At 38.9% G+C, this 144,179-nt stretch overlaps 1 protein-coding gene across 5 annotated transcripts; it reads right to left on the reverse strand.

The window, feature by feature from the left end:
* Positions 1-6,963: 6,963 nt before the first annotated feature.
* Positions 6,964-114,026, reverse strand: cntn5 (contactin 5). 5 transcript variants are annotated; one of them, XM_040131461.1, is made up of 25 exons: positions 113,927-113,996; positions 112,765-113,182; positions 84,681-84,799; positions 72,291-72,500; positions 66,064-66,187; positions 65,773-65,948; positions 51,935-52,030; positions 47,286-47,489; positions 42,006-42,108; positions 35,299-35,480; positions 32,188-32,324; positions 31,900-32,029; positions 28,959-29,103; positions 24,493-24,620; positions 23,913-24,112; positions 21,645-21,765; positions 19,996-20,154; positions 17,799-17,948; positions 16,756-16,826; positions 10,366-10,600; positions 10,166-10,275; positions 9,820-10,006; positions 9,536-9,648; positions 8,643-8,811; positions 6,964-8,211 (listed from the first exon to the last, which is right to left on the reverse strand). In XM_040131461.1, exons 3-25 carry the CDS (start codon positions 84,733-84,735, stop codon positions 8,108-8,110), a joined length of 3,309 nt encoding a protein of 1,102 aa, XP_039987395.1. In that variant the 5' UTR covers positions 84,736-84,799; positions 112,765-113,182; positions 113,927-113,996; the 3' UTR covers positions 6,964-8,107. The 5 variants fall into 5 exon arrangements, with proteins under 5 accessions (XP_039987395.1, XP_039987394.1, XP_039987398.1 ...); XM_040131460.1 differs by having other exon boundaries at positions 6,965-8,211; positions 112,733-112,928; positions 113,927-114,026; XM_040131464.1 differs by having other exon boundaries at positions 6,965-8,211; positions 23,937-24,112; positions 112,733-113,182.
* Positions 114,027-144,179: the final 30,153 nt, after the last annotated feature.

A 144,179-nucleotide genomic window follows, 5' to 3' on the forward strand; every position in this document is an offset into this window, starting at 1 on the left:
CAAATATGGGGCTTTCTAATAATCCAGCCAATTTAAATTTAGGGATGAACAGCAAAAAGAAGCAGGGAGATGAGGAGAGTGTGGCTTCTACTGTTTTATTACTTAGTTTCACTTTGAAGGAACCCTCAGATTGCTTCAACTGATCCAGGTTTTACTGTGGCCTGCCACCCAGGGAATCTTTAAATCAGGCAATATGTCAGGCCCATGAAAGGTTCGCTGCACCTGGCTTTACTGTAAAGTAGGGAATGAAGCTGTAAAATGCCAAGCGATGAACTGGATGCTCCCATGCACAGCCGGGCTCCAGACCAAGGATCAACCCAGCGTTTACCGCTCGCTCCTTCCTCCGCGGAAAAAATGGAGGGTGGGGGGGGCGGCAGCAAGGTCTTAGCGACGGGTCAGAACAGTTCAATCCATAAAGAGGCCGCTGCATTAAAGGAACTAATGAGACTCTGATTCATCTGAATCTTCGAGCAATGAATAAAACATCGGGCATTACCTTTGGACCCACTTCTTATTAAAATACACAAGACGCGGGAAGAGTGAAGCTGATTCAGTGCAATTTAGAGACAACAGGAAACCCTTGAGATGTGCTTGTAGTGCTGTCAACAAATACCGCATATCCAGCTGTACAAGATTACTGGCGCGCTATTAAGGAATGACCCAGTCAGTCTTATTTTCAGGAGGGAAACGGGTACCTTAAAAAGAGGGAGAGCGGCCATGACAGCCCCTTTTTCTGTTCTGCGGCGGGTAAATACACTGGGCGACCTGGCCGCAATTAGATCGGGCTTCTCCGCAGGCACCCTGCATTCGCTGGCATCCAGATTGGTGACCAATGTCAAAAAACTCGTGTGTGTGACAGTTTCACAGATGCTGAATTCTCTGTGTTTTAAATTGGGAGAAGATTCTCTCTCTTTCCCATTAAAAAAAAAAAAAAACTTTGATGATATCTGAGCTTTGAACTGGAAACTGCGACAAAATTGTTGTCGCCTCTTCTTGTAGGTAAAGCTAAACATCACTTGGCTCATACAGTTAAAATTACAGTACTTAAAAACTATTTTAGCCTGAGTCTCAGGATGGCATGGCCAATTTGTCAGCCAAACACCCACTGGATGTACTGCTATAAAAATTGGCAAAAGACATTAATGCCGGGGCGGCATACAGAGTCAGATCTGACCACTTTCAGAGTCGAACCCTGCAATGGATATGAGCAAACCCATGGACCAAAGATGAACCCCCCAGAAAAAATCTATCAACAAGCAGAGCAAAGTGACGTTCAGCAGCATCAAAACACACAATGCTCTTTTCTCTATCCAAGAATAATATAAAAGAAGTGGAGGTTTGGTGGGTGGACGAACTTTGGGAATTTTAAGATCAGGTCCCTTTGCTCTGTGCCAATAGTCAAACGTTTGGAGAGACGAACAGAAACTCGCAATGAGCAGGTTTAAGCCACGTTTACACGCGGTAAAACAAGTCAGAGCTGGGACCCCGCCCGGAGTGTTACCCGGAGTGGTGCCGTCAGCTCCGCATGCTGGAGGGCCTGGGCGTCCCCCTGTCTGGCAGCAGCTTGCTTAGAGACTCGTCCGGACGTGACATTCGGCTCCGGCCCAGGTGAATCGGTGGGCGTGTCTGAACCAAAGCAAGGGGTTCCTTAAAGTCATAGGTCCCCAGGATGCTTCTGGATGAAATGATCAGGGGTTTTACATCATCGTTGTTGCATGTTGGCAAGCTAACAAGCAGAACATTGAATACAAGCATTAGTATGTTATCATGTTAACACAACACACTCAGGCCAAACGTGTTTTGTTTTTTCCCCCCGATAGCAGTGAGCATCGAAGTTTTCCTGACATTTCTAATCTTGGTCTTTAATTTTAATCATTCTATACTTATGTGACTTGTACTGACCTCGAGTTGCCTTGAGTCAGATTTGAAATATTAGAGTGGACTCGCATTTAATCACGTTGCTCTAACCGTGTTTAAAATGACCTGCACCCGCTGACACTGGCCCCGGAGTAAACCCTTATCCGTCTTTCGTGACCTAGACACAGTAACCCACAACTCATTTGTGGACTGGCGTAAAAAAAAATAACTTGTCAGGCAAATATGACCACCACCTCGGACTAGCGCCGCCGCCGGGTCAATGGTGGCTCCTGAACCTTTACACCCGTGTCACCACCTTCATACAACTGTTCAGTTGTCTACACGGTACAATCTTGACCGTGAGAGTAACCGGCGGCTGGGGGGATTATAAGGTCCTGGTAGAGGCCTGCACTGAGCTGATGTGTTTTGTGCCTGACCTTTCAATCTCCCCATGCGGCCCTCCCCCTCCTATATACATTGCACCTAGATTATCCCCCCCAGATTTAAAAATCCATCCCATTATATTTCCTCACACAATGGGTTGTGGAGAAAAGTAGCCTGGATCTCCAAATTGAATCGCCACCTCCGCCAATCTGCGGGGATTTGGCTAAATTCCAGTATCTCTATAAACAATCACAGTGTGTGACTTCTATGTCCCGAAAGGAGTTACACCTGCAGGAGAAATGCTTGAGAGTGGCTCCTTTTTTTTTTTGGGAAAAAAATGGAAATTAGACATCATGTGGTTCAGCAAGGGCCAAATGTTTTGGTGTATCAGGCAGTTTGGTATACTACACGAATACCCGGAACATTTTACAGCACAACGCATCCGATATCCTTGCGATGACAGTTGGCGTTACAAGGCTGTAAGTATTCAGTTTTCGGTTTGGACCACCGTCTGTGGACTGCTAATTCACCTCTATAGAGACAGAGCTTTGTGTAAGTACAGCTGTGCAGCATATTCCATGAGTACATTTCAGAATTACATTTGGCAAATGTTTGGGAGGAGGGAAACACAAGGCCTGAACTATAAGGGATGGAAAGTTTAATCAACAGGATTAGTCTTTTTTCTTCTGATTTCCCTTTAAATGTGCCTCGCTAATGAGGCCTCTCAGCAGGGCACTTTTACTTTATTTCTTATGATGGAGGACTCGCAGTATATCAAATTAGCTAGTGTTTCTTAAGAAGTTTCCCTCTAATGGCGCACCATCTGCCATCGCACTGACAGGAACATTTGTTTTGAAAAAACTACAACCAAGTTCTGCAACTAGTGGGTCTTTAGTTTAGCCTTAAATGCTGTATGTTTGGAGACGGTGACTGGGTTTTGAATTCCTGGCTCTAATAAAACCATCCTTGCCTGTAAATTTACTAATACTGCCGGACCATATTAGGACCAAATGAGGAAGGGTTTTTTATTTTCCTTTCAAATATATCACATAGTATTGCAAAGACAACAGAAGGCGAGTAAAACAAACACTAATTCCACAACATGCTACTTTGCTGAGCCCACAATACAAAGGTGTTGGAGCAAACGTTGCACCGGAAGTTGCCCCATATGTAGAGCCTCAGTGGTGCAGCGGAGAGGTTTGTCCTGAGAGTGGGGCGAGAGGAAAGGCCACTGGGTCATTACAGTCACAAACGTTTATCTCCCTGGGAGCATGAACACAGCAAGAAAATCTCTCTAGTTTTTTGAGCTGGATACCTCATGTGCAAATTGGACATTTTAGCCTGAGCGAGGAGCTACATAAAAAGGCCTGCATTTTAAACAGGTTCATCCTCTGGGGATCTTACAATGTGCTGCGAAAGGCCATTGCAAGAGAGCGCATTAGACTTTTGTATTTCTTGGGTAGTAGAATTATAATTTTTTCCCTCGGTGTGGTGCTGCAGAAAAAGCCAGAGGGTTCACCCAAAACATCATACTCTAACCTCTGGGGCCCATGAATATCGATATCAGATTTTTTTGACACATCGAACAGCAGCTGTAAAGATATCGTAAAGTTATTTTTGACCTCTTGACAGAGGCGTCAGAGGGACTGGCCAACCAACTGACATCATTATCCGGCAGCTAGTGGGACAAAAGGAACAAGTTGTTAAGGATACGATAATGTTACTGTAAGCAAACAACCGAGAAAGGCATGAATTTTTATGCCCTGCAAATCTCAGCATCACAACACACTGTGCACGGTGGCTCCCCGATGCTACTTCTCCAGTACAGCTGCTTCTAGAGGTCAAAAGACAACTTCAATTATAACTTCAATAATTACTGGACTGGTGCAACACAATGCTGGATGTCGACTCTCTCTCATCAAAGCTGCTCCTTTAATCCCTCTTTTCACAGTCTTCGACAGAACATGGCACACTTCCCTAATTCTCATTCTCTGCCACCCCTGCCACTGCCGCAGGGAACCAACAGGCCGAAAATCCAAACATCACAGAAACCTCCAACAGCAAACACAAATTAGCCAGTTCTATCAGAAGACCCGACAGTTATGTTTTTACATTTATATACCAAAAAAACAAAAAAAACCCTTGTACAGCATCAAAGGTAGGAAATATCTCAGTTGATATCTCACTCAGCAGCTTAGAAATGATCTCATCTGGAGAATGTTCCATTATCACAGAAGGTTTCACATGACACATAAGCTTTTAATTACAATATAAGTCTATTAACCAGACACACATTGGTAGAACACTATGAATTGAGAACACTTAATTAAAGCTTATTAAGAAAAATTGAAGGGAAAATTGAATTAGACTGAAACCACAATTGTGTTTTTTAATTCAATGCAATCTGCTAATGGTCTTGCCTATACACACACACACACACACAAATCCACACACACACTGCATTATTGTACCATTCTAACTCAATCTTTCAGAAACATTTGAGAAATGCTTTCTACGCCCCCATTTGATCCCCACAAGTGGTACTAAGCCGACAAAGAACTGGCTCCTGCCTTGACTCATCAACTTAACAATCCCTGAAAAACTTACAAATTTGTACATTTTACCACTTAAGTGTCATTTGCAGTACCAGTGGTGGAATAACTCAACAGATTTGAAAAAAATAAATAAAAAAAAAAACCTGTTCGACCTAACAGTTTTGGTAAATGCAACTCAGTTCCTCTGCAAACTAGTGACAACAATGCAAGACAGAAAATTACACAGTGCAGAGAAAGTCTCTTATTGTATGATATTTGAGTTTAGCTCCTACTGTAGCGGCACAGGCTGTCGGAGGGCTCTACTCTTCAATTTCAGGATGAGTGTTAAACTGTGACCTGCCTGAAAAGCAAATTCGCGGCTCGTCTCTCAATCACGGGGCGAATCCTCCGACAACAACGCCACTGACACAATTTGATGCTCCAAGTTTTAGAAGGCTAAAGGACATTCGGGAATGGATGAAAATAGAAGTAGTATCAAACGATATTTTCTGGGACATCATATTTGAAGGGGTTTTTTCTCTTGGTGCGGAGGAGTCGCCCTACTTGTGTATGTATGGTTTGGGCTTCAGAGAGAGTACAGTCAGAATGAAGAAGCGAGAATATCCTTTAGCAGGAACTTTAAAGTTCCTGCTGTCCTAACAGCAAGTGTCTGTACTGCTGAAGCGTCATTGGAGCAGAGATGATGAATCCTTTAGCTTCAGGGTTGCTGTTAGATTATCTGTGTTGCTAACCCTATCAAGTACAGAGGTTTATTGCTTTTAGGTGCAGTGTGAATTCTTAAGCCCGGAGCTTTTACTCATTTGACTCTTTCCCCTTTAAAAACACAACGAAGCATGGAAAAAAAAGTGAGGGATACAAACATTAGATCAACGCAAAGCAGATAATCACAGTGAATGCTTCTTATGGGACCTCCTTTATATTCAAGTCAGTAAAAAATAAAAATAAAAACAAAAAATATTTAAATGCTAATTGCGACTCGCATAATATAGATTTCATGTACAAAATTTAATCACAATTAGGGTGATCTAAAACTGTAAAGGTGATTATTCGCTGATTTCAAGCATCACACATTAGCCCTAAAACAATCAAATACAACATACTATAGATAACTAAAAGGTTCAGTATATCCCGGCTCACAATCACATGCACAGACACACACAGACACTGGCATTAACCTACGGGGAGTTCATGCTTTAACTGCTGACACTATACCTTCTGGCTCTCTGAACCAAATGGGTTTCCTTGCAGGATACATAATCCATTATCATAAATCAGATGTGCCAACACAGACAGGTGTTGCACGAATAATTAAAGGTCGGTACATTAGCACTTGTGTGGAGGTATGTGTTTGAGCCAACGTCATTGAACAGGCTAAAAGCACTGCAAAGCCCCTCCATCCACATTAAACAGCTTAATGCTTTGCACTACAGATGGAAATGATGTACGAGTTAAAAAGAGGAGACCAACCTCACATCTTTCCCCTCTGAATGTAACCAAAACACAGAGGTCTGAATCCATGGGACAGACACAGCTTGGAGCAGTGTCGGTCCTCTGTTCTCCTGTGTGGTATATCTTGTGGTTGAGCCGGTACCCTTGTCTGAACCCGAGCGGGTGAGCCAGGCTACTTTGACTCTGTAATGGAGAGCCCTGGGAGCTGGAGGCAGAGCAGGCAAAAGGTCTGCTCGAGCAAGCGGGCTCCAGCTCTACAGATCTCCATTCTAACATTAATTACACTTGAGGCAAATTCATTTGGATTTCTGCCCAGCGAGAGATAAGCTTTTGCTGCAGACAAGGCGGGAGAGGAGCCTGAGAGGAAGGACAGATACTCTCGATGCTGCCCTATTCGGCTCTGCAGTGTTTCTTTTATCACAGAGACTTTTGTGGCCTTTAATGTAACGTGTGCGGAATTCAATCGACCTGTAGTTTACATAACGAAAGGGGAAGGCCTGTCAAAGTGCAGAACTGACTGACGGACCAGCTACATTCCAACAATTACAGACACAATATAGAATAAAAGTGTTATGGTAAATCTGTTTTGTTTAGAGTGACATATTTTAGGTGTATTATAGTGCTGAAGTTGATTTGTCAATCAGTCGATCAACGAAAAAATGTACCAACAATTTTGAATGTGCATTAACCACTGGCTGTTTATTAAGCAATCAGACCACCTTCTGTCTCCACCTTCTCAAAAGGTTGGAGTTTGACGCTTTTTCTTTGTTTTATTTGGTTGTAAATTGAATACAGCATCTTTGGATCCCGGGTGGCAAAGCAAGCATTTGAAGAGATCCCCTTGACTTTCGGAAACTGATGGGCATTTTTCTCGTTTTTTTTTTTTTTTTTTTTTTTTTTTTTTACATTGTATAGACAAAATGATTAATCGGTTCATTAGGAAATAAATCAACAGACAGATCAACAATGAAAATAATTGTTATTTGTAGCCCTAGTGCATTGTCATAAATATCTCTTTTCTGAGAGTTAGAAATTACAAACACCAAGTTTTTAAAAAATATACATCACATTTATTTGTACTGACACCAAGAGTCCGTACAGAGTTGTCTTTGTCTATTGATGTGTTTGGGCACTACAGGCAGGTACCTGTTTCCTACTTCCATACATCCAACAGTCAACAAACCGTATGACCAAGCATTACTTAATTTCTACCAAAAAACAGAATTTGACATAGCTGACACGCACCACTGTGTTTTTTTCTCTAAAGGTAACACAATGTACAAAAAGCAAGTCTGGAAATAGTAAGATTCTTCGTTCCATAAAAAACTTTTTTTCTCCTCAGTGTGTGAATAAGAAAACAATGCACTTATCTCTACTGAGCTTTTGCTGCATTGCTTGTTTGGCAGCCAAGGGGTAAATTGATGCAGATAAGTAATGAAAAGAAACAGGCCGGCTGATTCCTGTATTACTACCACAGCAGCTTTCGTGGAATTGTTCACGCTCTGTGGAGCCCCAGAGCTGTAGGAGCCGTCTGGAAGTGGTTAGATGCCAGTCAACGAGAGGAACACATGATGTTAAAGTAAATGATTAAGCAAATCTTTCCACACAATGTACACTACAGTACAACACTACCGTGATGTTGGAAAGAACAGTGCAAATAAAACGCCCAGGGCCTTTAATGAAACGGGGAACTAAAAGGGATGAATTCTGAAGAGCCATATGTTAACTGGCAGACTCAACCCCCTGCGGCAGGCCTCGGGCCCTTCGGGATGGGTAAGGCCAAAGCAAGCAGCTAGTCAGAGGGAAAAAGGGAGCGGAAGACCGGTGGCTCCCTCCATGAAAATGAGGACGGCACAGTGGCATCACCAGGAGGCTGAAGGCACCAGAAGAACCAGGAGCAGTGCTGTCCATGTTGTGCTCTGTGGCACGCAATGCACCGAGCACTGGTTGCTTTTTGCTCGAACACCTAAGAGAAGGGAGGGAGGGGGCGGAACGGTCAATACTGAAGAAAAACAATGATGCTAACAAAACTCTGCAATTGCATTCATTTTTAATAGAAGAAAAATAGAAGAAAAATGGAGACAAAGTGGAAAACAGCAACCCATTGCCCTGAAAAGCTGGTCGGTCACGTTGCAAGCAAGACTGCAAAATTTCTGTTCGCCCTGTTGCTTCGAAGTTAATTGGCTGTGCACGAGTATGAAGGTTTGTGTGGGTGAGGTAATTATAAAAGTATTAGCCAAGGAAAACTTGGCTCGCACAGCAGCTGTGGTGACTCAATTAAGGGCAGAACATAAGATTGCAACAAAGACAAAACAGCCCGTGCAAGATTGGATTTCAGAGGTCACGTAATGGATTGCGTGGCTGGGTGGGGAGGCGACTAACTAGCTTCAAGCTTACCGGAAGAGGTGACAACTCGAACTTGGGAGCTGACCGCTCCCTCTCCCCCTTCGCTGAGGGCACGCACCTCTATGATATAGGTGCCTCCCTCTGGCAGTGAGAGCATGGTGGAAGGGTTAATCGTTCTTGTCACCTGGTTGTGGCCTCTGCCCTCCTGTTTGAGCAACACCTGCAGGACATGTGCACAAAGCCACTGTTAGTTTACACTGTATATACAGGTCGTACTTGTTTTTTTTATTTTTTATAACCTGCTTCAGTTCCCTTTTCCTCTTAAAAAGTAATAGAGAAGTGAAATGGGAGCTAATTCCCGTGTCCAGAGATCCAGAGGAAATAGTCCTGTTCATGTTAAAATTTCAAATAACGATGAATAAGTCACAGGTGGAGCAGTTAAAAGGCTTTGATTGGCATGAAACTCTTACATTGAAAATTTATCCAATGGATTATTTTGGTATAAATTCTTTTCGCGCATCACATCACTAATGGCAAGCTAAAGCTAAGAAAACTTATCATACATTTGTCAGTCAAATTCAGATTCTGGATCAATGTTAATTGAATTCATCAACATCTGTGTGATGTTTGGTTCCAATTGCAATGACCAAAGGTGCTACAGCTATGATTTGCACCTCTCACTGGCCCGCTCGTCATACCAAATTGACGGAAACAAACAAACAAAAACAAAAACAAAAAACAGATAAATACTAATTTATCCAGGAGACGCCTGTGGTTCTCTCTACCAAGGACAACAATTACAAGAAAACTTGAAATGGGAATTTTCAGCGATAAAAAAATACTTGTGGAACAAGCGTTCTTCCCCCTTCACTGCCCTTTAGCTGCATTAATGTTTTCCTGTCTTATGAAACTGAACAAACACGACTTTAGCAATGGACCATTACCATGTACCCGATGACATCAGATTCATTGTCTTTTGCCTTCACTGGGTCCCAGCTTAAAGACACGTTGTTGCCCTCTTGGATCCACATGAGGTTGGCTGGAGGGTGAGCGGGAGCTAAGGAGAGAATGCAAAACTCACGGTGCAAATTCAAACAGACTTTTAAACAAAGTTTCAACCAACTAGGTCAATTGCTACTTTTTTTTTCAAGGGGATTTAGAGCGAACTTAACAGGTGGCCTCTGTTCCATATATAGTATTACGTGATTAGTGTCAGAGCTGTACTCACGGGTTTTTCTGGTCTTGGCTGTGACAGCAGCACTAGCCGGACCCTGGCCGATGCTGTTGAAGCCCTTTACCGTGATGAGATACAGACTGTTGCCTTCTAGTCCTGCTAAGACCATGGATGTTTCGTTTTTCACAGTTCTTCGCTTTTTTCCCAACTCTTCCTGCTCCATGTCTTTCCAGTAGCTGACCTTTAAAAAGAAACGAATGACTTTGAAAATATACGCTTCTCGGGCTTCAAGTCATGCACAAAAGGTACGCATGCTAATGCAGAAATGTCACACACTTTATGTAAATGTACAAGCGTGCACACGAACACACACAACCACAAGCAAACAATTTATGAAAACCTCATATCCTCTTGGTCTTCCGGGGCCAGGGTTGGGCGGTTTCCAAGTGACCCTAATTTCCGATGAAGAAATGCTTTGAGCTTTCACATCAGAGGGTGCTTCCCTTGGTTCTGTGAGTAAAAATGGTGACAATCATATAAAGCCAAAAACTATTCTCTCTGTTCCTTGTTAAATCCTTGCAACCACAAATATTAACTCACCCCCCTCAGCAGAGTGGATGATGACAACTTTGCTGAATGGCCCATCTCCCTTATTGTTATATACTCCGACCTTAACTTCAAATGGGGTGAGGGGAGGGAAGGTCTCATCTCTGTATTTGTATGTCGTAGAATCCGCTGAAGTCACCATCTTCTCCTTCCAGCCCCGGGATCCGTTGGCACGAAATGCAACAATATACCCAAAGCCCTCGCCATTTTGGAACTCCTCAGATACAGGCTGAAAATATCAGAAACAATGAAACAATCACTGAGATTAAATGCAAACCTGGCTTACCGGCACTTAAGATCTGTATCTGAAGGTGCATTATTTGCACATTTTCTCATTCTCAACAGCTTATTTAGTGCAAGCAATAACATAAGTTTTTCCTCAATGGTAGTCCCATATTACCAGCTTTCAATTTCCTACCCATTTACTGTAACTGTCTGGCAGTGTTAATAGAGATGCAGTCAGTCTGGAGTAATGGGAAAAAATCATATCTGGCTCAGTTGTACCCATTATGTAGCTATTTATCTTTCCATGTCTGACAGGGGGATTTTTGGGACACAGGTTTTGTGTGCCGGATTCAGTTCTTATCTATGGTTTTCCTGAAGTGGTAAAACTGGGAGCTGTCTTCCACAGCTGCTCTGCGCTTAATCAAATCAAATACCAATTTATTAAGTGAGCTACAATTTAATTAAAATATGAGCTGCAGGGATGAAATCTTTGTCTAAATTTAGTAAATGACAAACACCTGTACACCTGTTTTTGGCAACAAGTCTGCTGCTCACGCGGTAATGTGCTGATTTGCACAGGCTTCAAAGAAATATTGTCCCCTGAAGGCATCACCCAAATTAGCCATCTAGTCTACAGAGGGAATGGTTGTGGATGGAGATGTAGTTCACATTTCATTCAACAACGACCAATCACCATGACTGCCTAATTACAGGGATGATCAGTGAAAATGAAGTAGCTTCCATCAAAGTTATTATCAGAGCTGGCAATGCTTTTAATACATAGATATGCCAAAGAAAATAAGTCTTTTAAAAACAGGATGAGCAAATTAGCTAGTTAAGTCCAGAAACACTTGCGGGTTTGGGAATTGAGATAGTCACAACTAAGTGTGGGCACACCGTGAGAGGACTGATATAGCTGAGGGAAATCTTATGGATAAAATTGTGGGGCCTGCTGGGCTCAGTGATGGTGACTGTGGGGGCATCACTAATGGTCCTCTCAATGGGTCCCCGAGAATAGCAGTCTCTCACCGTCGACTCTAATGAGATGGCTGAATGAAGCTGCAGAGACTGTTTAGTCATTCATCCTGCTTAATAACCCTGCCCACCACGGCCGTCAAGGCTCTGACAACTCTCCACAAATGATTGGAGAGGCGGAACCACCATGCGCTCACATGCCTCGACTGCCAAAAAGGTCTAACATTCCTGCCCCGTCTCCTTTAATATCCATCTCCATTGATCACTGACGGAGTCCTGATTTATTTCCAAAAGCATTTACCAGAAAGGAGAAGAAATAGGGCAGAACTAAAATGACTTAAAATGCCAAGAACCAAAAGGAGCACACTGCATCTAAGTAGAACATCACAGCATTGTCCTATGATACTCTTGGAAGCTGACAGACTTACTGATGGGTGACTACATCTCGTACCCCACAACGGGCAAAGAGGAAGCATAATGTTTTAAGAAGTACTTGCAATTTTCAAGTACACTCTGTACTTAAGAACTGAATTTACCCGATTTGCAAAAATGTCTGAATAAAAACAATTGAGCAGACTCAATGAAGTTTACACTCAGGTTTATGCTGAGGCACTTGATGAAGAAACAAACTGTTCCGATCGTGGAAGGTTTGTAACGGTAAAGCTGCAGATACGCTTTTATGAATCTCATCAAGAGAGTCTTTAATAATTCTGGATAACAAATAGTTGCACTAATAATCACACTTTGTAATTACTCAAAATCCATGCATGGCTCGAAAGGACTCTTTCTTAGGGTTTTATATATAATCTAGCACCGATCTTTTTTTTTGTGCAACTTTAAGTATCCCTTTACTGTTCTCTCAACATGAGGTCCTGTATTTATTTATAATAAGGTCATCATTGTGTTATATTTGCCAAGCTAATGACAGTCTTGAGTTATAAATAGGAAATGGTCTACCACCAAATACCATCCCATCTGGAATGGACATTATCCCCCATAATGTGCCACCGCGGTGCACTTCTCCTCATGTGAAGGTTATCTTCCCAGTGACAGTTGGGCTCCCATACTTAATAACTACAAGAATAACTGTCAGTTGCTTCCACATCTGTTCACTGTTCCCCTGTTAATATATCCTTCAACTGATCTCAATTGCAAATTCTCAGCTTTGCTCATAGTAATTCTGTACATGCCGTGTCCTGAACCTGGCTGAGAGCCAAGCTGTCCACTTGGAAACAGTTCACACTAATATCCTCTTTACTTAGTATGAGATTTATTACATTTTCTAAAACCATTGTCAAGATTGACGATACAAACAGATATTCATAAACATCCCTGGATTTATTAGGAACGACTCTGAGAGTCAAGGTTAATCATCACTGTGCCTCTCTGGTGGGACCAAATTTAAAATTCACTACATCTTAATCACTTGCCTGGCTGATGCAGCTCTGTGTAATACAAGCTTCAGCTGGCCTTATTTTAGCTTTGTCAGCAAATTATGAAATTGTGACCAAGTTGTGCCCTCAAACTCTAAGACCCGGGCTGTTTAAACAAATTTCCAACACAATAAATTGGGAACCTATTTAAAATGCAATGAGCTATGTTCTTGAGGCTGTACTATTGTTAAAGATGAAGCAGGAGTCTTTTCCCTGCTGGTACTAAAATTCTCCACAGCTAACAATACTTGCACATGCTGTATGCTCTATAAATCTGACAACGAGGAGAGCCAATGATGGCCAATGATAGATACTTTTAATACCCAGCACATGTACCGAAAATGAACGTAAAATGCTTCTACAGATAATCTATAAATCTGTCAAGTCAGTAGTCATTATATCAAGAACTATTCAAATAAATTTGAGTTTTGTCTTGGTAAATTGATGTCAACATATTATTTTTGTTGTACTAATTTGAACAGGCTCTATATTTTTTCACAAAATGCTCATGTTAAATTCTTGCATGAGCTATAATGCCGCTGCTATGACTCAATTCACCCTGGGAGTAATAAAGTTGAAATTTTCCTTTCTCATAGAGGTGTCTTCTCTTTACAATAACCACTTCAACCTCTGGTCTTGTGGAAAACCATTCTGCCCCAGTGAACCGAAGCTCTTTCTCATCTGATTTGTTCTTTCTTGGAACAGTTGAAGCCAGCTCAACCTGCTCAAATCCTCCAATGAGGAGTTAAGTGGAGTAAGCGGAAGTTTGGAGAAAGACTGTTAATATTTGAACTCAACAGTAAAACAAATACACCCTTCTCCTTTCAGTGCTCCTTTAGAAGCCCCCCCCCCCCCAAATTCATGGATGCGCATTGCCAAGGCAACAACACAATAGAGAAATCCAGGGCATCTTATATGGCGTGGAAGCGGATAGTCTTTGTCAGAGCTGAAGCAAAGCAAACAAACAATATGCACACAAACACAGCATCCAAAACACAACAGAGGAAAAACTAGGGAGAATTAGTTGTTTAGATTGTTTTTACAAAAGTACAGTTACAGAAGAGAGGACTGTAGGTTTGTAGCTAAGGTAACAAGGAAGGTAAGGTTACCTGGTCGCGAGGAGATATTCACTGAATTTGACAAAAAGTGTACTGGATTAGAATCGCTCACTCTACCTTTAAAATTCAGTGAGGGCAGGTCAGATAAAATCACGTACAACACCGCGGCAGATGGGTCTATCGTGTCTACCCTCTGAAATGGAAAAAGGTCACTTTACCTTAATGATGGGTGCTCACCTGAGCCCTCTCACAACTCACAATCCCTCTCTCCTAAAGTACAGATAGCGGTGAAGACCATAACCCCACGTCTGCGTTATCCCACTGGATTTAATGGTTTCTCTCTCACCTTTTCCTACCGTAAGGGTCATGGCGTCTTGGGAGTTAAGTGCATCTGCACCTAGGTTATTTTACCTTCGTCTCTACAGCTGTGGCGCTGATCAGCTTGTCTGCTGAAAAGGTCTTCTACAGTAGTGACGTTACAATATTAAACGACTGAGTGTGAGCTCTCTTTTTTTAGCTGGATAGTGTACCTCCTGATCAAGAAAGTGCGCACAAGCTTTCCAGACTTAGTACAATCTGTCAGTAAAACATTTTAGTCTTGCAAGGGAACACCGACTGACGGCAACCTCAATCATAGCATACAGTAACTACTTTAATTAGACTAATGCTTTTATCTAAAACACTGTGCTAAATGTAACAATTTACAGTGTTGCTAGTTTAAAACTTCCTTTTGAACTTGACCTCCTTGACTCTGTCCTAATAATTCTAATTTATCAATTTGTTTTTCATCAGAATCTTAAAAAATAACTTATGATCAACGCAGTCAATAACATTGCTGCCTCAATTATTTTTCTACCGGATCAAAATAAACCATCCACTCTTACCCAAACTGAATTACTTCTTGTACACCACATATTTTTCCCTCAGAAAGTACTATGCCACACTAGGTATTTGGAAAAGTAAAAGTAAAACCTTTTGTCAACAGGGTAGAAGTTGTCTGAACTCAGATGCTGTCGACCTCCTATGCTCAACTCTGTTCTTTAAATACTGCAGCACATCCCTAAATACATCTGTCTTCCTCCATTTTAACAACATCTCCAGACTCTTCTCATCATTTTCTCACTTGAGCTGCTGAAACTTTCCTCTATGTTTTAATTAGATCCCACTTTGATGGTTCTGGGAATAGAAAGGAAAGCAAACGCGGGTTCCCGGCACACACTGAGTGAAACTACAGCTACTCGTCATATCTCACCTTACAGCCACTGACTGTATACTAAGGCCATCGTCTGTATATCTAAAAATCATTAGACTCTTTCCTTCAAGCTTAGGAACCACAAGGAATAGCGTCGTCCATCAACCATACTTTATCCCCCTTAATAATGTCTGACAAGTATTCCCAGGCAAGAAAAAGTGAAGGTTTTTAATGAATTCCACATGCAGCAGCAACCTCTACATGATTATTAAGTCACATTCAAATGCAGGATTTATTACTAAGTGACAGTTAAATTTCTAAGGGAACAATGCCAAAGCTGTAGTTTCAGTACAGATGTTTAAAATATAACTTGTTTCATTGGGCTTGTTTTCACTCTTGGATTATAACATTTATTCTCAACCTTCGGGTTCAGAAATGCTCTTAGCAGTGGGTGGGAGATGATAAATTTCCCTAATATACAAATTTATTATCACATTTTAGATCTTGGTGAGTAATACTTTCTCAAGTTGAACCATGAATATTAACACACATAGGTTTCTTCCCATATTTAATCGTGTAAAATATACTAAAAATAATCACTATTCTGTTCTTTTATGCCTGGTGTTTTCAGTACTGCAGACGTTGCTTTGTTTCAGAGGGTCACAAGCAAGAAAGGTTGAAAAAACACTAGCTCAAAGTTAATTTCATTATAATAAACAATCAGCATTTATGTTTATTTTGTTGTTTTTTATGTTGTTTGGGATTATATTTATTTATCAAGATAATATTGACTTGCAATGGTGATTACAATCATTATCTCTACTTTTTTTTTTATTTGAAAGTAACCAAATTCCTGAGCATCTCTTTTGCTTTAGGGTACAAAAGTCGTAAGACTTAACAACTTATTTCTCTGATGGAGCTTATGGAGTTCCTTTCATGATGACATCCCAGACAGGTTTTTATCCTAAACAGGAACCTTTAGCAGTGCAAAATGCTGAGCTAGTCTACCGACTGAAATTACATTGATTTTGTGCATTTAAAATTACACTACAGAAGTTTCACATTAAAAATCTTCAAATGATACTGGAAGCTTTAGCGAATTCTGAACAATAATTATAATTGGAATTTGAATTCCAGTACAAGTAATGCATGATCTATGGCAGTTTCTGCCTCAGTTTCTTTAGAAAGCAAGGGAATGTTCTGTAATGCAAGCATGTTGAAATTTCAAGCACCTCAAAGGCCTCTCAGCATGTAGATACATATATCCTTTCTGAGGAGTTTTGAAAACATTCCACAGTTTGAATGTCATGTTGTTGATATCCCTAGATACAACAGGAAGCTGCTAATATTATGTTTAAGTAAGACTAGACTAAATAAAAGCTGTTTATTCAACAGAAACCTAAGTTGGCTTAACCAAAACAAAAGCCCCACTGTGACATTTGTGTTTTTGCACATGTGTTGTCACACATGTGCTGCAGAGAGAGTTTGGTAGAGGACCTACCTCCCACGAGATGACAAGTTCGTGCCTGCGGCCGTTCCCTCCACTAACATTCGCTGGTGCCACTGATGGGACTGTGTGAAACGCAAAAAGGTTAACACTGCATCACTGAACCAACACTACAAACTCACTTCTAAATCTTTTTTGAAAACTGAAGAGAAGATGAAAGTACAAACAAAAAAAAGGAAAAATACTTTTTAGATAGTAGTCCACGTTCTTTAAGGCCCAATCACAAATTTTTGTCCACATAAATATGAGCTAAATTTTGACTGATAATTGGAAAGTTTATCATAATAATTAAACAAATGCATTTTCTGTGCCTACTGTTCACAAAAGAAAATTAAATTCTGTTGTAATGACGTGTTTAAAACACATTACTCAATTCAACAAACCTTCAACAGCATCAGAAAAGATTAAAAACTTGGTTATTGTGTGGCGCTTGCGCCTGCATTAAAATACCTGGCAATCAAAATGAAAAAGTTGGTAGGTTGCAGTGTTGTGTTTTGAATTTTTCACCCTTTTGTCGGAATTTTGATCACTGATTGTAACTTTAAGGATGGATTATCACAACCATGTGTAGACACAGTAATTAGTCGGTTAATTATGCTGAAGAGATAGGACAGATTAAATGAGCCACTGACCTTTGTAATTATTACATTTTACAGACGAGAAACGAGCAGTTAGTGAAGCAGCACAGTCGATCCAGACTGTCTCAGTGAATTTTTGCTCACCATAAATAGTGTATTCTGCTGTGTCTTTGCCTCAGGGCATTAAAGGATTGGCTGCTTTAGCAGAAACGCTAAACTTGTTGAAATTCATGTAAGCAGCTTATTTTCAACTTCTTGCCCAATTAAAATGGAGTATATTAACAATGTGAATATAACATGGTCATGAAGTGGCATGTGGGGGCACAATAAATCATCAGGTGAAATGTGCAGTCAGTATATTATAATAATAAGTTCCTGGACTGTGGGTGATTACTGATGTCTGTCAAAATGTGACTCGAATGTAGTGAATATCCAGCATTGACAGCATGAAGAATTTACCTGCTTCTTTAGTCCTTACTCCTCTTGAAGGTGCACTGGGATCTCCCGTCCCGATTGCATTGCTGGCCACCACCCTGAACTCGTATTCCACCCAGGGGTTGAGCTCCACAGCAATGGCTGACTCCATGTCCCCTGTCACTGGGTCTGGGTCTGCACACGAGAGCGTTGCTTGCGTATTTATTTATTCAGGACAAGCACCGCATTACAACTACTGCACTTTCCGTCACCCTATGTACCGTACGCAAGACGGGCAGTGCCAAAGTTCAGATCCTTATTGAGTGTTCAACAGTGTAAGAATCACAGACCGTTGAATACAAACTCCCCCCTAAAAAACAATGCAGCAAAAAAAAATGATGCTGAACACGCAGACAATGCAACCAGGGAGTTTTTTTTATGGCTGAACATACGAAGGCTCTTTGCTTGTCAAGGTCTCTGAGCTCAATCAAGCAACTGAGCAGGTGTTTCACTGCTAGAGACCAGACTGAAACAAGCAAGAAGTGGCTATTGCTGCAGCACAGGCCTGGCAGATCATCACTGGGGAGGTTATAAAGTCTTTGCTGATGTCTGTGGGTTTTGGCCTACAGACAGTCATTAACTACAAAGGATTGTTATACATGATTAAATATGATGACTTTATACGATGACTTCAAGATTGTGTTAAACTTTCTGTTCCCTAAAATCGGGGCATAATTCTCACACTGTTTAAACCCGCGTGTGAAAGCTCAGAGTTGACACTTCAACCTCATAGCCATTGTTTCATTTCAAATCCAATGTGCTGGAGTACAGAGCCAAAAAAGAAAAAAAATGTAACCTCATCCTCATTCATATGGACTGCATAGTATTACACCTTCCCTCCAGATTCACTGGGATTTGGCATATTTTTACACCAGGTGGTAACAATATGCTGGTTTCTTGAAACCTGATATATGATATTTTGATGCCTGAGCAACAACGTACTTGCAGCTTTAGAGCACACTTGGAAGCATAACTCATCAAGCTGTGGGGAGCTGATTTCAATCAATTTCCACAGTATCTACAGAAGACTTTGAGAGCTGTGTAATAATAAAGCACACCCTGAGACTGAAATCAGGTGTATGAATTTTTTTTGGAATGGAATTACAGGCAACACAACTAGTTTTCTTCAGAGCTGCCATAATCAACTTTGTCAATATTGATCCTGCAACAACAAATAAACATTGACTCAAACCATATCTGTGTCACAAATGAAACCAGAGGTCTCTATATACTAACTAAAGCAACAGTCAGTATAGCAGTGGAGCTTACTTTCTTATCATCCAAAGCAGCTCACAATGAGACCACTCTGTCAAGCAAGCTGCTCTTCAAACACCAGCTGATAACTCTGTTTGCGAGGGGTGGGACCTAAAAGCCCAATTCCCTTTATGCTAATCTTAACAAGTTCAACACTGACAATACATCACAGAGTCCTAATTGTGCTTTATCGAATTAAATGTGGTTGAACAGACATGACGTGAGAGGACTGTATACAAAGTATGATTTATGATTGGGAATGAATCATTATCACACCTTAAACTCTGCTATTATTACCACATGGCATATTAAGATGGATTACACACAATGCTTAGCAAGCCTTCATCCTTTAATGCTAAGTGATAGTAATTGATGGTTTCTCTGTCAAGGTACTGAAAAAAGATGCTAATTCGCTTTTAAGCAGTGAAAGTGCCTTTTTTTGCTGAATGAACATGGATAAGTGTTATAATTCAAGCCCAAAAGGTTAATTTCCCACTAACCGCTGATATGACATCGAATAAAATTCAAACCAACGGCATTTGAAGTAGGCTCAAATTACTTTTTGCTAAGCTCGTCTGAACAACAGCCAAGTTCAAACATAAAACTACAGCTGGAAAGAAAAATGCATTTCAGCCTTTTTAAGAAAGCATCTTAGAATGAAGCCTTAGTTAGACTTTTGTCCAGAGCAACTGTAAGACGCTTGATTCATTACTCCTGGCTGAGATTTAAAAGTCTGATTGCATTGATACACAGTATAAAAGTGAACTGTCACAAGAATTTTTAATTATGTCTCTTGAAAACAGTAGCCTTGCTCTAGTTGGGCTGATTAACCATCTCTGTACGTGACTTTGGGCAGGATTAAGGCCTTTATATGACCCCCCATTAACCTCCAAGATCTAGGGGCTGCAATTTACTCCTTATTGATTACCTGTTTTGACAGTTTGCCAGCCTAATGAAAATGGGCTGCGGGCCTGTAAATTATAGGTGCTGATAGGGCTGTGGTTGTCTAGGCCACGAGTCCAGGACAGGGTGGCTGTGGTATCTGTGATCTCCTCCACTATCACCACTCCAGGGGGTCCAGGAGGACCTGAGGTTAGGAGACACATTAAATCACAGGTTTGAATGGTTGAACCAACAGGGCTTTGGAAATGTCAAAAAAGAAGGGATTAATACAAAAAATTTCTGCTGCCGTTATCAATTCTAAACTGGTCAATAACGGGATGTCTTCATCATGCATACTTTCTATTAGATACACTGATGGATGCAACCATGTGAGCATTAAGAAGGATGTGCAGCTGTTTCCATATGGTAACAACATCCATTCCCTGTTGTAATCTTTGAACAAACAAACAACAGACAAGAACATGACATACTAAACTGAACCAGGATTCGGGCTGACACAGATCCGCTGCCAAGGATTTCATGCTGATTAAGGGCTATTGAAGATTTCTTTTTTGGGACTTAGGAGGCAGTTTGCCACTTCTGCTGAGCATGACTGTGTGGTAGACCTTCCTGTGTTTTAATACAGCTGAACATATGTTTACCTCAGCCTTCAGAGGTAAATGTAATCTGCAAGTGCAGCAAACGTCTAAGGACTCTGGGGGGAACAGCTGTAAACGAAAAGCGGCAGCTGGTATGCTCAATGAAAACCAATCTACTGTGTCCCCAAAAAGTGCCCATTAGAAGGTTATGCTGAAAGGTGCATTTGCATTTCGGGAAATTAAGATGCATTTTGTGTTACTACAGGAACAGCGCCTTCTTTTAAGTGAGCCCAACACCATCGCATAAACCCTCCCTTGTATTAGAGCTTCATGTTAAATGACAATCATTAAGTACATCAAATACTATACTGTAAAATAACTTTACCCCACTTACCAGCCTTCTCAACACAACTCCACTATGAATCAACTATAATATGATAATACTGAATTATTGCCAAGCCATTCTGTATTCCATTAAGCAAACTCTGTTTGGTTTTGACTAGATGACTGGTCTTAAAATATCATTTCTCGCAATTCCATAAGAAACCCTCCTCAGGCTATGGGCCATGGATTAAGGCTGACACACTAAACGATTGCATCACAGCCTTCAAACATGTACAACCGAGTCATTATACGACAGTCGAAAATAGACCACAAGCTGCTTTGACAATAACCGTTAGTTACGTTATCAGCAACAGTTAGAAACTGCCAAGGAATCTGATCACTAGACATTTCAGCCGATCTGTTTAACTGCTCGTATTAAACATGTTCATGTCGACAGACCGTCTGTCCAGCCACATTCACAGTGACCATTAAAAAAAAAAATAGTCAAGATGATCAAAAGTTGGCAATGATCTCCACCAAGAGCAAATTTCTAATGTCTAATTAGCCAACTTCTCAGACCCGCTGTACTGGAAACAAATTTTTCTCATAGTGTCCTGGAATAAACTTTCTGATAACGATTCAGTATAAGAAGAGATGCAAATTTTGTCTGAGGTTAGTGGTTCTGTTCAAGGGGCACAGTGAGTCACTACCCCCAGCAAAGAGCGTACAAGGCGTCGCATTGCGCCGGCGCACTGACAGATGACAAGCTCACCTCGCACGAGAAGTTCAGCCTCTGCAAATACAGTGTCGGCACTGGTCTGGGCCCGACACCCATACTTCCCAGCATGCTTCAACAAAATGCTCCTAATCATCAGATCCACTGTTGAAGACCGCTGCAATTGGTAAAGCAGAGCATAAAAAAGTTAGGTATTAAGAAAAGTAAAGAGTAGATGTGCTTGACACGAAAAAGTGTGATTCCTTTATATCTTGTAGAGGCTCATGTTGCTTGAGAGATTCCTGTTTAATTCAGGCACTTGCTTGCTGCTATATTCTTCAGCTACCTGTATTTTCTCTCTGTTGAAATGAGAAATGCCTAAGGCAAGAGTGGGAATAATTCAAGGTCTACAGGCAGCTGTTTAGCACGAAACCTGATTAAAATTACAAACCATGCATCAGCCAGGAATCTATTGTGCCTGTAAAGGATTGTCACTGCAAATACTTTCTCTCCAGAGCATGGGTAGTAGCAGAGGACACATCAGGACAGATGTGATATTAACATCCATTGTTGATAAAGGAATAATGACACAAACAAGACTCTCTGCTCGCTTGTAAATTTTTTTTTTAAATTCATTCTATGGGTTAGACGCCAATGAATTTTTTGTATTATGGGGAGGGGAAATCTGAGATGTTACTTTGAAAAATATAAAACTAAAATAATCTTGCTGAAAGTTTAAGCAAAAAAAACCTTAAAAAAAAAAAACAAAACAAAAAAAACAAGGTTCATACTGTAAGTATTTATTTTAATGTCAAACATAACAGGAGTAATATGTGAATCTTTGTTTTAAGTTGACTTTACCTCTTGTGTTTCAAAATTGTGCATCTAAAAATAGATACACTGAAAAAGAGTAAACTGACCATTTAAATTCAGTTTAACACAATGATTTGTGTCTATACTGTAGATGTCATTTAGTACTCTACAATAGTATTATCCTACAGTAAGCTTTTTCTTTTCCGATGGCTTCTATCTTTGATTCTCATTAACCATCAACCACCAACTAGTGTGGTATATCTCTAATCAATATGCACAATGCAGAATGGACTGTGCATATTTTGCTGACCATAATGCCCTATTACACCAAACATGGGTAGCCTGGGGAAAAATTACATCAGGATCGGGAACAAATAAAACACAGAGGTCACAAAGGGTCCTGCAAAAAGAAAAAAAGTTAAAAGGTGAAGGTGAAATGGCAAGATTAACAATGCAGCCTTGATGCTGAGGGAGGCAAAGGTTAAATGCCTCCTTGTTTGTGTATATTTTATTTTTGTTTGGAGAATTTATATGACACGTTCCCCAGAGGATCCTCGACCTTGCATCCGTTGACCTTTTCTAGATGACTTAAGTCGAGCAGAGCGACAAACAAGCAGAAACAATGGATGCAATTAGGCTCTTACAATTTCAGGAGTGGCCCAACTACTATGCAGTTTTTGTGAATGGGTTCGTAACCATATTTTCATATAGGCATAATTTGATAAGAAAGATGACGGTAGTATGTTACGTATCTACAAAAGCCATAATGCCTTATTAAGAAACTGAAAAATTCACCATATTAGGAAGTTATATTTAATATTTTTCTCTCCATGATTTTCCTTCCTACTTCTCATTCCAAAATAATTGCTGACCATGTTTCAGCTTTTACTACCTTTCAAAGCCAGTATGAGTCAGTCTCTATTTGTATTCTCAATTTTGCAAAAGGATACAATTTCACAGAAGCAATTCAAAATAGACCAGACTTTGCTATACAGTCTATAACTGTGTTAGTCAGTGCAGGTCTTTGATGATACCTGAGGTTGTCCGACCTTTAGTAGAACGGATTCTTTTTTTTTTTTTACCGATAAGTGATTGGTGCAATAAGTAGTATAAAATAATTACAAAGAGTGAAAATGGAAACAACAAAATAATTTAAAACTTTAATGGGTTGATCCACAAGATCAACACGTTTGGGCAAAATGTCAATTAAATGAAAAAACAAAAAACAAACAAACTGCCATCTGTTTACACTTAACAGATGAACAATTAGACAGACAGACAGACAGACAGACAGACAGACAGATAGATAGATAGATAGATAGATAGATAGATAGATAGACAGATAGATAGACAGATAGATAGATAGATAGACAGACAGATAGACAGACAGATAGACAGACAGATAGACAGACAGATAGATAGACAGACAGATAGATAGACAGATAGATAGACAGATAGATAGATAGATAGATAGGACCACAACCAATATAATAAAGTTACTCTTTGTCTTACTTTTGCTCTTACTCTCGCTCTTACTGTTTGGATGTATTCAAAGTGGCCGCCATCTTGCTCAAAGTTGATTGGTTTTTGGTTGAAGAACCACTGGAAAGCCACATCCAGCGATGTGTCATGGGTTGCCTTGCAGCTCAGCACCACGCTCTCCCCCACAGTCACCTCCACTCTGACCGGACTAAGCTCCACACGCATGGCCTCTGGAAGCACAAAGCTGCTGCACTGTCACCTCAGGCTAACCCAAAGCAGCTGCATTTGGCTGCGGCATCACCGCCAGATCACAATGAGAACCCAACCGTAACTTGTGCAAAAACACTCACCTTTGACAGATAATTTTCCTGCTTAGCTCTGATTTAGACTGCGTACAGTGCATCTATGAGACAGAAGCCTTTACACTGTTAGTGTGTCCTTGTGATATGACTCTTGAATGTGAGAGCCCTCGGTTCATGGTTGAGCAAGCACCATAAATTTCCTGGCACCCGAGCAAAGGTGGGAGGAAAAAATGACATTGGGGTCTGTTGACTAGTAGCCGACTAGCGCTAATTTGGCAGAAAATAAAGGCCCCCAGGGCATCACTTACCTTTTACCCACAGTATGGCAGTCATCTCTGCTGAGCCCAACTGATTCTCTGCCCGGCACACATAGTTCCCCTCGTCAGCTCGGCTGGAGTTAACAATTCTCAGAGTGTTGTTCCGTAACAACATAATCCTGCGAGAATGGACACAAAAATCAATACTGGTATGAGAAAGAAATTCACGTATGAACAGTTGCACTACAAGTTCAGGCATGAGGTTATATGTTTGTGCTTGTGCCGGGTTGCAAGAATAGCAATATTCACCAGGGATGAGAATTAAGAAGTTAAAACGAACAGCTCAGATATTCTTGAAATAATCATCCAGTGGAAAATATAAAATAAAACTGTGTTTACAGATAAGAACTTATTATCACTGAACTGAAGGACAAAGAACGCCTGACAGTAAGTTGTTTGTTTGGAGAAAATCTCCGAGGACTGAGGGATATGATGTCAAGAGCAGTGTTTGTATTTGTTGTGTAACCTTCAAGGAAAACATGGAAATAAACCTTTTTCAGTAAAGATCAATCGACAATTTAAATGTGTTAATGAATCTGATTAGCAGATACCACTAACTAGCCCTATCTGGAACAGGATTAAAACACGTGGCCTTAAAGATACAGATTAAGGTGATGGGGACAAATTTTCAATAAAAAGAAGGAAAAAAAAAAAGGTGACACCATAGTATTGATGTCCTGAACATAACAACACAGTATTCCTCTGACTTGCAGTGAGGGTACAATGATGCACTATAGCCTGTCTTGTGCCTTTAGAAAGAACACAACAGTCAGCCATTTGCGTAATTACAGTATAAAATATAAAATTCATTAAGGGAAAATTTCAGGACATTTGTGGAGAACACTACACAACAAGATATAAAATAGATGTTATGATTCTTTCTTCCTCCGCATCAATAGTTCCATAAATCTAAATAAATGGTGCATTCATCATGCACAGCGCTCATGAATCCACCTGACAAGCCCTAAGTATTGCTGCATTCGATGAATCTAAAGCAAAGATCTGTCAAATCAAGATGTGCAGATCAATGAGCTGTTCTCCTGGGAAACACAAGTGTAACAGAGTAAAAACAACACCACGGATGCAATCATAAGTAGCCTCTTATCAAGTTGAAGTACACCAGGAATATGGTATTAACATTTTTGCTCTGACTGGTAAATAACAGCTGGAGAATTAAGTGCTTGACATCAGATAGTGAAGGACGTAACTGTATCCAACACCAGTGGAAGCAGGTGTGTGAGCAGACGGCTACAGAGCAGGAATCGTGTTAGAGTATAGTCTAGTATTGTGAATTACGTTGAACCACGGCTTTCCCCTCTTTTATTCAAAATATAAATATATATATCACATTTGATTTCACCATGCCCTACAGAGGTGGGGATGCAAATTTACAAAGTTATTTTTTATTAGAAAATCAATTTCGTTCCAAATCAAACAATGAAATTGATGGGTGGTGTGAGCTATTCTGGTCTTTTAATTTAATTCCCGCTGTTTGGCATTTATATTTATTTGTATTTACACTCATGAGGGCGTGACAAAAAATCTTGCCACACACAGACAATTCAGAAGCAATCTGCAGCCAGGAGACATTTTTCAAATTAGGGAGGAAATTCACATCCGACAAGGACACTGAGGCAGAAAGGACAAGATAGGGACTGTTGGGTATACAGAATATGCAAATCATTTCAACCTTAGGTAAATTTAATGGAAACATTAGAAGATCACAGCAAACCTATAGCATTTGAAAATATATATGTTTTAATCTGAAGCATTCTGCTACAGAATGCTCATTAATTATATCTAAAATCAGTAACCAATAACACATTTTAAAGCATTTCACAGTATTTATATGTAAAATTGCCAAATTATGCACATACTGTCTTAAACAAAGAGTCTGTGGTTTCAATTGAGGACGCCACGTTCTTTCAAACTAATGGAATTAATACTTTCTATTTAAGAGACAAAAGTCCTGAACATTAGCGGAAATCCATGTTAATTACAAACCTTCATTAAGTCAGCACAGCTGTCAATGCCAGATAAACGTGAAGCTGTTTCGATTCCTCCCTTGTTCTTCCAAGAATAGAACGTCTCTCCATCCATAAACTATTTACTTTACTATGGGTAATGGCAGAAAATCCTTGCAGGAGTCACCCTGGCCAAGACCTGAGAACGCATGACTCCTTTTGTATTTTGGCTTTTTCAGATAGAAATCAACCCATTCACAAGGTTGATCCCCAGTTGAGCAGTGACCCCCCCTACACACACACACACACACACACACTGTGTCAACGTTCCTTAATTCAATATAGTACTGTTAAGTTGCATGAAACATCCTATAAGAGTGTCAAACTCTAATTGGATTTGAGTTTTAGATTATAAAAGCACTTTGTATAGGACCTTAAGAGGAATGTGTGAGAAGACTTAAAATGACTGATTGCAGAAATTCTTTGAGATCAGGAACAAAATGATCTACATACGTACATTATATAATGCCAGCACTTAATCGTGAATGAGGAATTACTTTGAGGGGAGAGATTATCTAACTGCTCTGCCAATATTTTTGTGAACAATTTTCTGCTCTCTTAAGTCATGACTTTATCTGAAGTCAGATAAGAACAACATCAGGGTGTTCGAACAGGTATGAATCTAACCATGGTGTACGCCGACAACACTGAAAAAGAGATTTGCTGGGGTTTGACGAATACCTCAAAAGCCTTATCAGATTCAGACAAGCCAGGGTCATTAATCACAATTTTAGGGCTACACACTCACTAACTTCTCCCCATCCATCAGTTCCACCGAAGCCAGCTCTTGTACAGAAAATAGACATCCAAAATTACCTCTGAGGACCATTTTTCCTTTTAATGTAAATTAAATATTTTGCAGATTTGCACCAAACTCCAAAATTAACATGTTAAACCAATTCCTGACTGCTTCTGCTCCTATCCATCTATTAGAGGCATGAAGATTTGTCGCTGCCTGTTTGAAGGGACGACACACTGAGAATCTGATTATCAACTGGCTGCCCTTGCTGCAAGGCTGTAGAACAGACTGTTGAATCTTGGCTAATAAACAAAGGTCCCGTTCTCTCACTCAAAACTTGGGATGCTCAGCAGTGACTGATAATTTCAGTAGTGTCGCTCAGTTTGATTGATGGACCCTCGCCCTGCTCTGCCCCCCCCCAGGTGCAATGGAGAGATGTTTCTCATAAAAGATGATGCATCAAACTGCATGTGAATTCCAAATGCAATTGTATGGTCTAAATTGTCAGCATCGGTGAGGAGGAGGTGGGGGTGAGGATGCGTCCCCGGAGCTTTCCCAGTACCTAAGGTGTTTTATTTTAGCTGTGACACTTAATTTAAGTTACAGTAATGAAACTGTGATGTGTTACAACAAGACATGTATACAATTCCTCACAGGCCTGAGCCAGAATAACAACACCTGAATTTATGCCATGAAACTATCATGAAAAACAATATAAAGAAATTGAGGGAGACAAACTTTTCATGACTTCATACATATTTTAGAGGGTAATTAACTTTCTGTCACAATATTCTACACTCTAAACTGTGAAGAGGAAAAAAACTCTGATACTATTTATAACCAAGAGCTGGTCAATCTGCCAGTGTCTTCAAAGAAAATGAACACAATTTATCCCAACAATAACAGAAAAAATTAATCCTTGCTCTAAAGTCTAAGTCCAAAATATTTTAAGGGCTTCACTTCAGACACTGAAACCCACCCCCTGCTATTTTGGATGTGCAATAAGGGGCTCAAGCCAGATTACGACCTCAATGATATTTCCAAAATGATTTTGTCTGAGTTTTACACATTTCCTTAGCTTTTCAATACCACAAACTGTACCAGTACACAGGCTTAGGTGTTATGACAGGATATTTTGCAATTCAAAAGATGTGTAAACAGTAGAGATCTGAGATACTGTTTCTGCCAAAGCATCTCTATCTCTTTAATATCTCTGGCTGTATTAGGCCATTGCAGACAATGTTGTAAATCAATGACCAGGGAAGATTTATGGCAAAAAATGTACATCATATATTTAATTCACTACTTTAGCCCAAGTAGACATTTCTATCTGGAAGTTTCTTCAAGTTAAAACGTTAACAAATTACTGTATCACAATATGCAGTATGTTGCTATGAAGTCAGCAAGTGTTGTTATGAATACGGGGTCCTGAAAAGAAGAGTCCGCTTTAGTTTTGGTTAAGGTTTGAACACCTGTGAGGTGTCCTTGAGAAGAACACTGGATCCCTACCAGCTTTGGGACTCCCACAAACTGCATGTAAATGGAGAAATTTCTTACAGACCAATAACTCAACCTGATGCGTACTTTTATTATTTCATATACCAGCACATTCGGACACAATGGGAAAAATGGATACATCCAGTATGTAAAAAAAACTACCTGTACTTGAGAGTGCTTCTAAAGAGCCGCTGTACCTTTTACTTGGCTGTATCCTTCTGTCTCCTCTCTTCCAGGTTATCCGTGGTTTGGGCGACGCTCTGGGTTTGCATTCGAGTGATACATCTTTTCCAAGCGTGGCAATGACCCGTATGGGATTGGGGACAAAAACAGGTGCCGACGCTGTGTAAGACAAACAAGCAACATTTTGAAGGTGTATTAAAAAAATAAACAAATTAAGAAGATAATGTAGTCGTATCATGGTCAACACACTAATATTCACACACTATGTGATTAATTATTTCCAAAGTTTGACTTGTCAAAACGAATGTGTTGAATACATTTTTGAATCAATTAAGATATGTAAATATGCATTATGTTCGGCATTAAACCCGCACTCCAGATGAACTGCATTTAACAAACTAATTCACAAAATGTTTGTCACACAAGCAGACAAAAACTAAAACGATACTGCCTTGTATAAAATCTGAACAGCTGTTTCCAGCACTGTGGCTTATCACAAGGTGTGTGCTACCTGCCGTGTGCTACCTGCCCAACAGAAAATAAGGATTCTCAAGTTGCTCTGTGTCTGCTAAATGTGACATCTGTCTGGCAATACTTGCCTTGCTTATTTCTGTAAATTTGTTTTGTAGTTTTTCTGCCCCCTAGTGGAAAAAAAACAAAAACAATACAAAACTCGCTTAATGGAGTTTTAATCACTGTGTGGTTGCTAAAATGTAACAGAATTAGAAACGTAATACTTGTTCCACCTCTTCAACTGTGGCATTTCAAAGTAATTATTTCATAAATGCTAGAGGGTTTAGTATGACACATCATGACTCAATACACCGCTCGATCAAAATACTAATTTCTTTCAAAGTAATAACTACATTTTCCACGAGGCTTTACAAAGCATGCTTCTTTACATGCACTGACTTCGATATGCTTTTTACGTATACTCTGTACAATGTAACATACTTCGCCTTTATTATGTGCCAATTCAGTATTCTCTTCCATTATATAAATATGCACTGCGTTGTGGAGCCTAATTCCTAAATAACTGTCATCATATTAATGACGACATGGCTGGATGATTTGTACTTTTCTTGGGAAAATTTTTTTTAACCCATATTTAACCAGGCTGCCTGAGTGAATAATAAATACTTAATGTCAACATTTTTAACAATTATGGGTCACTTAAGCAAACAAATTAAGCAGTGATGGTCTAAATCAGGCTTCAGGCACTAAAGTTGATGTGGTACTGGTACACAGTTGTATTACACATCAAGGCCATCTACTGTCTGCAAGGCTTTGTCAGCTGTGATTATTCAAATCCTGAATGATGCTTTACATGTGACATTATACACAATGACAATTCAATCCCATCTGCAGCTACAGGCTGAGCCCTCTACATGTAACACTTGTGTCTTTGAGCCTGAGTAGCTGCCTGAGTGGCAGAGGTCCCTCTGGCCAGGGAAAGCAGCAGAAAACAGAGCAGTTGCTGTGAGTATCTGTTTTAATGAAAATAAGAGCAGGCCTGCAGCTGGTAGAAGCAGTAGCCTTATTGCTTCACCCGCTACCCTCTCAGAAGAGCTGGATCTGGGACAAGATCGCAGGCACGAGGGCAGCCGCTGCCCCAATGTAGCCTCGAGTGATCGCTCATCTTCAGGCTGTTATTAGCCATGTAATCTGTCCTGATAGTGTTTGCTTATGGACATCTCCACAGAGCACAGGTCACTGGGAAGAGATGCCTGGGAGGTTTAGTTATGAAAACATTCATCACCGGCTTCCAAATATCATCATTGTGACTGTGACTCTAAGACAGGCAAATGCAGCGCCTTGTCAGCTCAGATAATGCTTACTAAAATCTATAACTTCTGACTCTTGCAGACAGCACCGAATGAATTTAAGTCACCTAAACAGTGGTTGTTTCACACAGATTTTAAACTGGTGGTTTAGGAAAGCATCAGTTACTGCAAATGGACAAAAAAAACTTTGTCCATTTTCAAAATGCCACAGATTCCCTTCAACAAAGGGCATGCCACACAGACAGTAAATCAAACTGTCCCGCAGCGAAACACAAAAGGGGAATGGGTGTCACCAGATGTGTCCCAGTATAGAGGATGACAAGGAGAAAATAGTGCATCAACACAGAACAGTGAACAGCCATTCAGTGTGACTGTTGTGTTTTTAGCCTGAAGCCTTTAAGGTTCCCTTGGCTTTTAATATCCTTAAATTTCCATGCATGCTTACACAGCATGCTTTGCTATGTACAAAAAAAGGATAGAAATACTCGTTCCATGAATAATGGCAAAATTGTACAATCTGTGGGTTGGCAATTCCTGATAATTATAATTGATTGTTAAATGATAATAACACTGACTAATGATGAAAATCAGGTCTGAGGTGAAGGTTTGTTTTCTCTAAGTAATAGGGATTGTGATGCAGTCTGTGCTTTGATGACAAACAAGAGTGGAGATAAGACCCTAATGGAGTCATTAAACTCCATCAAAGAAACCATTGATGTCTCCTCTGGTGCTTGCTCCCATTAGTCTAAATCTATACCTACAAGTCATTGCTTTTCATTCTCCTAAAAATAATGTAGAACTGTTCCAGACTGTCCTCAACTTGATGCTCGCAGAAACTTCACTGAATATAACCATACGGGTCCTTCTTTTATTCATGCTGTCCCCAACCAGGGTTAAATGAGGGACCATTGATTGGCAATCAGCACATCTCACAGTTCAGCATTCCCCACTTACATTTCAATTTGCTTGACCTATCATCTGGCACCTTATTCGGATTTCAAAACTCAGTCTGCAACGTTTAATTTTTGCAGAGTATCAAGAAACATGCATGGCAGAGCACAAAGGTTACCTCATAAAATTTGCACATTATTATCTTTATTATTACACGTTATTTTTTTGTTTTAATGCTTTGTTTAGTCTAATTTAAATCATACGCAAAATGTGGAAATACCTAAAATCTTCAGTTCGGCATTGGAGTAGATGGCCCCATATTTATTTTCCGCAACGCACTGGTACATTCCTGAGTCCGTCTGCTGTACTTTGTGAATGGTCAGATCGCCATTCAGTATTTCAACTCGACCCTGTGACGAGAAAAGAAGTTTAAAGAAAGCTCATGTCTGAATATAGATATACTAAACTTAATGCTGCACATAGTGGACGTGTAGTTTCACAGGAAAAATTCCGATATTTCCCGGTACAATCAACAAAAGGAGAGGGTACTGTGTGGTAAAGTGGGTACCTGGGTTGTCAAGGGCAAACCATTACGAAGCCAGCGATAGGTGGGTCGGGGCCTCCCCGTGGCCTTGCACTCCCATTGGAGCTTCTCTCCGCTATCCATCTGAGTATCATTAATCATTCTGACCCACTGGGGGAAGGCTTGAAGACAGAGAAGAAAAGATTTAAGAATAAGGTAATATATCCTTGAGACACACACAAGACTCAAGTATGGTTTACATAAACTTATACGAAAGGAAACACACGTGCACAAATGTACTCTCAACACACAATGCAAGAGGCTGTATTTAAATTAGTGGATGCAGTAATGTGCCAAACCATCTGTTTGTAATCCCTTAATGCTACCATCCCAAAAGAAGCAGAAAAAAATGGTTTAGGACGTACTTCAATAGAAAAAGTTGCGTGTTATTTATTTTTTAAAATTGCGGTACTTTATTATGCCATCTTTTTTGCGCACTGCCTTTTTATATCACACATTTTTTTTCCACCGCTTCTGTACTTCGCCCCCTGCCAAACTTACAAATCACACTATATATCCAGTAATAAGACATTTCTGGCACTGATACTGTTATGCTCTTTAACCCTGGAGAACTTTAAGAAAATCATTCCTATTCTAATGAGGTGTCGGCTCAAAGGCACAGCAGACACCAACAAAAGGCAAGGCAAATGTTTTAAATGATGTACGAAACACCTAGGGCTCATTTATAGGACCAGGATTAAGCCTTGTTCTAGACCAAAGTGGCTTTTAAACCCGTTTATCAGTTTATCTCAGACTTGCTTTCTCCGACATGGTTGTGAGTTCAGGGATTTGACAAAGCTTGAATTACCTCACTTTGTCTCCTGCAATAATATTAAATGAACCATGACTTAATTAATTCTTACATTAAACTCCAAAGCAAGCAGATTTAACATCAGATTAATTCTATCTATGTGTGGAGATACATAGATTATTTGGACAAGACTAGTGGTGTGTTTGTTCAAATGTTCGAGCCGAAATTATTGGGATCAAAAAACCCATATATACCAGCACACCTCTAGTCAAGACCAACAGTACCACCACATAAACAGTTATTGACAGTGTGGCTCACGTCCATGTTTTTTGTATCACGTTTGTGAACGTGTTCTTTTCTCTCCTTCCATTGCATGGCTGGCCCACGCCACAGTCAAACTAGGCAACTGTCTTTCCTGGGGGGCCCTTAACCATGAAGCTTTTTTCTTTTCTTTTTTCCCCATAGCCCTCTCGCTTGCGTTTCTAAGCCGCATCTACAGTTCCCGTCCAACTTCACATGCTACACAGGATATCTGTCAAAACTCAGGATCTGAACACTGTAAAGGCTGTATGTGCTTTCTCTTCATTTTCTGGTCTCTTTTAGTCTATTGGGTCTTACATGTGGTGGTGCATTTTTCAATTTTTGTGCATTTACAAGAATATAAAATTTACAAGGACCTTTTACTGGGACTGGATTGCTCTGTAAGTGTTGTTTAAAGGAAGGAATGTCAATCATCCAGTCATCAACCAAAGCTTTTTTTTTTTAAACTTTTTTATTTTAATCTCCTTTATTTCACCTTTTTGTTGTAATGTTTTTACGCTCAAATGATACATGTATAAATACAAATGGTGACATCAATACATATGTAAATATGAGCACCAGTTTGTAAATGCAATTTTAAATGAACAGACTCTGTCCAACAGAGCTCAAAAAGATTACTGGCCCTGACATCCCTACTGATGTGATTATTTTCTGTTTGTTTAGCTAAAGCTTCCACATAGATTTCTGACATGTTTTGTTTTGTCTTTTGCCCTGTTTATACCATGAAACTAGAAAAATCATTTCAACAGTGTGTGCAGAACAAAGGAAACCCCTCCATTGAGCTGCTTTCCCCACAGAAACACACCAAGCACATTCCTTACTGTTCTTTGCATATGGCACCTTCAGTTGAATGCTTTTTTTTTGTGTGGTTTGTGTGGCCAGGAGGGTCTCCCTCACAATGAAAGTTCAAATTACCGGCCGACCTGTGTAAATTACATTTAGTGTGAGGCTACTACAAATTAGGCTCCCTATTCTCCTCGTGATGTCGACAGAATGGAGGTTGCCAAGAAGTGAGGGGCCCTGGAAAGGTGTCTTCCCAAGGCTGAGGTAGTCCATTATCTTTGCACTGAGCACATTGCACAGAAAGAGAAGAATGGGGGACATGCACCCTCACAGATAAGTTTATGATCATGGGTAAAGGCAGTAATTCAACAAGCTTACTAGTCCCTCACATTGATTATAAAAATGAAATCTGTTCTTGACTGAAGTCCATCCTGAAACTGATATGTAATTTGGTAAAAAAAAATAATAGTATTGTATACCTGAATTAGATTTAAGATGAGAACATTACAACGGTAGTATAGATACACATTTGTGCTAATTATTAGTATTCACGACAGATTTAATTTCTAATTTAATTTAAAAAGACTATTCCAATCTGTTATCTGACACTTAATGCTTTTGTAGTGACAGAAATAATTAGAAACAGGTGTCCTCAGCTAATCCATAAAAAGTAGTATATGTCCAAAGCCTTGGATGTATAAAACTACCAGAGGAAAAAATTTTTTTTTTATGACAAATCTATCTGAAAAAGACAACAAACAACTATAATGAATTATAATAACAACTACACGCAAAAAATATTTCAGAACATTTTTGCCTGGGAAAAAACACACCTCACAGTTAAAATGATGGTGCTTAATAGACCCAAACTTCTCTCAACACGGACAAAACAGCTCATTCGCTCAGATGATGAACACTTTTTCTTGAATTATCTGCGATGGGTGTATAATTAGTCCTCAGACTGTTCAGCAAATTCCAAGGGACAAGTACTGGTCCTCAGCCTTGAATTTGAGAATACTGTAACTAAAATTATATCATAAAAAATCTGTGGAATGTGAACAGAAAGACCAAAATAGCTTATCAAAAAGCTGAATAGTAGTTAAGACTACTATATCTACTGTGCTAGAATTCCTGGAATACAACACGTCAACACCTGGTTTCGTATACTGCATAATATGCGATGGGTGTACAAAAGTAAAAGATTAAAAAATTAAAAGGTATAAGAACATGCTCGGACTCACTGTAGACCTGTAGATGTCCTTTGAAAGCAGTGCCTCCTCTTGGATTCTCAGCTTTACATTCGTATGTTCCCGAGTCCTCCAGTTGAATGTTGGGAATCTCCAGCACAGCCTGGGACTTCCGAAGCCTTGCCTTCTTGGGGATGTTGCCATTTATCTTTCTCCATGTGATTGTGGGCACTGGGCTGTGAGGAGAGAGGACTAAAATTATACACTCAATAATACAGTCTAGGAGAGTAGGCAGGAGTTACAGCATAGGTTGGGAGCTGCAATGATGCATTTCACTCTTGACGACAAAAACATTTTTTTTTTGTTTTCTTTAAATTAAGAAAGTTACCATTGAGGAGAATAAATTTATATGCATTCAGATTAATCTATTATCTGGCAATGCCCTTTTAATAATAACTACAGTTATTTTTCTGTTATCTTTCTGATAAAATATCAAAAAGATATTATCAAAAGATGACCTTGATAGATTCTCTCTAGTTATTCCCTAGTTTACCTCTGTGGGAGAACATAAAAAAGACAATTTAAAACTTTTACAATTTCTGAGTTTTTACAATTCTTACCTATATTGCCTTTGTTAACTGTTAGATGTTAAACTCATGCTTATTGCTCAATCAATTTATTGATTAATCAAGTTACCTGAGTTTTGGACAATTAGTAGGAAAAAAAACAAACAGATTGTGACTTCATTGTTGTGGGCATTTTAAAATTTAAAAATTTTTTACACTACATGATGAATTAAAAGAATAATCATCAAATAGGTAGAAAAATAATTGTTAGCTGCAGTCCAACAAAAAGAGAATTTAAAAATAATAACATTTAACTATAACAAACACCAGCAATGAACTACGGATCACAGAAGTCCTTAATTTGCAATTAAGTATTGACACACCCTGATGCCATATGTAATGTTGGTTCTGCTCTACGTGTCAATCATTAACCTTTTGACCACTCATGATATATTTACTGCACCAAAAGCCCCCTACATCAGACCTCACGTTTCAGAGGGACAGGGACAATATTCGAATCAGGTTATTACAACAGCCAGACAGATTTTTTTGATTAGCCTGTGAGCAATGCCATCTATCCCTGTTTATTCATGGAATGCCCTATAGATCCTTATGATAGACAACTTGCACATGCAGAGAGTGAATGTCTATGGGCTCAATATCAGTAGGGCTCTCGTGTATGACAACTAGAATAGACGGATCTCTGAAAGATGGAGATGTGACATCATACAAACCCCCACTGAATCCATCAATCATTTAACCAATATGGAAATGTTACATCCCTGAGCTTTTTTATCTGTTCTAAATTCACAAGGACATAAAAGAGCTCTTGGCTGCAATGGGCTCAAATTAGGATTCACAGCATGTCTTATATTAAACAAGCTATGGTTTCCATTGTGGACAGGGGTTTTGTTTCAAATCGTTTAAAAAAACAAAACAAAAAACATTTTTTTTTTGTTTTCTTTAAATTAAGAAAGTTACCATTGAGGAGGATAAATTTATATGCATTCAGATTAATCTATTATCCGGCAATGCCCTTTTAATAATAACTACAGTTATTTTTCTGTTATCTTTCTGATAAAATATCAAAAAGATATTATCAAAAGATGACCTTGATAGATTCTCTCTAGTTATTCCCTAGTTTACCTCTGTGGGAGAACATAAAAAAGACAATTTAAAACTTTTACAATTTCTGAGTTTTTACAATTCTTACCTATATTGCCTTTGTTAACTGTTAGATGTTAAACTCATGCTTATTGCTCAATCAATTTATTGATTAATCAAGTTACCTGAGTTTTGGACAATTAGTAGGAAAAAAAACAAACAGATTGTGACTTCATTGTTGTGGGCATTTTAAAATTTAAAATTTTTTTACACTACATGATGAATTAAAAGAATAATCATCAAATAGGTAGAAAAATAATTGTTAGCTGCAGTCCAACAAAAAGAGAATTTAAAAATAATAATATTTAACTATAACAAACACCAGCAATGAACTACGGATCACAGAAGTCCTTAATTTGCAATTAAGTATTGACACACCCTGATGCCATATGTAATGTTGGTTCTGCTCTACGTGTCAATCATTAACCTTTTGACCACTCATGATACATTTACTGCACCAAAAGCCCCCTACATCAGACCTCACGTTTCAGAGGGACAGGGACAATATTCGAATCAGGTTATTACAACAGCCAGACAGATTTTTTTGATTAGCCTGTGAGCAATGCCATCTATCCCTGTTTATTCATGGAATGCCCTATAGATCCTTATGATAGACAACTTGCACACGCAGAGAGAGAATGTCTATGGGCTCAATATCAGTAGGGCTCTCGTGTATGACAACTAGAATAGACGGATCTCTGAAAGATGGAGATGTGACATCATACAAACCCCCACTGAATCCATCAATCATTTAACCAATATGGAAATGTTACATCCCTGAGCTTTTTTATCTGTTCTAAATTCACAAGGACATCAAAGAGCTCTTGGCTGCAATGGGCTCAAATTAGGATTCACAGCATGTCTTATATTAAACAAGCTATGGTTTCCATTGTGGACAGGGGTTTTGTTTCAAATCGTTTAAAAAAACAAAACAAAACAAAAAAACATTTTCTTTTACTTTGTATTTTTGAATAGCTAACTCATCACCTTGCAGCATGCACTTAGGTTTGTTCACATCACTGAGTGTGAAGTAACATAGTGAATAATAGTCAGCAGGTTCAAACAAATTCACGTAATTGAAGCGCCAAACCTCTGCACGCGAATTTGGGGACAGAGTTATGTCACTGTGTCTTGAGCCAAACTTCATAGTTTATTTTTATCTTTCATCTCCATGTGAAATGTGGATCAGCAAAGCAGTGTCTTAATACAAAATGCCGTATATAGGGGATTTATGATGACGCATTCATAGACAGTCACAGTATTCACACTTTTACTTGATATTTATGTAACATGCATTCCAGTTAATCCCTGACAAAATGAAGAAATACAGTTTTTAAAATATACTTTTGAAGTTATTAGTCATACATTAATCCAGTGAAATAATGCAGAAAAACCATTCCAGGTCGCTGTCATCACTGGTATCTCCCCATCTACACACAGCAATACACTGTAACAGCGTGTTGAATCAACAATAATAATTGTTCCATACAGTATGGGCAAAATCTGGGGCCTGAGGTAAAATCATCAAGTCAATATCTGTGGTCTAATGTGTGGCCATTTGTCAGTACTTGGCATTTTCATTTTAATGTCCTGGTGGGGTGTTATAACATAAAGACATAATAACAAAAGGCATATAGAATGCAGCCCTTTCTTATATGTTATTGATGGAGAATTTTGTTAGAGACCTTTGCTCCAACTAAACTCTTTACTAGCCAGAGAACAGAGCAAATCCATAGAGACCCTGAGGGGCTGGAACATGAGGGTGGCCCTTCCTGAGTCTATGACAGGACTTCTCTTTGGAGGCTGAATAATGAGCACCAAGCCTATATGTACAGGACAGGGGGCAGGCAGGAGGGAATAGGTCCATTCAGTTTAGAAACGAGAGACTCCGCCTGTCAGTGTCTTCCGTATGAAACTGTTGGCATAAACTCCTGAACTATGAAGCTCTGGTCATTATGGTCGATTTTATCACAGCGTACAAAATGAGTATTTTATACCCACAGGCAAGCTCTGTAGATTACACCTTAATTAGCATTCCAAACAATTGCTTCGCCCTCATCTGCACTGGTTCCATATTAAAGGTTCAAAATTAAATCTAATATCAAAATAAACTGGAGAGTTGGTGTGCGTCAGATCATTAAGATACAAATCTTATCCCACCCTTTAGGGGCTGGCTGTGGCTAAGGAAGTAGAGTGGGTCGTCAACTAACCGGAAGATGGTGGTTCAATCCACGGCTCCTCCAGTCTGAATGTCGAAGTGTCCTTGGGCAAGGTACTGAACACCCAATTGCCACTGATGGCTGTACCATCAGTATGTGTGTGAATGTGATGTAGGAATGTGTTTGTGAATGTGGCATGTAGTGTAAAGTGCTTTGATGGGTGTATAAGACTAGAAAAGTGCTATACAAGTACAGTCTATTCACCATTTGCTTTAGTTCATTTGTTAAACTCTCAATTTCTTGGCCCCTTTAGGAAATTCTACACTATTTCTAAGGGAGAATCTACCTGAAACACAAAGCCACATTTTACCTGTATGACGTGAGCAAAACAACTGTCTTTCAAAGGCATTAACCATAGCAGAAATAGCAGAAATGTGTTTTCATTAACAGGCACTTCCTGCTGACAATGTGGTCCTTGTGGTCTTGTGTAGCTGAATGAAGAAAGTAACGGCAAGTGTTTCAAGAGTTCGGTTCTCTCTGGGGTCACTGAAATGAAAAGTATATACACTACTCTAAAGCAATTTGGATGAAAGCATCCACCACATATTATATTATAAGTGGAAATGAGTGGGAGAATGCGTAACCCATCAAACGTACAAGGCTTTTTGAACTACAGTGAACTTCATACTCCAATGAAAAAAAAAATGAATGCAACTAACAACACTGCACTTTCCAGAACTTCTTATAAATCAGCCTCTGAAGCCAGGGTTTTAAATTGAAGATCTGCAAGTAGTCCAAAAGTCTGAGACCACCTTCCCCACTGCGTATCATCATCAATAGGTGGCTATAATCATTCAGGTTAATTATCCTGATTATCCTTTATTTAAAAAACACACTTGCTGAATGACAGCTGCTTTGCATCAACAGGCAATAAAGAATCAGAACCCAAATACTTGTACTGTATACTGCACATCGTTAAACAGCTAGTAAAGTCTGAGGCTGTAATGGAAGTAAACATGAATCTTGCAACGTTTTTGCTACAGATTTCCATCCAGAAAACGTTGAGTATAAACTGGTTCAGATAATGACAGTGAGCAAGGCCATATTTTGTTCTGAACTGATTGCTATATTTGGTTTGCAACTCTGACTGCTTGAAGAATGAGCTAATTCCTTATAAATTAACTTTGGTCTATGTCTACTGACAGCTCTCATTTAATGCAGGAAAATGCCTGATGAGCCTTGTTAGGCCACACAACAATTTTTCCGAATACGAGTCCTGTTCACATAAAAGATGCGATAAGCCCCTTAGGAAAATGCTAATGATGCCCCTTTCCAGCCAGAGTTGTATCATCAGAAGCACAGTGGTGGTCCACAAGAGTAAACAGCAGTTATCATTCTACAGAGAATCCATTGTCACATACACACGAGTTACAAAATCGGCTTGTAGACATTACTTATAATAACATTACATGCTGACCAGAATGCAAAACTCTTTCGATCTAAAGAGGATTGTGTTTTTATTGTTCTCTCTTTCATTTTCATTGTCTCATTGTTCTCTTTGCCCTTGACTATGGCCTGCAAACTACTGTCACTGGCAAATATCTCGACAGGCAATCACATCAAGGAGCTCCGGCATTCACACACAAAGAGCTTTTCTGCACCGTCTTAGCTGGTGGTACCATCATACATATTGATCAACAGGAGAACAAAACCCATTCTAACTTCATTTTCAGTGCTATATAAAGACTGGCATTTAATGGGGTGCACTGATAAATCATTCATCTTAATGTATAAGGGTAAGTCACTGGGATCACATTCTGACTGAAAGCCATCATGCACACATTACTTCATTGAGGAAATCACAAGGCAACGGCTCAAGCTGTTTGGCTGTTCTTCAGGCATCTAAAAACTCCTGCATAGCTTCATAAGACAACTAAGGGGTGTGAGATTAGAATGCAGTGTCTATATATTTAGGAAATGACTAACCATAATTTGGATAATCATTGAAACGAAGGTAAACAATTATGAGGTCCTTAGTCATCTGTAGATTAGAGACTGTTTGCTCTTAAGATAGGAGTCAGCAATGAATAATTCATTCCGAATAATTATAAACAAAATGTGGCAGGGATGATAAATGATTATGTTGAAAGATATAAAATTATTTCTTGTAATGTCAAACAGCACTTTAACATTGTTTTGGAAAAGAGCAGAACGTTTTGCAATAATTTTAGATTTCAATGTTTAAATTTGACAAATAATGACTTTATTTTGGTCTAGCCTACCCAAAGTTTATCTAAAATCAATTTCAAATGTAGAAAAGGCAATAGCTTCATAAACCATGAACCCAGCAAGGCTAACTTTAGTAACTGTGGTAAGTGCTTTGGATTTTAGTCTCCATGAACGTAAGTGTTTTCCCTCCTGGCCAGAAAGTATTGCCAATTTTTTTTTTTTTTTTTTTTTTTTTTAAACAGACATAACCTTGGCTTTCTACATTCATAGCAGACCCTGAAAGCACCCAGGAAACACAGATACATTAGGGCTCTCAATTATGAGCACACATGGGTCTCTAGGGCTGAATTCCCTATTCAGTCTTCCCCCCATGCACTAACATGCCATCTAACAACGGAGCTACGATGCTGCACTTCTCTACACTCACTTAACATCTTGCCTGAAGACAAGACATGCCTGGTTCCCACTCATATAATGGAATAATGTAATTTGAAGAAGACAGAAAAACACAAGGAGTATTATCTAAAGGATCTCTCAGCAACAGAGCAATGATGGGCTGTAGTTCATTGTTCCTGGTGATTAATATTATACTGCTGTAATAAACAGCTACCTATATTTGTGCAATATGTCCTTGTTTACTTACTTCCCCAGAGCAAAGCACTCCAGCCTGACAGTGACTCCTTTGGCAGCCAGAACAGATGTTGGGAAATGCACTTCAATTTTGGGCTCATATTCACCCATGACACCTGGAAAAGGTTAAGAAAGAAGAATTGCAGACATTAGAACCAAGCAGATTGAAACAGTCACTTACCCGCACATTTACCATCATCCTCATCTTTTCTAGCAGTGTGCTAGTCTCAGCTACCCAGCTGAGACTGGGTATAGTGATTTAAAAATATTAGGGATATCCACTTCCTATTGGCCTGGTACCTGTTTTATGAGTATGTAAGCAACAACTGAAGAAGAAAAATTTGGCAGCAAATCTAAATTTCCTAAGGATTCCTGATGTTTAGGTCTGTCAAAATACATGGTACATTAAATCACACAGTGTACAGTTGTGGGACTACACATTATGCTCACCATCTGGCATATCGTTCAACTATCCACCTGAACTTAACAAACTGTGTATTAACAGGGCTGGTGATACTGGTTGGATCAAAGACAGAGCTTGTGACTGAATAATAATATTTTTGATCTGTACAAAAAAAGACCGGATTAAAGCATATACAGGAATAGCCAAGTTTAACAGATGGTATGCTACATTTCAATATGATTTCATTGTTTTCATGTAGTCAAAGTCAGTTGGAAAATGCAGGACTATGAGTTATATTCTGAACAGGTAGCATACATACTACTATTTATGCACAACCATGTCCACCGTGTAAAAAAAAATGGTAGAGAAGCTCAAAAGCCATGTTATCATAAAAACAAAACATTAAGATGATGTACTATCAAATATTCTCCAGTGACAACAGGGAAAAGTAGTGTATTGTCCTACAGAATTAGTAATCCACTCTACAACTCACGAACATTACAAAGGATACAAGTGATAACATGTTATCAGTCTTGCTAAGTGCCACTAAGACTAACACCTCCACTCTCATAGCCAGAGGACACTTTTTCTTTGTTTATTCATCTGTATGTTAAGGCGGCCATTTATATCCATTTGCCAGAACGACATGTCAGAAGGCAGTGAGCAAATTTGGAGTAACAAAGGAAAGCACATTCACCTAGGATCTAATTACTATTATCTGTCTTATTAAATGGGAGTTTAAGATATGAATATTACATGAGTGTTTTACTGTTTACAGAACAATGTTAAATGCACACACAAACATAGCATGTGAACACCACTGATGGACACACTAGTAACCCCAGCACCTGCCTGAATTCAAATGAAAACATATCAGACCATATTCAGTGCTGCTCCAGATGCACTGTAATGTACATAATCAGTAAGACAAATGACGGGCATGGCATTTCAGAAACCATAATTATACCTCCTACGTGCACCTGACACTTTTTATGTGGTAAAATGAATGCTCAAAAGAAGGAGTGGGGTTACTGAATTGTGGCCCACTATGTATGGAAAAGGAGTTTTATGATATTTGTTCCGAGGAACTTTTCAATTTCAATCTCATTCTCAACATTTATGGCTCCAAAGCAGCCTTTCACATATAATGAATTTGCAATATTTCATTGGCTCATGCCATAGTATATTCAATATCATATTCAGTCTCAGTGTCTGGACTTGATAGAAATGAAAAAAATAATGTCCATGCTTGGTGTGCTAAAACATTACTGCTCCTCAATTGTAGTGTAGCGTTATATTTTATGTTCTATTCTTTTTTATTAATCACATGAAAATTACATTTTTCTGTTGTGCTTTGTTCCTCTGCGGACCAATTTAAAAGCGTGATGCCCTTCCTAAAATTTACTGTGACTCCAAGCTTATAGCAAAGAAAAAGTAGGTGTTTTATTAGCTCTCTGATCCAGTAATAGATAAGCACTTAACATGCCTCCCTGAGGTAGTAATGCAGTAAAAAATTTTGAAACTTTGATAAGAAAATAGAAAATATAAACAAAAACATATTTTGTAGGTGTATGTGTTTAAACAAATTCATTAGAACTACTTTGAAATATATAGAGGCTTTATTTTGTATTCATAAATGGAAACATTTAATTCAAATTTGACATTTCCGTTTTAACTGTGAAATAATCCAATCAGACTTCCCCGTGGAATTAAATTGTAATAGTTTAATAACAACGTCCTTCTACTTTCTCCATCCCCTTGAATTGGTCCAGCCAATTCCTAGACAGCTGGACCGGTCTCCCTAATGGTAATTGGATTGTTACAACCCTACTGTAGTACTCATTGGGAAAGTTGCCCTAAAGGCATTGATCCTCCATCTACTGTGTAAGCAGTGCAGCCATGTTTGTACAAAAAACACCATTACCAGTTCAAAAAGTGTTGTAATATACCAGATTATCTGTAGTAATGTTACTTTCAATCACTTATTTTTGATGATTCAGTTTTTTAAAAGCATTTCTTCTCGGGGATGAGACAGTAGTTTAACATGCAGGCAGGAAAAACAGCCTATTTACAGTTGCTGTACTGTTCTCAATGAACACAATACATTCAAAATGGTTTTCCAATCCAATTTTTTAAAATCACTGACAGGAACAATCCTATTAGTCTAGACAGAGATTCAAATATGCTCTTCTTTACCATAACATGGTGTTTTTATAGACTGTACGTGGGTACTTATTTGATAGCAGAATGTGTATATTCATGGACAACGAGTTGTTTTGACTACACAACTAAAAATATGTGGCTTAGTAAAAATATCACGCTGACATCCAATATGGCTATGGGCCTAAGTTCCTCAATAATAATTTATAGTGTAGTACAGAAAACATGCCCATGTGGAGATGACATGTGCCTATAAACATTATGCTTCACTGATATTACTGTCAGTCTGGAGAGAGAAAATTTCTTATGGCAACAATGACACCGCCGGTGCTGCAGTCCAACTGCAAGCTTTACCACTTATCCGTAAGTAAAAACAATGGGTGAAAGCCTAATCTGTCATTTTTTGACGACATAAATTTGCGGTATGTTCCTCTATGTATAAGGTATAGTCTAATATATATATTTATATATATATATGAGAATATACTAACTAAAGATGAATAATTCACATTTTGTGTGTTTTACTCCCGTATTTACCAGCATTACTGATGTAAACAAACCTTTTAAAAAAATTAATAACCGATTTACTGTTCAGTGTTACTGCGTGTATTAAATGACCTCAGTTTGAGAATGACAACAGTTTGTTATCATTATAAATTTCTATTAAAATAATCTTATAGTAATTAATTGCCTACAAAAGTCCCATCCAAACAGTAAATAAATAATCAGAAGTAGTGGCATTTTTAAAATGATTTGGCATTTACAAGATAGCTTGGGTAAATGTGAGCCACATGTCACTAGAAACAAAACCGTGTGCACACATAAACATACCACACATAGTAGGCAAGTCCTGCATGGTAAACTAGGACATAAGACCTAAAACCTCTCTGAAGCTTGTGTTCCAAAAGAATGTTGTTATAACTGATAGTAACAGTGGCAAAATATTGATGACAGATGACGGCAAAAACCACAAAATTGTATAAGAGGCGTAAAATATCTAATATATATATATATATTTTTTTAAATTTGTAGAAATAGCTTTAATACAAGTATTCCTTTTCATTAACAAACATATGCTTTAAATGTGCTCTGATCCAAGACCACCTCAAAGTTAATGCTATCTGCAGTATTATTATGCATTTGCTTCTATTACGCCAAAGAGATAAATAAAAGGAAGGGTGTCACTGAGATGAAGTGTATGTCTGTATAAAAACAGTACACCGGTCCAGAGTTCAGTGTTTAATCCTGCTCTGCTCAAGGTGGATTGCGAATTGACAATCAATGGCTTCCAGCAGGGTATAATGGAGCCAAGATGTGTGTTTTGATTAAGAGAGTCAGGGCTGGAGCTGACAGTGGTGAGCCACACACAGATCCAGCTTGATCTGTCTTCTGTGTAATAATCACTCACTTTTACCGAGAGACAGACTGCAGTGTCTAATTGGTCAGACTCCAATGACTGAGGGGTGCCAACAGCACTGGAACATTTTGGTGTCTGTTGTGAGGTTTGCGGCATTTTAGACTCAATTTCACAATATAGAAGGCTGCTGAATATCATCAGGTTTGCAGAGCAAGAGATGCCAAGATGTTCTTTGGCAAAATGGACTTACAGCTGTAGAGATTACATTTGGCCATGTTGTGCAGCAGGTGAGAGTCCTGTCCTTCAGCCCAACTATCAAAGCCAGATATCACAATGTGGACGTTGTAAAACGGATTTCTCTTCCGTCACTCATCATTGAAAAATTAAAACAAAAGTCTCTGTTTCTTTATCCAGCCATGAAGCACACTGAAATGCTGACAGCAGACTGACCACATGCCCTTCTGACTGTATTTTTGCATCTTGGTTAATGAGAGAGACAAAACAATTAAGCAGGGTTATGTGCTAAGTATTATGTATGTCTCTGAGGGCCATTTCATACAAAGTTATGCAAATACAGAGTAAGAATATTGCTGGAAGGGATGTAATACTTAAGAGGTAAATTCGTGTTGCAACATTTGGAACAAACCTGGTTCCCAGGCACAGAGGCCCTTTCATAGCTTCACTGGGGATGTAATCTCAGTGGCTCTCCGAAACCTTGACAATGACAGGCACCTGTTTGAAGTGATGGACATTTCTCTGTGTAGTCAGATGTATAAAGCCTGTAGGTGTAATCCACCCCTGAATCCGACAAACAGCTCCACAGCATGGCTCCTGAGAGGCTACTATAAAAGAGCGAAATCTCATCCACAGCAAGGGCCATTGATTCAGTTAATTTTATGCTGGAAAATGATTTCCCTGATGGCCAGTTTCACCAAAGCACGATGTAAGCGAAGAACGCTCCCCACACTAATGTTAAAGCATTGCTTGCTATCTGTTTACGGTGTGTATGGAATTCATAACACCCTCCACTAACGTGAGGCTCGGTGGAAATCAGAAGACCGCCCCACTTTTATTAACTTATCTGATCTAAATTTTTTTCTACAAGCGCATTACGATACAATGAAATGCACCAGCAGAATATAAAATATGTTTTTAGATTTTCATCTGCGCTAAACAAGTTCAGCTGGAAGAAGCAGTTTAACAGACCTAAAAAAAAAAAAAAAAAAAAAAAGACACTTTCAGATGAACAGAGAGAGGACTCTGCAATACTTTCTCTGTGGTTTAATCCAATGAAATCCATTAGATATGTCCTCCTGGGGCATTCATACAAGGCCTATCATGTGTGAGAGGTGCTATAAATCTGAGAGCCTCACCATCAGTTTTCAGTGTCAGAGGTGTTGGAGGGCTCAGAACCCTTGCATTTGTCACTGTGTTCTTGACCAGACAGATGTAACTTCCTAAGTCAGAGGATTGCACCTTCGAGATGTACAGGTTTCCTGTGTCCTGGGAGATGAAGCGCCGACTGTCCTCAGCAACAAATGAGGGGAACTCATTAAACACCCAGCTGTAGATAATCTCTGTGAAAGCAAGGGGAGACCATACGGATTAGAAAAATACAGAGCCTAGCTTTGTGCATATTTTGACCTGCCTTTTATGTTTGTAACGGTCATCTAGGCACCCAAAATCCTGTGCGATATAAAGTTAAATATAGTTGCTGCAGGTGTGAGTTTTTTGGTGATCCTGAAAAAACTCTGTCAGATTCAGTTTTTCCATAAAAAAAACACAGTGGCTTTCTTTGACATCTAGTCTCAGACTCTCCTTTAAGACTATTAATAATGTCAAATAATTACTGAAGCACCCAAACGCTTCTTGTAGTCTCACTGCATCAAAGTGCAAGTGTTCACCATGAAAAAAAGGTGCATCTAATCTGACATGTTGAGTATGCTCTGAAATATATTTAGTTATTTCAGTAGAATACTGTATATACCGTGTGAGCCCATGTAACACACTAAGTAAATTATTTACCACCGATTGACTCAGCACAACATTAATAATGCCACCACTGTTAATTACTGCTCAATACGTTTGAAACAATAATAACTGAAAGAAGTAATGAGTATGGAATTTGTACAACAACAAGGGATCAGCTCGCTCATCAGTATAAAATGACTGCTAGTCTGCACAAAATTTAAAAAAAATAATACTGAGGCCCCTAAAGATGAAAAAATAACAGTTAAATTGTGTTTTAGTGAGTCTGCTATTTAAAGCAAGGTTATTTTAATTAATTGGTGATACCATCAGAATGGTAAAACTGGTGTACGATAACTGATTCCAGTGAGCTTTGTTGTGTGAGCGCATGTGTGTGAAGGGTCACCAAATGAAAGGAGCTGTCTTCTCTTAACTAGTTCATAACCCAGCCAAAAAAGACAGGCCACAGAATTGGACTTCTCCGACTCTATAAATAACAATCTTTGAGAGATATCCAAGCTATTTGCATATAGGTTGAATCTTTTATATTTTATTCATGAATTACAAGGTGTGATAGTGTAGGATATAAACTCCTGACCCCTAGCAGACCTGACAGCACAGATGTTCTTATGTATTTAGTATTCTTTACAATACGTTGCTGATATACAAATTAAGTTGTAATAAAACTAAGATTACACAGTTGCTTACAACAAAATATGTGGGTCTGAAGGAAAAAAAGACCCAGAAGTCGTCGAAATGACCCTGAAGAGGAATAAGTGGGTAATAAAACAGACGTTTAGATGGACGGATGGAATGCGACGGTGATGAACACAAATCAGACTTTGACAGCATGCTATTTGCTTTGTTTCTATTATGCATAGTTCTACATGGCCACATCCATCATTATGCTGAAAAAAAGCAAAAAAAAAAAAAGCAGGACAGCCAAACTCAGGGACAAATTAATCTATTCAACATTGCCTAGCAATATTTCGAAACTCTTTGATCCTGCATCCAGAATCTGTTTGTCCTGGACAAAAAAGGAAGGCTAGAATTTCTTTACATTATCAGGGTCTTCTTGGTAAATGTAGATAAACTGCTGTTTCAAAGCTGCTCAGATCTGACAGATTTGAACTGAATTCAACACTCGATGAGAGCTCAAAGTTCAGTGGCTGCAATAAGGTATAAAACTGAATAGAATACTGGAAACTTTTCAAATATTGTATATCAACATATTAATTTCTAAAGTCAGCATCATTTGCTTAATCTACTAAGAGGACTTCTTGATAAAGAGAGGAAGCGCAGTTGTACACAACACAGTTATCCTGTAGTAATCCAGAGTCTGGGCTATGATGGAAACTACAGCAACTGTACTCTCTAAAATAGAGAATGATAATTTAATACTCAGCGTGTATTCGTGCTTTGAAATATAATACAGCATAAATGAATATAATCTTTGCTACAAAGAATTAGCATTATCAAAGACACCAAAGTTCCAAAAGTTTTTTATTCGAAGGGCATCATACTTAAGTTCCATAAAAGTAAATCACTATTTACCAAAGACACCCACGAAGACTGATCGCAAGCAGTCAAAGCCATGAAATGGAAAATAATATACTTTTCACATCTCAATGATTTCAAATTATTTTCATTCATGAGACCTATCTAATTTAAGTGGCATTTTAATGTCTTTAAATCCTCCCACAAGCAATTTAACCCACACATTGTTTAACACTCCCTTTACAATACGAATTTCAATTGTGACACGCTCTGACTCACCAAGGCATTCATCACACTTGCAAATTTTATGGCTGTAGCATTTTTTTTTTTTTAAATTATTTAGTTGCTGGAGATCATTTTTCATCTGTGTTAGCGCTGTTGAAGAAATAAATCATAATCTTACCTGTACTGTGCATTTGAGCTTAATCTATAAATATTTAAAATAAGCATCAAACTAAAGGCTAAACTGCCTGTTGAGACCTACCTGCTATTTACCAATATCTATGAAGTAAATATTCTAACACTGTGAGAATCTGTATAACTGTAGTATTATATGACTACTGTTTTTATAGATAAATTATAAGTTATAAATAAGTTGCACTGTTACTACATGGCAGTATTTAAAAGAAACGTCCATTACATTCAAGCCCTTGCCAAACAAGTTCACACAATGTTGATTAAGCCTATCAGTGCCAGGGAATTCTCTATGCATTTCACAGTATACCGGAATTTTAAATCTGGTGTCTGTGGCGACATTCCCACGCTGCGCACTGGTAGCAATGCGTTTCACGTCTACCCGCAAGTTCGCCAGAGCTGAAGAGGGGAGCAAAAATAGCGCCAGGGACAGAGAAGGCTACAGCACCTTGGTGTATGGCGGAGCTTCAGGAGGAAAAACCTAGGAAGCGTCCAAGAAAAGTTTCTGATGCTCCAGATAAAAAAGAAACTCTGTGTTAAGCGGAAAGATTAGAGTTTAAAAAATAAAGCGGTCGACAGCGAGGAGAAACAAGCTTTACCATTGGTGTGGCTTTTCCTCGTTGGAGAGCGCTGAAAGAAGAGGACACGAATGTCGTGTTACTGCTCCTGGAAAGGTTGGTATTTGTAGAATATTTTTGCGTAGGCTATGTAGCTATTGCATTTACTCTACCTAAATAGTAAATTATTGTCTCGGAACTGTGGAAATTACTCTGTATTTGACAGTGTTTGTGTAATTACTCTAAATGCCAGAAAGGGGAGATGAATATTACGCACTACAGGTTTAAGTGAAATAAAAGTCACTTGGTAGATCTGATCTTTTATGTCTTTTATTATTTGTTTACAGTGTATGATTCAACCTCTGTCACAATTAATTAAGCAACTTAATTCAGACAATGAAAACAAGACTGCAAAGCATTACTATGCTACAGTGTTTCACCACACAATACATTTGATATCGAGGTTATTTAGTGATATCTTAAGTAAAATAGCATTGTTCTGAATTGTACCTTTAAAGGTTGAGTGATTATATACATATAATATATTCTGTATTGATTCGCTCTGTCGATCTAGTGTGAAGAATGTAACATGAGGGTTTGTAACAGAATTTCATCATGACTGAAACCTGGTTCAATTTCACAGCTTACTGCAGCAAGACTGTAACAAACCTCACATGACAGAAAATCGCTATTTCCATAATGCTGATCTCACTCCACAACCTCATCTCAAGTATTTGATTTAATTTTTATGTCAATCACACTTTTAACTATTCAAAATAAAACCTTTGTTGTGCAAAAAAAAAAAAAAAGCATTCATGTACGATGGTTTGACCTGTAAATGCAGTGTGAAAAATTACATACAGCTGGACGCAAAGGCGACACCTTATGCTGTGATTGATGGTGAACTTTAGGGATGAGAGTCATCTGAACCACATGTAAATCTGCCAGTCATTAGGCATCCTCAATGATTCATTTTGTCTTTTTTTTTTTTAAATCAGCAATTCTGTCACTGACTTTCTGGTTGCTACCACGTCATGCAAACTGGCATCCAGAAACAGGCACGGGTGCGGAAGAGCACTTGGCAACCATTCCTATGGGTGCAGTGCTGCAGTTCGACAGAGCTGATGCAAACAGAAAGCCTGGATGATTCATGGCTCACATAACATCTAACATTAGAGGACAATTGCAGAGAGGGATATTCAAGATATGCCATCAAAGAGTGGTGCCTATGTGAAATAATTGGCGTTGTAACATTACTTCCTGCTTCTAATGATCCAGCAAATTTGATCTCTGAGAATCTTTTTTTTTGGCTCTGTTGTTCCCATAACTTATCACACTCATGATTTGAACAACATGGATGGACGGATAGGAGAATCGACAGCTACAAAAACTAACCATCAAAATAAAATGCGATAAACAAATAAATGAATAATGAGCAGTCATTCGCCTTCGCACTGTAATAGCAACATTACTTGTTGTCATAGCAATCGTGATGAATACGGAGGAGTTTATTGACCATCCCAAAAGCAGTGAAGAGAAATATTTTTTCCCCTGGCTGTGACTTAAAGTAGTTCTGAATTTCTTACCTGCTGAATGAGGAGGAGGGGTACACATGAGTACCACACCTTGGCCTTCGCGCACAGAAACCCCACCTCTGGTCTTCCCACTGAAAGCCCCGAGATCTGAAACAGTACGTCAAGACAATCCTTCTCAGCAACACAGACAAATACATCTTGGTTATGTGGAATCATTTTGAAGGGGCTAGAAAGTCTATTTTTGTCCCTGCAGCCAGCTTTCAACTTCTTTATATTATTTAAGGATGTAAAAAAAAAAACACATGTTTTCTGTTACTGCTTAATTTACCTATTTTTTTCTAAATTAATTGTTTGGTCTATAAAAAGTCAGAAAATAGGTAAAAATGCTGTGTTAATGTCCCGCAGCCCCAGGACATATATTCAGACTGGCTGTTTTATTCAACCAACAGCCCAAACCTTAAATATAATAAGTTTATTATCATATATGACATAGAAAAGTATCAATTACTTAAATTGAAGAATCTGCAGACATAGAATTTTTGGTGTTTTTGCTTGAGAAATGACTGAAACCTTTAAGTTGCTTATTAAAAACGGTTGACGATTTTTGTGTTGCTCAACAAATCGATTAATCAACTAATCATCTCAGCTCAAGTTGTCTGCACAGTGCTTAACCTTTGTAATGGCTGAGATTGGGCAAATTAAAGCAAGTCGAATTCTTTATATTTCCATTCACCACCCCAACCAGCACAACCTCATGGCACACTACCCTACCTCCAGCATCTTTAACAACTCCAGAAAACTCCTGAGGTTGTTAAAAAATATCGTGTACCATAGACAAACTAACCTCTGCTATCCTCTTGAATTTAAAATTCTTTAAACTGACTGGAATAAGTTTGTTTTTTACAATTTCTGAACGCTGAATTTTTCAAACAATGAAAATTGAGTAATTGTTAGAATTAAATCATCCCCAGTATAATATTACTGGTTCTCAAAAAACTCCTTTACCAATATTATTTGAATGTATTAATGTGGTAGTGTTTGTCTTTACCTGGTTGTTTTTCTGTAGAAGTAGAACAATGCAGGTTTAATCTGAAATCCCGGGACAGAAACCTTTTGGAACCTATTCCTGCCTGTTTAATTTCTAGTTGAAGCAATCCCAAAATATGGAAATCAAGCGACAAGCTGCGGATCCAGGGAAGGTGTCTGCCTCCACCACTTTCATTCCATCACTTTGAGGTACATTGTTTACCGTTACCTTGGATAATTATTCTTTAGAGCAGTGGTTTTCAAACTGGGTGGTGGGCCCCCCTGGGGAGGCATAGAGCCACTGCCAGGGGGGTCTGGATGACCAGGGGAAAAATATGGAGTGAAACTAAGTTGAATGAATATGATTTATGTACGGAAAATAAACAAACAAAAGTTTGCTAAGGCTACCATGCTAAATTTATTTCAGCAAAATTCAACTTACATCCTTTCTTATTAGTTGCTACCCCTATCATTAATGATTAATAATAATTGTGAGGTAGGGGCGTGAACTTTTTTGGCTTCTGAATGGGGGCATGCCAGAAAAATGTCAGGAACCACTGCCTTAGAGTGACTGATAAAACCGGCATTTCTCTAATTTTTTGGCGCATTTAATAATAATCATGGGTCATGGTCACCATCTTAAAATCACACAGCACACAATCAATTTCCCTTCAATGTATATTTCGTTATTCTTAAGAACATCAGTGTGGTTGCTTGTCCATTTTCTCCTCAATAAAGCATGAAGTTGCATTTTATTTTATGTATTATGTAGCCTTTCTAAAAAAAAAACATTTTAGCTCAGCCAATGGTCACACTCAATGTGAGCCACAGTGACTCAGAAGAAGCTAAACGATAAATGGAATCAATGTAAAGAGCAAATGGTTAATTTGAACTATTTAAAAAAAAAAAATCGTTAGATTATGGTAAGAAGAAATACCACACCATGTCAAAAAACAAAAAACAAAAAACAGGACAAACAAGTATTTAATGTATTATGCTGCACCTTTTCCAAAGAATTAGTCAGGAGAGTAGACTGTCATACAAGCTGGATTTGCAAGGATTCAATCTACATCGCGAATCAATATGCAGTGCATACCACGTGCTTTGCTTAAAACCAGGCTGATCGAACACTGAACATCAGCTCCAGACAATGTTGGAAAAACAATAGACAAAGCTAAAATTTCTGAAATGCAGATGATAGTAAATACCATCTCTTGGTGTCCAGTGTTATTTAACACGACCAGGTCAAAACCTAGCATATAGCTGGACCGCCCTTTCTCTGTTTGCTTCTCTCCTGATCTCTGTGCTCAAGTAATTTAATACAGCGAAATTATCAATAAAGCTGATCTCATTTACATGTTTTTCTGTATCTGTTGTTGGACAACGGAACAAGTAGGTAATAGTGACTGACACACGGCCCATTAAGACTACATGCTAACCAGAGTGAGACGCATATAGAGGGGAGCCTGCGGAGGGAAAGCTCGACTTTGCGGGGCAATACTGGCGACTCTCTTCTACGGAAAGTCGCTAAGATTAGTCCAAAAGGTTGCCAGATTTGTCGTTACGTACTTTTGTGAAGAAAAGTTGGCAACACTGCCTGTAAACATTCCCCTGACGATGCAATAGAAACTGTTTGCACCAATTCATTTTGAAAGGGCAACAGCCAATGGTGTAACTTTATCACTCACTCACTCACAGACATTCACGTTTGTAGGGCTGGCCCTGCTGCTGTGGTTCAGCTAAAACCTGTACTGCTATCCCATAACTACTCGATCCCATCATCTTGGCCCACTTGGTATGTATGACTAGTGTGGATTTATTTTTGCTAACAATGTGCCACCAGAGTGTAGCGATGGAGAGCCATTGATCGTTACCATGTTCACTATTGATTCACCAGCAGCTGTCACCGCCCTGTCTTTTTGTCAGTGTAGCTTCTTTTATTCATCCAACATGAATCATGACTTACTGCTAACCAATGTCCTCTACTATAGTTGTAATGAGCAAATAAACAATAGGTAAGCTAAATAGATTTCTCATCTATTGATAAACAGGGTAAGAAATGAAACGAGTGAGTAAATAAGTTAACACAAAGAAAGAAAAGCAACTGTCTAACGATTATTGACCAAGGCTTTTTACAACCGACTGCTGAAGCAATACACCATTAACTGCTGACCTACAACATGACTTGTACTTGGCAGAAATCAAATGTGAGTATGTGATTTTCTGTAGATATTCCCCTCTCTTCAATTATTCAGCCGGGCTATATATTGTAGAAACACGTGTCTTCTTGGCCAGCTTGTGTAATTTAATACATTTTGAAAGTAATCTTCATCTTTATGTATTTTCATTTTGCTATTTTATATAACCAACTGCTACAGCATGGAAACAATTCACCCTACAGTACAGTATATCCAGTTTAAGAGAGCTATTAGACAGGCACATGGGAAATTATACTTTTTACATTCCAGGCAAAGCAACACTAGTTGTTTGGAATTAATAAGTCATGGTTAGCATCAGCAGTAATAGCCACCATAACATAGAAAAAAAAAATTAAAATCAGAGAGCCACCTACATAAACCTTTATTGCTGTTTGACTGTCAAGTGAGAAGTGCAATGTAGAAGCACCACAGCAATGATCACTTTAAACGTTAAATTAAAATAAACAAATAAAGGCCCAGTGGGTGTTTCAGTCACTCAAAAAGAAGCCATTAAAGTGAGAAGCATTTATGTGTTATGGAACTAGGAGATGAGGTTCAAATGAAACTCTTACTGACCGATCATTTCCTTTCGCAAACTACAGTTATGTAAGTGATTTAATATTAATGACTTTTTAATAATGTAAAAACAGCTTGCTCATTAAAGCATCCTCAAAAATTACAATTCAACATATGTCCATATAAATGTTTAAAATCAAGAAATGCAGTGATTATATTTGCTGCAAGCACAAGACCAGGTGCTCGATGCAAATTATTCACTTTAAGATCAGTATGAATTCATTCAATGGACAGTAACTACTGATCATTACAGATTTGCAGAACATTTCAGAGTGACGGTGTGTGTGTGTGTGTGGGTCTTCAAATACTAATGTCAAAGCATCCCGTTAATTTCATTACTACTGTACTGCTTTGAGTGGCTCAATACCTGAGCCTCAGCCAGACTCTCTTCTGCAGAGAGAGCTCTTTGGGGAGAAAGATCAGAGGCCTCCTTTCTGCCTGCTGCCTTAAAAGTCACGGCTGAAAAACAGCCCAAGTGTGAGGGTTCAGCAGCTCAGAATTTCAAAACAAAGACGGAAAAAAAGCATCCTACTGAAATATCATTGGAGCAGAGAACATGACCAGTGGATATAATACAGACAGCCTTGCCTGAACCTTCCCTCATGCACTCTGACCAGTCCACTCTACCTCTCTTCTGATTCCCTGCATGAAACAGAGCTGTGTTCAGTACACCAGCTTGACATAACAACCCTCCAGACTAGAGGGTATAGTGAAGTGCTGCACAGGCACGCAATTTCAGAATTTGCTTCACCCAGCAAAACTCACTCAGGCCAGCCTGGGTCAAATTAATTTAGCTCAGCCCAGTCTAACAATTGAAAAATTGTTTCTTACCTGATCTTAGCCCACAACTAAAAATCTTATGATTATAAAAAAAAAAATTCTCTTGTATATACGTATGCATATAGACACACATACACACACACAATGAAAAAAGCAAAACAAAATCAAACATTAAACAGACAAACAAAAGAACAGTTATAAAATAAGCGCAAATCAAGATTTAGTAAGACAAAATATCCTAAGCATAAACAAAATCTTATAATCTCTCAACGAATAAACTGGTAACACACTCTTAAACAATCATAAAACCAAATCAGCCAGCAACTGCTTAAAAAAATTATACCTAACTAATTGTTTTCATGTGCCCCTTACAGCACCTATCTATTCAGGTGATTTGGCTAGCAAATCCAGGATTTCCAGTAGTGCATTATGGTGAAAGCTCACCACCTCGCCTGAGATAGAGCTCTCCCACCAATGCCAGTAGAAACTATTACATCTTTATGAACTATAATTTTAGCCTTAGCTGATTATTCTACGCCCGAATCTGACCTGAACCTGCAGGTACAGTTTGTAACTGCGAGAATAGTGTTCCCCATCTAAAAACACAGTTACTAGGAGCTGACTGCTGACTGTATGTGATGTCTCAATGTACATTCAAGTCTTGACAACAGATAAAAGCATGTAATCACTTCTTTAAAACATTCACTTCGTTCAATTCATCCATTGTGATTTAAACTGAACTCAACTTCCCAGAATTCCTCAGGTCTCATACCTATACCTTAACTCCGCCCATGGGCCCAACAGCCAGCCAGCAATGGTCACACTGTGCCCTATGACGTCAGCAGGCCGACAAAACGCCAGTGCTCCTTTGTCTTCTTCTCTTCTCTTCTCTTTAATACATGACAGCTTGACTAAATTGCATCGAATACGTGGTATTCCACTGCTGCAGCCGCTGCTGCCCCTGCGGCAACAACTGCTATTCTTTCCCTCTCTTCTCTACGGCATGAGCTGCCGCTCTCTGACCTCTGTGTGGCCTGCTTGGAGCAGACTACCGCATTGAACTCTTTTCAATGCAAGAGCCTGCCCAAGATTAACTGATAGTGAACAAGTATAATTTAGCGCGAGCTGCTACGACGCAAAGACTGCCAGTTGATTTTACGAGCAAGAGGAGCCACAAAGCAGAGTTACGATGAGCCGCTAGCTTTGTAAGGAGACCAGTGATCTCCTCAGCAACACAGAAGCTGCACAGCAAGCACAAATGATCTCCTCGGTGACAAAGAAGTCAGCAGCAAGACCAGCCTGTACCCTGCCAGGAAGCCGCACTAGCCTGCAGCTCGCTGGACATAGCAAAGCAGCATGCCAGAGGGCAGCTCTCTCATTCCACCGACATGATAATGTTAACTGGGCCTAGCATAGCATAGCGTGGCACAGCTAAGGGCAGTACTGTTTAACTTTTGTCAATGTATATGTATGAATTTGGTTTGGTTTAATTTGGTTTTGCATGTTACCAACTAATCTCTTTTTAACAAGGCATCTTTATCTTACACAAATTGAACTTAAACCTAGACACACATGCGGAGAGGATACTAAAAGCCCCCATTTTGAGTGAACCATTTTGTCTTGTCTGTTTTCCAAGACACCCACACCTGTATATTTTACCATCCCTTATTGATATGGTGATTTTTGTTGTAGTCATTAAGTTAATTATTAATCAGAGTTCCAAATTGATAGTATATTTTATGAGACTGAATCAGTGAATTGACTATCCTTTCTGTTTTTCAGGGTGGTGCCCCTAAGTGGATTTAATGTAAACTGAATCCTATTACTTAATGTAATTATTAATTATTTCTGACGACCAAAAGATGATAAACTGTTGCACCTACAAATGCCCTACAGAGAAAAAGGATTGCTCATTTGTATCTGAGATAGTTAAAGCAGTCGAAAACTGTGTCCCATGAAAATGTGCAAAAAAATAAAAAGTGTAATCTCAAACTTTTAACTTAGCAAAAGTGTTTACATTCAACACCACTGATCTGTCACCGGAGTGGATGTCCAGCTGCACTTACAATCATGTGCATTGTCGTGAGAATTGATTCATTAATCAATTTTAGCTAAAGGTTATTGATAACTACCTACCCCTCTTCCATAGGAAGCTACTCCGCATAGTGTAGGCCACCATATTGTTCGGTTAGGCTAGTGTACTGCCCAAGCTACAAGGTGTCTACTTATGCAACACCATAGCCACCCACACTGCTTTGTTGTACTAAACAACCCATTTAACCTCACTAGTGCTCCAGATTATCTTTTCCACTCGCACAAGCACATTATTTGGTCGCGCCCTCCTTTTTATTTGGTGAACGAGAGTTGCTCTTTCTGATGTTATAGGCAGTGTTGAAATTGATGACCATTTCATTCTCCCACGTTGAACGATTACTCTCATCTAACCACTTAAAAGAAGTGCGAAGGGACTCAGTGTTTCGGGTGATGCATTGGTCCCTGCAGGTTTTGCTTTATTACTATTGTGCGCAACTTCAATGTTTCAAGCTTAAACTGTGACCCACTGGCCCATCAACAAGTTTAGAGTTGCCGGCAATGGACGTTCTACAATGCCTACTATATACACACAGCATAGCATTCCCCTCGTACCGCAACCATAGGTATTTAACGATTGTGGTTGAAAGTAGTACTTCTCTTCTTAATTGCTCAGTCAGTCTCTCCCTACGTTCACCTGCACTCTCCCTGCAGCCTGCACTCTCATCATCAGATGTGAGTCGGGACCTCTTGTTTGCTCTTGTTCTCCACCAGCCTCCTGTTCTCATGTTGTTTGTTAAGTTATCAGCTATAGACTGTTTCATCTTTGGAACATGGTAACAGCTAAATTGATTGTTTTGTGCATTTCATCATGAGTGTGTGTACGGTGAGTGCAGGTAGGGAGAGACTGACTGAGCCTTTGAAGAAGAAAAGGTACTTCTTTCAACCACAGTGGCTAATGCAGTACCCGTGCCAGAGGGGCACCAAACAACCTAATAATCATCATGCACTCGCACAAATATGAGCATGTGAAATTTTAACTTGCACATGCTCCAAAAATGATGATATATATGACCATTTTTGCCCCACCACAGTCTTTCATCCAATGTGATTCTGGTTACTCTGATTCACACTACTCTCTTATTGAAACGTTGACTCCCTCTCCAGTCAGAAGATGGGAACAATTCCCAACTGAAACTAAATCCTTGGGAATGAAGGTAGCTCTCCTCAACCTCCACTGACAGACTCATCTTGGAGTGTCTGAGACAGACATTGAGTAGATGTATATCTTCTAGAAGATATTCTGCCCTGTGTTCTTCTCAACCACTGATGCACGACACATTCATCTGTGCTCGTCCCTACAAAGGGGGGTACTAGAACATTCCAGGACTGTTGAGCCTCCTCTCCGCATTAACAAGAGAGTGATGAAAGCTGTTCAGCCCCTGCCTCTCAACCACAGAAAACTGTAGGACATGCTATACACATCCAAAGTAATGCTAGCTTAGTCTCGCCTACATCAGAAAAGACCTCACACTGCCCCCCTCTTGAAGTGCTTGAGCCTATAGCTAAGGACACTGAACATTTTGGTTAATTTTGAACACAACAATCGACAGTTACTTCAGAGAACGAGACCACAATCTAATTGAGTTCCCCAATGCGACCCCAAAAGGGAGAAAGTTAAACTTGTGTGGAAGACCAGCTCTAAAGCAAGGGCTGGCAATATGACCAAAATCTCATATCCCGATACAGGTAATTTCATATCCAGGTATCGACACATTTCACAATATAGAACATATTCTGTAAATTCAATGAATAAATAGTTTATATAACTATTAGCACCAACTCATGAAACCCCTGTTCCTCAACCCCTTGTAAATTGGGGCCATGTCTTTGCAGATATAAGTTGCAACGGCAGCTGTTATCTCCTTCCATCTTTGTAATTCTTTGCCATACGGTGTACCCTGGGCAAAAGTCTCTTTCAGCGTCTAAGTCTGAAGTTTGTTTAGAGCACTCGACTGTACTTTTATGGTCCTCATCCGTAGACTGTCTCCGTACTGTTTGACATGATTCTTGCGTAGGTGGTAAAAGACGTTAGTGGCGTTTGAGTCTGTTATGGGGACTGATCTGCGGCATGAATTTGCAAATACGGCTTACTGTCCATGTCAGACTTTTCCTACCCAAACCATGTCCATGTGCCAGAAGGAGCCTCTCTTTTAGGTACGAGGAGCTTGTATTGTTGTAAACAGTGTGATTTGCAACACAACAAAATAAACGACACCCAGTGTCAGAAATGACCACAAAGAGCTCTGTCAAGCACTAGCAGAAGAATGCTCTTCTACTGCTGACAAGACCACATTACTGGTTGCAGCCCTGAACTTATATTTTGCTGTTGTGAGCATCCCAGAGATTACTGCAAAAGTTTGAGTCATGCATACTTTCAGGGCAAGAATGCACTAGACCTAAAAGAATACTCTACCTTCAAGTTCTCGTTCTTGTGGAACCTTCATCCGTGTGTACGCATTCATATTGTACTTATGGCTCATCAAGGTAAAGCTTCAATGCACAAGATAAGGAAGATGACACAGGTGGCTTGGGAAACTGCTGTTACTTCCAAAGCCAGGGGGGGAAAAAAACACTAAGGCTGCCAGCACAGACACCGAAGGGTCACATAGGTCTACTGCCTCAAAAGGTCACCCTCAGTACTGCTTGAAGGGGGCTGACAAAAGGCTGAATGGGGACACTGAGCTTAACCGCCATGTCCACCAACTGCCTTGAGATAGACATTCACAAAATAGAAGCAGCAAAAGGCCATACTCAGAAATTCTGGCCCAGAAGTGTGACCAGCCAATAGACGGTTCAGATGATGACCTCATCATCTCTCACCACAGTGCAGAACATGGTCATAATCCATCAGACAGTGACAGTGTTTTGGAATGCCTCTCTGTCTCCAGCTACCCAGAGGGTTACAGCCCTGGGCCATGAGTTAAAAAAAAACTTAAAGGACAAGAGCTCCAGAGTTTGCTCCTAATGGTCATAGCTAACAACACAGTCCATCCCTGCACTGACATTAAGACAGTTGCTATCTCAGGGTACCTTACTTTTCTTGAAGTTACTTTTTCAAACTTGGGTTTGTCAGCAACAGCAGCAAACTCAATAATTCTGAACTCAGTAATAGGCAGGCATCCTGCTACTGCTGCGCAAGCCTGCAGCTCGGTGAACTTAATAAAGCAGCACGCCAGAAGGCACCTCTTTCCCTCAATGGACATGGTAACATTAACTGGGCCTAGCATAGTATAGCATGGTATGGCTAAAAAAAAAAGACTTTTGGACTTTTGTCACATTGTTTGTGTATTGATTTGGTTTGGTTTGACTTGGTTTTGCATATAACCAGCTAACCTTTCTTTTAACTTGGCATCTGTATCCTACACGAATTGGTCTTAAACATAAACATATGCAGAGAGGAAACACAAAGCTCCGGCTTTATAAACTCCTTCGTTTACTTTCCACACACGCCATTTTGAATCAACCATTTTGTTTTGACTGTTTTCCCACTCACACACACACACATACACACAAACCTGTATATAGTACCATCCGTTAGATTAGATATTGTGTGTTTTCACTTTTGTTATCTGTTAAATAAATGTTTTTGATTATACCTGCTAGTCTATTTGAGGTTGCACAAAAGTGAATGTCGTCAACCTCTACTCTGCAGAACTCCAATTGATATGGTAATTTTGGTTGTAGTTATTAAGTGTTGGTATATTTTACGAGACTGAATCAGTGAATTGACTATCCTTTCTCTTTTTAAGGGTGGTGCCTCTAAGTGGATTTAATGTAAACTGAATCCTATTACTTAATGTAATTATTAATTATTTCTGATGACCAAAAGATGATAAACTGTTGCACCTACAAATGCCCTAAAGAGAAAAAGGATTGCTCATGTGTATCTGAAACAGTTTAAGCAGTCGTAAACTGTGTCGCATGAAAAAGTGCACTGCCAACATGAACAGAGAAGAAAAAGTTGAGCTCCACGCTGAGTGATAAATACCCACCATTTGTTATGCTGAAAGAGAAAGGGATGGTTCTGCATCCAAATGTGTGCTGCAGGGCACCTCTCTGTTTCTGTGGCAAGCCTTCTGAAGGGTCGCATTTTAAAGAAATGTAGACTGAGTACGAGACTATTACACACTGATGGGGTTGAATATATGTACTGTATTAAGTTGAAGAAACAGTCACAAAAATGTGTCACTTCATATACTAAACAGCCATGGATAAAATTAAAGGAAAGAAAAACTTGGCCAGGGGTTGAAATGCCTAGACAGGTTTTCTGAATGCAGCTTAGTAAAGCTCAGGAAGCAGCAACATCTACTGAGCTCTCATGTCAGGTTAAGCGTATTTAGGAAAGTACACCAATATGGCACCTTCTTTACTATTTTTGGACTTTTTTCACCATTTTTGGACCATATTCTGTATCCTGTTCTCATCCTGTACACTTCAATTATTATATTTATTATCATCCCTACATGGCACACAGCGCTGATCCCATAGTGTAAATAGACCTTTTTTATTGGATACACAACAAAAATGGACACCACAGTATACAGGAAAGGATTATTATTGTACTAAAACATATTCAGCAGTACCAAAATAAGACATGACCATGGCTGACAGTTTTTGTGATTTTAGTGACTTTTAGTGGTGCCTCGTCTGTCGCCTTTGTTGCACTGTGGAGAACAATATTTTGCTCCCATGTATGACAAATGTGTACTACAGAAGTAACAATAAAGAACTTGAAGGAAATTTCTTATTGCATGATTATAAAACTCAGAATTTTACATTTTTATACCTGTGATATAACCCATTAGATTTTACTTCATATCCTTTTAAGGAAATAATTATATTTCCTATACAAAGATATTTTTATTTTTATCTATTGTTTTGTGTAATTTTCATCTCTACTAGTGTAGAGACTACTTTAGGAGAGATTTACTTTAGTGTTTAAACCAGAACCACAAACAGAACAAATATTAGTTTCAGTGTTTCTTTACCTGTATGATGATACTATGTTCCACCATTACATAAAGAATCATTAATTCCCCAACTTGGATATTTCAGATCTCACCACAACAACAGTCTGTGAGATGTTGGCTTTTTTTCTGACTCAATAGCAGAACTGAGATGGCCACACATGCTGTTTCAGTGAGTAACATTCAAGGGCTATGGCTCCAGACCCCCAGGCCACAGAAAATTTGCTACTGTACCACACTGCTAGGCAATAACGTGATTTGGGAAAAAGAGTTGATTAATAATGAAATCATTTTATACATTACTCCCTGTTATGCCCTTAACAAAAGGATACTGTATGACCTGTCTGGAGCGACAAAATCCAATTTTGTGTAAAGATGGCTTGGGTGATGTGTGACAAATGGACATCGTCTCAACTGATATACCTGCCAATCAACCAAACATGACTCCTAACATACCCCCTCTCCTTAAGCCTTAATATGCTTCAAAACTTCATTTAAAGAAATTCTGTCAAGGCATACATTAGAAGTAATTAACTAGATGCATATATATCTATCATGGAATACACTGTAAAAAAAAAAAAAAGAACTGATATGGATTTGAAGAGATTTTTTTGGAGTCAGGGTCTAGCACCCATTGCAGGTGGCAAACCTTAAAGCACTGCCCCATACTTGGGTACTCATATTGGCTGCTGCTGGGCAGACAGTTATTTATAAGGAACATAATACTTTCCAATGTGTGGTCATTCTTTATTGTTCGGCAGTACTAGGTTTTCTAATCATTTAAATACAGGAAACAGCAAAAAATAAAAGCAACAAATCCTGACAATCACTTGCACCATACTGTATGACATGCCTATGGTTCACTTACTTTGTTTTAAGAATGAGCAGCTATAGTCATCTTTAACAGAAAAAGAAGGAAAGGTATCTACAGAAACTCTTCATCGAATGAAATGCACTATAAAGAAGGTGTAATGCAAAATACCACACTGATTCCTTCAGACAAAAATGTTGGCAAAATATTATAGAAAGAGAATCTTGCATATTGTCACTTTGAATCTGATGGATAATACGGTGCCAAGCAAATGCACAGTATTTATGCAAAACCAAAAATAGCTGCCCATGTCTCAGCTTCAAGCTTTGACTAATAAATGAGTGCCTACATGTTACATTGCTCATTTTCAGGCAAGTTCAAATTCTCAGGGAAAGAAAAAAAAGCTCAAGCTCAATTTTTTTACGTACTGATTCGGCACTCAAGTGGAGAGAGGAGGAGGGAAAGGAGAAGATCTGGACAGTTGAGAGGACAGATGAGGGTAAATGTTGAGGTGCAGCTCCCTTACCTCAGAAACTAGCAGCGCTATTTTGAAGCGTGTCTGTGCTTTACCATCTGGGCATTTCAGCCTGCCAATGCAGTCTGGCTTATATTTAATTTAGGACCAGTCTCTCTTTGATATTTGTTCACTTTTTTGATCACGTTGATATATATGAAAGACTAAAAAAGACAAAAGACAACCTTTGGTGCTGTTGGCCTGAATAGGGGTTTATAGAACAGAACTCTCTCCCTTTTTCCACATTTACAATGTTTCAGGCTAATGTAGCCATTTGTTTCCTAAGTAATTCCTGTAACAAGTGTAAGTCCCCATAACAAAACGAGACCATGTACTATACTTCTATACTATATAGCAACAGCTCAGTGACTGAGAACATTAAAGCCAATTAAGGCGAATATGGTCATTGCTCCTGAAGAAACTGTAGCGAAAACCAGCAATGCATTTTTCCTCTGAACATAGTGCCCCTGGTCTCACTCTGTGTGCTCCCTTAGCCTCCGATGATGTTTTGGAGGTAGGCCAGGGGATTGCTGGAGGAAGAAATGTGCTTTTTACCCTCACTTACCATTAAGATGTGTCATTTGAGGGCGCATGCCGTGTCAGCAGTGCAACCCAACAGTATCAGGGGGAGCCGGAAGGAACTAAAGACAGCAACAAATCCTTACAGTAGACGGTGCAGGGTTTATTTAGCCCTGGAGCCAAACAGGTTTGGCTCAGTGAGGCAAAGAGCTTAAAGCTAATTATTTGTTTTGAGAGCCATGTTTTTCACCCCCTACTGTAAATCTGAAAGACTAAAAGTACATTTTTACATTTTACCAACACAAACACATGGAGCTAAATGCTTCTGTATACAGTGTATCAGACTATTATTAGACCTATTACTTGTAAAAGATGGTTGAATTAATTAAAAAAGGTCTACTCACATGCAAACTGTAATAGAGCGTCTCGACTTAGGACGGTCCCAAAGCTGTTCTCTGCTTTACACTGGTACTTCCCGTAGTCAGTGATCTCACTTGCATTGTTAATAATTAAGTTTCCATCAATTAAGCTGTAGTGGTAACCTGCCTCTGCATCCACTTCTGTCCCATTGATGTACCAACTGAAGAACATAAAAAGAATAGGAAATTTTAATATATTTGTGATGAATAACAAGCTAATGAGCTGTGAAAGTAGAATTGCAATTAGGAGACAGACAAATATAGAGTATGTCACACCTGTATGTGGGTAATGGATTCCCCCGTGCTTCACAGTGCATTACCACTTTCTTTTCATCAGAATCCAAAGGAAAAATAACATCATCTGGCTCCTGGACAAAAACAGGCCCAAACTCTTCACTTTCTATGAGGGAAAAAAAAAAGAGACAAAGACAAGGATGATTGCAATTATCACAATGGGATTGCCACTCAGTTTTACTGTCCAGTTACTTATATTACTCCCCAGTTTGGTTAGCGCAGGCCACGGTGATAATGAATATTTTGTACTAACATCCTTTATAGGTAAAAAGAGAAACATGTACAGCTCCACAGTGTGATGAAATTATAAACAACAAAATAGACTAACAATAACAAGCATGTGATTCTGCAGCAGACAGCTGATTTTTCTGATAGATGATGAGAACACTTTAGCGACATATTATTGACATATGTATTAACTGATGCGGCTGTTCAGCACTAAGAAGGCATTCTAGTAATCCTCAAAGTGAGAGTCAAAATTTGTTTACGAAGAAAATCCTGAAGGCTGTTGTCCTTATAAAGTAGATATAGCAATTTCTTGAGTTAGAAGTGACCCTTTGTGAGCATTAAGTTAACCTGGTTGGATATGATTCCTGTAGTAAAAAATAAACGTGTAGAAATGTCCCACCTATAAGCTCAACCTTTAACATATCATCCAATTACTTTCACATTTTTTGGACTCATTGTTATCTGCCTCGAGGGCCATGGGGTGAGCCAACAATGTTGTTAACATGAGTTTAAACACACTGGGTCCCAACTTTACAGTAATATTTCTTGGCCACGTTTGGGATGGTTAAGGTTACACTGCATCTGCAGTCTCCGAGACCTGTTTCCCACTATGATCTGGATTCACATTTCACATAAAAGCACATACTTTCAAACGATGGCATCCAGTGTTATACAACTAATATCATAGGATTTATTACAAATAATTTGACCAAACTACCACTGAGCGGAAAATAGGGAGGAAAGGTTACTATAACACAATTTTTCCTTTTTCTTTCAGTCCTTCAACATTGTTTACTATCCTCCTAATAGTCTAGAGCAGGCCTCTTTTTTTTATATAACAAGCAAAACTACAAGAAATAAAATAAGCCTATAGCAAAAATTATATCCACAAAAAATGGCCCCATCTGGGATTCAGACATTGATAAATCTGGGCAACAGCTACTTACTGTAAGTATCTCTCATCTCTAAAATGGTATTAATCAATTTCAATATACAAATGAATGTAATACACTGGAGAAAATATTGCATCGACATGACAACAGGAGCTTGTTTAAAATAGATCACAACATAATTTTTCTTTTCTTCCTACCCTTTATATTGTGGTTGATTCCACTATCCTTCTTTTCAAATCTAAGTCAATACTGCACACATATCAACCTTACAATTTTCTATATAAGGTTTATATTGCTGCTCATATCATAGCATAGTGCATATTTGGAGCACTGATGATCTGTCATCAAATGTGGTATACTGTATGTGGCGTACAAAGGGAGTGCTTTTGTTTGTTTTTTTGTGGCTCGCAAAGGGTGAGGTACACACGAGGCACATATTGAAAAAGGGTGAGATTCATTATCGGGAGTTGGACCAAACCATGGCCATAAGACATGGAGAGGTACTGGCACTTTGGAGTCAGAACCCCCTTATAAAATAGGCTTTAATGGCAATGTTTTGAAGAAGATTAATCATACAAATACTCAGATGAACGGAGAGAAAGATCCTCATAAATCATTAATCAATTTTTTACAACATTATCAGAAATGTACATACAGTATAACTAGAAGATGTTTTATAATATCGGACAGGAAAAAAAAGAAAAATAACAGTACTCTGGGCCCCACAGGACCACAGTTGAGATTAGACAGGCTAGTAGGTCTAACTTTAAATGGGGGGGTGGGCACAGTGTTGACAATGTTACTTATAACAGTCTTTCTCAGCTCCGGAACTCAAACCATTTTCTGATGCCTCACAAAAATATATATTTGGATAATTCAATTATTATCATAAATGTGTGCCAACTAGTCGACTAATGGCTTGAACTAATAACTATTAGTCGTCTAGAAAAATCTCTGGTCTGGGACAGCCCTAGTTTCATCATGGCAAAATGTGGTTCTGCAGACTCCTCCTGTAGTGGGAACTACCACAGAGACGGTTTTGAGTAATGTGACAGGTGTTTATATGTCTGTCCGTCTGTGCACAGTAGGGAAGTAGGGAAGGGGCCATTGGCCCCCTCACTTAACGCCTCTGGCTCACATTCGTTTTAAGTAGCAGATCACTGTATCCTAGTTTCAATCATTCCCCTCTACTCTAAGACAATAGGTAAAACTAAAGACCATCTTGCGATGGGATCTCAAAGTTAGGCATGTTGAATAAATATCGCCCAGTTCACCCTTTTTCGCCAAACTCACTTCTCTTATGTTGTGTGTTCCATTGCACCATACACACCAATTTGGCGTCATGGCTGGTGTGATCCCATCACAAGATGGTCTCTAGTGTAAAATTTTATTTAAATTCTATTTAATACCCATATGACTCCGCCACACTGTTGATTTAAGGTGCTCCTGTTGGTTGGTCCTTTGAAGTGGTTCTCATGTAAAACTTGAACTCTCCATGGCACAAACGCACCCACGTAGCAATGTGCTTCCCGGCCTAATGTTTTCTGCTTTACAGTCTCTGCTGCAGTTCTCTTCTGTTCCTTCACAGTACTCTACTCTTTGATCCAGCCTTCTGTTAACACAGAAGAGATGCACTTATTGTAGAAGGTTTCCTTGGTATATTGTACTTCAGAATTCAAGTCTTTACAAAAGCCAGCTGAATCCTGTGTTCTTTAGAAGGACTGTTTCTCTATAATAATAATAATAGATAATGAATTTATGAGGAAGGTTGTGGCTGTAAACACATCTGTGTTGTAAACACATGCTCTTTGTGGTTACATGTGCTCTGTTCTTAAACAGACGTCATTGTGTTGAGCATTTACGTTTGGCTGGCAATACATTTGATCTGGTACATAAATAATACAACAACGCAAGTCACCAATCTTTAGTACTTCTCACAATTTAGGAAGGATTTGATAACAGAAAAGAATAATGGCTTTTTTCTCAGGGTATGTATAATCTCAGCAACCCTTTGTCATCAATTTACTGCTCTACAGGGAAATAAAACGGTTTTGAAACAATACCCTAATCAGTGAAGCAAAATGAATCAATATTAAGTTACACAACATTTCAGTGCTTGTAGTGTTACTAGTGTTAAAACATAAAAGAAAGCAATGCAGTTCTTCTCTACATCCATCCATACATTCATTCAACAATACCAGTATGCTGTACCAGCCCCAGTGTTGTTTGTGGAGTGAACCATAATGTATGATTAAATGATTTCTATTTCAACCAAAAGCACAAGGTTTCTGGTGCTGAGTTTCAGAAAAAAAAACAACAAGAAGTGAAATTGCATAATATCATGGACCAGCAATGCATCCCTTGGGAAGATACCAAGTATCTGCTGATGTCTGCTGGTCAAAGACTACAGTCAGTCATTAACCGCAAAGAATTATATATCATTAAATATGATGACCTTACATACAATGACTCCCAGTGTGTGTCAATTCTCCAAATTTATTTTCTGTCCCCTAAAATCGAGGGATGATGCTTAAAAAGGGCTAAAATTCGCACACTGTCCATCTGATGTGGACGGAAACACCCTTGAATTAGAGCTGGGAGTTTGCACTTTAACTTAATAGTTATTGTATTATTTTAAATCCAGTGTGGGTTAGCTAAGAGCCAAAGCAACATAAAGAGTGTCATCGTCCTTCCTGAGTGCACTGTAATTATGGTTAACAGTAGAGCCTGATCTGAATCAGAACATAATGTACTGCAGAGAAGCATGAAAAAGGCTATGTGTTCTTCTTGAGTTCACAGTTGAAACTAACCATGAGTTTGACTGACTTCAAAGTATTTAATAAATAGACAGATGAACCACAAATATCTTATTTTATCATGCTGTGTCCTATCATGGAAGAAAACAGACATTAATTACTGTTTTCTTTTATCTTTTCGGACACATACTGTGGTAGCTTAGCTATTGTTTAACTACTGGAACTGTGCCCACCTACAACATATTTTTGTGACCATTTGAAAACATTATAGAGTTGGATGATAACTAGAATTATCGCGTTGTATGCCTCTGCCAAGCGGTCAAGTTGCAGTTTACATCCATTTCTGTCCAGAATCATATAATATATGTATTGAAGACTTTGAGGGAATTAAATAAAAGTTATCAAGTGAATTTTATCATTATTAGCAATTGAATGAGTAATGGCAAAAAACGTGTTTTGTGAGGTCACACCGACTTTGACCTTTGCACATTAAATTCTAATCCGTTCGTCCTTGACTCCAAGTGGATGTTTGTGGCAGATGTAATGAAATTCCCTCCAGTCGTTGCTGATATATTGCGTTCACAAGAATGGGACGAATGTAAGGTCACAGTGACCATGACCATTAACCTCCAAAATCTAATCAGTTCACCCTTGAGTCCGAGTGAATGTTTGTGCCAAATTAGAAGAGATTCCCTCTAGGCGTTTCTGAGATATCACGTTCAGGAGAATGGGAATGCAGGATGGACGGACGGACGGATGGCCGGACGGACAAACCAAAAACATAACGCCTCCGGCCAGAGCTGGTGTGAAGGTATAAAAACAGGTTTCAATGCTTAAGGACATATGGTGTGTGTGTTCAAACACATACACAAGCTTAGTAGTTTAAATCACTCAACTTCAAGTGCCATGGCCATCTGTCAGTCACAGAGCCAAAAAGCAATATCCCCTTTAAGGCACCAAAGGTGCATTACTTTTTGGCATCCATTTCATTCACTGAACATCAATCCAGTGCAATGGTATAATGCTCTTGTCACCACTGACAATGGAGAGGCATTACTCTCACCTTGGTTATAGAGATGTAAGTCATTTTATGGCTACATAGTGATAATGCTGTCAGAAAGCAAAAAAAGACAGAAACATAGGGAGAGAGGCACAAAGAAAGAAATAGATAAAAGATCAAAATAGAAAGAAGGTAAAAAGAAAAAAAAAACAAAGAAAAAGAAAAAAAGAGTTGTTATTCCTGCTTTCTGTCTGCGTTTAATGTGACTAACCTCATTACTTGAGAAGTGTGCTATAGCAAGATCCTGTTAGCCAATTCAGCAGCTACTTCAGATTTCCATTAATTAAGCACTCCAGATGCAATAAGCATGATCTCATTAATCATATATTAAAGCTTCAATGTGTCATTATATCCTGTAGAATTATTCATATTGTAAGTCAGGACAGCAAGTGACCCATGTAGATTTATGACAGTGTGTTTCCATGCTGTGTTTGGGATATTAAATCTTCCCTTTTGACAAAGATATCCATCATATCTAGAGCTTCAATACTGACAAGAACACAGCGATCGTTGGATATTGCCATGATCCCACTTCAATTTCACAAAGGGCATGACCCTGGTCACTGCAGACCATACACAGTGATGATGGATAGGTGAGATTCATTTCTAGACCAAATGTAAACAGGCAGAAATCATGCATATAGAAAGTGAAACCAGAGATGGGAGACTATGGGCAGAGTGCAGAAATAGCAGAGTGCATTCACACCAATCATGTTTGGAGGAGTTAATTCAAACTCTGGAGTGTCCACGCTCTTAGTTTGGTTCATTTCGGCAGTTAACAACAATGTCTTCTAAACTCATGTGGCACCTCCTGTTTGCACTAAGACTACTTGTCAATTCAGATCATAGTACTGCATGATTTGACAACAAGCCAGTCGGTCAGGACTAATAGTGTGATCCAGATGCTGACATATGACAGCTAGCAATTACTCTCAGCAAAATACACCGAAGGCAAATCACTCTTTACAGATAATCCCCTTTATTTATTCAGCTTTTTCTTCATGTTTTCTTAACTAATGAACACCACAACATGTAAATTATGTGTACACTAGTGTTCCTTATCCTTGGCTAAAGTTGTGGATGAAATCAGTGCAGGAAGACAAGTTTCCAAATTGTACCATTAATGAGCTATTTGTGAGGTTACTTTACTTTTAATTAAAGTTTGTTTGTAAGTGTGAATGTGAACTTTAACAAACCAAAGAGAAAACTTTTTCCATTTTGGTTCAGACAAGAGCAAACAAACTGTAGGTTTGACTGCACCATTAGTTTTACCTTCACTCCGGTAGTCCTCCTGAGAGCCGAGCAGACTCAGGGCTGACAGGGGGTGACTAGAGAAAGCAGGCCAGTCAGGAGTCACCAGTCCACCACTGTGGTGTTGTCGAGGTCTGCTGCGTGAGTTGAGCACTGACGGTGAGCTGTCTGGTTTCATTCGCAATACTGCTGCATATGATATAGGCCGTGCTGCGACAGCTCTTGCAAAATCTGGGAAAAAAAGGCAAAACACAGTGAAGAGTTGCATCGTATTTGGTCTTGAACTTGAGCCAAATTCACCATAACTACTCAAAGGGGACAAAACTTTGCCAGAGGAACGGTGTTTTAGATAAATACTTGGTAAAGTATCTTAAATCAATGTAAAATGCTGAGAAAGAATTATGCAGGTGCTAATTTGATTGTTTGAAAAAATCAGAATGCTTGTTTGATTAACCACTATACTATTGTGTACCTTCTGTAATCTATAGTACTTTTCTGTGCACTATCCTCCTCCTCTCTATAAAGCTGATGAGCTGATCATGATCATGTTACAGTATGAGGAATAATTTGCAAAACATTAGCGTGCTATAAAGGCAGAAATGTTGATGAACAGGAAACAAAGAAAATAACAGAGTACAGACATCAGGATAAGTAGGTGTCACGGCTCCGAGACAGCTCTGAGTAAAATAGGTGGAAAAACCTAGAATCCATATCCTACAGTCTGCAGAAAATGCATACATTGTTGAAAAATATGAGAATAGTATCTTTGATGTAACAGATTTCTGAAAATCCACATTTTGGCAACAAAGGTGTAGATTTGGTGGTCTGAAGCCTGAGTGACCACATCTATTTCTCTCAAAGACTTATTATCCACTCAATGGAGCAATAATTTTCCATATCACCACCAAGACACCTGTTACAAAGATGTTAAATTTCCAATAAAGACTCCAGCTTCTTTTGTGAAAACCTTTTTATTCTCTATTTCTAGAATGATGCTAAGAGTCCTTCCCCTTTTACTTACATACTGTCAGTCTTTTTCTGGAGCATCTAGCAGCCATTAGAGGCACTCTGTAAAGGTACTTATGATGCCTTAGGTGAAAACATGCACTTCTTACAAGGTACCCCAAATACATTGCATATTTTGGAAATCACTGTCATCAAAGTCTTAAATTGAATAAAATGGTGAGTGTAACATAACAGGAGGGAAACGGCTTCCTTTAAAGTAAAGGAGTCCATGGGGGTTCAGAATAACATCCGCTCTGAAATGTAAACTTCAGTTGAGACTGTCACTAGTCATTGCTGTCACCGTATTCTTCCACTGCTTTACTTTTGAGGAATTCAATCCACTTTATGTAGGGAAATTTCCCATTGTGTTTTCTTTTACTATTAATATAACAACTCAAGATTACTCACACAATTAGTTTCCCTACGAAAGATGATCATCAATACATATTTTCCAAAGCAACTGTACAATATAGCTACAATAAATAGTTGAAATTACTGATAATGTGGAATCATTGCTGTGTGGTTATAATGCTGAAAAACTAAGATGCAAAAAACTAGAAGCCTGAAGCTCAGAAACAGTCTAATCAGAGTTCTGCAAAGGGGAGTGGGGAGTGATTTGCACTACACGACAAAGTGGTATGAAAAAAGTGAACAAAACTAAGAAATATTTATGTGCCTTTGGGGACTTGTCAGCTGCAAAAACACTGCGATCTACAAACGAGAGTAGGCAATTAATGATCACTTATTCTGGGGAGAAGCAGGATATGGAACTCCAAAAAAATTAAAAGATATTGTGAGTTTGAAAATTGGTAGTTGGTTGGTAGTCAGTCATCTATCTTGCTGAGAATCAGCTCAAACCAAATTCCCACTGCTGATGCCCACAGTTGGCTGAACAATGCAGAGCCTTCCACTTCTTCTCAAAATGTTCCTTTGGCAGGTGGAAAAGTTAAAAACCATGTTAACTCAAGGTGGTAAGACAAAAAGTAACACGGTTTCAAAGACTAACACACCTATTTCACTAGCCCCATGACTGAATATTGCCTTAATCATTGAATATGTATGTTGTGTATATTAGCATATTTTGTGATATTTAACATACATTTAACGTGCAATAGCAATCATTTCAAATCAAGGTGCTCAAATCAAAGATGCTGAACAATAGTTTTCCTGAACAATTGGTTTTCTAACATCTAATAAGTCTCGGAAAAATGCTCAATGATTTTATGTCATTTCTCAAAGGCCATGTTTTTGAGTGTTTGCATTTACCAGCAATTACTGGGTTCAATGCCTCTTCATTTTATTCCATGTTTTATTGATTTGTCATCATTTGTATTGCAAATGTTTTTGACACAATTTTTATTTATTTATTGCATTGTTTTGTGAAGACTTCCTGGGCATTATAAAGATGATCCACTGCCTGGTCTTTCATGCTTTTGCACCTATTGTATGATTCTGTTTAGCCAGTTTTGTCCCTCCTATATACAGTAATTTAGGTCCACTATTTTAGGCTGTTTAAAAATTAACAGTCAATTATATGAAGCAATATTATGATGAAGAAGATGATCCGATTTTTAGAAACTTCACAAATCTCTCTTGAACAATTCAGCACTGACACACAAAACTCCATCACAGGAATTTAAAAAGTTTCCTAAGCTTCAGTTGCCAACTCGCCTCTGTTACTTTGTTGTGAAGTCAATTTTGAAAGAAATGAGGGAGGTAACAAGCCTACTCTTTGGTATGGTGCTATGTGCACCATCAAGGAAATTAATGCCATCGATATACTCTGATCATATCATATGAAAAATGGAATTGTATCATTGCAAATTAATGCTTAATTGATAACTATTTTATTGTCCTTTTAAGTCATTTTTAAAAACAAACCTTTCTATGGCTGCCATGCACATCTGGATCGTGAGACTTGGACAGCTGATGCTTAGTGGATGAAGTCCCACTTATCCTATTTCTCATAATGATTTTTTTTTTTTTTCTTTTAATAACAAAGCTGAGTTCAGAACAGAATCTACAGCTTTTTATCAGACTGGGACCAAGCTGTAAGCAGCAGACTGGACTTAAGTCAGTTTGTTACGTAAGTTTAGATATGACTGAGCACAACTCAGCATCTCTCCGACTGACCACTGTTCTGTGACAGTTGCAATGTGGTTGAGAAAAGCAGCCAGCGATGACAAGGAAATACCTTGCGATAAAATAAGCTGATTCTGTTAAAAGATGACAGTTGCACTGACTTAATTTAAATTAAAGTTCAAAATACTGTCAAGACAAAAGCCTAATTTCTCTAACTAAATGTGAGATCTACAGGTAGACATGCCCTATCATGTCAATGCCAGTTGGCATACTTCTCTCATGATAATATGAGGAAATTCATCAGTCTTTATTTGTGATTCAAAATAGTCACTGTTACTGCGAATGTGGTTATGAAGTAACAAATGGTAACCAGAGATTGAGATGCATAAAGACACATCAGAAATCAGTTTGTAATTAAGTCACAGCACCCTGAATCCAAATCAAATTGTGAGGTACCTGGAGATTCCCAGCCTTTAGCAGTACTGGACAACGGAAAGTGAATCGAACAAAAACAGCAGTTATAGACAGCACAGGATTTTAGCATAGTAATCAAAGTGCTTGAGCCACACTATGATGTTCTTTAACACAAACATGACTTTGTGGTTAGGCTGTCACAATTCTGACATATTCAGTTCTTTTGCCACAGTGTCAGAGAGGTACTGGTTTAACTCACTGATCATTTTGAAGGCTGTATTTTGGCAGTGTTGCTTGATTGTATCGCATAACAATGAAAGGAATTCCTAATACTTTTTCCATCCCCTACTACTGTCAGTGTATGTGGACTACTGGGAGGGTGTAATATATGTAGCTAAGTGTCCCTACAGTAATAAACTGGAAAGCCAGTGACAAATCTTGACTGCAAGGTTGACTCCAAATAAAGAAAATGGTAATTGGGGGATATTTATTTCTGACATTTTTCAATCAGCTGTTTACTTATAAATCAGCACAAAAAATAAACAAATCGAATATGTTGCATGTGTATGGTTTTGTCAATGTAAGCACTCAAAATTAATAGGATTTCAGGGTGCACCCAAACAATATCAATTTAATTCATGAGGGAATCTTGAAGAACTGTATAGAACTTTAAGTGGCAATGGCCTGCTATTTCCCTTTGTGTGATATAAGACCATAAAATGGCCTTCTTTGAAAGTCTTATTTCATGAGCGTTTGCTTATACATCTATCCTCATACTTGTGAAGGATTATAAATAGGTTACAGGGATATTCTGTCAATAAGAGCCTATACGTTTTGCATACTGTTCTTTCAACTGCAAGTTATAAAAGGTCTCGTTCCCTTTCCCAGGAAAATAACATTCCAGGCGGGGACTAAATCCCAACGAATACAGCATACTTAAAAAAAAAAGTCTCTTTTGTTTGTTTGACTACTAAAGCCGACAGGCACTTGCTCTTGTCAGCTGTCACCTTCATCTGATAAAAGCAATGACCCTTACAGATCCCTCTGCTCCCTATCGTTCAGAGGGTGCAAAATCAGAAACACTCATTGTTGTTGAAAGGGCTGCACCTGCTGCATTTCTGAGAGCTCTAGAGCAATGCCATTGGTTATCGTTTCAGGTCTTAACACCACCATCATGATAACATCAACAAAGGAGACAACTGCCATTTTATACTTGAACAAAGAACAAAAAGCCAAACGTTATTGTTACCTTGTCCTTATTATCATATGTATGTTGGGCTGTGGGTTTAGTTTAATGGAGACCACCTTGCGATATGGTATAATAATTCTGCATTTAATAAAGTTATTATGCAGTAGGACCAACTGAGGAAACGTACATGGCTTTGAGACAAGGCACTTAACATGCAAAAAAACCAACAACAGAGGTAAAGTTGAGGCTAAAAGAGAAGGACATGCTTCAAGTGAAAAGAAGGGAGACCTGGGGAAAGGTGGACTGGGGAGATGCTGAGAAACTGTTGTATTAGATTTACATCTAGTACTTCTATAAGATCTACTTGTGTTAGGTCATTGGGTTGACACTGCACAGACGGCAATGTGCGAGTCTTGGCCTTGTCTGCAGCCTCTAGACTGTGGTGTGAAAAATTAATTAGAATAACATACAGTAAGTAGGTGAGACGCTCGTGGGGGGCTCAAGTAGACGGACATGATTAGCCATAGCCTGCAAGATTAATGAAGACCTTCACAGGGAGATTATATTGACTGAAGCTGATTAGTCTTGAGACCATTTATTCAGTGTAATATCATTACAGATAGAACAAACCCTTCATCATATGCAACCTCACTGCACCTCCTATCACAGCGGACTGCTTACTAAAACCCAGTCTTTTTTTCCTGATCCTTGGTGTACTATGTGGATTGTATGAATTGCTTCAACCTTGCCAGAGTAATGATGAAACCGCTGTGGTGCTGTATGATGTATGGTATTAAAGGTGTCGTGCCTCCTAATTGGAAGTGTGGCAGTCTCTGTCCAGCATGCTCCGTTTTTACTGATAATATACATACACACACACACACACACACACACACACACACACACACACACACTTATACACATATATATATATATATATATATATATATATATATATACACACACACATATATATATAAATAATATATATTAGTTTTTTATTATTATTATTTTTATTATTATTTTTATTATTATTATTTTTATTATTATTATTTTATTTATTATTTAAAGCCCTTATTTGGAGATACAACATAATCCTGCAGTAAAATGTTACAAAATTAAAGGTTGTACATGTTTTCTGTATCTAAAATATTAAACAAATGACAACAAACTTTTCTAATTGGCTTGAGGGCTATTTGGAACATGATAGCAAGACTCTTATTTCACATTCTTTGGCATCAGCACACAGACGCATTGTATGTACTTGTGTACTCTGAAATGCCAAATTCAAATCCCTGAGTACTGATTATAGTGTTGATCACTGTACACACCAGAGAAGCTTGACTGCCAAGACTTGAACGCTGTGCTCAACTTCTCATGCTAACAGAATTCAACAATTAGTTTTTTTTTTTTTGTTCTTTTTTTCTTTCATTTCCTGGGCTTAAGTTGTGAGTGTAAGAGAGGCTGTCACTTCTCATGTTCTCCTGCCAGTTGGAGAAATTCCATCACTCCCCGATGGTGGGACCAAAAATAGAGTTCTTGCTTTCAGTACAGTTTAGCTGTACAAAGTTAATAACCAGCAGGATTGTGAATAGTGATTATAGCTCTATATAAATATTAGATTATTTTCATTGGCAGTGACAGGCATATGCCATGTGGTTAGTAAGGGCATTGGGAAATGAAGTTGACCTCTGTGGCTTGGAGGTGACTTTTAACAAAGCTCCATATTTTAATGTTTATTTTTCAAGGTATACAATCACAGCAATATATTCAATGCATGGTCCAGCCCTGTGTAGTGCATGCAAATACTCATCCATTTCCACATACCCAACCATATTTCTGGTGCATGACTCTTTTGCCCTTGGTGAAAATGACTTCATGCATCACTTATACAGCACTACACATCTATATTCCCCGCAACCACTTTAAATATTGAGATACCTCAGAGTAAGATGAGGTACCGCTGAATTACCATTCCACACTTAACACTCCAAGCAACATTGTATTTCTATCACAGGCAGACTGACAGGAGGAAAAAATGGCCCCAGACATCATGCCTGCCAAGCCCACTTTTAAACATGTGAGAAATAGAATTGCGCTGCCCTCCCTGCTTCTGCATGATTTAAATATCTATGGAATGAAAAAGGACTGGGCTGTGGAGCCAGGTACAGAGGAAAATGAAATAAAAGACAGTAACTATTGTTTTCAAAGTGAGCATTTTCAGAATATTCAGAGAGAACAGTAGGTCAATAATCCATTACACAAGCCATCATGTCAAAAGTATCATAATAGACAAAGACTGCATCACACCTCTGGGAATGGCTGCTCATGGCTCCTGCTGCTGATAATACTGAAAACCAGTTTGAAGTGCGGCACTTTTAAAATGTAACATATTTCTAATAGTTGTGAGTGGTAAAAGCATGCTCAGCTCTCAGTACCGTTCTGACTAAAGTGGAAAACCACTACTTTTATGTATTTTCTTTGTTGCCTATGGACCGTCATTAGTCAAGTAATTATCGGGTAAAAATAACAGCTCTCACTCAATTTGCAATATGCAGACTGGCCATTCAACAAGGGGGTGTTTTGTTGTTTTTGTTTTTTATATGTAACATTTTGTTTTTCATCTCAGTTTACAGACAAAATGTGCAACACTAATCTCACTAATTTGATTTCAGTTATTGATAAGGTAATGCTCGGCTGTTAATGTGTGGATGGATGATGACAGGAACTACAAGTTCCTTCAGGAGATCTGATAACAGTTCACTGAGAGTCATCCCTCTAAAACAGGCAAACAGGAATGAACTCAGAAATTTCTCCCAAGGCTGAAGAACAAAGACAACAAACAAAAGTAAAGACCTGTCATTGTTTGTTACAAGAAAACAATATGCCTGAGGACAATAGTGATGTATAGTGTGTATCTTCTTTTCTGGGTTTTTATGTGATGCCCATAAAATTTAATTTGTCTACATTGTGTTATATTTCCTTGCCCACTCATTTAACAAAAATACAAGAATTTATACAGGAAAAATGCAGACCAGAATTGTAAAAATGGACAAATGGGATTATGCAGTACGTACGGGAAATATTGTGATCATCAATGTGGGTGAAACAAGAATGCATTCTCTGTATATCTATGTGGATATGTTCTATTTTCCATTAAATAAAAAAAAAAAATATTAGTATATCAGATTAGTTTAATTTTTACTTTTGTTTCTACTAAGTTTCAGATGTTCAGGACTGCAAATTGATTAGCTCAATAAAAACAGTTTCACCTGTATGTGTGGAGAGAAAAAAAAAGTTGCTCTCGGTGGACGAGCATGTAGTTTTATTCCAAATCCAAAACAACAAGTTTCATTAAGTATGTGTTACATATACCTAACACTAACTGTGTGCCTAAAAACCTAGGCCGTATATGTATTTTGTCTACTGTACTTGGAAGTAGCAGTGAAAAACTGGGCCATAATATAAAACTGAGTATAAAACTGCATTTACAGTATGCTAATGTGAACACTAATGTGACTATAATTTCGTGTTCATCCAATGGAAATTATTTTGTGACATCATCATTGCTGAAAGGTTAATAACTTGCAGTCTGTGAATTTGCATATTAAGATTATTGACTAAATGTAAAAAAAACATGAACAGTGCACCCAAAAGAGTCTTTCCTTTCCTGTAATGCCATTAAGATACAAAGTGTACTAAACAGGAGGCTGAATTCACAAGCTTGCATGCAGTTTGTCTGAAACTTTTTGAACATTTTAATTGGTTGTGTTCCAGAAAATTTAAATATTGTTACCTTTGATGGCTGAAATAGCAATTTTGGTTAAGACAAAAGTAGGCATGGTCACATATTTCTCTCTAAATGAGCATGGAATATAAAGGTGGAAAAATCAATTTCACAGTAAAGCCTAAGAAAGGCCTCTGAGAAAGACCCTACCCCATTTTTTCGGAGAGGCAATTATTTTGCAAAGCAGTAAGACAACAGGAGTCTGTTGGGCTGAGATACCTATAATGAACGAGCAGTGCAATTTCTGCCAACTATATGCACCAAAATTACCCAAAGAACCAAATCCTGAGATCAAAAATCAATGGAGAGAATTGACTCAGCCGAAACAAATTAACTGCACAAGCGATTAAATCCCTGTTTATAAACTTGATGAATTGAAGTCTTGCTAAACAGAAAACCTCCAGCTTTTCAATAACAGCTTCTTTTCATATGTAATGTTTAGTTAATTTAAACTGTAGCTCAAGCTACATGTTTTCATGTATTCTTTTTCTGAAGTTACTTAAGAATGCTGAGGTTTAAGTTACTATTAAGTATCTCTAAAAAAAGTACATTTAGCTTGTGATGAAACTCACAATAAGATGAATAGCAGCATGTAACACGATTATGCGTGTGTTCAGGTTAGAAATAGTGCCTGGTTGGAGTTGGGGTGAGTTTAACAGTATGGTTTGGGTGTCCAGTTCTTAGAAATTTCAACAAACTGCTACTTTCTGTTAAACGAGAGTTTAGAACCAACACTGAACTATACACATCATGTTAACAACTTTATACATATAATAATACACATAGTTATGAAATACCGATAATGACATTAATACCAGAGTCTGTTGATTCTCCATCCAGCATTCCTATTTCTTTGTTCATGATGTTTGCAACAACAACAGAACCTACTGTAGCAGTCACGGCCTTTGCGTTCATCTCACATAAACCAGATAGACACCCACGACAAATGAACCATTTCGGAGAGATTTCTTAAGTGCTTGTGTTGGTCGGAAATGCTTTTAATAGTCATTGCCCATTGCTGAAATTTTTGTTTTTACTGTCTTTGTCTGTATCTTTTTAAGTCATTCTTAAAATCCCCAAATTCAGAAAAGCAAGAAATGCAAAAACCCATACAGACAGGGAAAACATATTCAACAACAACTGCTCGATGAGCTCGATTTGGATAAGCAGCAACATTACAAACACTTTTGCCTGCCCATCCTAACCTAACCTAATCCTTAATTAAGTTTTGATGTTTGTTCAGGTGAGAAAGGGATAATTTAGATTTCAAATATGTGGTTAGTCTATCCAAATGATGTCTGTTTGGAAATTTGCTCCGACCTCTTGTTTACTTCTTTTTATTTGCAGCACTTGTGGCAGTTTGCTTATCCAAAGCATTATATTGAACATATATTTTTTTAAAAATCCAGTCTCTCTCTTCTAAAAATGTCCACAGTTTATTCAGAGTCTAACAGTCCCTAGAGACAAGACTCAAAAGTTAAGAAACAGTTGATTCCATTTAACAGTATAATTTAACAAGAAGACAAACACATGCTCTAGACTTATCACGGGAGACAATTGATCTGGAACTTAAAATTGTACACTCACTGCTAAGTGCACTAGTAAAGATATGCTAGTGCATTTTTGCATAAAAGCACACTAAAAGCACTGTAGAAGCAGAGGAATGGTTGATGGCACAACTTCAACTACTTCCAAGGTGCATGGAGAAGCGAAAAAGTCTATAGAGCTCAAAACCCCAAACAACACCTGCAGTAGTTAGGAACAACTTTATTGTCAGACCAACGCATTTCGGCTTTTGGCCTTCATCAGGGTCATAATAAAACATACTATAGACAAAAAAGCAGAAAAATTCCCAAACAACCAAAGATATGCATCCACATACATATCAGCCAATGGGACTTCTACAATGATGGGTTGGGCATATGGTTGTGTGGCTTCAGGCCGATCATTGTCCCAGGCTGCACAGCAAAAAGATCATGCCCCACAAGGGACGCAGATTATCATGTAAATTACTGTTACTTATTAACTTTAGACAATTTTATACCCATAGGCGAACTATGAACATTACGCTGCTGTCGTAAAATTATCAAGGTTAATGTCGTAGCATAACCTATGCTCAGTTTGCATTAGTTATATATCTAAATTTAAGCGTTGTTGTTTTGAGAGCCTAAACGAATACCATTAATTGTTTGTTCTTCAGTCACTGATGCTGAAACCCTCGCCTTAATAAAGGAAAGAGTTAAATTGGATCCTCTCTTCGGCTACATGTGTATCAAGTGTTTTGAGAAATATTCAGCTCCTCTACTTAACTAAAAGTACCAAAAAAGTACCAGCAATGTAAAAATACAATTATAAGTAAAAGTACATAAGTATTAGCAGCAAAATGTAGTTAAAGTATTAAAGGAAAAATACTGGTTTGGTCCTTCTGTCTGTCTTTCAAGAAAAAGGGATATGAAACGTTTTAGCCAGATGATGTTTTTTAATTCAACATGTTTAAAATTTAAGAATGATGATATGTATAATAGTAGATTTGTAGGTCCAATGTGTTACACCTATCTTGCATAAATTTAACAACTGTTTTCATACAATCATACTAATTGGGATGCATGTCGATAAATAGGAGTGGACAGGAGGGTGTCCGTGAGCAACCATTCTCAATGTGATAACCATCACTTTTGTGACTAGTAGCCTATATTCCTTTTTTTATTTCAATTCCAACCTTGGTAATGAAGTTGTCCCACTTTATGTAGCCTGCATTACACAACAAGGTAAGAACGCATGGGGAGAATCATCTAAGATGTGCTTTTCGTAGTCCACCTTCAGAACATTGTAGTTTGACCAAGCAGACCCACATCAATCCGACGTCGCATAATTAAATAGCTAAGTGTAAGTGCAGTCGCATTCTCTTAGCACCTTGTTGGTCCTTTCCTAAGTCCTTATGAATTTTCCTTCACATCTTCCCTTGACCTCATGATGTTTTCCACCGAGGTCAAGGAAAAGTGGTTAGGAAATAAGTTTTTACTTTTTTCCCAAACCACTTATTTTTGACTTTTTGACGTGATACTTAAATTTCTACGGTAGAGGCCTTGCCAAAAAAATGTACCTATTGGATGTGGCACAGTCCTACTTTAAAAACACTTTAATTAAAATCAAAAAACTTTATAAAGTGCTATACATCGAAAATGTAACAAGGTACATCATAAATATACATGAAATACATCCAAACCACTGCAAAGCCACATTACTGAAAGATATTCAGGAAGCACTATAAAAGCTCATTGAGAAGTCCTCATTCATTCCCCCTGGAAATAAACTTTCAAAATAGAAAATTGAAAATGGTTGTTTTTCCTGAGAAAATTGATATACTTAAAATTGTGCTTTTGATAAGTATGCATGTACACAAATGTATTAAAGTATTTACTTTAGTAAGTAGGAAAGTATTTGTCAGGTAATACATGCTGGGGCCAATTAATCCTGCTATTCAAATTATGTCATTCAAATAGTTTGGACTGTAAATCTACGGTAGAAATGTGGCCTTATCACTGGCTGATGCTTTTTCTGAGTGTTCCTGCTGCCACCATAGACCTTTACTGAAACGGTGTGGAATAACACTGTCAAATCTCTGAGACTCAAAGAGAATTGGAATGCTCAATGAGCCATGGTGTCTCCACTTTTTCCTCCGATTTAAATGCGAAAATTCATTATTTCGAAGATGTGAATTCCTCCTCTCCAAGTGTGAAAAGACACAAGCCCCCTCTCACATCCATAAATTATGATTCGCCCAGCTGTGTCACATTTACAATTGCCGTGCCATTACAGTAGATCTCAGTGTGTACAGTGTGTACCATTTCTTCTAATATCAGTGCTTATAAAGATTATTCAGTACAACTGTTTCTTACTATCATCTCTGAACACTACCTTTTGAATTTCTTACCTGAAAGGCCACTGATGACAGACAGGAGGAGAAATGGTTTCCATGGTGACCCCATACTTGTTGAAGAGGGTCCCTTCTGCAAGAATGTTAGCAGGTCTGCTTCTTCATTAAAGCTGTGCCTGCAAACAGAGAGAAAACAAGACAAGGTCAAATCTAGTATATGGCTGAATGGCGTATGATTAATGTGCAAATTGAGGACGTAGTTGAAAGCCGTAAAACAGGGAGAAAGTTAGAAGCTCATTCACGTCTATATCAGCCGTCTAATTCAACTGAATTGGACGCTTAGAATGGTGTGCCTGTGTAGGGAAAGCCCGACCTCATGCTGGTGGGGCAATGCTGGCGACTCTCTTCTATGAAGAGTAGCTAAGGTTTGTCCAAAAAGTCCCTAGATTTGTTGCCTTTTTGACAGAAAGTCGCTAAAAGGGGTCTGAAAAGTCTTTAAATCTAATGATAAAGACGCTAAGTTGGCAACACTGCCTGTAAACGCCCCCCTGATGACGTAATAGAAACTGTTTGCATCAATTCATTTTGAAAGACCATCATCACTTAGTCTATCACCTCCATTCATAAGCACACTGCAGAACTCTACAACTGTCCAAATCACTGAGTTAATCTCACTAAAAGACATCTCTGCATTTGATTTCTTGTTTCATGATCACAGCAATGTTGATATCGAACAATGTGCCGCAGAGCAGAGTTGCACATGACAAGCTTACCACCACTCCACTATTTCATGTAAAATAATACAAAGGGTTACACTTTTTCTTGTGATCTCATTGTGCACTCTATAGCTTCAACAGAGTCTTTGTATTTCTTGGTATTTATAGAACATACAGTATATGGTAAAAAAAGATATATATATTCAAAACATAATTTTTATATATTTTTCCACCAACTGTCATTAAATTCCAATGTATTCAGATACTTTACACAAAAACTAGAGCAAGTATTCAGTGTTTGCACAACTGATCTGCAGAGTTTGTTCTTGTTTTTAAGTTAAAGATTTTTCTAAACTCCACAGCAAATGAAAATTATTGCTGTTGCCCAGATAGTCATTTGAAGATTTCTCGAGTATGTTCCTGACAAACAAATAAACACACACATACACACACACACACACACACACACACACACACAGTTTTCCCATATTCAGTATTGGTATCAAATTGACACAAGCGTGCTCCAAATACGGAGTGTGAATAGTATGTGAATAGCTGCATGCAGCTTAAAGACCATGGCTGCTGCTGTGAATAAATGATTCTCTGAACAAATATTTCATGTAGCTTTTGCTTGATACTTGATATTCCCTAAAATAATACAGTCATCTACATAAGCATTTAAACACAACAAAGTGACCCAAAAAATATGGGCATATTCTCATGGCCCTACCATACAGACAGGCTGTTGTCAAACCACCATCCATTTTTAAAAGTTCTTAGTTATTTTAACTTGTGGCTGGATTTGTTTCATCAAAGAGTTACAGAATCGATACGGTTGCTATGTTTGCCTGCATTTTAATAAATCTTGCACACTGAGTTAGAATACAGGTTAAACTTCTTTTCCCCTCCAAGCGAGGACCTTCACTGGGAAGGAATAACACACAGGAGGTCCCACGCATGCAGGTCCCACCTGCCTCCATGCACACGCCCTGACCACAGTAGGAGTTGCTTGTGGAGTGACAAGGATGTTATTTCCTACTGGCTTAATATATGCTGACGATCACTTTATCTGACCTATTAACTGACCCCCTACCATTGGTCCATATGTATTGATCCCAAAGCCTTCTCTGTAACAATCAAACTAAGTTGTCTGTTGTCTTAGACTTTCTGTGTTCATGTTCTAACAGTATTGAAAATGTGAACATAAATACCACACTGCAGTTAGTTCCCAATAAAATGCACACAATTCCTAAAGCTGGGGCTTTCACTGATATTCAGGAGAAAATGATGTATAAAACGCTGCTCCTCTACTTATAGATGGAATTCTATTTGCAAACAATGCTAATGGGATACATTGCTGATGTGTGTAGGCTTACAACATAAAGAGAGTAAGTTGTGCTGACCTTGGTATTTTCCCTCAGAGCCATCCATCTCCACACAAAACCAAGATTTCTCCATTTATCTGATATTTTCAGACTCTCTGAGAATGTGTCTGAATGCACACTCCCTCTCCTTGTTACTCTCTCTCTCTTCCTCTCTTATCTCACTAACAGTCTCTCTCATCTTCATTTAAGTTGTCTGTGTCATTTAGATCATTATTGCAGTGGCACAGACAGCTCTGATGGTTGAGGGAAGGATGTCCAGATCCAGCAGGAGTCGTGTCACATTCATCATTTATGTCTCCTTGTCTTTGCCTCACCTCATTTGCTCCCTATCCTCCCAGAATGCATCAGCTGTAGAACTAGTGGGTTAAACAATTAATGACTTAGAAATTAGGCTATCTGTTATTTAAAGACAGAGAGAGAGAAACACAGAAAGAAATAAAGAGAGAGAGAGAGAAAGTGAGATAAACACAATTATCCATTAAATTCCTTTTAATGTGAGCTGTTTTTACTGCTTTTTTGCTGCTTGTTTGCCATATGTAATCTGCCATTCTTAGCTGTAAATTTAAACCTTTTCTCTACAGCTGGAAATAAATTAAAAAACTAAAAATGGGGACTGACTTAATGTTGCCATTTCTTGGTTTTCACTCTTTTTGTTCACTGATGTAAAGAATTAAATAGCTAAAGGTTGACTGTCTAGACAATTTTCTGCAGAGGCTGGTTAAAACTGCTCTCCTTTTTAGAAAAAGGTCCTCGCACTCCTTCACCTCACTGTGACGTTCCTTACATCTCACTTGCTTAAATCATAAAAACAGAACATACAGTTTGGTAGAACATGAGCAGAAGCCTATTGCATTAAAACACGCAAATCACCTCAGGAAAGGAGGCCTTTTCTGTCCCTTCTTTCAGTACTTCAATTTATTCTTGGCTGCACAGGTCAGCTTGTTGTCATATCAAACCCCTGGGTACATGTTTCACTGGACAACTTCCACAATAGCCCCCAGTTGGGAACCGGAGCCAGAGTCAAAACGAACTAAGCGGCAGGTGCAGTTTCAACTGATGCTGATATGAAGTTATTTGATCATGAATTCCTAAATGAAAGGTTAATTAAAGATAAGAGCATATATGGGTCCAAAATAAGTAAAACTGGCCCTTTTGAGGGACAAAATCCTGTCAAATTTTTACATTTGCACAATTTAGTCCCAGTCCTCTTCACTTCCGGCAGAGTGCAGTTGGCAAGTCTGGCAAGTGCCCATAACATTCTCACACAGCTGATTAACAATTCAATCAGTTACACTGCTTAGCCATCAGTGTTATAGTGCGCTGAATAGTTTGATGTTTTGTCTTACAAAAAGTGGCACACCAAGCTAAAATGTTGCATGGCTCACACATTTGCAAAGTGAATATGTAATGGCTTATTTACAGTTTAGGAAGAAAAGGAAAGAGCACTGGATAAGAATCAGCATCAACAGATACTCATCGTTATGGGATCAGTATTGAAAGTGAAAAATTGGTATCAAATAATCTAATATTAATTGTCACAAAGGTACAAAATAAAGTGTACTGCACATAACCTGCAAAATATCAGTCATGTTTACAGTAAATGTGGATACAATTACAAAATGTTTAGAGAACATATTATCGTGAAAATACTACTTTATTATTATTATTACCGTGTATTACACAATGGGTTTTAGGATATGAATATCTTGTCTACGATCAAGTATTTATCATTCTGAGAGAACATGGATCCCTTGTGTGTATCAAATAAAGTGGGACTTCACTCAGACAACCTAAAGTTCACCTCACTTGAGTGCTCCATGTCTCTCAGAACTCTGCCAGACATGTCATTTGTGGACTAGCTTTCACTTTCCAGTCAACCATATGTTGGAGAACAAATTGGTTGAATCGTTTTCAATTCATGAGTCAAACCTATACAGAGCATATACTGTAGGCTTTAGAGCATAATGGCATGAAAAAGTGGGCCCAATTAGGCAGGAATATAAAATATTTAATCCAATGAAACATGAAATTAAAGACAGTAAGGAAATGACAAGCAAAGCATAAACATAACAACTAATACACAATCCACCCATTAAATATATAAAATTATCCTAATTTAAATATCCTCTGAAAGTCATAATGTGGCCACTCTGCTATCCCTTTTAGCTACGTGCAGAGACTGTTATGCAGGCTTTAACTACAGGAACCCATCCAGCCAGAGCTTCATATACCCAAGAAACACTGTGTGCATGTCCGTGTTTTCCCTGGAAGAGGTGGCTCCTCTGTGACTTGTCCCTGTAACTCTTCCAGGTGTGTGCTATAATACATGAGGGGGCTGCGCAGCTAGATTCTGCCACACGTCTGTCAAGGCGCTCACAGCTCAGCCAGATGATTATTAATGAGGTAATGCACAGGGTGCAACAAGGTGCTCGGAGAGTTCTGAACGTGATGCCTCTCTTGGGTCTCATTGCTGTCATGTCATGCAGACATGGTTCTACAGACCGAGGTTTGACAAACCTAGTCACAAACATAGCCGGATAACATTCCCATACTCTCATCATACAGGACAGGGGCATGGTAATATTCTTGTAATAGTCTTTTAAAATTTGTATGAATGATCTGTTCACTTACATTGCAGTGTGAAACTCTACTTTACTTTTACAGGCACTGCTGTAGTACACGTACTATGCTATTCAGCACTGAAATTTTGTGTATTATTGACAAAAATTTGTATTATTTAACAGCTATGCTGTTTCTCTATTCATGCGTAAACAAAAAGATGTAATGGATCGAACCTTTTTATTTTTTAACAAGGTACTAACGCAACAAAAACTGAGTCATAAAGTAATTAAGTAAAGATTTATTTATACAGCACTTTTTAAAACATATTTACACAGTGCTTCACACAGACACACAAAAATATAAAATGTAACGTATTGTAATAAAGTATTAAATAACAATATCAAACACAGCACAGTGAGCAACAGACCAAATTAAAACAAACTAACACATAAGACAGGGAGAGAGGTCTAAAAAGGCTTGCTAAGATGGGTTTTTAGAAACCCATTAAAACTGTAATATCTTGTCTGTGTTCATGCATTATTTCCTGTTTTATTTTGATACTTAACCTGTTCTGTCATTTCAGTTTCCTGCATTGTGTGTTTCCCGCCCTTGACCAGCCGCACCTGCCTCCTATTGATTACCTGCCCCTGGTGTTCCTGTTAGTTCAACCCGTGTGTGTGTGTGTGTGTGTGTGTGTGTGTGTGTGTGTGTGTGTGTGTGTATATATATATATATATATATATATATATATATATATATATATATATATATATATATATATTTCCCTGTTTCCCTTGCCCCATGGCCAGATTGTCTTTGTTCCCCTGTGTGTTTGTTTTTGGCTTAGCTTGTCTGGTGGTTTTTTGGACTTTCGCCTGCTCCCTGCCTCATGACTCATTTTGTTTGCAGTTGGAGCAGAGGATGGATAAAAGGCCGAGATTTGAGGATTGGAGTGTTTGAGAAGTGGTAACAGGAGATCAGAAATGTAACAGGGGGGCAACGTCATGCAGTGCCTTATATGTAAGCAGCAGGATCTTGTAGTTTATTCTAAAATTTAGAGGAAATAAATGAAGAGATGCAAGAACGGGGTAATGTGGGATGGACGGTTCTAGTTAGTAGCCTGGCAGCTGCATTTTGAACCCGTTGTAAACGATTCAAAGCAGCTTGACTGAGGCATGTGTAATGGGAATAAAAATAATCAAGATGGAAGAAAATTGCAGTATATTAATAGTTTGAGATCCGTAGAACACAAGATGCATCTGATTTTAGCAATTTTTCTTAGCTGAAGAAAACAGGGCTGGATGAGCTTAGTAACTGCACCTCAACAAAAAAAAAATACACCACACTGGACTGTGCATCAACAGGGAGGAGGTGGAGTGGGTTGAAGGTTTCAAGTTCCTAGGAGTCCACATACCTGAGGACCTGACCTCAAGCCTGAACACCTCACACCATGGTCAAGAAGGCCCTACAGCACCTCTTTTCTGAGAACCCTGAGGCACAATAGACTCCCCCAAAAACTTCTACCCCTGCACAATAGAGAGCATCCTGACATACTGCCGCACAGTCTCGTGCTCCAGCTAGACCAAAGCAAACAGGAAAGACCCACAGCGGGTCCTCAAAACGGCATGAGAGACATCTACACGACCCGTCTCCACAAATAAACCTCTGACATTATGAGAGACCCCACACACCCCGGACACCCCCTGTTCACCACCCTCCCGTCAGGCAGGCTCAGAACCATCCGCAAATGGACCAACAACAACAGCTTTTTCCCTTGAGCTGTGGACAGGCTGCTAAATTGGTCCTTTGGGACCAGAAAATCCAGAAAGGGTGCACCAGAAATGCCTACCCAGTTATTTAACCTATCAGGTAAAATAACACGATTGAAGGTATCGAAAGCAATATTCACCTTTGTCTGCATGCCTAAGAATGTCCTTGGTCGCTCGTAGTAATGTGGTTTCAGTACTATGCTTGTGACGAAAGCTTGATTGAAATTTGTCAGTTCAGTAGTTGGTCCGTAATAATTTTTTTCAAGGATTTTGGATAAAAAGAGTAGCTTGGTCAATAAATCTTTAACTGGGCTGTGTCGAGAGTTTCTTTTTTGTTTTTTGTTTTTTACTGTTGTTTTTTTTTCAAGAAGTGGCTGAACACTTGCAATTTTAAATTAGTCAGGTACGGGCCTGAATGTGAAGAGAGTAGCTGATAATAGAGAGCAGGGAATGGGAGCTAAAACAGGAAAGAAGGATTTTAAAAATTTTGTGGGAAGTGTATCACAGGGACTGAACTACACTGTTTTAAAGGATCTGCAGGGAGCAAAATCAGATGGTAAACAGGATGGTTGAATGGGACGGAAGGTATAGCAGTCAGGGGTAATTTGGACCTCAGACCATCAGTCTTGGCAACAGAAAAAGAAGGTAAGAAGTTTTCACAGTGGAATGGAAGGAAGAGAGGGATTAACAAACTGGTTACTAGTACTAAACCAGAACCTTTGATTCTGTTTATTATTATTCATCACGCCAGAAAAGTAGGCAGCTTGCTCATCTTTATTAGTCTGGTTTAGCTTAAAAAATAGCTCCCTCATATGGAGTTGGTGAACTTCAAGTTTAGATTTTGTCCATCTACGTTCGACCTTCCTATATTCCCTTCTTTGTTATCTGCTGTTGTCATTGATCCATGGAGGTGTATTAATAACTGGGAAAGTCCTAGAAGTGTACGGAATAGAAACACCAGCGGCTGATGTAAACAAATCATTGTGTATACGTAAGCGGAGGCCATGATGACAAATGTGATACCCAGATATACCCTGATCCTGATTGTAATTATAGTTTTGACACTCCCTCATCTCACCTTGGCACCAATTCCAATTAGCATACATCTTGTGCATCAAAGACGGTAAGTCTATCTAAGGATGAGACCAGAAATTTAATTACTGCCATTCTAGTAGAGTACTTGTTACTGACAGCACAGACAGACACACACACACTGTACAACAGCAAATGCAGTAAAGAAAGAAAGAAAAAGTTCAAAGGAAATTCTCTGTCATTTGCGCAATATAATTTTACTAATTCATGAGTTTTCTATGTTTTTTTTAATCAAATTTATATGGAATACATGAAGTAAATAAAACGATAAAACGAGATTACATGGGGTTAGCTTTTCGTTCTTCTTCAAACTCCTAAATGCAAGGGCAATGACAGTAATGATAGTCATAGCATGGTTCTACATATAGTAATATCTGTATGGTATCAATAGCAACAGCTCAAGTAGTAGTTAGCAGTGGCAGAGGCAACCACTTGCCTTTTCCTTAGTAATCATGTGAATATGATCAACCTAAAAATATGTATAAGAGGCAATGAGTGAATGACACTTCACTGCTCTCTATCGTACTCATTCTGCTGAGCTTACTCCTTGATTTGTGTATTTTGTGACATGGACACTTGAAGACATGGGCATATAGATGTATTACAGATACAGGGTCTGACATACTGAAATGAACATGTGATTTTTTTGTATACATCGCATACATGTTAATGCAGTAAATATTTGAAATTGTATCATTAATTAGGCCGACAATAAGACACATTAACCTATATTCTAGGTGGATACAGACCTGGAATGAACCAGACACAAAAGCACCACATGCAAGTGTAGTGGGCTGCAGTAGTGCGGACAAAATACCAGGGTTCACTTGAGGAGCCACTCGCGAGCATATATTCAATTTGACCTACTTCAAAAGCTTCATTTGACACTGGGACCATGACAATACTGAGTCTCTCTATCCCCTTTCTCACACACACACTTTCTTCTATAAATGTTAAGGCACCTGTACATTTCGTGTATAAACAAGAGCTGGAGTGGATTTTCACTTCAAGTTACTCTCCCAACTCCAGACCTCGTTTTACTTGTGTAACTCTTCATCCACTGCTGAAGTGCGAACAAAAGCAACATTATTTCAGAGCACAAAGCACACAAGGCTACGGTAGTCTGTTATACGTAGCAACTGCTTTCTAATAGGGAGCTTGATCTAATGTAATTTTTGCTTTTATTGTGTTGTAAAAGCCTTGGAATTTGTTTAACCTTGAATCAAAATGTCTTATGTCATACACCAAGGACACTATTGTAAGAAAATCATATATCTAGATAAGCTTCAGCAGCAGTCAACTCGTGCAGCAATTATCTGTTTTACATGTCCTATGCCATATATGCATTTCTCAGAAAAAAAATATTTTGCATTATAACACAATAAAATTATGGCATCTTTTTAGAATGCGTAGTTAAGAAGACAACAATCATAGCTCAGAGATATGTTTGTTTTTCAGCCTATACAAGCTACTAAGCTCTTTAAAATGAGTCTCGTAACACATTGGAGGTTTTAATCCAAGTGCAAGAGGATAAAGTTAAAACATGATAATACGGGGATTACTTAACCACAGTTTCACTCCTCTGACCAAACGAAGCCCTTTGTTATTAGCACATCTTTTTCAGATTAGCCTTTAGCTAAGTCGTGTTGATGCCATAGCAAACCCTTAAAAACAACTGATAAGGGGGACCAGGTGCAGGAGGGGATAATGGTGAATGTTTGAGAAGTGGGCTTTTGATTGCACTTTCACCATTTTTAGTTGCAGGACTGGCAGGAAAAATATGGATGAAGAAAACAATGTAGATGAGTAACTTGCACTGAGCTCTATCCTCCCTCTGCAAACACCACTTAGCATGCCCTTGAGCAAAGCACTTTACCTCCATTTGTGCCTATGGACCTATACAGTGGCCAGCAATAAAACCTATACTGGCAAACTACCAAGTAGCTGTGAGAATATAGAGAAAAGAACTGCAGAAAAAGAACAACTCTACTAGATAAAAGAGGTTAAAAATAGAATTAAGGCTATAGTATGCTTTGAGGCGGGTAGTGTGTATCGTTTGTCCCACTATCCACCCCCTCAGTTGGTCAAGTTCCCATTCTTTCACTTGTCACTCATCTTGATGAGCTGTCTGCTTAGAAATGGGATGTAGCCAGAGGGAGAGGTAAACAGCATCTATAAAGCCATCAAAAGTGTTATAGAAGCAGGTAGTGAATGCAGCCAGTGCAGCCAATCTGCACACAAAGTCAATGTTCACCTTGGCCCCCAGAAAATGAAACGCAACAAAAATCACTGAAATGCCCATTTCTGGAAAAAAAAAAAAAAAAAAAAAGGGGGGGATGAAATGAAATTCATTTGTTACATAATTTATCGATGATAAAGGTTACATATTGCCATTTGATGGAATTAATTCAGAGATAAAAAAAGATTTTCAACGATTTTAGTTTTTTTTCATCATCTCGATATTCCGCAGTGTGTCACATACATAGGCTCTACTTAAAACCCTCCCAGGTAGATTAAAATCATGTGCTTTAATCCAAACCTCTAACATAGAGCAAACACAAACTTCTGAAAGCAAAATCTGAGGACAATTTCCTGCAACTGCCTTGAACAGTACACTACACAGTGGGATGGAAATGACACATTCAACATTTTATGTCATGTTTACATGTTGCTACTTTTAGAAATAGCCTTGTGTGTGAATAAAGAATAAGATAAATGTTGCTTCTTTTTCGTGAAGAGAAAAAGTGGAAAAAAGATTACGGGAAAGTTGTACAGGAATGTATAATAAAAATGTGGTAAAAAATAGAATGTACAAATTTATAATAGCACATTATTACATATAAAGGTATGTTCTGTGCTAAGGATGCATTGTCTATTCAATATTTGACCCATGTCTTCTGGAAGCAGTCTTCAAAGCATGTGGACTAATAGCAATACATGCTGAATTTTTTAATATAAACCAAACAGCTTCAAAGAACTTTGTAATACTGCCAACAGGTTAAAGGCACAAAATCCATCAAGATGCACGTGTGTATGAGAACGTTTAAGCCTTCACCTTTACTGATCAACTGATTTCAATAACAGTTTAGAGAAAAAAAAAAAAAAAAATCGAAAAAAACTTTAATAAAAAAATTAATTTACAGTCAAAGTGATTAGTAGTTTTTATTTTCCAACGAGGCAAAGCATGTTGTCAATACATGCAACTGGAAGAACATATATTCATTTGTTTTCATGATTTCTCTGATATGGCTCTTATATGCATAATGACATCTTTAGATAACAATGAAATGCATCTACCCCACACTTAGACAAAACAGACACAACAAGATGATCTATATTTTGTCTAAGGAAATAACCCAGAGGACACAACATGCAGGCAATAGTAGCTAAAAATACCTAGCAAGCTATGTTGGCACAGGGCATTCACCAACCATAACAAACATGGATAAATAAATAAACATGGATGTTTATAAATGTGTGTTTTGATTGTAACAGACTGTTGCTGAAGCAGCAATCATTTAAATTCCATTAATTGACCAATGAAAGGGACATACACCTTCCAAACATTTTATTTTTGTAAAACTGCACTCCTCAGTTTAATAATGTAAATATGAACAGTCTATCCTTGACTGAAAAGCAGAGAGTCAGACTGTAGTGATGATGAAATCTAGAGATAAATCCTAGAGCTGCCATCTAGACAGTGAATAACGACACAACTCCAGGGACACGACGACAGCACACACGGTGATTTCACTGGGACATGGGGACATTTTCTGAATCACAGCTGAAAGCCCTATATTCAAATAAAACTCATTTGGATGCAATATTTAAAACAAAAATCCTCTGAGCCAACAGTGTCATTCATTAATTCAGTCTCACTGGATCGACTCTAAAAAGGTCACCTGGTAACATCATGATTCAAGTCTTGATGCTCAGATTTACAGCTTAGGGAGGCACTGTGTTTGTGGATACTGAATTTGCTGTTCAAAATAACCCAAATAGCATAATCCAAGTTCTTTTTCGAGAAGACGTTCCCGTCAAGAAGATTTTTAGTTGACATGTATATACTTTTGCAGGCATTCTATATAAGACGTATTAAATTGCTGCTTTTCAACCCTCATTTACTCACTATTCAGTCTCAATTACTATCCAGTCTGACATTGGGGGAGAAAGATACAAAAGAAAACCAACAAGTCTAACAAGAGCAACATGAATGTTCCTATCAGTGTGTTATTTTCTTTGATGAGGTTTACAGGCATACAAGCAATGTATGGAACAATACTGGCTATCAGCATCGCCTAGAGAGTTTACATCTTCCCACCTGAAGCCTTTTAGTAATTCACACTCAATCCCTTGTGAGTGTGAAGACAGGCCATACCCCTTCTAACTATCCTCAAACCAACTCCAGGGATGATGTCTATTAAAATAGGGTCACTGATGGTTATCCAAACGGGTAATGAAAATGTAATTGGGCTAAACACTTGAGTTAATTATTTGGTCTTTAGGAAATATGCAGTGTAATAAGCATCAGTGCCATGCTGTAAAGTCTCAGTGAGTGGCTTTCAATTGGTATATTCATGTATCTGCTCGCTGCTATTTTTGATGCTTAACCATCCGTTCAGCTGGAAAGGATGTCTAGAAGTTTGTGTCAAGCCATGCCTCAAAACCTCTAAATTTGGAATGAAATTGCAAGCTGAATGATCGCTAGTATTGCCTAAAACAGCGACAATTAAGGTTATTTTTTGGTAGCCTTGTAATAAAGTGATCACAACAACAAAACCACAAAACTTCAGCCCTGTAAGAAGTTAATCATACTCCGTGAGACTACTTAGTGTGCATTAGTGTAGATCCACCGCCATTTCTCACACAGAGACATAAGAAACAACTTTGTTCTGCCCACGCTTCAGTGGTACACATTCACAGAGAATGGCTGGTGTAGATTAAAAAAATTTAAAAAATGAAATGTGAATGTCACACAGTACAGGTGGAATTCCTGGGGATGAGTGCATATTTTCACACTCTGGCCTCATGCCTGACATTCAACTGATTGTTACGGTTGAGGCAGATGATTTGTGAACGCTCAGAAACAGTTTCCTATTCATTATTTGAATGGTTTATCCATCTCTATCTCCTTCTTCACAGGCGAGATCCCAGAAACTACTGGCCCAATTTTGACAAAACTTGGCTGAGTGATGTGTCTTATTCTTAAAAAACACTATTTCACAAAATTACAATGATTTGCCTAAGGGGCCCCACATCAAATAAGAGAAATCGTATCTCCAGTTTTGTTTTGATGCACCATCATGAGAAAGTTCCCCAAACATTCACCATTATCCCGTCCTCTACCTGGTCCCCTGGCAAATAGTTTTTTTTCCAGATTTTAGAGAAGAAGTGGATGTTGCCATTAGTGCTCGGTTAGAGCAGTTTGTCAACAAAGCAACTCTATGTTGTATTTTAGATGGACATCACAAATTCACATTAATTTAGTCTCAGCCTTCGGCACATAGTTGTTTACGTTTATATGAAGTACAATGACCTTGTACCCTTCATACTGAGGTTAAAGTGAATTCATTACCTAACAGACATACTGCACAACTTCTTAAAAAACAGAGAATTAAGCTCCCATGGTCACTGATTACACCCTCCTTCTGTTACTGACAAAAGATTAAAAAAAAAATTTTTTTTTTAAAAAGTTATATAATTGTGATAAAACGTTAAAACGCTTCTGTACAATGTCCTACCCTGACTTCAGTGGGTCTCACCATGCATAATTATCTCCTCTGTACTTTTTGTTCAGTCTCTCTACCACCTAGCATAGCCGTCTCAAGTCTCTCGCTGCCTTTTTTCACCCCTCAATGGTTTTAATTGTCCTGATGACCTCAATCAAAAGACAATTACCAAAGGGAAGAGCAGCACAGGCAATTATAGCCTTCACCATGAGATAGAGCACACCTGAATGGAGCCAGCACCTTTCACAGTGGTAAAATTACATGTGCAGCCTGTGATGGCTGGCGTGATGAAGAAGTGAGCATGAAGTATGTGCCTGAAATGCTTGTGTGTCCTTAGAGAAGACTGAATATGAGAAGACACTGACACTTCAAAGCCCAGTGAGCAAGGTGCTACGGTTTGAAGTGGCATACATACATGAAGTTATGTGGAGGAAATCAGGGCAAGCTGAGATGAGTTGGAAAATGGGTTAAGAGGAACTGTAAGCACACAGACATTTTTTTTTAACCTTAATATTACTCTCTTATTAAGTTACTGAAAGAGGTTTTCTGATCATTTGGAAATTCTCTGGAACTCGCTTGCAGTCTGATAGTTACTGATTGTTGGGATTGTGATTGCAGTAAAAACAAGACGCATTCCATAAACCATAACATGCATTGTCTGATGCTGTTAAAATCCATCACTGTTTCAAGAATCAATGCAAATCACTGTCATTTCCTGGACTGAGGGAGGAGTAAGCCGCAAGAGTGTTTATCATCTCTGCAGCTGTTGGTGGGGATCATGGGAAGGGCAAACTGTTATTTTGTCTATTTATGAAGACATGGACAAATCAATGTCAAAGAAATAAAAAATGCAAAAGAAAATGTTGAATAATATATTTTAGACTGTGTAAAGTTAACGTAGTGGCATATCATGACATTATGATCATTTTGCATCATAATACAAATCAAAAAGCCGATTGACATATAAAACAGCAATACAATCAAGGTACAGGTCCCCTGATGAGTTGGGTAAATTTTAAAATGTCATTTTTAAATGTCACCTGTCTGGTCATAATGCCAGTATATTCACACAGTCATCTCTGCTATCTAGTCTTTTGATATAATTAAATTATATTTAACTGGCTTAACAATAAAAAATAAATAAATAAAGAAGGGATTTATTCTTAATGATTCACCCTATCAGCATTTAACACCCACCCCCTCTTTTCCAAACAATGCACTATGTTATTTTCTTGAAATAACCGGGAAGTCATTTTATTGTTGGATTCACTACAGAGGCTACCTTGGGAATTATACAAACCTGAGTTAGACATGGCTGCCCGGAGAGGACGCACCATCATGAAACCTGTTAAAGGTTGAAAATTGACATAAAAAAAATAAGTATCTAGCTATTTCACCATTGTTGATAATTCCAAGTGTTGTCTTCCAAAATTTAAGGAAAAGTATGCAGGTTTTGCTTTTTATATATATGGTGCAAACACATACATACATGTGTATGTTTATGAGCATCTGAACTTGGACTGCCAAATTCATTGTCCCAGAAAATTTGATTCCAAACTGCCCCCCTGAGCTATTCACATTAAACTGGCATCTGTAAACAAGTCAGCATGAGTAAACAATTTGGGTGTACACAGTGCCTACACAGTGAAAGTCTGCCCTTAAGAGTGCATGTGAGGTCAAGACTAGTAGTAGTAATAGTAGCTATAGTAGTAGTACTGTGAGCTAAAGCAATTAAGCACCAAATCAGGCAGCAGTATGCTAACTTTCTAAAATGATAACACTACGTAAGACCACCCCATTCCACTGTAACAACTACTACATGAAGCTCATGTCAAAATAAATAAGTAAATAACTGGATCTAGTCTTTATTTCTATTCAAAGTGCATTTACAAAAAATCCTGAACCCGATCAATAGGCCTTAAGCTGGGGTCAGACTACAGGTGTTCTGGGCCGATTTATCCCCGATTCACCCCTCCCGACGGTCGGAGGAGAAATATGGAAGCCCAGTTTGCCACCAGAGGAAAGGCCAGAGGAAAGGAGCTCGACAGAAGTAGAAAGTGGACTTGACGGGGTAACTGCAACTGTGAATCTGGACACAAATACCTGCCCTATCTTTTAAGGTAGAAGTAGCACTGCACAAAAGGAGGTCAAAAAAACTGTTTCCATAAACAAATAAGTTTACTAACTGATCTAACTGATCATTCATTTATTCTAATAACTAATGAATCAGCCTTTCCACTTTCAAGTATTCAACCAAGCTGTCATGGAGGGCGAAGAAAAGCTGGCACTTCTGAGCCATGTGACCAAATGCAGCCAACAGAAAAATGTGTCATATATAAAGGTTGTGTTAAACTGGTAAAAGGATTAGAGAGGCACTCTTAATACTGGGCAAGCGGTAAGCATGAGTCCATCTGAAGTGGCCTTATTTCTTTTGAGAAGTCATTTTTGTGGATGGAAAATGATTTTACTAGATTCCCATCGGTGACAATGCAAAAGCAGATAGTACATGTAGAGTGGCAAGTGCACTGGAATACCTTCAGTGCTGAGAATGACACGTGTTTACCTCCAGCAACAACCTGATTACCTACACCTGAGCCTAATCAAGACGACAACTTCAAATGAGCAGCCGGTGACACATTTTACTTCTGAAGTTCAAATGTTAGGAATTTTAATCATTCTCAGCTTCGTTAGTTCTCCTTGCTCTTTGATAATTTATTCATATGTATGTACATTTTTCATAATTCTATATTTTAAACAACATTAACTTCTGTTATAAACTGGACATTAATTCTATTTGTTTTGATTGTTTGCCTTCCCTTTCCCAGATCAAACCTGCATTTCAATGCCCTAACCACTATTATAAGAATCTTATCATTTATTGAATTTAAATCAACCCTTTTTTCCACTATTAATCAAAGAGCCCAGTCAGAAATGTGTTAACAATTTGATCAGAATAAGCAAATTGCTTTTGAAAGAACTTTCATTACTTTTGAGAACAGTAGGTTTTATAGTTTAATTGAAACGTGCATGTTAATGCTCTCAATTTACTTTCTGTTTTCCAAAAATTTATATTCTCGCTGTGCATGCTCAAGCACTTCAGTCAAGTCAAAGATGTTCCCCTGGGAGGATGCACTACTCTCTCTTCTACTGTTTGTCATTTACAAGCGCTGTCTCCCACTCCTCTGAGTGGCGAATATTTCTCAAGGGATCTTTGAACATGTGACACTTCATTGTTTTGGGAGGATAAACAGAGGGCTCGTCTTCTGTTTATCTTTGCGTTTTAACTCCAAAGCAGTATGTTCTGATGAATCTCTTTCTTCAGTGCAAAAACACTGTTGTAAGCTGAAAATGTCTGAAACAGATTCAAGTTTGCTTACTGGACATAGTGCTGAGCCATTCTTTCTTTGGCTTACTATGAGACGAGTAAACAAACAAAATTCTATCTGGTACATGTAAATACTTTTGTGATTATTGTTGATCTCATTGATTACGTTCAGTTAAATAAATAAACAAATGAATGAATGAATGAATGAATGAATGAATGAATAAATAAATAAACACTTCAAATACACACAGCCACCGGTGTATGTTGTGTCTAACTTAAGCAATGGAATAAATATGAGCAAAGGCTCTAAAGATAATTTCAGTCCCCAGTGTTTTAAACAGCATTCCCAAAAGGACACTTGCATCCACATCACATCACAAATTCAACACATGTAGCAAAACAAACAGTATAGACACCTGTCAGCGGACCCTCACAGTAGTTCCTCAAGATATTTACTAACTATCCTCTGTACTTTAAAACCAGAATGAGCATCTAAATAACTTCATTTTTCATACACTGTATTAAGCCCTACCTTTTGTTAATTCTACATTTGAAAGCCAATGACTTTTCTGAGAAAATCCTCTGAGTAGTGCGATTAACATCGCACTATCACCACACCAGCTCTCAAATGCCATCTCACCCAAGAATTTCCACCTACACCATCCATCTAGTTGAAAATACGGTAATGAGACAGCTGACCCTTCTCATAAGAAAAGTAAAGAAAAGGGAAAAAAAAAAAACAATAACCATGAATATTTAAATTTGCCAGCTCAGCTGTTTTGAGTTGTTATATGTATAGACAATCAAAGGGCAGCACACTTGCCTGGAGTGAAACGGCTCACACAGCAGAAGGCTCAAAAACAATAAAACTGTCTTGAAAAAAACCATGTCATATTAAATTTCAAATTCAGTTACTAAGGTACTATTATATCAGTTATGCATTTAAGAGTGCCAGTTGGTAATAGTGTGTCACCTTAAACACCTCAAAAAAATTGGGCGATGGTTGGCCACAAAAAAAATCAATGATGGCCCAGGGACACCCGATGGCTCAGTGTACTGGGTTCATAAACCTTCACAAAGCCGACTGAATCTTCTATAAAGGTTCTGTTTTATTCCAAGTGTCCTATCAGAGGGGGGCAGACAGGTCACACAGTGCGGTGAATTCACTGAGTCTAAAATGGCTTGTGGGGCTACATCTGCCCATGCTCAATAAATATTAAGCCTAATTTGTAGCTCATGCAATGTACCACGATACGAATTAAATTTTGCAGGCGCCCAATTGTTGTAATTTAAATCCTTTCTCTCAACACAAGTAAAAACACATTTACAGTATGACACCTGAGTCTGCCAAAGGGCAAAATCCCTAAAAGCAAATAGTTATTTTAAGGTTCTTTCGTTCTGTGGAGAATATGTATGAAATAATCAATTCGTTCTGACCTTAAATCAATGACAAAACATTGCTTTGCTACAGGCAGTGGCTGACACAGACTAAATAACCCATGAATCCAAAAATATCCCTCTGTAATATTCCTCTTTGTTGACTAAACTCTTTTGGACAAAGAAACCTTATTTTAACTGTTTAGTTAAAAAAGAGGCTCTGTTTGAATCCCCACAAGCATGAACATATGGTACGTGAAGCATTACACAAATCACATTTACATACAGAATATTTCAACCATCTACTTTACGTCTTTGCACACAGTTTTGAAGAATCATAATGTTGGCCATCCTAGGCTGCTGCTGCAAAACACACACACACACACACACACACACACACACACACACACACACACACACACACACACACACACACACACACACACACACACACACACACACACACACACACACACAAGCTCAGCACTTCAATTTGTCCCCATTCACAGAAAACAGCAGAAGAAAGGTTCTGTGCCACACAATTCTGCTTTATATGGGCTCTGCTGAAAATTGAGATTTAATGAGTATGTGATGTGGCATATGAAAGGGCTGTCTCAAGGCTCTTTGTTGGATCTCTACAGCTCAGGTCAGCACAGTTAAAGACACCCACTTGTGCATGAATGATACACTTTAAACAACAAAAATGACTTGCTACTTAAAATGAATTAATCTAAATCCAGACAACTGAGGGGCAAGGTACCACTGATGCTCTATTCCTCAAAGTTGTATATGCAATGGCAAGGGTGCATGTCTTACTGGATGTTTCAGGATGGATATACAAAACAAAGAAAACACAATTTTGTTACAAAGTATAATGAAATGAAAGTTTGGCTAGTTGAGATGCAAAACCCAATCATAATCTATCAGACTACCATTTTTTTTAAAACAAAATCAGTGTTTTCGTACCTGAAGTTGCTTTTATGGTAACAGCAAGTTAGAATAACAAATGAAATCAGAACTTATCACACGGCAACACTGTCAGCTACTGTCACTCTATCTGGTGGAAATTACAGGTTGCTTCGAAAAGTGTTTCTTTCCTATATGTTACAGAATCTTACAAAATAGCTGGATAGGACGTGTCTACCTCTGTATTATTAGTGTATACTGATGTAATAAAGTATATATTTACAAAATCCATTAAATAATGAAATAGCAGTGGTGCAAAGTGAGATAAACCCTGATGACATAGTGAAGGCAAAGAGAAAAAGGAAAAGCACAGGTAGACTTTTAAAAGTCTTTTTCAAAAGTCTTGCTTTGATGGTACAATCCCTGTGAATTAGCCAAAATGCTTTTAAAACCTGATTAAAAATCATGTTTTGAATTATGTTGATCTCTGACTGAATGCAGACGATTAAGCTAAGAAGCAGAGGGGCACATTGAGTCAGAGTTGGAAAGAGGAAACCAACTATTAGATCCGTGGTGAAGTTAAGGTTACATCTAACATGGCAATTATCTGACCTGATTTCCCCTGCTCAAACCAAGGAGCACAAGTTGCTATGGTAACTATAGTAAAGCCCCTAGAATTAAAGCCGGCAGTAAAGGTGCTTTTGGAAAAGCCTGCAGTCACCCTTCATCTTCTTAAATTGCTTTCATAGAAATGTGATAGTGTTGTGACAGTGATAACGTATGGTCAGTTTTGAAGAGTCCCAGCTGAAAAGTACAACAGCACAACAGCTATTGAAATGTAGATGGGCTTCCGTGTCACATGCTCATCCCCAGTTCAATGCTGTACACTACCGTGGCAACTTTGTGGCAATGATATATAGATCTAATTAATTCTCAATTTATTTGAATGCGATCTCCGCTGTCTGGCTCCCTAGGTGATCAAGTGCCTTCATCTCCTCAATGGAGAATACAGTGATGCTACTTGCTGGTTTACATTAGCGACCAAATTGGGGATTTCCGTTTTACTCGACTTCTTGAATCCAACATCATTCATTGTGATGAACAAATTACAGATAATAGTTGTGGTAAATTTCATTACGATGCACCAATAAAAATGTGATCAATACGAATAGAAATCTTAATCCTAAACTGTAAGATTCAAAAAAAGGTTTTCACTCACTCAAAATGCATTACGGCAAAACATTAGGCTGATAACATTAGATGGAAAGGCAACATAATCAACATGGCTTCAAGAATTTAACTCTTCTTCTGGCTGTTTTGACAGCACAACATTTCATAAGGATTTGGCTTTGTGTAACTTTAATTCCAGTGTGCCATAAACTACACTGGAATATTTATACTGTGCCTTTGTTTTCATCTTACCTGTTCAAATGAGTAGCATGAATCTTCCACGACCTGTGTACATACAGCAATAACCAAATCAGCTTTAATAGTTTCATCTTCTGAACATTTAAATCATTACATTTTCTTTAAAAATGAGTCTTAAAGAGTGGAACATAGAGCGATTTAAAATAAAATCCATTGTGTAATCCTTAATTAGCATAAATGTCAATAATATAATCAATCATCAATTAATTTTGCACATTTGTACTGTGAAACTAATACGTACTAACTCACTAAGAGGATACATGTGACAATGACCACTCAAAGCAGTTTGAATGATGAAGAGGAAAATTGATTTTCTGTGTACCTCTTGTCATTTTTCATCATCTCTTATCATTATCAATGCACTATGATAAGAGAAACAATCATGTTGTTTACAATTTTGGACCAGTCAGATTTCAAGTGAAATCACATACACTTAACTGTTGTGCAGTCAACTCTCAAGACTCTAAATCTCTATTGTCCTGGCTTATTCAACGCCCTGCTTTATTTTCATGGCATGCTGATATCAACAGAAACTAATGGCTGACTGAATGGTAAGTTAAACTCAGTCAAATACCTAAACCACATAGAAATGCTATGGAAAATGGCTGACAACAAATTATGCACAGGAGAATGGTCCCTTGAACCATTCCAGACCCCTCTGTGTTCTCCCTTTGAAAGACAACTGATTGAACTAACTAGCCAGAGTAGATGCGTGTGTCTGTTCCGCACCACTATACTCTTTGTGCAGCAGATTTTTGAAGTAGGTGATTAATTACAAGTGTCCAGTCGCTGACCAGTTGAAAGCTGCTCATCAAAGGCTCCGAGGAGAATTCAGCTAAATAATTTTACAGCTATATTGTTAAGTGAATGTCTTGAACTTTTTCAAAACAGGCTATAACGGATTCTGGCACTTTGATAACTTAAGGCTGAATTTCAATATTTCAGTTTACATATCTGCAAACAACATTGTTCTGTCATCTCTATACTGCCACATCTCCCATTAATCTCCCATTATCTTAACTATTACATCTAATCATCTATCGGACTGCTAGAAAATTACACAATTCAGTAGCATCAAAGCCATTGCTCACCAGTTGCTTACCTTATCATTTTATTAAGAGCTAATCATTTTGAGAGATGCTACAAGGAAGGTTGAACTTTGACTTGTGAAGTAAAATGTCAACCATGTGAATTAATCACTACATTTATTGAAATTATTATGGCAGAAAAATACAGAACAAAAAGAATTCAAATCAGAAAAACACCAACACTTCACAAACCAATGTCTTTATCTCATTTGTAATAATATAACATCAATTTCTTTCAGGACCACTTGCTAAATCGCTGCATCCACAATGCTACATGCATCAGCTGACAGCTGATGTCAACAAATTGTGTTAAACCAAACATCAGCATTCACATCACAATAGTAGTTTTGAATAAAAGCATCATAGCTCAGCTTTCTTTCCTTTAAAATGCATCCATGCTTCTTTCTTATCCAAATGCCTAATGAGGCTTCGCATCAACCTAATATCTGGAGGACATTTTACCTGTCCCACATTAGTCAGAGCATACATTCTGTATACTGATGTACAGTTTTTGCCTGATATTGCCAGTTCACATTCAAGTTGGTCATTCACTCTGTGTCTAGATATTGCATCAGATCAAGATTTTTGTCAGAAAGCCACTGGTATAAAACGTGAAATCACTAAACATCAATCATTAACCATCATTATTCATACGAGTACTGTTATGTCATAGCATGACAGAGCGATATTGAGAAAATTACATTACATCTAACTCACTTCGGTAGAATAAGTGTAGTGTTTGTCACAAGAGAAAGAACAGGGAGGTACTGCACAAGCACAGCTGAGCATAGCAGCCCTGTTAGTTGTATTTTGACAGATACCTCCATACACATTTCATCTCTCGGGAGAAAGGAGGCATGAGAGTGGAACGCAGCAAGTCATCATGAGCCTGCAGGATGCATGACTTAGTACTGTACGAAAGGTGACCCTAAAATACTCCTCCTCCTCTTTTAATGTACAGAATAACTGCCATCTGTTCCAAAATGCCGACTGGGGTGCGAGAGGCATCGCTGTGTGGCTTCACCATTGGTTGCTGTACACTAAGACCTACTCAGAACTATTTGGAACTACAGAGAATTGCTGAGCATCATTTTGACCTCAGGGGTTACTTTCATGGATTCAAAAGAATTTTTCACTCTGAGAGACATGACATTACACTCTAAAAGGCACGTACGGTATATAAATGAAGAAGCTTTGAAAAGCATCTCAAGTCTGTCGCATCAGCCAAACAAAATCTTATTCAGGGTACGTCCCTACTTACCATCTAACGTACAGTAACATATGACACAAAAAATACGGGTTGTGACAGGTGAAAATGAAGATTCCAATAAAACTAAATAGATAAATAAATAATGCAGAAACACAGGATTTAACATTAAATTAATTATTTAAAAAGTAATCTAGTTGGATGTTATATATTATTTGTTTTATTTTATACTTTTACATGAAGCTGAGAAGCAATTTCACATTAATGACCGAGCAAAGAGGATTGTTAACCAATGGAGCCTAAAATCATTTTCATTAGTGTTGAAGATCAAAATGTAAGAAGGTATTTCCACATAATTAGGTATAAAAAACAAATGTTGCATGAAAATTCACTGATCTCTTGAGGTGTCTTAGATTTCTCATGACACTGTTGATGCTTGCCCAGAGTTACTCTCTATGTCTTAGGGGGTTTGATTTAGCATAGCTAAAGCAAAGAATGGCACAGAAATAGAGAAAGACCTGTAAGGTACGTTTGGGCTGCAATGAATTTTAAGCAGGGTAAAAAATTGCCCCCAACAAATTCTTTAGGGGATCAATACCCTGTCTGAAGTGATAAGAAACAGAAGTAAATGTGGAGTACAAAAGAGACTGCAAGTTAGGTGCTTACTTATCTTGCACTGAAAGAAAAAAAAAACATTTTTTTTTTTTTTATAGAGCTACTGGTCATAGATTAGGGGACATGAACATACTGCTACTACTGGTTCAAGTAAAGTTTATGCACAAACCTTGTGTGTCCCCTTTTTATCCTATTTACTGTCTGCCACCCACAGTATTGTTTACTAACGCAAAAAAAGAATCAAATCCTGCCATAAGATGAGTCATATTTTTTGCCTTCTTGAACCTAAAGATCAAAAGTACATAAATTATTTAAGATAATCTTTCATTTTGTGCTATCAGCATGATGCAGATATAGCATTAGACCTTGAATTTGGATGTATTTGACTCCCCTGAAATCGCATTGCCCATTTTTACACCTTCATCTCATTAATCTGTCTAGAGCATGAGATTGTTAGACGTGTTGAAGATAAAAAAATCAAACAGTGTTGTGGTTCATCATGGTCCTGGAAGATAAGGCCCTTTACTGTCACATAAAATCAGGGGCTGCCTACTGAAAAACACTCCATCCTCAGGCTATTCCCCACCATCACCACTACTTTCTCCACGCCATCTCCAAAAATACTTGATGTTCATTGACGAACTATTTCCAAAGACGAACCAAACCTACTACCACCTATTTCAACACGAGTAATGTGGCCAAAGTAGAGTTAATTTTTTTGTAAAGCGAGGCACTATATAGATTTCAATATAACAGGACAAAGGTTTGCTCTGTTGCCCCAATAACTGTCAAACCTTAATAAATGTTAAAAAAAAAAACAAGGAGGAAATATTTTAGTGATTTGGTTATTAAATGTCCTTTAGGTAATCTTATTTTGATCTGAAACAGGATGTTTCCTGGCTTTTTTAAACAATATTTTCATTTGCAGCTACTATATAAACACACACTGCCTTGTTCCATACATGGAATTAATAACCTTTAACATCTTCACAACCACCCATTTATGCGGTGGCACAGAGGAAGCCTGCGGGTATCTGCAGATGACTTGCTCAAAGTTAACACAATGAGGACAGCACAAAGACAAACAGATAAAGGGGCTGCATAATTAACCAACCTGAGGCTGTGGGACATATTAGCTAACCAAAACAAGTTATTTCAGCCATTTAGATCAGCTGCTAACTACCAAATGAATTGGAGGTACCAAAAAACAGGAGCGAAAGGCAACACATTGATGCTGTCATTTCACTCGCGTTAATTAAGTGACTGCTTACAATACCGTATGTACACAATTGTCAAGATACAATGATTTAATGTACAATCAGCTAGCTGCTTCAAAAGAGCCAGATTGGGGGATGAACTAAAATACAAGATGAAGACATGAGGCTGAGACTGTTTTCCGTAAGAGGGATGCAACGCTGTAAGTAAATTAAAATTGCTTGCTTTGGATTTCCTACATTCTTTAGTATGACAACGTCAGTGTGACTTAACATTATCTGTTTGACTCATCGGACATCAAATCCAAGTCATTTCATAACCGTGACAAGTGGGGGAGGGCGCTGAAAGTCTTTCTTATACAGATGCTTCTGAGCAATTAGATAAATTAAGTTGTCAGATGGATCCTAGGGGACGTTCGTCTTCCAGGCCCTGCAAAACCAGTGGGCCTCCCCCAAACAAAGAGCTAGATAGGAACGCAGCCAAGAAAGGGTATGCCACTGTCAAGATTACCAACACTTCTTAAAAAGATTTTCTTTAATCTAACAAATGCATGTCATCTTAAATCTTACCAGAGAGAGATGCCCATGAGTTACATTCTTAGTCACTGTTGTGTTTTGTGAACAAAATTACACCCTTGCATGCTACGTACACTGAAAAACATGTTTACAGATTTCGGGATGCCCTGCAATTCCCCAAAACTTCCAAGCTTCATCTTTGTCACTGTCTAGGCATAACTACACAGCGCTCTATATACTGAAGCCTGTATAATGTGATACCATATGACTCTCTTTGAATATCTTTGCAATCATCATATTAAAAAGAGGAACAACACTCTTCAGGGACGTGTTGAACACAAAGTGTGATCTGCAAGACATTTTTTCCATTTGCAATTTATTAGTCTCAGATTTGTCAGTGAAGATAGGACTCCCTTGGGTGCCATTGTCTTGGTTAGACAGATTCTATCCCTAGCCTCTCTCTTGTCACTGCTGGTAGTCCCAAGGGCTAGCCTTCACCAGAGTTGTCATTTTCAATTAGCTATGCCCTACACGCATATCTGTTGGCCCATGTCAATAATAATTTCATTTAAGAGGATGGGACAGCTGTAACTTCCAAGACATATTCCATTTCCATCAAGGTTACCTGAGCTACTAATTTGCATTTCATCTCGCACCTGCCCCCAAGTGGATTTACAAACATTTAAAGCATGTATTGCAAGCAAATAACTGATTTACATCTGATAAGGATAAGGGTAACCTCTAATTCGTGCCAAGTGAAAAAGGCACAGCTGTTCATTCCCTGCATCTATTCCCCTGATGTGCAGGTGAAGCTGCTTTTGATTAGGACTGTGTCTAGTGACTTTAACTATACATCTCTTGGTGAGATGAACAATTTTCAGATGATCTCAGGAAATTAAACTAAGCAGTGGAGTGGGCTGATATGACAATCGTTTAAACACATTAGGTCTCATGAAATATATATCTAGATTAACATTATGGAAAATTATTGGCCATTTGAAATCACAAGCCTGCCTTCAAGTAAGGCTTCAATCACTAAGTCTTAATGGATGCTGTATAACACTAGCAGGAAACTATGGTAGCATTAGACCATGACTTCGGTAACGTGATTTTTGCACTGATTTACAGCAGTACAGGTAAGATTCAAAGATGCAGTGCCACTGTAAATTTGAATCTAAATTTAGCATTTTTTAAAATGGTAACATATGCAAAGCACCCTTGAGTCAAACAGGCTCCAATTCATCAATTAAAGTTAAACATTTTGCCCGCCTTTACTGTGAAATTACTTACCAAACTGGAAAAAGTCCAGAGAGCAGTGTTTGTAAGAAAATAAAAACGCCAAATTTCTTTACATTGTAGAAAAATTGAAAATTGAATGTATTCATGTTGCAAACGCGACAGTACAACTGCAGGTAATGTGACATAACAGTTGCAGGTAGATGTGCTCAACTGCTCAACTCCCAATCCCTCAAAACATGTGAATGAAATTCTGCTTAAAGCAAAAAAAGGACTGAGTAGGCTACTTTGCTCTGTGCATATCCAACTCTCACTCACACATATATACAAGCGCACACACACACACACACACACACGCACACGCGCACACACACGCACACGCATGCACGCACGCACACGCACACGCACACGCACACGCACACAAACTATACTTAACTCAACCTGGAGGCCAGGACCAGTTGCATGTATCACAAAAAGATTTGGAGCCTCACGATTCATGAAATGGCAAAAAAAACATATTTCTTCTATACAGAAAGTTATTACCATTATATTTTTTCTTTTTCCTTTTTCTTGTGAAATTTCAGCCTCTAAGACACGTTGGAATTATAAATCTGTCGTTTTCTCGGACGTTGTTTATATCAGTAATGTTTCTGTCACCACTGTTTCCAAAGTACAACTATATTTCAACATAATTTATGTTAATTTCAGGAGTGACTGAAGCATGCAGCCCACAAACTAGTTTCTTTATTTTTAGAACGGGAAACTGGTCAAAAGGTTCATGGTTTAAATCATCAGGAGTCTTGAATATTGTACTGACATATTTAGTGACTTTAAATTAGAAACCTGCCTTAAAATAGTATGATGCTGTTTCTTAGCATCTCTGAATGGACCTGCATTATAAATGAAGAAATCCACAGCAGCGAAGGGATTTACCGACAGCAGACAGACGTTTAAAAGGTTGTGTTTTCCTCTGGCAGACTTTATTCTATCTGCCATCACTTTGCTAATTGCTGTCATCGAAAAAGAAAGCCACACAAACTTCAAGAAAAAAAATTACAAATGATATTCCTTATTGAGTAATGGCTTAATAATACCCCGTGCTCTCTGTGCATCGTCCAAACACAGCCCTGAAAGAGCCAGATCAATAAGATCAAACAGGAGTCTGTGAGCTGCCAAGCTACAATGCACAAACTAACTGTCACCCGCACAGTCAGATGATGGCACTGTACTAAACATTCAACTGCAGCGACGCTACAAAATTAGAGTTTGGGAAATTTGCATATCTCTGATTAGATAATTCCTTTGGGTCTACTTGTGTGGCAAGTAGAGTGTTAGAAGCCTCCTGCTCTGCTAACCTAAGGATGCACTCCAAATACCAAAAAGGACCTGCCTCTGCCCTTGCAGCGGTGCTCTTTTCTTTCACAAAAATATTTTCATGGATCCCTTTGAGCTCCTATCAAAAAGCAGCTAGACCTCAGACCCGCTTCAGTGTAAAAAAACACTTCCAAGCGTCTCTCCCGTCACGGTTGTTCAGGGCTCCTTGTAGGACACCCTTTAATTTGTGCTCAGGACCGGAAACATTATTTCAACTTACTCGAGGCATAATAAATAGCATAAATGTTCGGTTTCGAGATTTTGTAGTGTGTTTGGGCATCTCGACACAATCAACAGCTCCATCGCTCCCATGCTTAATTTTGACTCCATAAAGGCAGAAGTTATTAAAACAACATGGGGGGAAATAACCCCGAATGAAGACTAGGAGATTGTCAGTCAAAACCGGTACTGATATCTAGTTAAATTGACACCATACACCGAAAGATTCGGCTCCTTTTCTGTTATTTTATCAAGATTATCATCAGCAGCGCTGCCAGCTGAACTTGTCTCCCTCACAGCACGAGCCGAACAGAAACAAATGTAATCTCGAAAGTAAAACAGTTTACTCACGGAAATACGAAAAAAGTCGTGCCTCGTCTCACTTTTTTTTCTCTTCTCTCCCGGGTGACACCGGCTGTGGCGACCGCCGTAGCGTCTCTCCCTTCCCGACCCAAACGGCGGAATGGCAGCGGTATACAGAATATCCAGTGAAGTCCGGGTCCTCGTCTCTGCCGCTCTATCTGGTTAGCCAGCGTATACGGTGCATCTTCAAGTACAAAAAAAAAACAACAACAACAACAAAAAAACCAACCATAAAACTAAACAGATATATTTCTTTCCGGGTGCAGCTCTTTCACCCTCGGGCGCCAAATTTCACGGAGCTTTTTTTTTTTTTTTTTTTTTTTTTTGCCGGTGTTGTGCGTCGTAGTGGACGGAGGTCGGCGTTTGCTCTGCTCTCAGTCAGCCTCCACCGCTGCAGCCGGCTGAGGCGTACTCTCTGCAGCGCAGCATCCCATCTCACTGGTGCCGAGGAAAGAGGAAAAAAAAAAAAAAAAAAAAAAGGTGGCCCTCAGTTATGAGGAGTGGCATCACATCAGTTTTTTGACACTGTGCATGGTTACCCTGGTCGAAATCTGTTTTGTTTATCCATTTGCGGGTTGTTGCCCTACTGAAAAATGGTTTGAGGTGGTTTCAATGAAAGCAGTAAAAAAAAATTTAAAAATTCAAAAAAAAAAACAAAACAAAAAAAAAAACAATGGATGCCAGTGCTGTGTGTGTGTGTGAAAGTGATATGAATACTGTATGTTTCACCCATTGCTAGTAAGAAGTACAGGTCATCAAGAAGGGTGACTTGGGCTATTTTTGACAATGAAACCAATTTGAAAACATGGGCTAGCAAAGTAGGAGGCACGTACATTTAGCTAAAACATTACAAAATTACAATACACACAGGGGGAGCGTCCTCTGAAGATTTTTCCTACTTCTAGAAACGTTTTTATCAATATTTATCAATATTTATTGAACAAAGTTGTCAGCTAACGTTAGCTAACTTAGCTAGTTCTTTACCTCCCCCCGGCGTCACCCTTTAGCACTGCCACTAACTTGTTAAGCTAACGCTGACTTAGCGTGTTTTAGCTGGTTAACAATGACTGTAAACACCCTGGTACAGTTTCGAAAAAGGTTTTCGCCGTTGGGTTAGATAACGCTAACGTTACACAGAGGGTAAAAGTGAGCTAAAAAAAAAAAAAACAACAACAACAACACCTTTTTTCTATCTACCGGTCCTAGTCTGAAAATCGATTATCCCTTCCACGTAATGACAGGCCAAGTAGTGGCCTGTGCCCATTTTATTTTGAAGGCTATTGTCTGCACGTCCCGATACTTTCAGCAAATGACATTCAAATGGCGACCATCAGCTCTTTCAAAATAAAACTTTCTAAACAGGCATAGGTGTAGGTGTGCACTGTGACTGTGTAATTTGTAGCTAAAGGTTTTGTTGTCAACCCACGTTTTATAATCTGCCCAACACTTGCTCTAACCTACTCTAACAGAGTTTAGGAGGATTGCATCCTTGTGCTGAACCCCACTGGAGATTTACATTATTTAGTCGGTTAGTCCGGAGCTTTGTGTGACAGTGCGACATTTCTCCAGTCACGTCTCAGTTTCCTGTCCAATTCCAATTTATCCGTTTACCACTTTTATTAGTCTGAGGGCGACAGGTAAGGGTTTACTGCCTTGCCGGGGACTTTTTGACAGGACAAGTGTCTATTGATAGTATCAATCAGTTGTAGATCCATACGGGCTTCACTAATCAATAGGCCACTTTACCACCTCCCTGAGCTTCAAAACCAGTTCAGGAGGGTCATTTGATGGAAAGGCTTCTTTTCGCTGTTTTCCCATCCGCAGCCTACATATCAAATTATTTGTTTGTTTTGAGGCAGTTCTCACAGGGGCACTAAAGTGACAGAGGAACAATGAGTAAAGCTCCAGAAATGAAAAGGTGAATATAAAGATGAAGCATGTACGAAACAAATTGAATAAAAAAAATAACTGAATAAAAGAATGTGAATTTTTATCAGTTCCATCTGCTGTGTTATTTTTCTGTACTGTAAATCTACGTTATTGAGTTATGTCAGGCTTAAAGGGTGAGATGTGTGGTTGTTTATTTTATGTTTTGCACTAAAACTCAAAATTCTGTTCAGAAAATGCTAAACTGTCTACATTTTTTTTTCGTTTTTTGTTTTTGTTTATTGCATTTATTCATTACAATTGGTCCTCGGGATTCAGGGGAAATTAAAAAGTGCATGCGTGTCATGCAGCAGCATCACTGCGCTCTTAAAAGAACATCAATGGTACTAGACTGGAGAGTATAGATTAGTTCCTTCTGTTTCACATGTCAGTGGCATGGCTCATATTGCCACCCTCTGCTGTGAGTGTTTGACTGACAATATGGAGCTAACAGCCTATCTCTATCCCTCATCATTAATTGAACAGTACAGATGACTGAGTGCACTTCTATTGCACAATTGATCCATTCCAATGCTTGTAGCTCCTATCAGCTCTTAGATGCCATCTTTTGAAAGGCAGTATTTTAAAGATCCTTTTTTACAGCTTTGCTTGTTGGCAATGATATCGTTTGGGGACCTTTGCTTATAGTATACACTGTGAAATATTTTTCCGAAGACGGGTATATTGTTTCTCATATCTGTTAACCTAAGCTTAGTAGTCTTAAGCTGTACCTCCCAGCACTGAATAATGTTTTAGATCCAAAGGATATGTAGTATTCAATTTGTCTTGTACTTTAAAACTACAGGGCAGTAAACTGTTCAGTTTTTTTTCTTTTAACACAGCGAATATATACTCTCTTATTATCTCTAATGCAGTGGCATCCATTCTGCGCGGACGTCCCCTTCCTGGAGTGCAAATATGATAACAAAGGTCATGGAGCAAAAATCATAAGCAGTCAAAATACTAATAATCAACCTCAGTCATGAACATGGTGTAATTAAACCAAAGGAACATGCACACTAAAGACACATGTTTAAACACAGCGAATCACATGAATTTGTTAACTGGGCATCGTTAACGAGATGGCAGGCCTGTGCACACTGCAGTATTCAAAGGCCACTGCAGCATCTCTTTTTAGATGCAAACCTGCCACATTGCCCGTGAGAAAACACCAGCTTTGGTTTTGTTTGGAGTATACTGACATTAATACTTGAGTGCATGAAATAATGAGCAAAAAATGTATGCAGTTACTACCAGGAACAAAGTCTGAATGACCTGTAGATGTCACTGCAACCTATTTGTTGTTGTACCATTGGGTCCAACACAGCATCTTTAACATTTTGGGCTAGAGTATATGGCACATAAACAATGGTAGTACAACTTGGAGAAAAGGATGTATTTAGCCTACCTTTATGAAGCTCCCACGCTGATTTTTTATAAATTTTGTACTTTGTTATTCTTTGTCTGGTATGTCTTTTCTTTCATCTCTTGAATGTTAATGGACACTCGCACTTGTAACCAACGCGCGAGCATATAATTTTCATATGAAACATAATTACAGCTAAGGAGGATAGAAAATAGGAAAGCCTCAGTTTTCTCTGTTGTACGCCTGCCCTTGATGCTGAATAAAACTGTCAAACCAGACACAGAAAATGACAACATGTTGCTGATGGTAAGAATACAGTAGTCATATATAATTAGAGAGGTGGTGCTTTGCAGCAAGAAAAGGATCAGAAATTAGGGACTGACAACAAAGGCAAGCGGTGTCATGAGTTGTATGGCAGGATGCAGTACTTTAAGAATTTTTAAGCCAAACTTTATATGGTATTGGTGTGTTAAATCTGCGAGCAGCTGACAGAACGTGAGAAACTATCGGAAACAAATTTCCTTCCTGTTCCCAACCCATTATTTATGTTTGATGTGGGCATGCTAGAAACAGATGGAACTTGTGAAGCTTGTGTATTTTTGAGCAGATTCCTGAATGGTGCTGTATAACGTTTAAATTGTTCTCCTTTCTAATTAAGACACAAGTAAATCCAAACTAACTGTCGTGACAACAGCCAGTCCCTTCAGGTGCTGTAACTGTGTCTTAAAGGAATCAACGGCATTGCTGGAACACATCGCTGTAGAGTCATATCGCTTGGCAGAACCTGCTCTTTACATAATCTTCCTTCACTCAAGTCTGTCCCCTTTCTTCTGTCAGTGTGGGAATGAAAAGTTTCACACTTCTAACGACACAAGTATCTGACAATCGGCGGTTTGCAAGGTTGGTGTGTGATGTTCCAGCTGACTGAATCCTAATTTACCAAGAAAAGGCTAAGGAGAAGGCAATCCTCAGCTTTTGAGCTAACACAGCACTCTCCACAAACAAAACGTCTTAATTTATCTTCATTACACACTCTGAGAGCTGTGTTTTGCTACGCTGCTTTCCACTTCACTACTGCTCAGGCTGCTGCACAAACATCTGATTCAAACATGGAAGGTAGCGTACTGTATATCTTCGGTACAATCTAATGAAATGCATGTTTATACATGATATTTCTGTTGAATAAATATGGTGATGATATTATCTCTAAGTTTGGAAAAAATGCCGGAGAGAGGAGGCTTTATTATTTTTATGTCTTTATACTGTATTTGTGTGTATATTTTGCGCATGTACAACTGCAGGTGTGTGTGTATTTTATTTGCTGAGTGTAAGTCTTGCATCTGCCCGTTCGGTCTCGTGCCATATAAACGTCAGGAAAGGTAAACTAGTACAGATGGGGAGTTACATTAACATGCTTAGCAAATTTAAGCAATTTATATTTATTGTTCAGCAGATGCTGACTAGATAGGGGTGGTAATTTATAATTTAGTTGGTAGACTGATTCTTTTCATCATTGGTAGCACCAACATCTGCTGGGTAGAATGCTAATGCATGCATGTGGTTGCATGAAGTCACTCTGAGGCATGAAAGATTTAAAGTCCATTTAAAGCAAGTAAAACAAAACAGAAAAAACAAAAAAAAAACAAAAACATAACAATAGAAATCACAGGGCAATTTGGTTTAATTAAAGATCAAACCTGTCAGGGAGTTGGAGACATATTTACAGTAATTTAAAAACCTAAAGAATGCTGTTTTCATCAGGAGGACCTTTAGTAGCCTAGTACATAAAGAATTCTTCGAGGGTACAACCAGTATGTCATGAAAGCCAATTTTGCTCCAACGTAACTATAAATATGTTGTGGTTAATATGTAAATATATTTTGTGGTAAATTAACTCAATTATATGAATCAACTTAATATAACTTGTCTTAACATAATTCTCGAGGGAATATGTCATGCTCGTCAGGAGAAGATAAACACAGCATAAAATCAATTTCATGTGGCTCTCTGTCATACATTACTCGATTTAAATAATTAAATGCTAGAGAAAAAATATAAATGGTAATTACTTTTAAAAAAAACTCACAAAGAAAATCAGATTTAATTGCAAATTTAATTGCTGTCAGGGACAAACCTCCATCATTTCAGCAATGCCATGATTGGCCAATGTGTTTCTTAAAGCATCTGTTATCATTATTTCTATTTTAACAATTGACCAAATGACTATCTGTAATGTGAATGGGGTCAGTGTAGTGATGGACCTGCAGAGAATTATTACCCAACTCTGCAGTTTCCCTAAAGTCTACAGAGCTTTGCAGCAACTTTCGGCTCATCGTTTTGGTTTTCCGGTCTGCAACCGTGCCGTTTCGGTTCACTCTCACTGCTGGCAGCTGTTTTCAGGGAATAAAACTCTAAAAACCCACTGTGCGGCAGACAAGAAGACTCAGCAGCTAGCTGCTGATCATAATGGAGCGTTTAGCTGCTAAAGAACCAGATATTTTCATCTGGAGTTAGTGAAGACCAAAAACAGAGCCAAAAGAGAGTCAATATTGGTCTTAGATCCATCAGGTCGACAAAAACAAGATTCCAGATGAATTTTAATGTTGAGTTGCAAATTAATGTTGCAAAATTTACTTAAAAGGTGATATATCAATAGTGTGTTCACAACTTCTTAATTCTGCCCCCAAGTGCGCATATATCAGTTATTGCAGGTTTAATATTAACTCAATGATTTAACAGCCTGATAAGGTCGGTGTAATCCTAAATCATGGCATTATACAGTATATCATTGTTTGTTCATGTTTACGATGGTTGTGTTTCTCATTTATCTGAGGGTAAATCTATCCCATTTACCCGGAATTTCCGAGCATTCAAGTAATATTTTAAAATATATTTTCAAAGGTGTCATAGCTGGCAACATCTCTTGTAGGACAAATGCATGTTAGCAACAAAATCAAAAGAACATCACCCACGGTTTGATGTTGACATTGAAAATTAGGTCACTTTCCAGTCTTTGTGCTGTAGCCTGTCTCTCCTCAGAGAAGTGTTTTCGAAGTCATCCAGCTGCCTAAGCGTCCAGTAGATCTACCTTCGGAAAATGTGAGATTGTCTTCTGTCTCCCTGCAGAAATACAGAACGCTTTTGTCAGTGCCTGTGCCAGCAGAACGCTTGTATCTCAAATCGCCCCCATCAGAATCATCTAGCGCAGATAGTCACTCTGTTGATGTCTGCGCTGCCGAAATAACACACTCCGACTTCATTCAGCTGTGATTGGAAATAACAATCATAATTACCACAGCGTAATCGTATCCCTCAGCAATGACTGTCACCAGAGAAATACCATTACTCTAATGTCATAACAAATCAGCTGGTTTCAAGAACAGGAGCCAGAGAAAGGAGAGGGAGGGAGAGGTTGGACTCTATAATTGGAAAGGTTCAGTATCATGTATCATGTAATTTCATGCAATTCTGAAAAAGCTGTGTCACAGTCCCTTTGGTTGGATCTGAAATTGAGTTTACAATGCCAAAGGAGGTTGGAGGCTATTTTTTTGTGTGTCTTTGCCTCCATCTCAGAGGGTTCTTACCTTATTCACTCATTCTCCTAGCCATTCACAGCTCCTACTATTCACAGAGTCTATCAATTTAGAGAAAAATAATATATATACAGGAACGAAGTTGAGGCAACAGAGTGTTAGTGGATGCCGCCATTCTCCCTCTGTCTCTGCTCTTGGTGGGAGGATTCCTCATCTCCCATGTGGCGGCCCATTTGTCCTGGAGTAATTCATTACCTGTTCACTCAGTGGTGACAACACCTCAATTCCATCTGGCTCTACTGTCTCCTGGGGGCCCGCTAGCCCCAGAATAATAAGGACAGCCACCAGGAAACATATTTGCTCACCTATTACCTCAAAAACTATGTAATGATTGATTCCTTGTTGGATTATCCATGTGTCACAGCACAGCCAAGAGCCTCTTTAATGAGAGAAGCACCGCTCACTCCACCTGTGACTCCATTTCAAATCACAGATGATAAACCAAGCATACACCAAAGAATATGTCACAGCCGTTGTCGAAGTTGCATGAGAGATAGTGTTTCACACAGCTGAGTACAGCGGTCAAGTTGTCAAAGCTCTGTTTTTGAGAGCTGAAGGCAATGCAGAATTGGTTCTGCGCCAAGAGCCTGAACAATGAAAATTGTGCCCATACAGATAAAAAAACATATTTCACTATGAGAAACCAGCAATGAGAAAACTGACCAATTTCTTCCTGGGTCTGGAGAAAAGCACACGACAAATACGATAATTGCTTCTTTGATATCACTTGTCCTTATCCAAAAAGAGGTGTTTATTCTTCCTCCAAATATATTCATTCACTTCTTCTGGAGATTCATGCAATTTTACACCACATTACGTGGATTCCTTCAACAGAAGAAAACGCTGCAGCCACAATGTCTATATTATGTAAGATCAATAATTGTAACATAGGAGCAAAAACCCGAGGACGCATTGATATTTAACAGGGTTGCAGCACTGTCATAACTCAATTGATGGGACCACCTCAGGAGCTGTGTTGCAACCACCCACTGCAGGCTGCACCCACCCAGGGCATCACTTCAGAGGCCAGCAGCTGCGCCTGACAGCTGGACACATGTTGTCGTCCTTCCCCTGCAGGAAGCTAAGGAAAGGCTTTCTGTATCCTGGAGCTACACTTTGAATCCATCCTTGATCACAGTAATATCCCTGTTCCACCTCCTGGAAAAACATAAACTGCCAGGCATGACGCTTCCTATGGTGCTAGTCACTTCATGTTTAGCTAACATTTTAGGCGTGTAACTTTCATCTAGAATGATTTCCAGTGGATGTAACAATGGAATAAGCCCGTGATCGTCAATATGAAAAGTATTCATATTTCAGATATGAAAGAGTGCAGACATCAGGGAGTAAATCAGGTAAACGTAGAGCTGAATTTCTATCTATCTGATTGTTCTACAGTAGCTATCGATCCATCTGCTGATATCATAGTTTTTACTGTTCTATAAGACATTATTAGAATTGGAATTTACTTTCCCTCCACCCCCTCTCCCCCCTGTTTCACACACACGCACACACACACACACACACACACAGAGCACGTTGTTGTCAGTCTTTTGCTCTTAGAATCATGCATCTGGGATATGTTCCAGCTTGGCTAAAATTGATTAATAGTGGCTTTAATTCCACAGAATGCTGACTGCAGACTCGGCAACTGTGTGTCTTGAAACGTGGATCTGTCCAGTCTCATCACCATGACGTGTGTTTTGGAGAAGTTAATGAATAAGTCATTAGGATGTGACTGTGACTGATGTGTTATGAAACAAACAAGCTACCATGGGCTGCTGCCGGAATCAGTGTGAAGGCCAGACAAACCGCAGGTGAACCAACTGCAGAATCAAGCAGGCGGTGCACTCATTCCACCATATGTACGTTGTCTTCCCTATGACAGACTAGTCATATTCGTTTTTAATCTTAAAAAATGTTTTTGCATTTGTGCATCGTATGGGATCGCTGATTGGATGAGGCAGGTTTATCTTCACAGAGAGTTGATGTTTTATTTTCCAGAAACTCAAATACTTGGACTTGAGCAGAAGTTTTAAGGGAGTCCAACTGTAATTAACGGGGAAGTAACAACTGAACCAGCAGGTCGACCTGCTGGTTCAGTTGGCTAAATGGCATAAAAGCAGGAGTTCCCCACTGTATCTTTATTTTTGGCAGCATAGAAAAGCCTTCAAAAAAGCATGCATACTTTATCACTTCAGTGTCCTAAGTTAAAATCTGACTCGGGATCAGGTCACATTTTGCCTGTGGCTAACTGAAACTACCAACAAAGAAAGAAGCTGAACAGTTACAGAACATAAATCTTGTGACAGTATATTTGTGCATGTATGTAAACATGTTTTCTTTTTTTTAATTAAAAAAAAAAAAGGCATTTCCACTTTAATTGATAGTGATAGAAGAGAGAGACAGGACAAAGCAGGTGAGAGAGGGGGGATGACATGCAGCAAAAGGCCCAGGCTGGACTCAAACCTAAGGCTGCCGTGGTAAGGATGCAGGCTTGACACATGGTTCGCGCTCTACCAGATGAGCTACCAGGGAACAACTCACATGGTTTATATTCAGTGTCATGCCGCACGATTTGCTATTGCATTTGTCTATTCAAAAGACACTTTGGTGATTTAAAATGACCACTAGACTGTGGGGGATTTTCGAAAACCATCTAGAAACGTGTCTTATAGTAACGCAAACTCAACATTCTGCCCTCCCCAGGCTATAAGACAGCAGCGAAAGGTAATAAGCTGCTCTAAAGACAGAAATTCATGCAGAGACAAGCTGTTGAAATAGCTCCAAGTTGCATTACCACCCGACCCTTCAGCGAAACAATTTCAAATGAACAACTGCAGTGTAAAACATAAACTCATATAATTCTACCCATGCTTTTAAAAGTGCACAATAAAAAGGATGCAGAGATCTTGTGAAGGGGTGCACTGCAGTCATTACAAATGATTATGTTAGACCTGGGTGATGTGGGCTAAACAGAATGACTTTAAAGGTTGCAGGCTGATATTCCCAAACAAATGACTTTAACACAAACCACTGATGTGTCCTTTAAAATTGTTCCCTTGTGCCCTGAATGCTAATCTCAGCACAGACTGGTTGTAATAGGCAGCGTCGAGATGTAACTATGTGTGGAGCTGATTGAGCGTGAAATAAGCATTGTAGAAAAAATGCTTGCATATTCAGAAACATTTTCTGGATGAAAAAAAGCTTTATTTAAAACTGAAATTAAAAATCAATAGATTTATTACTCATTTCAGGGTTAATTCCTTCAAACAAACAAACATACAAGCAAACAAACAAAAAAAGTTGCCACTGAACATAATCCAGCCAACGATTACTGTACCCCCACAACATAATTAGGAAAACACTTTAGTAGTATTTGAACATTAATTTCTCTATGTTGAAAAAAAACCCCATTAAAGTTCTTTCTGATATGGCTTTTCCACAAAAAAATGCTTAACTGGAACCCTTAAAATTACATCTCCCCCGTTAAAAAAAATCCAGAATCTATGACTGTGGTCGAGAAGTTTCAGGTTTCCACATCACGCTTGTTTAAGTCACCTACTGGACCGTGATTGGCTTTGATTCACAATATGGTGCTCGTGAAGTGTACGCCTTAAACTCAGATTTAAAGGATAACTCTCAGCCACACTTGGGAGTTGAATCATGGGACCTCAACGACTCACAAGTGTTGCTGATCTCACCAGAGGATAAATACCTGGGACTCCCCATCATGTCTGTTAGAAATGAAGAGGCCTTTCGGATGAAGGTCTTCAAGAACTTCAAGCAAGTGCCGTTGCCTTTGCATAGCAGTCACAGAATAGCTGTATTCTCTAAAGTTAACACAAGAGCATGCAGCCTAACAGATCCTCTGTTGATGGGAAAATTATTGGGGCTAGCATCAAAATAATCCTTGTAAGACTTTTAGATGATAACAGTAAAACAGAAACCACTTTAGAAAAGTTAAGTTTGTCTGTAATGGCAACATGAAAACCCTGACACACTCGGCCTACTGGTGGCCTAAGTGGGTCTAAGACACAAAACATATTAGGTTAAGAGTAAAATAATGTAAATTTGAAGAAAGGCCACGGTTTTTATTAATAGATTTAAAAAAAATGTCAGTAGCTAGTGCTTGTAATGTAGAGTAGTACACTATTTCATCCTCTGAAGCACCAATGCCTCAGCCGATACTTAGCACAGAGCTCGCTTGGCTGAAAGTATCAGTATCAGACTGTTTAATTACTGCCCTTGTCTGAAAAGCCATGGTTCTGCAGCCCAGTGGAGATCCAGGGTCTCTGTCGAGGGACAATGGGAGACCCTCAGCCGCTGAGCTTAAAGCTTCATCAACATCAACACTTCACTGTAATGATAAATAAAAAACCGTTTCCTTGCTGGAGGTGCTTTCATTGCTAGAAGGTGTTTGTAAGAGTGACGGGTTTTCTTAGGTCCAGCCCCCCAAGCTTAATAGGTGTTCATAGTTTAACTCTATTTATTTTATATCTACATTACATAAAGGAGTCAGTGACTGGGATGGTTTCCTCAGTAAATGTCTGCAGACCTTAGGCACATCTTACAGTGGCCTTTAATGGTCACAAATAAGGCAGTCGCGCTTTCTGAATCGAGGAGCGTAATTAGCTTATCAGAGCAGAGATCCAGCAGATCTTCAGACTTAAGTTCAGCAGATTTGAACCTGCCTGTCGAGTCACGTCCCGAAATTTAGCTCAAAGTAATAAGAAAACAGTAAAAGCACACTGATGTTATTTAAAAAAACAGCAGAAATTGCATTTAAACATAAAAAAAATGATCACTGTTTTATTTGGTTTCACTAAGAACAATTTGTTTTTGTCTGCATTTTTTATTTCAGGTAAGACTTTTTGTGTACATGTGAACATGATAACAGGTGTGAAACAGATCAGAATGTTTCTGAACCAATTTTTTTCTAGCGTTCTTTGTCTCCGTTCTTTTTGACCCTCTTGACGCAGGTCGGTTGCAGTGAAAGCAGAATGCTTCAGGTAATTTAAATGTTTGCAGCTGTCTGACTGTGCAAGACTCAAATGGCTGACTTGATTCGGGTTTTTGGTTTTATCAAACGGCCCCTTATCCTACCTTCATACCTTACATGTCATTGTTCAAGTTTCTTCCCGTCTGCTCAACAAACTACCTTTACTCTTCTCCTCCTGCCATGGAAACCTTCTTTATGGGGCTCAGAGGGAATTATTCACAGTCTCCTCAGGGCTCTGACAAGGTCATGGGCTTTCTGTCTCCCCTCTCTCTTGGTCTCTGTTCTGAACCATAATTGATTAGGTTAAGCAACAAGAGAGGGAAGGTCATGCCTGCAGCAGGTGATCTGGAGAGCACAACAGCGAGCGTGGCCACATACACATGCTCTCCATCACCTGGAGACAACCGCGGCATGGACAGGACGAACCACGCCTTTGAAATGGATCCACTCACGACAAGATCTGTTTAGCTGCAAGTCGCTGCTCGCATTTTACATCCTCCAAAACCACTGGATCATGTATCAAATGCAAAGCGGTGCCTGGTACTTCATCCCTCCCTAATGAAGATTTTCATTTTTAGAGATGCAGACATATTCATTTTGACATCAGGAGCCTGTCAAAGTAGAGCATCCGGTGACATATTAGCACACACAGAAAATCTCAAAGCAAATTCTGACAAAAACAATGTTCCTGGAGGGTGACAGAATAAAAAGGATGCAGTGCTCAGTTTGTTCCAATTCTGGATCAACTTGGCTTCATTAGCCAGACTATGATTGTTCTTGAAGGACATAAAACTCGCTGAATTTGAAGGATGTGGGTACAGTAGAATCTAGGGGAAGATCTGGATGTTTTTGGTTTGTTTGTTTTGGTTTTTTTTCCTGCACTGGAATCAGTCAGCCAACACAGCAAATCTAAAAGCAGCAGCTGTTGGCACAGGTTGATACCATTCAGAGTGAAATATCAAAAAACTGACAATGCTTACATCGTGAGAGCCATGCAGGCACAAAATGGGAGAATTCAGTCCTCAAATACATACCAGTTTTTTCCCCCTTTGAAAAGATTTTGTTTGACATGTTGATTTCTGCCCCCTGATGGTGTTTGTGAGGAGATTTTGGAGATAGTATGGAGATTCGTGGCGATTGTAATATTTGGTTCAACATGAGGAGACAGCAAAAAAAAAAAAAAAAAAAATAGAATAATATTTTTTATGCAACCGTGGGGGTTGATCCTGGGGAGAAATTGAATATCATCCCCATCCCTATGGCTTGTCTAGTCACAAAGCAGGTGAAAACAACCCCATCTGGTTGTAAAAGGTAAATAAAGGATGAGATGGGTCTCAGCTCACTGGTTGTTTGACATTCCTTTGTTGTCTCCCTGAATAGTCAAAAGGAGTAAAGGCATGCTATTTTCTGTGCTACAATTGTTGTCAGACATACACCACCTTACTTCACCAACAGTTTCTCAGAAATGTTGTTATTTTCTGTGTGGCTCGTCCTCTGTAGCTGCAAATTGCAAACTGAGAGCAGACAGAAGATTGATTGATTCAGACACATTTTGATTTTCCTACAAAACAAACAATTCAAAGGGTCAGTTCACCCAGATTACAAACCAAAAAAAAAAAAGCCCAAGTTTTGAGAAAACCTGGCTCTGAGATTTTTTTGCCTCCACCCCGGTACAATGAGGGCGAATGGAATTTCATTTGTGGTGCTCACAGAAATGAAAAATACAATTTAAAAAAAAAATCCAGCCTATGCAAATAGAACCAAAACTATCTGCATGGCAAGACAGACAAAAGCGAGAAAAATAATTATTAGGTGACTAGATAGAGGGAATGACACAGAGCGGTGTGGTACTGAATCACTGGAATTTTAACACTTTGGTATCATTTAAATTATTAATTGCCCATTCATCTGAAAAGCAGCTGCTGTTTTTAATTTCCTCTAACTGACCAGGGCTCATTGTGACTCAGAGTCAATATATATGAAATACAGTACGAACAGCTGCATGTGAATGAGCAGCAGGGCTCTGTTATCCCTATGCAGAGTACGGCTTAGAGAGAGGCAGGCCAGAGAGATGATGAGTCCATCCCTCCTGAATAAATTGGGGTTGACTTTGTGAGGGCCTTGAGGAAGGGAAAGGGAATGGAATGAGAATGCGCTGTTGCTATGCTGCGGGGTAATATTCATGAAAGATGAGAGCCAACGGTAATGTTAGGTGAGGGAGGCGCCGAAGCTTCATGAACCCTATGTGAGGGTGAAGGGCAGATGACCCCGGCCACTGGCACCACCGTGAAAGAAGAGGAAGGTCTCATTCAAACGGCAAAGTCAAACGGAGACGACACTCCCATTTCCACCGGTGACCCCGGAGAAAGAACAGTAGCATTGTGGGACCTCGCCTCGTGGCCCCATGTTGTCTTTCCTAGATGCAGAACAGAAGCTTGACAACGAAAAAGATGTCAAAAATAGCATGTAGCCCAGCGTTATAACATTCCGGGAGAAATGTCTTTCTTTTTTTTCCGTGACAGCATATCACTAAGGGCTGTGCCATCTTTTCTTCTTAGTAAAGGGCAATGCCTGATTTGAATATTCATAAACAGCCCATTCTGTGGACCTCTGTGTTTGAGTGCATTAATAAAACACAAAATGTTTTTTTTTTTATAATGAATGCAGAAACAGTAAAAACGCAATAAAAGTGCATGACTTTCTGAAGGAGGTCATTAAAATTTGAGGGAATAATAAATCCTTTTAGAGAAGTAGCGCTTTGAATGTACCGACGAAGTTGAGCAATTGAATTATTTAGACCTCCCACAGCGAGAAATGGTGCTAATTAGCATCAGACTACTTCAGCATGATGAGAGGAGCTAGTATCACACAGGTGCAATTGTCACTTTGTTTTGCTGAATAATGAAGGAGCTGACACTTGTTTCAGAGCTCGTTACTTCTTGTACTGAGGTCTGTGCAGGGGAGTCAGCCCTGCCCTTTGAAAAGGTATGGGGAAGGTGAGGTTAGGTATGATCTTCCCAGAGCTACATTTTCAGCATTTAAAAAAAAACCCAAAAACGATCATTTAATTGTGCCTGTCAAAGACAAACATTAACTAAAACAAATTAGCTGACAAATAGAGCATTCTGGGAATGAAAACGCTGTTAGTTGGGCTATGACGGGAGGAATTCGTCCGCACATATCTGACTCTGCCATATTTCGGAGCCCCACGTGCTGTGATTAATCCTGTCATGGTGCGTTTCCGGGTGTAGGAGTGTGACAGTAAAGCGAAGGGGAAGGGGGTTGGAGGGGGTTGTCGGGGGTCTCAGCGGAGCGCACAGCTTGTTACCCAGACATGAGGATGAGTGGCCGGCTGCACGGAGAGGAAGAGAAGCTCCCTACTGGGGAGTGACGGCAGCGTGCACAAGGACAGCATGATGAATGAGGGAGGAAATCTGCAGGAGGCTATAAATCAATACCTCCTCTTCCTTCCTCTCTGTTAAGGCGGATACTCCCGGACACTTCTTCTTCTTGTCCTGTCTCATTTTAAAGATGATGGAGGAACACCCGGGACTAACACAGTGATATCCCTGAACCTAACCTCTGGGCAGCTGTTAGCCATTCAGCTCCCCAAATAGCCCCCTTCTGTCGAATATCATAGCTTTTCAGCGAAAGCAAAATAAACAAATGAAGTCACCCTCAGGGGGTGTTATAGGACTGAGTGCTCTACCACTAAATGCATTGGTTTGACTCCATGAATGATTTATCAAATGGTTTGTAGCTCATTTTAGAGCTGTTGTGTCTCCTGAGCCAAGACTTGAGAGCATTAATCCCATCTCAGTCAGTGTTCCTCTTAACAATAGCATATAGCGGAATAAATACACTGTCTGCAACACCTTTTGTGACTGCCATTATTCGTACAACATAATATGCATACTTAGTCGGAGAGACTTATTCAGAATGAAATGTGCAGTCTCTACATGTAATACTGGGTGGGTATAAAAGAGATCTTTTTTACTATAATAAAGGTATTTTACTGGATTTTTAAAAGACTGGTTCACCCAAATGACCAAAAAACTAGTTCTCACTTACCTCTGGCTGCCTCTAACTATATCTGCATCGCTGACTGTTGGTTTCACAAGGTACACAAACAGTGGTCTCCTGTGTCAAAGCCCCGTCATGCGTCGACGCCTCCATCCACCCCAACCTCCTCCTAACACGGACTAGGTTGCTCTTTATACTACATCACCTGACTTCATTCTTTGCTCCTGACATAATTACTACGGCTGCTAGGGGGTCGCCTGGCAATAAAACGTAACTATGGGTCACAATAAACCGCTTGCACAGACGACCTATAGGGTCTTTTTTTTTTTACAGGAGGTCAGTCTCCAGTAATTCATACTCATCTACAGTAATATTAGCCGGCAACGTAATGTTTGGTACCTATAAAGCAGGGTAGTTTGATCATAATAGCAGAGTAAATACCTTAGCATAGCATAGGGTCATTTTTTTTTACCTACTTATGGAAAATTGGGTTGGGTGACAAAAACGTGATCTCTTCAAAGGTAAAACAGATAAACAAAAACTGTGAGTGGGGATGAATTAAAAAACAAAATTTTTGACTAATATGTGGGATTAGATTACTTGAATACTTTCGTCACAAAAATATAGCAACAAAATTGTATCAGGCTGTTGTGAAGAGCGGCACCTACACCTACATGTGCCGTGGGGATGTGAGCCTGATTGATTGACAGCTTGTAAAAGGAGGTAAAGCTTAGGTGTGAACCTTTTTTTTTTTCTGATCACCGGCAGAACACTGAGCCTCTTTGGTGATAGGTGTTTGTGTGGAAATAGAAAACCTGTCAACTAACATCATCATCAAAGTTACGTGGAATTATTCAAAGCTTTCATATAAATGGATCGCCCTCTTGTGCTTATTGAGCATGACCTGCACACCAGTGCACCAAATCGGTGCAATACATTTAGCAGTCCTTCAACGTGTTAGACACGGTGGAAGCTCAAATCTCAGATACATCTCAAATAAAACCACATAAGGTTTATATATATATATATATATATATATATATATATATATATATTTGGCACAATGCATTAAAATATGAAAATATTTTGCTCTTCAAAAGACTTCGCCTGGCCAGCTTTGTCCACAGAGCAGATATCTGCTTTGGTGCTTCCTCCATTATTGACTGGTGTGTATCAGGACTTCCCATGAGTATCGAGCAAACAGAGTAGCCCGCAGAGAGCTGTCTCTCATCACCCCCTGGCTCTTTGCTCTCCTTGACAGCATCTACAGGCAAATATTTGACTTGAGATACGTTTCACATCACCAGGGGATCTAAATTTGTTGGGGAAAAATGGCACAGCCACCTTCTTCATTTGGGAGCTGAAATTGAGCTGAACATCCAAGCATCACTGGCCAAGTGAACACCACATGCTGCTATGTGACTTTAATGATCAGTGTTCAGTTTTGTAGTTTTTCCATATACTCTCATGCTATGAGGAAGCTCTTCTGAGATGCAGAAAAGCATAAAACACAACACTTCATAGGCGGATGGGCTACAACAGCAGAAGACCGTGTCAGGGTTCCTCTCCTGTCAGCCAAGAACAGGAATCTGATGCTGCACTGGGCACGGGCTCACCAAAACTGGACAGTTGAAAACTGGAAAAACACAGCCTGGTCTGATGAGTCTGGATTTCTGCTGAGTCACGCAGATGGTAGGTTCAGAATTTGACGTCAACAGCATGAATCCATGGACTGAGCCTGCCTTGTGTCAACAGTCCAGGCCGGTGGTGGTGCTTCCTGGTACTTTGGGCCCATTAATGCCAGTCAGTCAACGTGTGAATGCCACAGCTTATCTGAGTATCGTTGCTGAGCACGTGCATCCTTTTATGGCCGCAACTTGTCGATCTTCTAATGGCTACTTCCAGCCTGATAGTGCACCATGTCACTAAGCAAAAGTCATCTCGAACTGACGCAATCATGTCAACACGGACCAGAATCTCAAGGCGAAGATTCCAACATCTTGTCGAATGTTTCTAACATCTCCAACATCCATGTCATGAAGAACTGAGGCTGTTTTGAGAGCAAAGGGAGGCCCCCATCGTGTACCAGGATTATGTTCCTAATAGAGTGCTCGGTGAGCGTATTTCTAACACTGTGCAGACAGTGTAACTGACGTGTCAATAACCTGACAAGTTCTTGTAGTTATTCGTGGAGGTGTAGATTATTACGCTCTGTAAATAATCATCCGTGCAGAACTATCCTTACTACACCTGTTGGGAAATAAAAAGCACGATATGAACATCAGTCCAACTCTGAGTGGATAGTAAAGTAATCCCATTGAAGCTCAACAGGGACAAAATTAAAAGTTTGAGCCGGCCCTGAAGGAGAGAGTCAGTGAAGTGAGAAGAAAAACATACCCAAGGTTCAAAATGTTAATGAAGCCCAAGGTTGTTCGGGGAAGAGAAGTTTAGATTGTGACAAGGCTTAATAACTTATTAATGTGAATTTGACATGAAAAATAAGTTGACAAAAAACTCTCCCGAGTGGAATAAGCAGGGCTCTAAAACATCAAACAAGCAGCGACAGTCAATTGATTGTATCAAATTATAAACACACAGAAAGCCACAGTCAGTCTCACATCCATTTATATTTGAGGAACAAAGCGCTCTCAAAATCTTAAAGAAAAACAAAATTCCCTCACAGAAATGGCTTTTCATTCAACTATTAAAAGCATGTCTGTGCTGTTTGTAGCCCAGTTTTATGTACTATATCAATATCGAGATTATGCTCGGAAAAGAAGGAAAGGCAAAGAAACAGAGAACAGCAGGAGGTATACTAGTGGTTCACAGCAATCAATATACTTATCAGTGGGCTACTTCCAACTGCTGACCGACATCAAAGACACCGACTGTAGGGGGCTTCTAGCTTCACGCTATGCAAATTGTGCAGTGCTGGAGATAAAGCAGGATGTGTGAGTAACAGAGAGCATTGTTCTAAAAATGCTCAATACTATGTCCATGTGTTTTCTATGTGTCTATACGCATGTGTATTTTTTTTTTTGCCTACGGTGCACAGGTGACTCCAAGAATTCACCATATTCTTATATTTTCTGAGCTGTTTGTGCTTTTTTTGGGGGTGGGGGGGGGGCAAGATGATTTAGTGGGAGTTGAGCAAAAGTTGGATATTTGGTTTGGCACAATTGGCTCTGTAAATCTAATACCCCTGGGGGCTCACAGATTATTTTTCAGGCATTATAACCCGCAGCTCTGAGGATAAATCTCACATTCACAGTAGGCATACCTCCTCTTTCTCGTCTAAATAAAGCAGTAGCTCAGTGAATTGCAGAAATGCATTTCACTAATGCTACTCCTCAATTGTCAATCAGTTTTATGCACAACAGAACCAAACACTGTTGTAATTGTGTTTGTATAAGATCTGTTTGGTATTACACTGGCAAACAGTGCTGAACCACCCACTTCCACTTCACTGAACAAGAAAATAGAGCCTCAGTTATTGGCAGGGGAGGATAAATCTGTGACTCCTTGGGAACCATCACACCTCTACTGGACTGCAAATGTTACCACACATGCACTTATCCAGAGCATTTTAGGATTAATAACTACTTTGAAAGAGCTGTTAGCTGAAAGAACAACTGTCATAATATTCACCTTATGTTCATGGACACACAAAGTCATTGTTGCTCCTGCAACAGTAGAGCAAGTGGAGCCTATTCTATGGACCGACGGCCAGAATTGTGTTGTCAAAACAAGATTAATACTTCAAGCCCTGTCCAAAGCATCTTCGCTATATGGCATGTGTTACGACCTCAATAAAGCGTGGCTCAAACTGGAGGTCAGCAACGTATAAAATTTCATATCTAGCCAACAGTAATCATTTATTTAATAATAAAGTAATAAGAAGGCGCCCCAGCCAATTATCAGGTGTGCTGTTAGACTGAGAGCTTCCGAACACAAAAAAAAGAAACTGAGTGAAGAGAGAACAGAGAGACTTTACATGACCAAACAAATCCACGAAAAAAGAATTGTCCCTGAATTCAGCATTAGTGGACATGTTTTGCCTTCTGACCTCTGTCAGTCTCATCCAAAACACCATAAACATGGTTGATGCGAAAGATGTTCCCAGATCAAACAGAAAGCCGTCGCAGAAGGCAAGACATGCGGGTATCGAATGTGTGCCCACAGTAATATGTCGCTCGGGATTTGGTCAAGACGGATAATGGGACACCCTAATTATTACCCGCGGAATTACCAACTGTTGCTACCTGAACGCACTGGAATGATACTTTGTGAATATGTTGTGATGAAGAACCTCCTCTTAACAAGACCTTCAACGTCAACTCATTTTCTTGATTTCTGTCTTTATCTACCATAACTCACATCCTGGACTGATGAGTTCAATTTGTTGTTACTGTTGCTAAGCTTCTGATGCTCAAATTAACTGCATCAAGATCGTGTTACAAACATGAACTTTCTCGTGGCTTTGTTTTTGGTTTTTTTTTCGAGTTATTAGAATATTCAGGTATCATCTGGATGTATGAATGTTCTGTTTTGTTTTGTCTATACTTTGCAACATATTTTTGCTTTGGCCAGGCTGACCAGATGCAGAATCAGGAGAAGTGACATTCAAACATATGATGTGACATAACGTTTTGGTATTATTTACTATTAGGTGAAATTATGTTTGATGTTTTGCTGTGCTATTAGTAGATTTCAATAAATGTTTGTAATATTCAAGATCTATTTTCTGCTATTGAGATGCTCAGTCTCTTGATGTTGTTAGATTATCGGTTTGTGGAGCAGCACAGATTTTTGATCTTGCTACTTTTTATTTTTCTTAGTAAACTTTGCAAGCTGGATTCACTGTTTTCTGGAGACACATTTCATCTCAGAATCACTGCTTTGCATGAACCCTAATGCAGCAGTGGCAGATTTGGAGAACAGAAGAGAGCTGCTCTATTTTGAGCGAATGGATGAATCATGCCTTCTGTAAATATAATAAAAACAAAAACTCCTTTCATTCGGTCATGATACATCTTGAGCATTTCAGAAATATAATAAGTATGAAGCAGTGTGTTCGGGTCAGAGCTGATACAGTGTTCTGAAATTAAAATGTTTTCCACTTCACTGATGTGCTGTGAAATTATGCAGCCTGTTAAAACATGCCGTTATGATTGCTAATATGTACAGTTTATGCAGTACATATTAGCAATGGATTTCTTAATATTCTGGACTCTCAGCTTGTGTTCAATGGCGCTGCATAAAGTGGCTCTCTTTTTCAAAGTGGATTTAAACTATGCACTCCCCGGTGCTTTAGGTCCTTTTTTTTCAGAAAATAATTATTCACTCTGGACTCCCACTATGTCAGAATTGCAATTACGGACCCAAATGCATATGTGTAAACCAATAATGGCCGGCATAAACAGCATTAAACTCAATAGCAATTACATCACTCACATTTAGGTACTTTTCATGCTGTTTTCTCTTAGATTGCTTTGTTAAAGTGACAATAGCTGGATCAGAAGTGGATCAGATGCGTCTGCCATCGTACGTTTGCTGGGCCCAATGATGTTAAGAAATGCAGATACTGTATACAAGAAACTTGCATGAATTTTAAGCAATTCTGAAACAACTTATAAGCTCTTTCAGAATCTTAAACTCTGCCAGACAAACCTGTGGGCCCATTATTCGCTAGAAACACGTTTCGCAAAAAAAACCAAAACGTTGCTCATTAAGAAAGAAGTAATTTTAGGTATTTTAGGTATACACAAAGTATTTCACTTTGTGTAAGCAACATACGGCACCAGCGAGGTGTTGGAATAAGCAGAAAGAAAACTAATATACTGTTTGAAATGTTAGGAGCATGATGAGAAAACTACATTTGAAAAAAATGCTACAGTGGTAGATTTAAAGGGAAAACCAAATGAACTGTTGTAGACGTTTTGACTTGATGTAGCAGGAAAAGCACAGGTGTCACTAATAACCTTAATTAAAGCCCCCATCTATTTAGGTTCCCCAGCAAGCCAGGATGCAAGCGGGGTCGTGACACCGGCACACCCAGGTGAAATGCAGCTGTTAACGATTATAGGTGCACCTGCGTTTGGCAAGTCAAAATGTCCTCCATGAGAAAGGCCCATGGTCCCATCTGTATTACTGACATTTTGAATCATGTTACCTTTCAAATACACCGTGAGAGATGGTGTCGTGCGAAAGAGGAAAAACTTTCTTTATCCTAGCCTTAGTCGGGTTCCCTGGATACTACCGCAGTTTCACATTCTGCCTTAGCATTGTGCTTTTCAGCGTTTCTAGCCATTTTTAATGTGCTAGCGATGAAATATCTGCAAACTATAGAAGGGAGGGCCATAAAATTTATTGCAGATGTTCACGGCCCACAGAGGATTAAATCTAATGAAATTGGTATTCTTTTTTCTTTTCATTGAGCATCACATGATGCATCTAAACCTAATGCTTCCGGCCAAACTGGCTGGATAAAGAGTTTAAGTCTCTTTTAATTAGCAAGACCAAGTCTACAGCCATGCTAGCCACTGGTTATATTCTAAAACCAGCATGCTAATATGCTCACAGGGACAAATAAAATCGTGCTGATGTTTAGCAGGTATAATTTTTATTCATCATTTTCAACACAGCAGTTTAGCATGTTGGCATTATTAGTGCTAAACACAAAGTACAGCTGAGGCTGATATAAATGTCATTAGTTTTGGAGGTATTTGGTCATAAACCAAAGTATATGCATAAATTAAATTGAATTATACAAAATTATTTATTCCGAGGTGAAGATGAATGTCTGAAACTGATGTCCTAGTAATCTATTCTATAGTTGAGACATTTCTCTCGAAACAACAAACGTGAGCCTCATGGTGTTGCTAGAGGAGAAGGCGGGGGATCGTCAAAATCAGTAGACCCCCCCAGATCATCCTCTAGGACCCATGTATGTGTTTTCAAAATTTCATGGCAATTTATCCGACAATTGTTGAGATATTTCAGTCTGAACCTAAGTGGTACACAGACCATGCTGCTACTAGGACTAAAAATTATTATTATTACTAACTACTAGAAAACATGCTGATACCATATTGTACAATATACAGCATGTGCTCTATTTGATAAACCGCTTTTATTCTACTAATAAAAATGGCCTGCCTTGATCAAGCAGTGGTCCATGGCATCTAATGGTCTGTACAGACAGACCCTAAGGCTCTCACACCGCTCCACATAGCAATCTAAAGCTAGAGCCCGGCAGCTGAGGAGTTAAAAGACCGGCCCAGCGAGCAGGAGGCCTATGTGGGTGATAGTTTTGACAACTAACCACACATTGTGCTCTCTTTTCTTGGATAGAGGGGAAGCCTACATTCATTGCAGAAGATGAAAATATTTAGACTTGTAGGCTAAGGAAAGCCTCAAGGCCTGATGGAGTCTCACCTGACGTCCTCACTGCACCAATCAGCTGTGGCGCTCATCATAATACATGGAGTCCGACAAAGTACCTCCTCATAAAACATTTGCAATGTCTGCTGTATCCTCAATTCCATCTTCTGGACACCAATGAGCGTATACCAAAATGCTCCAGTTTGAAGATGACACCAGCCTAAGATCCACAGAGTCTATGTCCAGGTGCGCATTAGTCCACCATCTGTCATTAAGAGCTAAAGAGCTACCTAAAACATTTGAGATGTGTTGAGATGAGGGCCCACCTGTGTCAGCGTGTCGACAACTGATTAATGTCACTGATCTGCAACAGTGTATAAAGTGTCCTGCGAGGATTGAGGTTTTAAACAAAGAGTAGACTGACTCAGTCAAGAAGGAGGATGGCTGTACTTACTGGACTTTGATCGGCTGCCCAAGTTCTGTGGCTTTTTGGAGGGTGAGTGCTATCATCTGCATTTTTCTCTCTTTTTTTAAAAGCTGGTCGCAGGAGGGGGATGTGAGCGCTGTAATTTACATGATTTTGTGGATGATTAAATTGAGTTCAAATGTCAACATTTAAGTAGCTAAAGCTGCAAGCATGCTACAATGATTTTATAATTGCAAAATTTTTACCTCCATTCCTAATGCCCTTGTATCATATGTATTCATGTAGTCAGTGTCCTCAAGTCAAGTTCTTGCACATTTTTGGTGAATTAAAAATGATTAATTTTCCATTTAGAATGTTTATGTACTTCTGAAAATGATCAGCATGTATGTTACAAAAAGGAAAAACTAAGAAAGTCAAGTTGCTGTGCTAAAGTTGAAGGAAAAACTGAATTAAATCCCCCACCCCAATTTTTTTTTTTCATAATGCCTACGTTTCTGTGAGGAGGTCTATGAATAAATGTATATTAAAACAACAGCTGCATGTAGTTTGCACTGTAATGGGAAAGTACATCTTTGGCCCACACTTGGGTTTTCCTTTTCCCTGTTGGACTTCAGGTTGAAATACCCATCGAAATCCTCACTTCAGCTCTATCCATCTATGTCTGCAATGCATTGCTCACCTCTGACTCCTCAATCAAAAGTAGAGATATTGCTGTGAAATATGAGCGCAACAGATGCTCGGGGCACGTCAGAAAATCCCTGCTTAAACAGTGATCACTCATAACAACATCGCAGCTTTTTTTTTAAGTCATTGCCGATAAATGTAGCTTGAAATTGCCATGTCTTTTTCCCCCCAATGGAATAAGTGTTTGAAAGTCAGCAACCGTGGAAGTAGACACATACATATTATCCAGTAATGACTGACAGGCTTCATGACTTATTGTTGTTTCCACATTTCAACAAAATCTGAGCAGAGAGGGCATTTTTTATGACCAACAGAGATGTCTTCCCCAGTAAAATACTCTCCTGATGTCTCGTGATGACGATATTACCTGTGCCAAGGGGTTTTCAGTAACCATTGTTTGATAATTACAGATTTAAATGAAATCTGTTGGAGGTCAGGCCATGGGTCAATGGGCAATTTATGTTCTGATGTCATCAAGCTTTGGTAGAGATCTAGCATTTTTCAATAAAAATGTTTAACATGTTAAGACGCATTTGAAACATTTCAGTATTTTTCCATGAACTACATTACTGCAAAAACTTGGGTGACGAGCAAAGATTCAGATCAGGAATCAGATGTAGATTTAAAACGTTCTGAATATATAACTGAGAAGTAGACAACACTAATACAGTACTTTGAGTGAAATGCCAATGTCAGAACGATGCCACCCTGCTGATGTTTAGCGGATACGTTTACCTTGTTCGCCATCTTAGTTAAGTGCCTTGGCATTCTACCATTTGATAATTAACACTACACGGAAAGAACAGCTGAGGCTGATGGGAATGTCATTCGTTTTGCAGGCATTTGGTCATAAACCAAAGTATTGGACAGATACAAAGGTTTATCTGGTGACGGCTGAGGTAAAGTAAAGTGATCGTCCAAGTCATTAGAATTTGACCTGTGGGCACCATGAACATTTTATGGCAAGCAGTCCAATAGTTGTCGTGAGAATATGACTAAAAACCACAAATGTCAACCTCATGGTTGCATTAGAGAAAAAAAAAAAAATTTTTTTTTTTTGAAATAATACACCTTAAAAGTGCTTTGGAGCTTTTATCACTCCTGCTGTGTCTGAGGGTCATACTACACAATGTACAGACATGACATTCACTATATGAAAGATTGGATCAAAAAGTGACGTTCAACAGCGACAGTGCTCATATTGGGAAGTTATAGTGAAGCAGTGACCCCCTGGAGTGTGATGTTAATGCGTGACATGAAACAAAGGCACATGTTTCATTCCAGTTTGAAGGGCATACATGATTTAGCTGTATCTCTGTGCTATGAAATGTCTTTATTTTACTGTGTACTGTCTGTGATGCACTTGTTTTTTTTATTTATTTCACTTTAACTTATTAGGGGTAATTTTTGTGGATATTTTGTAGCCTCCTCGTGCCAACGAGTCCTCCAACCACAACGGCCGCATGGGTCGTTTGTCCCTACCCCCCGAGGGGCCCCCTTGGTAGCGTCTCGTGAAATTGTGTCCCTCGGGTGGCGGGAGTACCGGACTTTCGTTGTCACGGTAACAATAATAAACACGTGGTTGAGCTAATGGAATGGTTAAAGTTCGTTTAGGTTTGGGCACAAAAAACAACTTGGTTAGGTTTTAGGGAAAGATCCTGGTTTTGGATAAAATAAGTACTTCATTAAGGTTAGAGGACCTTCGTCATCATGGGTTACAATAATAAAAACGCATTTAAGGTTGTGGAACGGCCATGGTCAAAAGAAACAACGACACAATTGCAATTGCTGTGCAAACAGAGGAACATAATTGGTTTGGTCTAAACACTGAGGTCTATACACTTGTCCTTCCAAGAGTTCTCCAAAAACCCCACAGGACTTTCAAGAGCACGGGAAGAGCATATGCTGCCCACTGCATGTATAATGACCCCCATCAAAGCCATCAATAACGATAATGGTTACCCAGACATTTATGTTACAGTTACTGGGATGAGGAATGAGGCATTTACGTCAGGGGTCAGCCTTTGTACACACTGATTTTAAAAAGGTTCCTGTTCAGTTTTCATGATTTTGTCATCAAATACCAAATGATGGTCACGGATAACAGTAATGATGTTTTGCAAATAACAAAAATGACATTCAAGGAGTAAATTTAAACACAGACTCCTCACCAGCAGACAATGGTAATATTGGATCCTAATGTGGTTAAAGGCAGCAGCTCCTCTGATTTCAGAACTTCTCACTTGAGGCTTTCCAGCTCAAATGCTCCAAACTAACCTGATTTGAAAGACTTCAGTCATTCTTCAGAAGAGAAACCCAAAAAAGATTATTTTTTAATTGTGCAATAATTCTGAATTTAAACACTCAAACAGCCTAACGGCGTATGTGGGCTCAACTCTCAGCTCCTCAGCTGCCTTTCAGTAAAATAAGTCAGATTTTAATTTCTATATTGAACATCTTTGATCATATATGCATGCACATAAATGGAGAGGAGTTTTAACTCTTATGCAGTTTCATTTTTTAAGATGTGGATTTCTGAATAATCACTTGCTTTCATTCCCCCAGACTTTTAAAAAAAAGTTATATTCATATTAGTCTTAAATGTTGAAACATCTCGTTATAGATGTCTGTATTTATAAATACAAATATTATAAATGAGTATTTATCACACTCATCAGAAAATTAATTTGTTTTTAATTTGTTCAGCCAATTATTATTTGTCGCTATTAGTTCATGAATTTGACCAGCGTGTTGTTCCTGGCATCAAAAATACATCTCTCTTTTTTCTGGCTGTGAGATGATGTGAATAGCAGAGTATCCAGGGGTACACGAATGCAGATAAACTCGATAAACCCAAATGTACAGTTTCATTGATTAGTCTACAGAAACTCCGCTGAATAAAACATGGTCTTAAAAACGTGATGAAAGGATGAAAAAGATTTTGTAAATGACTGCTAGTTCATCCATTCGCCGCCTGTCACTGGGGTTACCAGAGAACCTACCGTATGCTGTCTTTCGCGTGCCAGATTTCAGCTGCACCAAACCTCGTTGTTACAGGTGAGTAAGTCCGCAAATTGCGAGGTTGCTGCAAGGTTAATATGCCAACATTTTTCTTAACTGTGGGTAAACTTCCTCTGTCTTTAGGCTAACCTCATCTAGTGTACGATATGTGCTATTTTTAGCTCGGGGAACGCATGTGGCTCAGTCCAGCTAGCAGCGCTCCAACTGAAAGTAGCCAAGCCTGTAAAGTTTTCCCAGAGTTGGCACCCTTGGTAAGCGGAGCCAGCTATGTGATATTTATTCATATAAAAGCTTTATATTTTATTTATATAAAAGCCCCTCATGTTCCTTGTTTCCATGTTTTTGTTTTAACTGTTTTTTTGAATTTTTTTTGGCAAAAAATCAGTAATCATTATTTTGTCTGAGACTGAGCCTGTTAGAAGTATCTCGGATATATCATTCAGTTTCTCTACCTTATTCAACAGCCATTTCCTGTAATTCACCATGAAATAATTTTTTGTGCTTGTGCGCTGCAATTTAAAAGAAAGTTCTGTTGGTCTGAACAATGTTTCAGCATTCAGCACCAGGTATTACGCACAGAGTCAGTCTCAGGTCAGTTCTCTCTCCTTTTTTGCCGGTGTAATGTTTTCACCTGCTGGCCAAGGTGTTGCAAATCAGTCCCTGATTAGATGAGCAGAATTTAGAGCAACCGCTCTACAGCGGCGCGGCAATTAGCAAAGAGACGCATTGTTTAACATTTACTTGATGTCTTCTGAAAGTCAGGGCTGTCATTTTTTTTCATACGCAACAGAGAATCCAGCAGGTACAGAAAGGCCTGTCAGATTTTTTGACGACAGTGCCTCGGTGGTGGGAGCTGGGAACCTGATACTGGGCAAGTGCTGTGAATACATCTGCTGCTTTTTTTTTTTTTTTTATTAAGCGCTTTCTCCAAGTTGGGAGTGTAGCTCCCATACGTATTAGATGAAAAAGATGTTTCAGCTACGTGGAGATGAGGCTGTCAGTGGATAATGCCATCACCTCTCTGGGGTAGGGTGACCAAACCAGCCCTGCGTGGACACATAATGGGCTCCTGTTAGTTACAAGGCTACCTGGAAACTCACTGCTGAAAATTGTGTGACTCAAAAAAAAAATCTGCTTCTTGATTTTTCTGCTGCTTTCTTTTGATGTCGCTATCCTGGACTCATGCTGCTCCTTTTCCAGACCTTCGTGGATCAAGGGATTAAATCACATGCACGTGCTGAATTAAGGATCTGCACCACAATTGTCACGTGCCGATGTTGTTCAGAACACGATCTCCAATTTTGAAGATTAGAAGATGTCACACAAAGCGAGGAAAAATGTGTATTTCTCAGGGATTATTTGTTTGTGTTTGTCCGGAGAGCAGAATCCTCTGTCTATCAACACCATATGAATATAGAAATCAAGTGATTGTAGTCAGTATCCATCTTGGCATTTTTACACGCACGGATCAGCCACAACATTAAAACCAGTTACCGGTTTAAACGTTTGGGCAGACAGATGCGCGCCACCATCTTCGCTTTAGAGAAGCGCCAGAACGTGCAGAGAGTCAGCTTTGAAGGGCCGGTATGCAGGTCTGAGTTTAGAGAATGACATGGCTCCTTACCTCCTAACTAGGAGTAAAAAGAGCCAGTTATGCTGAGTGCACACAGCTCCAAGCAGAGTGCTATGCCAATGTTTGGCCATGGAATGCCGGCGTGGAGAAGCGGAGAGGGAGACGTAATGCTCAAAGGACACCCGGGAAAGTGCACTTTCCTTTAATTGTGTTTTCATGCCTAAAGCTTCGGTTCCAGTAGGTGTTTGGGGTACTGATGAAGACACCAGTGGGGTTTCCTGTCGGCAGCCCTTTACTGAGCAGCGTGGAGAGCCTGTGGCGGAGAACTGACTGTGACCCGCGGTGACAGCAGCGCTCCAACAGCAAATGAGTCTCACAACCTGGATTTCCATCATCCTTTAGAGGTTAAGGGGAAAGATTTTTTTCCCTTTTTAAGTCCCCTTTTCTCTCCTGATGTGATTGTTCCTGCTGCTATAAATAAACTTTACCTATGTTGCCTTAGACCGACTCAATGTGTCTTTTGTGCCTGGGACACCAGAAAAGAGAAGGACCTAAGGAATCGTTTATGCCTTGTGTTTGAGGTTTAGAAGATTAGGTGGTGCAAAGGCTGTACCTGGGGCAACCACCCAAGCCATGGGCGCAGGCTGAGCTGTAAACACAACAGTGCTACACCCGCAAAGCTCCTTGGTTACCTGGCTAGAAAGTCGAATGAGAGGAACAGCAAACGCACCGCAACCAAAGATAATCTGCAGGCAATCAGGGAGATCTGCCCTGATGAACTGAATTAGCTGCTTGGTAATAAAAAGCTGCCACTGTGATTAGTGGCTTTGTCTGACATCCTTCACTTTTTTTATTTTTATTATTTTTTTTATAGAGGAGACATTATGTAGATTGCTTGGAAATATAATTCAGCAGTGTTTTTCTATCCGGTTGGAATTTAATAACAACAACAAAAAAGCAGTAAGTACTAAAATACTAAGTTTAAAAATAATAATGGCAAATGCCAGCCATCTTTCAGACTTTCTTTCCGCCCTCTCTTTTAATGTTTTCACTGAAGTTGACATAGTTGCATCCAATATCTCCAAGTTCTCCCTTTTCTGCATTTATTAGTGCCACTTTTTCCCTCATGCCGTCCGAAAGGATTGACGGTGCTAGCTGTGATGTTAATGGGTTTGTTTTGCGGGGGACTGAGTTGCCACTGTCAGATGTCCCAAATCCTGTGACGTTTAAATGTCTAAATAGCACTCAAAAAATAGTTTCTTCGAATAATCCTTTTCTGTTGGAGCTGGAAAATCACTTGATTGACAGACTGTTAATAAGGCTTATCTTTACCAGCAACATTCCCATTGCGCAACATAAGTCTTCAACTTCAGGATTTGATTGATTGTCTCATGTGTGACTCGGGCAAAACAGAATGCACTGGCCAGACGTTATGATTTTAAAAAAGCCAAAGCGACAGGAAAAAAAAAGCACGTTTTCATAGAGTGTTTTCGTGAAGCCGGTCAGTACGGAGAGATGATAGAGGTTCGGTTATTTAATTCCTCACCACTGAATGTTTTCACTGTGCGATCCCAGACCAGACTGATGAACACTGGACAAATTCTTTTATTTATTTAAGAGATTGAGATCAGTTTCTTTTTCAGTATATTGTGAGTGTATGTCGTGATGTTTTTACGTAGCGCGTTTCTTCAATTAGTCAGGACATCCTTTTTATTATTATTATTATAAATTTTCCCTTTGAAAATCATATTTCAAATGTTTTTCTAGTATATCTTTTTTAGTACCATTAAAAATAAAGAAACACAGTATCCACTTTTCCCTGTTATTGAGATAAACTGTCCACCATAAATGTTGTGATTACATCAGATGGCATTTAGCTTCAGGCTGTTTGTTGTTCACACATACTAGACAGTATACGAGATGTGAGCTAACCTTTAATAGCTTAACCAAACATAAAAAAAACCCTGGCATCAGTATACTGAAGACTGAAAATGTCTTGAATCGCAGTTTCTATTTTTAGTCCCGAGTCCTTGGATCAGGCTCTTAATGTCCAGTGGAACATGAATGATTGCTTTCCAGAAGACAGTTTAACCTCATTTGGCATTTAGCCTGAATGACATACAGTTAGTATAATGAAACTGAAGTGTGGCCACGTGAAGATGCCCGTGCCCGTTTGTGTGTTTGTGTGTTTTTGCATCTTTGCGTATATCTGTTGGCCTCTGTAAGAGAGTGTATGTGTGTGTGTGTGTGTGTCTGTGTAAGCATGTATATGCGTCTGCATACAGTCTCGCCTTGGGTCAGGCTGGGCTGTAAGCCAGCAGCATCTGCAGAGGTCTGGTGAGAGTGCTGCATGGAGACGCAGCTAAAGATGCTGCAAGTGTTCAGTGCGACGGTTGCCTGTGAGCCTCGTGCGCACACTGACATGCACACCTGCTCC

This window comes from Xiphias gladius, chromosome 7 (assembly GCF_016859285.1).
Source record: "Xiphias gladius isolate SHS-SW01 ecotype Sanya breed wild chromosome 7, ASM1685928v1, whole genome shotgun sequence".
NCBI lineage: Eukaryota > Metazoa > Chordata > Actinopteri > Istiophoriformes > Xiphiidae > Xiphias > Xiphias gladius.

Coding starts and splice junctions, on each gene's coding strand:
- cntn5 (XM_040131461.1), bottom strand. CDS start 84,735: ATGGGGTCACCATGGAAACCATTTCTCCTCCTGTCTGTCATCAGTGGC. Junction 24,113..24,492: donor TGCCATACTGTGGGTAAAAG/GTAAGTGATGCC, acceptor TTGTGCTTCCAG/AGGCCATGCGTGTGGAGCTT. Junction 8,812..9,535: donor CTGATGTCATCGGGTACATG/GTAATGGTCCAT, acceptor CATGTCCTGCAG/GTGTTGCTCAAACAGGAGGG.